Source organism: Elephas maximus, chromosome 1, assembly GCF_024166365.1.
Source record: "Elephas maximus indicus isolate mEleMax1 chromosome 1, mEleMax1 primary haplotype, whole genome shotgun sequence".
Taxonomy (NCBI): domain Eukaryota; kingdom Metazoa; phylum Chordata; class Mammalia; order Proboscidea; family Elephantidae; genus Elephas; species Elephas maximus.
Genome location: NC_064819.1, coordinates 164,062,763 through 164,185,646, shown reverse-complemented (window position 1 = coordinate 164,185,646; position 122,884 = coordinate 164,062,763). Strand labels below are relative to the sequence as shown.

General features: G+C 41.3%; 1 protein-coding gene across 7 annotated transcripts; it reads left to right on the top strand.

The window, feature by feature from the left end:
* The first annotated feature begins 1,738 nt into the window (after positions 1-1,738).
* On the top strand, positions 1,739-96,816 carry FAXC (failed axon connections homolog, metaxin like GST domain containing). Of its 7 annotated transcripts, none has more exons than XM_049897784.1 (7): positions 1,739-1,843; positions 2,601-2,722; positions 9,065-9,200; positions 15,112-15,308; positions 25,405-25,628; positions 58,666-58,782; positions 68,751-74,248. In XM_049897784.1, the coding sequence occupies exons 1-7, from the start codon at positions 1,745-1,747 to the stop codon at positions 69,038-69,040; spliced, it is 1,185 nt and encodes a 394-aa protein (XP_049753741.1). In that variant the 5' UTR covers positions 1,739-1,744; the 3' UTR covers positions 69,041-74,248. The 7 variants fall into 7 exon arrangements, 5 of the variants coding, with proteins under 5 accessions (XP_049753741.1, XP_049753767.1, XP_049753750.1 ...); XM_049897793.1 differs by lacking the exon at positions 1,739-1,843 and adding an exon at positions 1,926-2,128; XR_007518875.1 differs by lacking the exon at positions 1,739-1,843 and adding an exon at positions 74,256-96,816 and having other exon boundaries at positions 2,138-2,722; positions 68,751-69,105.
* The last annotated feature ends 26,068 nt before the right edge of the window (positions 96,817-122,884 follow it).

Here is a 122,884-nt window from a genome sequence, read left to right as displayed (position 1 = left end):
TCCCACGGAATGGCTGGTGGGTTTGAACCACTGACCTTTTGGTTAGCAGCTAAGTTCTTAACCACTGCAACACCAGGGCTCTTTAAAGACCAATAATGCTTAGCAGTTAGTCACACTTCTTGATACTCCCAGGAAGTAGCCTTGGGCCAGTGGAGTCAGTGTGTGGACAGGGCAGGTCTGGCTCCCACCCCGGCTCTCATTGGGTCTTGGTTGGCCCACCAGAGCAGTTGTGAGAGTAAAATGCAGTGAGTGGCTCTCTGGGATCAAAATATCAAATATACTGATATTCTTTAATTATTGGTTCACCATTTACTGAGAGGGAAGGCTGAGTGCTATGTAGGGAATAGCATAGGAGGAGAATGGAGAATGAGGTGCCAGCCCTCAATGTCCACCCTAGGCACAGAGCATTTCAGCTCTGACCACAAACTTGCCCACTCCTGCTTCCTACCAAGAACGTCCTGCCACCTCCAGGCCCTTGTCTCCCTAGAAGATAGTCTGTAAACCACCTCTGTCACTCCAGCAGGCCCTTGGGTTTCACCCCTCCCAACCTGCTGACTGAAGATTCACTTTCGGCCTCATACACTACTTCTTCCTGAAGGTTGATGTAAATTTCATTCCCAGTGGTATTTAGCACCCTTGCGTGTGGGTGCTTGGGCACCAGCTTGGCTAGCTCCTCCCTCCAGTCTCACTGGTGATTACATATGTGATCAAATGCCCCTGTTTTATTAACCATACAACCGCACTCACTGCCTGTTGTAAAGAGCTGGTGGTAAGGGAAGTGGAAAGGGAGTGTCTTGTTCCCCCCAAACTCTGCTCCCTCAAGCAAAAGTCTGGAGGATTCCTTTCACCTTAAGAGTGATGAACCTCAACTTCTTGAATTTTGTTTTTTGAATTTTATTTTATCCAAACTGAACTTTAAACTATCTATGCTCTTACTAATCATTTTTGCATACATCATACACTTCAATGAAACAGGCCCCTATTCTCCGTCCTGATAAATTTTTAAAAATGAAGTTAAAAAGAAACATTAATAACACACACACACACAATTACTTGACAGCTTTTCTACGCCAAAAATTAAAAAAAATTTTTTTTTCAAAATAAACGTGTGAATCAAGGAGTTTTGTGATAATGATCTCAAGGGGGAAAGACTTGAGCTGGGTTTGTCAGAGGGGAAATCTCTCTAGTTAGAGTGGTGTTGTTAGGTGTTGTTGAGTCGATTCCGACTCATAGCGACCCTATGCACAACAGAATGAAACACTGCCCGGTCCTGCGCCATCCTTACAATCGTTGTTATGCTTGAGGTCATTGTTGCAGCCACTGTGTCAATCCACCTTGTCGAGGGTCTTCCTCTTTTCCGCTGACCCTGTACTCTGCCAAGCATGACGTCCTTCTCCAGGGACTCATCCCTCCTGACAACATGTCCAAAGTATGTAAGACACAGTCTCGCCATCCTTGCCTCTAAGGAGCATTCTGGCCGCACTTCTTGCAAGACAGATTTGTTCATTCTTTTGGCAGTCCATGGTATATTCAATATTCTTCACCAACACCACAATTCAAAGGCGTCAACTCCTCTTCGGTCTTCCTTACTCATTGTCCAGCTTTCACATGCACTAGTTAGAGTACATTTTTGTTATTTGTCAAACTAGACCTCTCCTCCCCTAAGCACGTGACCGAGACTAGGTAACTGTGTGACGTAATAACAATGTTTTTATAAATTATTTAAATACACAGGGTTTTCCTGATGCCTAGAAACAATCTAATTTCCGACCTCTCTCCGGGCTCTCGTTCCCAGCCCCCGCCGGTTGGGGCGTTTCCTGCCCACAGCTCCGCGCGGCCCCAGGTGAGTCCTGCGCGCTCCCCGCAGGCAGGCGGGGCGGGAGCGCAGGCGGAGGGCGGGCCGGGCGCGGGGCGGGGGAGGGGGGCACCGAAATCCGGGCCCTGACTGCAGCTGCGTTTGTGGGGAGTCGCGTTTCCAGCCACCTCCGCAGCCCTTGCCCTGGTCCACGAGTGTTCCTGGGCGTGCCGCCTGGAGGCGCGGAGCCCACCCGGCGCGCCCCAGCCCTGCAGCTCCGGCCGGGCGGAGGCCGCCGGACCGCGGAGATGCGGGGCGGGGGCAGGGCGCGGGGTAGGTGACTTTATCCCGCCTCTGTTTCCCTGCTCCGGGGAGCAATGACATCACGCGGCCTTCTCCAGGCGGCGACACAAAGAGCGGCGCGGAGAGGCCGCTGCTGGGGGAGCCGGCGGCCGCCGCTGCCGCCCAGGGCCCCAGGGCTCCGCCGGCCAAGCCCGCGGCCCGCGGCCCGGGCCCTTACTCTACCGCCGCCGCTGCCGGTTCCTACTTCGCCGCCGCCCGCGCCGCCCGCGCGCAGCTGAGCCCGCGCCCGGCCGCGCCGGCCCCTTCCCATGCGGGCGGCGCGGGCCCTGGGAGGGGCGCCCGCAGCCAGCCACGCAGCATGCACTGGGGGGTTGGCTTTGCCTCGTCCAGGCCGTACGTGGTGGATCTGAGCTGGAACCAGAGCGTCTCCTTCTTCGGCTGGTGGGCCGGGTCCGAGGAGCCCTTCTCCTTTTATGGGGACATCATCGCTTTCCCTTTGCAGGATTACGGTGGGATCATGGCAGGGCTGGGCTCCGATCCCTGGTGGAAGAAAACCCTTTACTTGACCGGGGGAGCTTTGCTGGCCGCAGCTGCGTATCTGTTCCACGAACTCCTGGTCATTAGGTGAGCCGGAGAGAGGGCCCCGCGCAGGGGCGCTGACAGGGGCACCTGGCCAGGGCAGGGCTGGCGCGAGGGGGACCTGTGCCAACCCGTCGGTCACGCCGCCCAAATGCCCAAACGCCCTGCCCTTACCTTTACCGAACGGGAGTCCTTGGTTATCTGGCCTCGAGGGGCAGTTTAGAGCTAACAGAAGAATTAAATTGCTACCGGAAAGGAAAATCATTTGTCTCCCAACCTTTCAGTGCTAAACGCAAAAATACTCTGGGTCACTAATGGTTATCTGCAAAACAGTCTATTATGAAATGTTTTTAGTAAAATGCTAAGTGCAGTGTGTTTTCAACAATAGAATTGAGCTCTTTTGAAAGCCTAAGTTCCACTTTTATGAATTGCCTTATTTGTTTATAGGTAGTAATACTGGAATCTTAACTGCTAACCCCATGTTTTACTTAAAGCTTAGTTCTCCACTATCCTTCCCCAAATGTCAGCATCCTCAAAAGACTGAAATTGCAAAAGCTCCAGTGAGCCTGGGTCCCTGTTAAGGATGCATGCATGGCCAAGTGTGTGGTGTGCAGTTTTGATGCAGTGCTAACCTCGTTGCCTGGTTGTCTAGTATTTAAAGCTAATCACCATCTTCAGGTTTGAATGTCATTGTTGTGTGAGCAGTAGGAGATCCGAGGACAGGACTAGCACATGGGCGTGTTTGACATAACAGGAGTCACCCCGTGCCGTGCCGTAAACAATTGCATCTACTGCCGCAGAATGTTTACAGGGTTGACTAGGAAATACCAGAAAATGGAGGCCGTTGCTGCCGGTACATCCAGCTGGGCAGGAGATCTTTGTTTCAGGAGAGTAATACCATAGGGTATTGGGAAGGCCGTTTGGTTGATATAGGAGGATTAAAATTTCCATGCCTTTGAGCCCTCAGTCACTGGATGATTACAAGATGCCGAGCGGTTTTCAATAGCTTAGAATGTCCCTTTTGGCCAGTGTTTTCTGAAGAGCAAGAACTGTGTCCACACTGCCTCTTTCCAGTGGGGGTGTCCTGCACAATAGGCTCTAAACAAAGATGGGGTTGGTGACCTTTAACAGGCCCGCTAGGATTCCAGGAGGGCATGGGACAGCCTGTCTTAGGTATTTTGAATATTTTCAGTCTCAGAGACTCTCTTAGGTCTGAGGAAATGTATTGGCTTTTACATTATTGATTCATACATAATTAAGAAGTTTTATTTTAAGCTCATTACATGTTTGATTCTGTCATTCAGCAGGGTGCCTTGAATCTAGTTGAACCAAATAGACGTTTTTAAATTGAATTCTCTCTCTAGATGATTGTATATTTGTGCTAGTTTTAGAGCTCTATTTCAAGTTAGGTTTCAAGCTGCATGAAGGACTAAAACATTTGTGCAGTAATTTAAACAGCAACTCAGTTGTGTCGCCATTGTATCCGAGTCCAAAGCTTTTTGAGAATCCTAAGCCATGTGGCTTCTCACCAGTTTTCCAAGTTGTGGAGGGAGTGAAGGCATGGATTTACAGGACTGAGTCTAAACCATGGCTTAAATGACCTTGCAGAAATAGCGGGGAGTTCAGAGTTTGCCCTAGGAGCAGACCCCGTCCTGGGATATGTGGCTGTGAACACAGAGCCCTCTGCCCACAGATAGCTAGCTCCTTCCACAATTAGGGCACTTTAAGCCTTAGCTTTGGACACTTATTTGGATTAAAGTGTTTTAGGCTCTAGGCTTATTCGCTTTTGTTTTTTGACAAATGTTTGTTAAATCGAATTGGAAAACCCTGATATAATGTGAATAATAACAGTGTTACCCATTTTTTGAGCACTTAGTAGGACTATGTAAGTGCTTTACATGTATTACTGCATTTATTCCTCACAGCTGTCCTTTGAGGCATGATGCTTATTATATAGATAAGGAAATTGAGGCTGAAAAAGGTTAAGCAATTTGCCCAAGATCACACATGAGTAGAGCAGTAGAATCTAGATTTAAATAGGAATGTGGGTCTGTCTAGTCTGTACTTTTTTTGCCACTGCCTCCTAGGAAGTACCAATTCTGAAATAAGTTTTGATAGGGGGAGAGGAAGAGAAATGTAGAGATTTGGGCATGTGGTGGGGCCCTGCTGCAGGGGTGGATCATCCAGGAAGCAAGGTAAGCACTGTGCCTACCTTGCTTACCAGATCATCTGTAGTGAACAATTTCACATGGGTTTCACTGCTACAGGTTAGTAAGCAAGCACAAGTAAGCTTGTCCCTTACCTTGCTTATTGGGTCAACCGACCCCTCAGGGACCCATCAGGGATTGTAAATTTAAAAAGAGGCATTGATTCTGTAGGAGGGTACTGTGGGGTTGGGAGAAAGACATGCCAGCCTAACCTAGAAGAAGAATCTTTGATGTGGTGAAAAAGTGAAATTGTTCGCTGCAAATGATCTGGTAAGCAAGGGAAGCACTGTGCCTATCCTGCCTATTGGATAATCCACCCCTGGGTGGGAAAGAGGGGGTTTGAGTTTCTGACAGACCCTGGGAGTGCAGGGCAGTGAGGGAATAGGAAACTGAGGAAAACTGAAGATTGAGACTTCAGAGATTACATGATAGAGGCCACTGCTTAAGATGAAATCTGAGCTTCAATTGTCTGTAGTTTAGGCAAAAACCAAAAACCAAAAAACCCAAATTTGAAATATGTGGGGTGGAAAATACACCTTGAAATGGCTATACTGTCTGAATTCCCTGCTAACTGCACGCTTTTCACCACTACACTAGATTTTTCTGCTGTATAGACTTAATCTATGGCTATGTCTGCACAGAGGAAGGTAAACAGATGAGAATTATTTAGGAAGTTTAATAATGAGTATAACCAAGGTAGGTGTTTCTGGCTTTAGGCATGGTTTTTCCATAACAATATTTTAAAACTCATATTGTCCCACTACATTGTTTTCCCTGAGTGGGGCTAGCTGTGTAGCTCTTAAATATAATAAGGCATTTGGAAATTTGTGGTTTGTAAATTGAATGATGAAGTAATGACTTCATTACCAGTAGCTCATTTGCTCTTTCGGCAATGGGTTCAGCCTGTCCTAGAAAATATAGTTAGGGAATCAAAGCAGGCCACGGAGCCATCATCAGGTCTCCATAAACTGGTAGCTCCTCAGCCATATACAAAGGCATGGTCGTCTGTGATATCCTTAGCCAAGAGAGTAGGGGCTAGTCTTGATGCTCTAAAGGGGTTCCATTATATAAATCTCATTATAAAGCCACTTTAAAAACTATAGCTGTACAGGAAACAACCCACCGGGGCTTCTGATCCTAAGTTAGAAGTTCCTTACATGTGGAGGGAGAGCTCTGGAACGAGGTTGTCTGGGTTCAAATTCAGGCTCTGCCTTTAACCAACCATGTAACCTTGAATACCATAGTAAACCTCTTGGTTACTTGGTTTCCTTATCTGTAAAATGGGAATGATAATAGTAACTTTCCTGATGGAGTTGACTAAATGAACTAACACATGGGACGTGCTTAGAACAGAGTGTGACGTACAGTGACCGTTCAATAAAAGTTGGCCATCATTAGCTATTAAAACTTTCATCAGAAGATCCTCTGAGGCTTGAGTGGTCTGAATCAACTGTTAATAAAATTAACTGAAGAATCGCCCATTTTGGTGTAGTTTAAATGCTTAAGAGTTTGGGAACTGGAATTATTACAGACTTGACCTTAAATTGGTATTCCTTGGGCAAATTATTTAACCTCTTTAAGGTTCAGTTTCCTTGTTTATTGTAAAATATAAGAATAGTATGGTATACTAACTTTAAACTATAACAATGCTCACTCTATAGTATTATTGTCAGAATTATGTAAGTTAATATGTATGATGTGTGTAAAGTCGTTGATACATGCTTGACACGTAGCTAGCATCCATTCTTATTATGGCATGACCCAAATTAACCATTAGAATTAGACCATCCTGGCCAGTGGAACAGGGGCTTTTATACTTATTCTCTCCTTTCAGTTCTTCAATTTTTGCCTGGAAAATTTACATGAAAATACCCCTTCGTGAGCTGAATTATTTGGCTGGCCAAAATCAGTTAATTGTCAAATCGATAGTCGCGCTCTGTAGGAACACAGTTCTAAGCAGGTTCTTGACTTGATAATGTCTGACCACCCAAACATTACCATCAGAATGAAAACTTTTATTTTATAGTGAGTATTGCCAGAAAGCAGCAAGCAGCATTTTAGATTTTGACTTGAGAGGATTAATATTCTAAAAATATTTTTAACTCTTTAACTAAGTCATTTTTAAACTCTCTAAGTTGAAAAAGCATTCAGGTGGTAACCTTCTCCAAAAGATTCTTTTACTAAATAAAGATGCTTCAGTAGGTTGAGTGTCTGTGTGATGTTTATACAAAGAGCTTGCCCTTGCTTGGGTAGAGGTGGTGTGGGATTAAACTGGGAATGATGTGAGGGAACCAGAGGCTCAGGAAGGTCAAGGGGAAGAGTAAAGTTTATTTGACCAGGAAATGTTTAGGTAGAGTGAAAGATGGCAAGGTATGAGTGGGGCTGTGCGAAATGATGGCATTTTGTAGCTTAAGGGCATAAGACCACTTCTCTTTAGATGAGAATAAATCCTGTCACTCTTATACAGGGCTTGATAGCTCACCAAATATTTACAGATACCACCCTATTTAATCCTCACAATCATTGATGCAGAATTGGTCCTGTCCTCACTTTCCAGGTGAGGAAGGCGTGGCGGTACAGGGTAACACAGCCAGTGAGCAGCAGGGCTTGGACTTGACACCAGGTGTCCAGACTTGGAATCCAGCTTTCACTCTACTACATGGTGGCTATTGAAAAACGGTACCCATGGAAGTCATCCCCACCCAAAAAAGTAGCCAAAGGAAAAGATGGTTATATGGCTGAGATAGAAGACAGGGAAGAGGCAGGGGTGCTAAAATACATGCTGTGTGGTGAAAGTGGGAACCCTGTGAAGGCAGAAATGTGAGAGCAGAGAACCCAGACGTCACCACAAAGGCCAGATGAGGACATAAGCAAGTTGGACCAGAATATTCAGTCATGGATTTCCTGCAAACCTTGGTTATGGCAGAGCACATCTGCACTACTATTCCTGGGTCTATTCTTAAATAGACTTTTAGGGTATAGTCAAGAAGGTAGGCTCTGACTGCCTGGTTTAGTCAGGTTCTGCCATTTACTGGCAATGTGACTTTGGGCAAGTTAATCCTCTGTGCCTCAGTTTCTTCATCTATAAAACATGGATAACAACAGTTCCTAGCTCATAAGGTGATTGCGAGGATGAAATGAGACAATACCTGTGGAATACCTGCCACATAGTAAGCACAGAATATCATTTTTATCCATCCAACTTGTCTCTGTCAGGTAAACATAGCCGACTGGAGAAGAGGTGAACCTGTACCAGAAAATACCCTTCTGGCCCATAGGCTACAGATAACAGAGAAGGCTGAAATGTGGTTACTTTTCTGAGCCCTTGTGGTCATGGCCCTATCGAAGTTTGTAAAGTTCTCGTGTGTGTGTGTGTGTGTGTTTTTCTTTTTTTAAATCGTTTATTTTATTTTTTTCTTGTTGAGAATATACACAGCAGAACATACCAATTCAACAATTTCTACGTGTATGAATCAGTGACTTTGATTACATTCTTTAAGTTGAGCAACCATTCTCACCCTCCTTTTCTGAATTGTTCCTCCTCCTTTAACATAAACTCACTGCCCCTAAGGTTCTTATCGATCTTTCAAGTTCCTGTTGTCAGTTTGATCTGTGCAAATAGTTCTTAAGAGAGCACAGTGCTCAAGGCAGACATTCTTTACTAGTTAAGCTAAACTATTTTTTGGTTTTAAGAAGACTCCAGGGAATATTTTTGGTTTAAGTTTAAAGATTATTAGGGCAATAGTTTCAGGGGTTCATCCAGCCTCCATGGCTCCAGAAAATCTGGATCCCAAGAGAATTTGAAATTCTGTTCTACATTTTCTCCCTTTTGATCAGGATTTTTCTATAGCATCTTTGATCAAAATGTTCAGTCATGGTAGCTGGGCCAGTTCTTCTGGTCTCATGGCAAAGGAAGCAGTTATTCATGGGGGCAATTAGCCATACATTCCATTTCTTCCTCCTATACCTGATGCTTCTTCTTCCTCTGTTGATCCAGGTGAATGGGGTTCTCTTATGTTTTGACTAAGCTTGCATTTTGTGTTTCTGGGTGAGGTGAGCCCCAGTGACAAACAGATCTGGTTGTACATTGAAGAGTTCCAACCCAGCAGTGTCTTCTCAGGAACAAAGGGAACTGAATGTATAACACATGGACTGTTTATTTCTGCTTCGGTTTTGACAGGAAACAGCAAGAAATTGACTCCAAAGATGCTATTATTTTGCATCAGTTTGCGAGACCTAACAATGGTGTTCCCAGTTTGTCTCCTTTCTGTTTGAAAATGGAAACTTATTTAAGGATGGCTGACTTACCCTATCAGGTATATATTACAAATATGTTTTATTCGCATGACAGCAGTATCTGTTATAGGAGGTAGTATTTAATCCCACAGAGTGCAACTAGCATGCTCTTGGTGGCAGAGGGGGTGGAGTATGAAAGTAGCAGTGTCCAGTCCTTAGTAAGATGGGAATACTTGATTCAGGGTCTCTTTTACAAAAGGGTTTGTAGACCTCTAAGAGCTTCAGGGCAATGGTATTTTCCCCTGACATAGATCCTGGTTTGGTTAATAGTTTGAATAGGCCTGTTGTCATTGTTATTAGTTGCTGGCGAGTTGATGTAGACTCATGGCGATCCCATGTGTGCAGGTAGAATTGTTCCATAGGGTTTTCAAGTCTGTGACCTTTCAGAAGTAGGTTGCCTGACCTGTCTTCCAAGGGTGTCTCTGGGTGGTTTGAACTGCCAATCTCTTGGCTGTTAGTTGAGCACTTAACCATATGTGTCACCCAGGGATTCCAGGATAGGCCTGTTGGGTGGTTGTTACTAAAGATGAGTGCGCCATTGCCTCCTGTATTATTTGGGTTTTTATTTATTGACAGCATTATACTTTGTCTTTCATGAATCCCAGGAACAGAGGCACCAGGAGGCCACTGGATAGATATTTGTAGATTTTGTGAGAGCTTTTCCACAGTGTTCTAAGTTCTGTGTGAATGCTTGGGAAACACTTGCTCATTTCTGCATTAAAGAATGAATAGAGGAGTGTACTTAAAGGCATAAATTTCCCTCTGAGTAATGCTTTACCTGCATCTCACAGATTTGACATGTTGTGTTTTTTCATTGTCATTCAGTTCTTGTATTTTTAAAAATTTCTCCTATGTTTTTCTTTTTAACACAGTTCCAGCCAGGTGGAATTTTTTTAAGGCTTTGATTTTGTTACTGATTTCTAGTTTTATGGTCAGAGAAGATAGTCTCTGTCGTATTGATTCCTTGGAATTTACTGAGACTTTTTTTTTTTTAGCCTATTGTGTCATTAATTTTTATAAATGTTGAAAATAATCTACATATTCTCTGGGTATAGAGCTCTTTATATATCTACTTGCTTGAGCATGTTTAGGGTGTCATTTACACCTTCTATATCTCTGCTTATTTTTTGTCTGCTGTTCTAGCATTTTCTGAAAGGAGTATGTTAAAATATTTAAGTGTATTTGTTGATTTATGTCTTTTTCCTGTCATTCTATCTGTTCTTGCTTTATATAATAATATTTGTCATTGTATCGATAAGTATGTATAATATGAAAGATTATATCTTTACTGTTTTGTTTCTTTTCCAGTATATAGCATTCCTTTTTGTCCCTTATGAATCTTTTAATCCTTGAATTCAATGTTATCAGGTATTAAGATTGCTTCTCTAGCTTTCTTTTGGTTCATATTTGCTTGAGACATCTTTCTCCACCCTTTTGTTTTTGGCTGTTCTGTATTTTATGTTTGTCTCTCATAGGCAATGCATTAGTTTTATCCAATCTGAGAGTCTTTTAATTGGGTAGTTTAACCCATTTATATAATCTGGGGTATACTTGTTATAATTATTATTTTATTAGGACTTATTTCTAACATTTATTTTATATTTTATATTCAAGCCAGGCCTGATAATGTCTTTATTATGCCTTCATATTTGGTAATTTGAGGTTTAAAGTTCTTTTCATTTAGTGCTTTGAATATATTCCTGTATTGTCTTTTTGCATCAATGTTGCAATAGAAAAATCTGATAGTAATCTGATTCTTTTTTCTTTTTCTCTCTGGAAGCCTCTGGAATTTGTTTTTAATCTTATTATTCTTAAATTTCACAACAATGTACCTTGATGTGGGTCTTTATGTATCCCGTTTGGTCATTTATAAACTTTCACCCTGAGACCTTCCATATGTTTTTACTTCTGGGAAATTATTAATTTTCTTCATCTATTTCCTCCTCTTGTTCATCTTCCCTCTCTACTTTCCCCCCTGTTCCTTATTATCTACATATTGGCACTTTTGCTTTTCTTTTCTGTCTCTTTGAATTCTATCCCTTAATTCTTTTCTGGTTCTTTCTGAGAGAATTCCTCCCTCTGAGCTTCTGTTGCACTGGTCTGTTCTCTTCCTGTATTCATCATGCTATTTATTTCATCTGTTATGCTCTTTGGAGCCCTGGTGGCGTAGTGGTTAAGAGCTTGGGTGCTAACCAAAACTGTTGGCAATTCAGATTTACCAGACGTTCCTTGGAAACCCTATGGGGCAGTTCTACTCTGTCCTGTAGGGTTGCTATGAGTTGGAATCGACTCGATGGCCACAGGTTATTATGCTCCTTATTTTTTTAATATTTTTCTTCTTAATGTTTCTACTTGGCTTGTATTATTAATCTCTTCCTTTATCCCTTAGAGTATATTTATTATGCTAATTCAAGTTATTTGGTTTGTCCCAATAATTCTGCTTCCGGTCACATGTATTCAGTCTGTTGCCCTTCTTTTATAGTAGTTGTACTCCTCAAGTGTCTACTTGTTCTCATCCAAAAGCTTCAATATACCATGGACATCAGCCTCTCTGCCTGGGAATTTGTGCTGGGCAAGGGCTAAAGCCTAGACCCCCGTTTGTGTCCCTCTAAGAGAGTTTAAGAAAGGGAAGTGAGCAAGCCTCAGGCATTCCAAAACCAGGGTGGTCCCTCTGGTTTCCTGCCATTCCAGATGGCTCCTCTCCTCAGAGTTCATCTTGAAGCTCTTACAAAGAACAGCCTTGGGAGTAGGTGGTCTTTCTAGATTGTAACAGATCTGCTGGGAGATGAGAGGGGGAGGGCTCCTCACCCAGCCGAGCATTTGACTGCCCTGCTTATGGTTTTGCTTCTCTGACTCCTGACTTTCCACGGCCTGTACTTTCTGAGCCTACTTCGGTCTGGGAGATGGATGGGGCGAATTACATCCTCTCGGCTTTCCTAAGTGCTATTGCAGAGGTCCTCTGGGAATATGGTGGAGGTGGCACTCAATGTGGACTTCAGGTTGGGGCATCAGGAAGAGCACGGGGGTGTTTGAGGAACAGAAAGGGGTTCTTTTGACTGGGGACTGGAGTACAAGGGTAAGTGGAGAGAGAGAATCAGGGAGATTATGCAGGACATTGTAAGCCAGCACTGAAGGAGAAAATAGCAATTAGTAACTAAAAACAGACAAAGCTTAAATGATCTAATGCATTGAATCAGATCTGGAAGATCATTGTTCAGCCTGGTGTTGGCTGTCAGCACTTGAATGTGTTACTGAGAGTCTCAAATTGAAGGAAGAGATTGCTACCCAGCTTCCACCTATCTCTGTTCCATCATCACACTTGATCAGAATGCCTTTTTTAGCCGTGACAACTTTAGGGCAGCTAGGGTCCAAACCCTGAATTTTGCGCTCTGTAGTGCTTCTTGTACTCCTCCCCCATGATAAAGTACTCCTGCTGTTTGCAGCAGCTGCAGCAGCTGCCAGGCTGTTCTGCCCTTTCCTTTCTTTCCTTCAAGCCTTTGAGGCCAACTGCTGCAGACCTGTCTTTACCAGCCTCCTGCCTACCTTTGTTCATGTTTCAGAGCAGCTGCCTTTAGTGAGTGTAACTGAAGCAGTAGACCACCCTCCTAGCTGTGGAGCCTGAAGCTGTTACAGAGGTCTTGGAGAAGGAGAGGAGTCCCTGGGCAGTGCGAACATTAACACACTCAACTGCTTACCAAAAAGTTGGAGGTTCAAGTCTACCCAGAGGCACCTGGGAAGAAAGGCCTGGCAATCCACTTCCGAAAAGACAGCCATTGAAAATCCTATGGGGCGCAGTTCTATTCTAACACACATGGGGTTGCCATGAGTCAGAGTTGACTGGATGGCAACTGGCTGGCTTGAGAAGGGGAGAACTTAATCCCTTCTAAAATAATTATTTCTTATACGCATGTTTTTAAAGAAGTAGTCACCGGGGTAAATTTTTCCTTTTGTGAGGTCTCTATGAAAAATAAATGCAAGGAGTATTCAGGAGGTGGCAGAGATCCTAAATAGAAGGAAATGGTTTGGTGGTTTAGAAAGGGACACTCTGTCTGGCTAGAGTTCCCTGAACGCCCCATGCTGGCAGGGAGGGCTTGTGTTGATGCAAGTGGTGCCTGGGAGGGCTCATAGCTCAGTTCTTGGACAGGTCTGCAGAGAGGTGTTCTGTCCTAGCCCCAGGGCACTCCACCCTCAGCCTGTTCTTTGCCCTGTGCCCTTTAGAAAAGACTAAAATGCCATATTCCTAAGATCATGCTCTTATACTTCAAGCTTTTTTAATTTTTTAACCTAAGTGAGACTGGAATGAATATTTGATGACCATTAGTAGGAACCCACAAGCTTTTTTAAAAAAAGCGCAATGTATTGGTCATAGTTATTTTTAAAAACCAAAAATCAAGATATGAATACTGGTAACTCATTTTTATTTAATTTTTGTTTTGTTTTGTAATAATTATAGATTCACTGGAAATTACAGAAAATGTGCAGAGAGGTGAATAGAGTTAATTTTTTTAAAAACAAAAATAGCTTTACTGTTTTTTCTGATCACATATGACATGTGGACCTTATAAAAAATTCAAACAATAAAAAATGCAAATGGAAAGTAAAAATCACCTTTCTAGAGATATCCATTCCTTCTTATTATCCAACAGTGTCTGAACTCTCTACTTGTATGGAATATGAAGAAGAGTTTGCAATAGTGACTAATTTAGGCTGTGTAGAACACCAAGAGAGCTGATTCAGATTTAAAAATCAACTTTGGGATCTAAGTGATCAAAATTCACTGAGAAAAGCAATTGTATAAATGGAATCATTATCCCAATCTCCTCCATCAGTGTGGCTAAGATCTTGACTGTTTTCATACAGTAGGCAGCAAATGTTACTCTGTAATTATTACCATTATTTTTTTAAATTGTGCTTTAGGTGAAAATTTACACAGCAAATTAGTTTCTCATTAAACAGTTAATATACAAATTGTTTTGTGACATTAGTTGCCAATCCCATGATGTGTCAACGTTCTCCCCTTTCCTACCCTGGGTTCCCTGTTTCCATTCTTTGAGTTTTCCTGTCCCTTCCTGCCCTCTTGTGTTTGCTTTTGGGCTAGTGTGCCCATTAGTCTTGTATACATGATTGAACTACGAAGGTCACTCTGTAATTCTATGTGTTCACAAAATGTGCGAGCCCCCATCTCACCCCTTTCTGGGATCGAGTTCCTTTGAGACACTGTAAACTTCCAGTATGCGTATGAATCAAAGGGGAACTTGTCAGAAACATAGATTTCTGGGCCATCTCTCCAATATTCTGATCCAGAGGACTACGCCAGGGCCCAGGAGTCTGCATTTTTAGCAGGCACTGTAGTTGAGTCGCTATGAGTCAGAATTGACTCAGTGACAGTGGGTTTGGTTTTAAGGGTAGTTGAGTCTGTTGTGTATACTTTGTTATACCTAAGTGTTACAGTTCCTGGAACCACTTGTTTATAGTGTAGTGGTCTTAAGCATTATTCAGGTGTAAAATACAGAATCTTAAGTGAGGTATTTGGTCAATAGCCTAGTCAGTACAAGCTTCCTCATGGTTTAATTTTACATTTTGGACTGTTCATTTATTATAACTAGACTGACCATTATCAGGATCATTTAGTACCCTTTCCTCTCAGGGATTGGGGGGCTGAGGTTCTATATTTTACAATAAGCCAGAGCCTAAGATAAAATCGATGGGAATAAAGTGATATCTTCCTGTGGGATAGTTCATCCCCTCCCCCCCTTTTTTTTCATAAAGTAACCATTTAATCTCTTCAAGAATTTATGTGCTGAATTCATTCACTTGAATAGTAAGTACAGTCACTACCAAATATAAGGTTGCAACGTTTGTTTCTGTTAATCATAGAGTGAAATATAAATACAACATTGTTCTTCTCTTTTTAAAATTTACTCTGCTTAGAACTATTTTGGCGGAAAACTGTCTGCTCAAGGGAAAATGCCTTGGATTGAATATAATAATGAAAAAGTTTCTGGCACAGAGTTCATAATTGACTTTTTGGAAGAGAAACTTGGAGTGAATTTAAACAAAAACCTTGGCCCTCATGAAAGAGCTGTCTCCAGAGCGGTGACCAAAATGGTGGAGGAACACTTCTACTGGTGAGTCCCTTGGGCTTAGTGGCGGGCGCAGCGCACCTCCTGACCACAGACTTCTCAAGTAAACTCCAAGTTCTGTTTCATTTTTTAGATACTCGTCCCACCTTCTCAAAAAATTTCTGTGTTAATCCTTCAGGATAAGAAGGCGCCAAAGTTAGGACTGTTAAATTGCTAGGTATCTAGACTAGGGATTGGCAAGCATTTTCTGTACAGGGTCAGATAATTTTTGGTCTTCGTGGGCCATGTGGACTCTTTTGCAACTACCCAGCCCTGCCTTTGTAGCAGGAGATCAGCCATAAACAATATAGAAGTGAATACTGGGACAGTGTTCCAGTGAAAGGTTTTCTAATGGACATTGAAAATTGAATTTTATAAAATTTAGTATTTTATTCCTCTTTTGATTTTTTTTCAACCTTTTCAAAATGTAAAGTTTGCCGACCCCTGGTCTAGACTGGAACTCACAAAGTTGTGGGGGATAATTCATTCGCTTGGGATCAGGAGTATTTACAAATACAAAGTACTGAACTAAAGTAATAAATAGAAAATGAAGCCAGGGTAGAATTCCTAGGTGAAGTAATTTGCACATACCTTTGTAAGATTACTGTCATTTTTGTTTAGATAACAAGAGCTTCTCTGTGTTCCAGAAGTAACAGGCTACTCCTTTCTGGGGTGTCTTTGCTCTGATAGCCTATTGACTATAGTTTGTATTCCCTACGTTTAATGAGTTGCCCCTGCTCTGCGTTGTCACTGCTCTGCTGTCTGTGACACCGTGAGTTAAGCAGACACAGCCCTTGCTTTATAAACTCATTATCATGTGGGCCTTTTCCTTTCATCCGTTTTCTGGAGTTTCAGTATCTTTTTCTACACCCCAAGAGATGAGAGTAGTTTTCTCCCATTTCTGCGAACTTCTCTTGTTCTGAAGATTTAATTAAGAATTAAACGTAATTTTTTGGCATTGATTGTTATTCCTGGGCCAGGTGCTCACTCAGTAGCTTTTACTGCACCTCCCCCACCAAGAGATACACTCAGTGTGGGGTTGATTATAGAATGTCCTTCCTCATCATCTCTGTATTTCATCTAGATAGCCCTTTCTTTAATGGAAGACTTGCTGTTTCTGTCTCTCATTTTAAAGTGATTCTTTATTTTTCTTCTTACTACTTTCAGCTCTTGCCTACCTGACCTGAAGTACTGTTTTCTGCCCACCTCCATCATTATAGAAGTGAAGGGAGTGGGAACAAGGAGGGAATTAAGAGAGGGAAGAAGCAGAGATACAGATCTGTGTGGGAGTAATCACAGACTCAGTGTTACGGGAATGAAGCCAGGTCTTCTCCTTATAATACGGATGGAGAACTGCTGGGCCTGTCATCTTAAATAGTGCAGGGTTGCAGTGTGGGTAGAAATCCATGACCGTGATGTGCTTAGCTTCTGGGAAAAGCCTTGCTTGCCAGGCTCCAGTCCTGGCATTGCAGCAACTGAAGGAAATGAAGAACCAGCATAGGGCCACCCCAACCCTCTGTGTCTTCTGTTGATGCTGCCCTCTGCAGCACCACCTCATTTGATTGATGGGCTCGTTGATGCCTAGTGCTTTTGTTCTGTCTGTTGCCTCGAAAAAAAGCTGAAAGCCATACGTTTTAGTTGTTGCTTTGGGTACCAGTCTATAATTTCTATAGTGATTCAGAAAATTTATATTTGGGTTATAAAGTCTTTGATCCAGCGAGATACCAAAGTACCACCCATTGCTGCTTTCTGCTCCGGGTATGCATGTTATTTTATATGTTTACTTACTAGCAGAAGTTCACGTCCTCTTGCCTTCCCTCCCCTCATCCCTGAGCTAGTTCTTGATGGGAGGCAGGTCTTCGATGGGCGCGAGGAGGGTGGCTGTGGGTGGAGGGCACAAGGGAGAGTTGGGAGGCAGTGCTCTGGTAAAAAAAAAAAAAAAAAGAAACCCAGTGCCGTCGAGTCAATTCCGACTCATAGTGACCCTATAGGACAGAGCAGAACTGCCCCATAGGGTTTCTCTGGTAGGGAAGAATATTTTACAAACCACAGATGCCTAGGTGGTTCAGGAGCTGCTTGGGGCATATGTAGTTGTTGTTGTGTGCCATAGTGTCCATTATGACTCATATCAACCCTATAGGACAGAGTAGAACTCTATGGGAGAGGATCACCAGGTCTTTTTGCCCACAGAGCCTCTGATGGGTTCAAACCACCAGCCTTTTGGTTAGCAGTGGAGCATTTAACCATTGCGCCAGAGGGGTTCCTTCATATGTAGTAGACTTTTCTAATGATAATTTGATTTCCTTAATTGACTTTATAAATTGAAAAATACTTTTTTTTTTGGGTTAGCTATTACTTCTTATTTGTGTTTACTCAATGATTACTGTATTTTTACGTAAATTACATGGGCCTTCTATGTGTTTCCCAACTGTGCCCTTCCCTGTGCCACGAGATGTTTTCCTGAGTGCACTGTCTTAGTTATCTAGTACTGCTGTAACAGAAATATAAGTGAATGATGGCTTTAACAAACAAATTTATTCTCTTACAGTCTAGGAAGCCAGTAATCTGAATTCAGAGCGCCAGCTCCAGCGGAAGGCGTTCTCTCTCGGTTGGCTGTGGGTGCAGGTCCTTGTCATCAATTTTCCGTGGTAGAAGACCTTTTCAGTGCTTATGTGTTATGCTCCCAGTGCTTTTTTCTTGGTGGTATGAGATCCCCCTGTCTCTCTGCTCCCGTCTCCCTTTTATATCTCAAAAGAGATTGATTTAAGATACAACCTAATCATGTAGATTGAGTCCTGTCTCATTAACATAACTCCTCTAATCCTGCCTCATTAACATTATAGAGGTAGGATTTACAACATATAGGAAAATCACATCAGATGACAAAACGGTGGACAATCACACAATACAGGGAATCATGGACTAGACAAGTTGATACACAATTCAAAACATGCAGCATGCTAATTTTTTAACAGCATTATATAAAAAAGTTGACATAGAGGAGGTTATGAAAATACCTCCTGGGGGGAGGGGAGGAGTGTGGTTGGCAAACAAACATAGAAGGTGCGTGTTATTTACATAAAACATGGTAATTTGAGGAAAAATATTGAAGCTGGGAGGAGAGGCCTTTGTTGAGAGGAAATTTCCAAGTAACATAACTAATTCCCCCACAATTCTTTAAATACCAAGTAGCAGAAGAAAAAGGAAGCCCATCTCTGTCTGTTTTATCAGGCTTCCAAAACTTTAGCCAGTTTCTTGCTTTGGGGAAACTGTGCTAGGGCTTTCCTGAGATCTCTAAATCCCAGTGAAGGAAACATCCTTTCTGTCCACACGGGACGGAAAAACCTCAAGCAGAGAATCCCCAGTACCCTTCCCTTCACACCCTCTCCTCCCTCCCCTTTTCTGGTCCAGAGATCACACCCAAAATGGGCATCTGTGGCCCACCAGAGGGAAGTACCGCAGTGTGCAGGAACACATTACAAGTGTGAGCTTTCCGTGAGATCTTGTTAAGTTCTGACTGTCACTGTGGGGAATACAGTTAGTTCCAAGGCCATGTCTGTACTCACAGAAGTGGAAGAGGAAATCCAGTAAACCCACCCAACTGATTTCATTATCTGGACTTTTCACATGTGTTTATTTTGACCTGAAACTGTAAGAATCTCCCACTTCAGGTATGATTTTCTGGAAAGCAGAGGCAATAGAAAGCATTATTATATAACATCGCATAATTCTGAGTCTGCTTTAGGCTTGCTCGGATAGGGTGGCTCAGTTATAAAGTGGTTTTTCTGGCACTTGAAATCCAATCATTTATGTTCCACTTGCTTGTAAAAGCTGTTATTGAAGATGAAGGAGACGGTTTTGTATTCCCTTTGTGCCACTGAATGCTTAAGTTAGATCCAATGCAGGGAAGCCCGTATAAGGGAAGTCAGAGAGACACAAGGTCAAATTCCTGGAATGAAATTGATTTTCGGTAACAGAAACTACAGCTTCTTCGGTGTGCCATACTGACCCCTTGTGGACATCAGTGAGTGTCTTAAGAGTCTTCCAGCCCCATAAGAAAGTGTGCAAGGCACCACTGTGAGACCATCTAGTGGTAACATTTTCACCTATAACAATATAAGTATTAGAACAGTGAATTCAAGTTCCCTTCTAGGCAGGTCATAGGTTTTAAATTTCAACTTTGTTGTTTTGATGAATGGAGGGTAGGTGGGGTGGAGTGCATTACTAAAGTGACTTACTCAAAGAAGTTCTTTTCTAAAAGCCAGGAGACTCCCCCCAGTTACAATTCTACGATTGTGTTTCAGTTTTCTTTTCTCCCAGCATTAGATGTAGTGAGGGTTCCTGTTCAGAGGGGCTGGTCTAAAGCTCATGAAACTTGGTGAAGTAGAGAATGTAGAAGACAAGCAAAAGGTTTCGAGGATGTGGCACGGCACGGAGAAAGGCATTCTTGAGTTTGGAAGTCTCTCACTGGGTCTCATTCATCAAACAGAAGTTTGCTATGGTATTCCACATATTAATATTTCTTTCTTCTATGGGCCAGGCATTGTGTTAGGTTGTAACTAGAGATTCTGTCATTGAAAGATCAGAGACTGGCTTTTGTTGGTCTGTCTTCTTGAGATCCTTAAAAAAATGTTTGGGCAGGTGTTATTCTGCTGTTTGACAACTAAAACAATCAATCTTATTTAAAAAAAAAAAAAACACTCTGACTCCATTTTGCAGGAAAGATCGGAAATATCCGTTGCGATAAGGAAAATAAGTTTCTCAGCTTCCTGAAGTAGGCCTTCATTCAAACCAAACCCACTGTCATTGAGTTGATTCCAACTCATAGCGACCCTGTAGGACAGAGTAGAGCTGCTGAGTTTCTGAGGCCATAAATCTTCATGGAAGCAGACTGCCACATCTTTCTCCCCTGGAGTGGCTGGTGGGTTCGAATTGCCTGCCGACCTTTTGGTTAGCAGCTGAGTGCTTAACCACTGCACCAGCGGGGCTCCTTCCTTCAGAATGATAGATTATTTTAATTGCCTAGCCAAGTCTAGTTTCCAAATTGGCCCTCCCTGCCCTCTCCAGTTAATAATTCATGATTCCTTGTGCAGCGGGCCTCTTCCCACGAATCCCAGAAGAGTGGCAGCCCCTCTTTATTCTCCATCGGCACTTTTCTCTTTCCATTTTTCTATTTAAATGTGTGTCATCTCTTAGAAACACTGCTTAGCAATAGCTGGTTCAGGAGGAACACATTTTTTCATTCAATCAATAATTCATTCTTTCAGCAAACCTAATGAATAAAGTGAATAACTACTAGTGGCCAGGGAGTGTGCTAGATGTTGGGGAAGCAAGGCGAATAAGACTCTGTCCTCATAGGCTGGAGAAGAGTCACTGAGCCTGCATAATGGTCAGTGCTGGGGGAGAGTTTGAAGAACTGAAAAAAGGCAGCCAGCACCTGCTGGAAAGAAGAAGGGAAGGCTTCCCAGAGGAGGTGGTATGACATGGAATCTAGGGATAATCAAAGTGGTGAATGAAGGGGCTGGATAATAGGGAAGATTAGGGTGTCCAGGCCGAGGGAGCAGCATCTGCAAAGTTTAGAGGCAAGAAAGAGGAGTTTGGGAAAAGGCATGCAATTCTGTATGCTGGGAGATGGGCTGGAGAAAGGTCAGGTCATAGAGGGGGCAGGCCATGGGCTGGGGGGCTGGTGTGCCGTGTACCATGCTGAGGAGCTGTGGGGAGTTAATAAAATACTCTAAGAAGCAGCGTGATACACAGTTATATTTGCGTTTTAGGAGGCTCTTAGCAGCTGTTTTGGAGTCCTGGTGGCACAGTGCTTAAGTGTTATGGCTGCCAACCAAAAGGTTGGCAGTTTAAATCTACCAGCTTCTCTTTGGAAACCCTATGAGCAGTTCTACTCAGTCCTATAGGGTCAGTATGAGTTGGAATCGACTCAGTGGCAGTGGGTTTTTGGTTTTAGTGGCTGTCTTGGGGCAAATAGATTTCGAGGGGACTAGAAGGAATGTCAGAAGACCTGCTGGGAGGCTACTGTCCTCATGGTTGAGGAATGATGAAGGAATGATGTAACAGTGTTAATGGAATTGGAGAAAAGGGCAAATTCACAGAGTATGTAGCTGCCAACAGAGAGGGGGCAGTGGAGAATAACTCCGAGGATTCTGACTTGGGTGAGGTGAAGCAGGTTTGAAGGAAGTGAAGACGATGAGTCCAATTTTGGAAATGTTTGTTTTCAGTTTCTGAGGATTGGCCACATGGAAGCTATAGATCTCAGCAAGGTCTGGGCTGGATATAGATTTGGGAGTCATCAGTTTGAAATCATGGGCATGAATTAGATCGTCCTAGGAATGTGGAGTAAAGAGATAGGAGGAGTGGAGATAGAGATCTTGGGAACATATAAAGAGTTGGGGAGAAAAAGAGTCCTTCAGGTAGCCTGAGAAGAAGACACATGAGACATGGGAGGAAAAGCAGTAGAGACATAAGCCAAGGAAGAGATCCAGCAAAGAGGTTAATAGTGTCAGATGCTGCAGAAAGGTCAAAGAAGCTAAATATAGGAAAAAAAAGTTTCTTTGGATTTTGCGACAAAGGGGTCATTGTTGACTTGGGCAAGAGTGGTTTTGGTGAAATGGTGGGGCTTGGAGCATCCTGCTACGTGGACCAAGTTTTCTGAAAGCTAGGCCGTGACAGGAGGTGGATGCTTGGTAAATGGTGTGTAATGTGTTAGGTTGTGTTCTACTGGTAGCAATTGATTTAGGAATTTATGAAACTCCTGTTTCCTTTGGTATTGGAGTTTAGAGTGAAAGGGAAGAGAAAGTAGAATGTGTCCCCTTCCTAGCCCTGACTATATAAATATTTCATTGGGCTTGACCCTTGAAGTCCCTACTTGGCCCTCATTTATTTATTTTCCCTGAAACAGGTCTACAGTATTGGGTATGGGGAAGCAAAGAGAGGAAGAGAAATCAAGAAAACAGGCAGGAAAGAGAAGAGAGGAAGACCGACAGTTTCTGAAGTTACTTTCAACTGCAAAATTCTGAATCAACCCAGTGTTCCTTCTTTTGTACCCTAACATTTGACCTGCTTATGCAGGTAGAGAAACTTAACACTGTTGCTTGGATGGAATCTCCTTGCCTACCTGTGTGCCCAGAACAGCTGCCTCTCCAATCCCGACCTGCTACTCCAGACCACCATTACTCTGCTAAAACTCTCTACCCATTGCCACGTCTTTGTCTTCTGCCTCATTTCCTGCCCTACAGAGGACATTGAAGTCATCAGGCAGGAACTCAACCTCTGTATATAGCCCCTCACCCCTTGCAACCTCCTCCTCCTCTCCATTCAGAGAAAGAGGTGTCCCTACTTCTCTGTAAGCTGGCCCTTCCTCCCTTGCTGTCTTATCATCTAACTTGCCCTTAACTGTAGTGTCTCTAACACTACTCATCCTAGAAGTGTCTTTTTTAATCATATTTTATTGTGCCTAGAAGCTTCTTTAAGTGACCTTATCTCCTCTTATAGCTTTAAAATTACCATCAATATGCTGCCACCCACCAGTTCTTTATCTTGAGTCTCAACCTATCTCCTGAGTCCTCAACCTTTTGGACATCTTCACTTGGGTTTCCATGGGCACTTTAAATGCAAGAGGTTAACTCATCTTCTATTGCCCAAGTATGTTTTATCTTGTGTATTCCAGTAGTGGTTAATGGCATCATAATCCCCTCAACCTAGTGGATGATCCGCTCATTATCATCCACTGATCTAGGAGAAAATATCCAATTTTTCCTTATACCTAGTCCTTTATATCCCTTGGTCAATAGATGCTGTTTCTCCTATTTTGGTATTTCTTCTATGTATTTATTCCCTTATTCACTATCGTCTCTGCCATTGCCTTAGTTCAGTGCATCAGTTCTGCCTGGTCTTCTAACTGGCCTTCCTACCCCCAGTTTCTTCAACTTTCAACTTCCTTTATATCACCACAAATTGGCTTATGTTTCTTGTCTGCTTAAAACCTGTCAGCCGTTTACCTTTGCATTTGGAATAAAGTTAAATACCCTTGACATCAGGCCCTCTTGATTTGCTCCTCACTCACCCTTTCAGCCTCCTTTCTCACTAGCACGCTCACAAGTAGCCCATATCCGACCCAGCCTTACCAAGGTTCTTGCAGTTCACCAACCATCCATTGCTCTAAACATACATGCCTTCTCCCTCTGCTCTGCCTTGTAAAGTCGTGCTCACCCTTCAAGATCAGTTATGCTTTTTGATAAACCCCACGTAATTTGTCTACAAAGAATGTATTTTTTTTCCACATCAACCTGTCAGAGCCAGCACATTCCTCTACTCTTTAGATGCTTCTTGGATGCTATTATTACTTCGTCATGCTCAACTTAGGATAATTTAGTTTTATCCTGAGACCATTGACTTCTCAAGCAAGGATGGTGTAAAACCCTTACTGTGAATTTAGATCTAGTACAATTAGAATGAAAGTGCTGAATTGTTCTAATGGGATGTGAAAATGGTCACTTCAGTTACAGCAGGTGTAAAGAGAAGAGCAAGTAGAAAAGCATTTAGTTTTCATGTTTACATAGAATTTACTAAAATTAATGTGAGATAGTTTATATCAAAAGAGCATTGAGTGCTCTGACTGTACACGTTAATTAGCCACCATTGCAATGTACTTTTCCTCTTTTCAGCAAAACCCATTTCTTGACTCCTGAATATATCAAGAGGCTTACAAAGGAGAGAGAAGGCTTTCCTAACACAATTTGTAGACATTTAAAAAAGGATAATAAAGAAGAGTTATGGATGCAATACAGAGAGTGTGTTGAAATTGATTGTAGGAATTTTCAGTAAAATTCAGAAATGCTTCAAAAATTTTAGAGTGATCTTCTGTTTCTTTTTCATTTTCTCTTTTTAAAAAAGAGAACCCTCCAAAGAAGAGAACTATGAAATGATAAAAATTTCAAGGCCCTTTTCTTTCTGCCTTTGTTCTTTTTTATTTTCCATGTGATAGAAAATAGCATTTCATTGTAGCTGCAATTTCACTTTCATCCCTTGTGTTCTGTTAAGCTATTTTTCCTAAGTGGCCATTAACGCTATTTCAACCAGCATCAGGAATAGAGGTGACTGCCAGTACGTTTTTTATTGCTCATTATGTGGGAAAAACTGAAATATCTTATGCCTGGACTCCCACCACTGCATTTACCTCAAAACTCTTTTAATTTGTATTTACCAACACTATTAGCCATAAAAACATTCCCGTAATTGCACAGGTTCAGAGAACAAAATTAGCAAAAGCCTGGATATTGCGACCAACAGAATGTACAGCCTGTGAATAGCTGCTTAACTGTCCATACATACTAAGCAGGAGCACCTGGATGGATGAGCTTGCTGCAAGATGGGAAATATGATTCCTCCGAGTTCCTTTGGTGATTTATTCCCTGTAGAGTCCTTGAGAACAAATGGAAGCAGAGAGTTGACTTTCTGGAGAGTGAATCATTTATGTAATAGTTATAATTTATATAATTGATAATAAACATAAACAGGTATATCCATTCCCCAATCCTTTTTTGAAGAAAATCTTTTATGAAATATAAAATGCATATACAAAGTATATAAAATAAAAATATGCAGCTTAATTAATGAACACAAAGGATATACCAGTGTAACCATCACTTGGTCAAGAAAGAGAATGATGCCAGCCCCCCAATTATTACCTCCTTCTCCCCTGTTCCCCCACAGGTACTATCATCCCAACTAAAACGCTTCTAAAAGTGGGTTTCTACTTGTCTGCAGTGGAGTTGCATCAGAGAAAGCAGAAGCATGGCATTGGGAGGTGGGAGATGGGGAGAAGTCTGAGGGAGGGTACTGGGGGAGGGTTGGTGGCATTGTAACAAATGGTGCTGTTATCTGGATATTTTATGGTTTCTCTTGCAGGCCATTATGTCTAGGCATTATCTAGAGCCTGTTGTAATACCTGCCATGCAGATTGCTCTTTGTAAAAGCTGGAATTATTCAGTTCCTCCAGAGTGCACTAAATTCTGAATGATTCATTCAAAAGTGATTCTGGAGGTGATATGTATCTGATGCACAGTAGTAACTTGTTTCCACACAATTCCAGGACGTTAGCTTATTGCCAGTGGGTGGACAATCTCAATGAGACCCGGAAGATGCTCTCCCTTAGTGGTGGTGGTCCCTTCAGTAACCTGCTGAGGTGGGTTGTGTGCCACATAACGAAAGGAATTGTGAAACGCGAGATGCACGGTCATGGCATTGGCCGCTTCTCCGAGGAAGAGATTTACAGGCTGATGGAGAAGGACATGCGGTCGTTAGCAGGGCTTTTAGGTAATGTACCATGCCTTCTGTTCTTTATGTCCTGACTTTCTGCATGATTAGTAAAGCACTGTTGGTTATTACCATTTCAAGTTTTATTTGGGTTGGTTTATTTGTTTTCACGTGTAGGTAGTAGTCCCACCATTTAACCAAATCCTCTCATTTCCAGGAGCATGTGTTTCTGTTCTTACTGACTTGCATGTGACTCTTTCTAGTGTGGTGAGGCCCCATGTGACAGAGTATGGAACATGGTGCGGCATCACTACCTAGCTGTAAGTGATACCGGCATTTCTGAATGTGTTGTGAGAAAGGGGTGATTTTGAGCAAGGAAGCTCTTCTATTTATAAAAAGGTTAGGTTTAAAAGGCTGCTTATAAGCATATCTGCTCAGAAGATGGGACTGTGCACCTGGTGAAATCAGGTTATGTTTGAGAGAGATGCTGATCATTCTGACCCATCTCGTGTGCATGTCCAGCAAGTGCTGTATTCTTATGCCTTTCATTTCCATTTGTAATCTTGGGTTTCTTCTTACTAGCATGTTATAACACTTGTCTGTGTTTGGATTTACTGCACACATTGGGTTTACTTACGTTTGGGAAACCCCTCAAAGAGAATCCCAGAGCAGCAGACATCCATGGGCTGGTGAGGATGGTTGAGTAGAATGGCATGCTCTTGTTTATCTTGTTGGCTGGAGGTTGCCTGGGCAGACATGGTTCTGTGCTGAGACTTAGCTATGACAATTCAAAAACAGATCATTTGAATTTAGGAGCTATGTGTGAAATGGAGCCCTAGCGGCTCAGTGGTTAAGAGCTTGGCTGCTAACCAAAAGGTCAGCAGTTTGAAGAGTAGAGTAGAAATAGCCCATACGGTTTCCAAGGAGCACCTGGTGGATTCAAACAGCCATAGCTGTTAACCACTATACCACCAGGTTTTCCAGTGGAGGGCAGAGATCAAAAATAGCCAAGTTCTTGACATGAAAACAGTGGATGGAGTAGCCACTCACAGAGTTGGGGAACACTGGAGGAGATGGGACATCATGAATTTTAGTTGTGAATATACTGAATCTGAGATTCCTGTGAGACAAATATGTGAGTGGAGATGCAGTATATGATAAAGGCAGCCTTTCAAATCAGTGGAGCAAAGACAGATGAATTCAGTAAATGGTGTTGGGACAGCTGGCTAACCATTTGGAAAAAGATCAGTACAGTGCTGACCTCATGTTGTACATCTGAATAAATTCCAAGTGATTAAGCATTGAAATGTAAAAAATAAAACATAAAGGTACCAGAAAACTTTTATATAATCTTGAACTTTGGAAAGTTTTTCTGAACATGGTACCAATGGGAGAAGCTATAGAAAATTGCGTAGTTTGATTACATGAAAAAACAAAACAAACCTCCTGTATGTCAAAAATCACCAGAAATAAAATAAAAAGTGAAAATGTTCAGCTGGATAGATATTTGTAACATGCGACAGGCTGATGGAGAAGGACACTTGGTCGTTAGCAGGGCTTTTGGGTAATGTGTGAAGAGCTTCTATAAATCAATGAGAAAGGAGAATACCTGAAGGGGAAAATTGAGCAAAAGACATTAAAAGGCAGTTCACAAAAATGATGAATGATGAATAGATATATGAAAAAATGTTCAACCTTTTCAGAGAAATGCAAGTTAAAAAGTCAGGCACACCTCTGTCAATGAAATCAGCAGTTTTTGTTTTTGTTTTTTTTAAGAGAAGTAATGGCAGTAATGTATTCTGCTGACAGGAGTAGAAATTACTACATACTTTCTGAAGTTGAGTTTCATAGTTTCAAAAGTAGCAAAGCTTTACACATTTGTTTATTAAACAGTTCAACTTTTAGTATTTTTTCCTAAGAAAAGTATTACAAAGATTTCTCTAGCAGGAAGATTGTAACACTGAAACATTGAAATTGTACAGTTGTTTAATAGTATAGTTCTTTGATGGAGCCTCTGATGTTTTGTTTTGAGATGTTAGCCAGAAAGTTAAGTTACTTTGGGCACTTGCTGCTCTGTCTTTCCTCTGTTGCTCGCACCCTTATGTCATCAGCTTTCCAGTCTTCCAGCTGCGTGGGGGGTGAGAGGAGTTTGAGCCTTTAACCATGGGAGAAATCATATAAATTGGTATATCTTTAGGTGACAGAAACCCTGGTGGCATAGTGGTTAAGTGCTATGGCTGCTAACCAAAAGGTCAGCAGTTCAAATCTACCAGGCACTCCTTAGAAACTCTATGGGACAGTTCTACTCTGTCCTATAGGGTCACTATGAGTTGGAATCCACTCAACTCGACGGCAACGAGTTCGGCTTTTTTTGATATTAGGTGACCAGTGTGGATCATTTGTAAGTAATGTGCGTTTATCTCAAGGGATGGTTGATACCTGTTGCATCAGTTTTCTTTGATGACCCATTAAACCTGTTGCTGTCGAGTTGGTTCTGGCTCATAGCGACCCTATAGGACAGAGTAGAACTGCCCCATAGAGTTTCCAAGGAGCAGCTGGTGGATTCAAACTGCCGACCTTTTTTGGTTAACAACTGAGCTCTTAACCACCGTGCCACCAGGGCTCCTGTTTGGTCATAGACACAACTAGAGAAATGATCATTATTGCTAAGGATGCTCTAAAGACATGAGCAGGGTGGGTGTCAGGAGGTTGGGCCCAGTGGACTTTGCTGTGTAAGACCACTTGGGAGAGTTAAAGGCTTTAAAAAAAAATTTTTTTTTTTTTTTTTTTTTATTAATGGTGCATAGTTAAGTGACGACAGGAATAAATTCAAAACACTAAACTCGTAATTTGCTTCCATATGGGTAAATTGACTTGAAATCCAAACTAGATGAGAAGGCAACAAATGAACATTTAAAAATTTTTCACAACTAATTAGACTAACAAGAAAACTAATTGTTTGAACATTAATTTTCTATCTGTTAATGCAGATGCTCTGCTAGGCTCTTGGGAAATGAAGATGAATAAAAACGGTCTCTACTCTCAAGAAGCTTATAGTCTAGGAGTGCTCAAGTTTCTAGGCCCAAGCAAATGATATCCTAGGATGTGGAAAATTAAATATCTGATCTTGGGACTCCTATTATAATCTTTCAGAAATGGAAAGAATAGGAAAAATATCAGAAGATGGAAATAGTAAACTGTTCCTATTTTCAAAAGGGGTGGGAGGAATAGATTCGGATTACAAAATAAAATACTAGAATGAATTATTAAATACATACATGGTTGGTTTTCATGAAGGACTGTTATTAGTTCATTGTGAATAAATTGTATTAAAAAGTAACTACTGTGTCTTCTTGACTTGCTGGACTTACTACCTGAATAGATAATCTTTTGATTTCATCAAGCTATTGGAGCCCGTTCATGATATTCTTGGGGGCAAGATATCTTATTTTCAAAGGGTGCTTCATGGATTCATATGGTTTCACCAAGTTTCCTTGAGTGCTATGGTAGGGAGAAGAGGTGCCCTAGCAAGTGTGATTCTCCCCACTCCTGCTTCACCTAGAGCAGCTCCTCTTTATCTGTTTATATATTGGGAATCTGTCAGGTTTTATTTGACACAGGGCTTTCCTTCCCAAAGAAAAAAGTTTGAAAACCCTGGGATTAGATTGTGGTGGATTCATGGCTGTTTGAGTAGCTGTACCCTCACGGTTTCAGTTAATGGATTGATATCAACTGGAAGGGAGGCCTCTAGGGACTCTGCATTTGACCTTATCGGGTTTAGTACTTTTCTCAATGACCTGTTGACAACTGCAAAGGCATGTTTAATGGTTTTTGAATGATGCTAGGTGGGAGGATAGCTAAAAACTTGAAAGGGAGAATCAGGGATCAGAGGTTTCAACCTTAACAAGAAGAAACCTAATAGGAATAAATGTCAAATTCTGTACTTAGTTCCAAAAATATAATGGCACAAATACAAGGTGGGAAGAGACATATGAAAAAAGATTAAGGACTGTGAGTTGATTTCAATCTCAATGTATGTCACCAGAGTGATGGGCTGTGCCAAAGAAGCTAATAAAAACCTAGGCTGTATAAGCAGAGTATAGTGTCTCAGCTTAAAAGTTGCTTCCTCAAATGGTTAGTAGTGATGGTTGAACAAGATGATGAATATATTTAATGTTACTGAACTATACATGTGAAGCTTGTTGAAATAGCAAGTGTTTTACTATCTATATGTTTACCACATTAAAAAAAAAAGTATTAAAAAATGTTGTTTCCTTAAAGAAACCTTTTTGGAACTGTCCCAGAGTGTGTCAGGCAGAATTGTTTTGTACTTCCAGGCACCAGGTGCCTTCTTCATCAGAACATTGCCTGCACCTTCTCACAGTGGTTTGGCTTGACCCTCTCTCAGCTGGACTCTGCGCTCCGTCAGGCATGGTCCGGTGGATTCATCTCTGGGTCTGCCTGAGTGCCTGGCATGCATTAAGCATGGCATCCGACAAATGTTTGTTGAACAAAGGAGTGTGATGTTCAGTTCTGGGATCCACTTTTTAAGAAGAAAACGCACAATCTAGTGTGTATCCAGAAGAGGGAGTTTAGGAAGGTGGTTGGTCTTAAAATAATTTTATTTGAGGAATTTGAGGATACTGGGGATGGTTAGGAGTCCCTGAGAGGAACAAATGGTTAACATGTTCAGCTGTTAACTGAAAGGTTGGAGGTTTGAGTATATCCAGAGGTGGCTTGGAAGAAAGGCCTGGTGATCTACTTTTGAAAAATCAGATATTGAAAGCCCTGTGGAACACAGTTCACTCTGGCATACGTGGGAGTTGCCAGGAATCGGAGTTGACTTGATGGCAACTGTCTTTTCTGGAATGGATAGCCTAGAGAAGGGAGGATTTAAGGGTCATATACTTGCTTCTTTTCAAAAACAAAAAGTGGTAGTGATTTTGGTGTTGTTGCAGATGACTGGCATAATAGGGGAGGGGAGGAAAGGACAGAAAGAGTGTGGAATGTATATGAGAGGAAATGACAATAGATTACAACTCAAGATGAGGTTGGATAACCGTTATGACAGCTGAGGAGGATTTTTAAAAAAAATTTTTATTGTGCTTTAAGTGATTTACAAATCAAGTCAGTCTCTCACACAAAAACTTATATACACCTTGCTACATACTCCCAATTGCTCTCCACCTGATGAGACAGCCTGCTCCCTCCCCCCACTCTCTTTTCGTGTCCATTTCGTCAGCTTCTAACCCCCTCCACCCTCTCATCTCCCCTCCAGGCAGGAGATGCCAACATAGACTCAAGTGTCCACCTGATCCAAGATGCTCACTCCTCACCAGCATCCCTCTCCAACCCATTGTCCAGTCCAATCCCTGTCTGAAGAGTTGGCTTTGGGAATGGTTCCTGTCTTGGGCTAACAGAAGGTCGGGGGCCATGACCTCTGGTGTCCTTCTAGTCTCAGTCAGACCATTAAGTCTGGTCTTTTTATGAGAATTTGGGGTCTGCATCCTACTGCTCTTCTGCTCCCTCGGGGGCTCTCTGTTACGTTCCCTGTCAGGGTAGTCATCAGTTGTAGCTGGGCACCATCTGGCTCTTCTGGTTTCAGGCTAATGTAGTCTCTGGTTTATATGACCCTTTCTGTCTCTTAGGAAACCCTGATGGCGTAGTGGTTAAGTGCTACGGCTGCTAACGAAAGGGACGGCAGTTTGAATCCGCCAGGCGCTCCTTGGAAACTTTATGGAGCAGTGCTACTCTGTCCTGTAGGGTTGCTATGAGTCGGAATTGACTTGACGGCATTGGATTTTGGATTTTCTGTCTCTTGGGCTCCTAATTACCTTGTGTCCTTGGTGTTCTTCATTCTCCTTTGATCCAGGTGGGTTGAGACCAGTTGATGCATCTTAGATGGCAGCTTGCTATCGTTTAAGACCCCAGACACCTCTCTCCAAGGTGGGATGCAGAATGTTTTAATAGATTTTATTATGCCAGTTGACTTAGATGTCCCTTAAAACCATGGTCCCCAATTCCCCGCCCCTGCTACGCTGGCCTTCGAAGCATTCAGTTTATTCAGGAAACTTCTTTGCTTTTGGTTTAGTCCGGTTGTGCTGACCTCGCCTGTGTTGTGTGTTCTTTCCCGTCACCTAAAGTAGTTCTTATCTACTATCTAATTAGTGACTACCCCTCTCCCTCCCCCATCTCGTAACCATCAAAGAATATTTTCTTCTCTGTTTAAACTATTTCTTGAGTTTTTATAATTGTGGTCTTTTACAATATTTGTCCTTTTGCGACTGACTAATTTCACTCAGCATAATGCCTTCCAGATTCCTCCATGTTATGAAATGTTTCACAGATTCGTCACTGTTCTTTATCGATGCATACTGTCCCATTATGTGAATATACGATAATTTATCCATTCATCCGTTGATGGGCACCTTGGTTGCTTCCATCTTTTGCTATTGTAAACAGTGCTGCCATGAACCTGGGTGTGCATATATCTGTTTGTGTAAAGGCTCTTATTTCTCTAGGATATATTCCAAGGAGTGGGATTGCTGGATCATATGGTAGTTCTATTTCTAGCTTTTTAAGGAAGCACCAAATCGATTTCCAAAGCGGTTGTACCATCTCACAGAGAAGGAATGTTTTTACAGCTGGTGAGTTTTTTTTTAATTTTTTTGAGATATTTAGCTAGAGATGATCTCTGGAGGTCTTTCCAGTTCTAACGATGTCTTAGTTATCCAGTGCTGCTATAACAGAAATGCCACAAGTGGACGGCTTTAACAAACAGAAATTTATTCTCTCACAGAAAGGAGGCTAGATGTCTGAATTCAGGATGCCAGCTCCAGGGGAAGGCTTTCTCTCTTTGTCGGCTCTGGGGAAGGTCTTTTCATCAATCTTCCCTGGTTGAGGAGCTTCTCAGTGCAGAGACCCTGGGTCCAAAGGACACACTATTCTTATTCTCCTGGCTCTTGTTTCTTGGTGGTATAAGGTCCCCATGTCTCTGTGCTTGCTTCTCTCTTTTATATCTCAAAAGAGATTGGCTTAACACACAACCTAATCTTGTAGATTGAGTCCTACCTCATTAACATAACTGCCTCTAATCCTGCTTCATTAACATCATAGAGGTAGGATTTACAACACATAGGAAAATCACATCAGATGACAAAATGATGGACAATCACACGGTACTGGGAATCATGGCCTAACCAAATTGACATACATTTTGGGGGACACAATTGAATCCATGACAGATGTTTCATGATTTTATATTCATTCCCTAGAGAGAATAGCAGAGACATTTTTCCAAGTCGAAAAACAAGATAGAGACCAAAGTGGAGATTAGTTCACTCTTGTTCTAATTGGGCTCTTGGATTGTGTTTTAAGTTTCATCCACCACTCAGATTTTCTGGAGGCTCAGCACAGTAAGTCATTCTGTGTATACTCTACACTCCTTATAAAATGGCGTGAGTGGTAGTGGTGTTAGAATCTGTCAAACTTCAGGGAGGAATAATGACCAGGGTCACCTCAAAGCTGATTGCCATGAGGTGGAGGTCAGACATACCTCCACTCTCCAAATTTTTTACCAATTCTGACACCAGCCATCTTTCCTACTGCACTCTCTATTTCTCTTCTGGGTTCAATAGTCCATTGCAGGGGCCACACAGAACTCACAGACCATACTTACAGTTAAGTGGTTTATTAAGGAAGAGAGTACAACTTGGAATCAGGATCAACAGGCTACGGTTCAGGATCGGGATCAAGAAGCACGTTGGCAAAGTTTCTCTTTTTCAGTGAAGGACAGCAGCTCTCTCAGCTCCTCTCAACCGTGAAGGCCGCCTCTCAGCTCCCTCAGGACAGGCCACCTCTCAGTTCCCTGAGAAGAGGCTCTTCTTGGCCCCCTGAGGACAGGTTCTTCTCAGCCCCCTCAGGACAGGCACCTCTTAGCCCTGCTGTCTGTCACTACCAGCTCTGCTGCTGGGCCCCTTTTGGGCCTGTTTCCATCTGCAGTGTTACAGCTCTTGACCTGTGTTACAGCTCTTTTAGGAAGTCCCTTGCCTTCTCTCTCTCTGTTTCTTCTTTCTTCTCTCTTCTGTCTACCTTCTGCTTCTTCTCTTCTTGCTTCTTTCTCCCTCAGAAACCTCTATGGGGTTTGTTGCTTATATACCCAACTCCTTGTGAATTTCAAGGCATGGCCCCTCCCAGTCTCCTCTAGGTAGGCATAGTAGGCCTTCACTCATTTGCATAGTCTACAGTCACTTCATTTGCATAGTATATTCACCAAGCCCTGCAAGGTGCATACCAGTCACAGGGCAGGCTGTGGCCCAGGGCCAGACAAAAAGTATCAAACCACAATTTGTTTACAGTTACCCGGGAAATGTCAATCAACCTGGATAAAAGAAACAAACCCTCTGGGGTAGAAAATAAGGGCAAAGGTAGCTGCTCAGGGTTTAGGGGAAAAATCCCTCAAGCAGTTTATCCAAAGAACCAAGACAAAAGGCCATATAAAGGAACTCATTTCACCACACCGTTGTTACTAAATCTACTTTTCGAACAATCATTGATTTCCATTAAGCTTCTCTTCTAATCTTCCACTTTAGTAGTAAAATTGTTTTTAAGAAAGTTTGGGAATAGGCTATTTTGATATCTGTTTTCCCTACTCTGTTTAATGATATCATCTAAACAGTACCACATAGAGATGCCTAGGTCATCTCCACATTAGGTGCTCAGGCCATGGCAGGAAGCTGCTGGGACACAGCAGCCACACATCATGCCTCCCAGTGACATTGATGGGGGAAAAGACTGTTCAGAACTAGGTAGTTGAAAAGGGTGAGAAATAATAGGTTATAGTTATTCAAATTTTTTGGAGACCCTTGTTGGTGCAAACGGATAAGCGTGAGACTCCTAGCTGAATGGTTGGCAGTTTGAACCACCCAGAGGCACCTGGGAAGACAGGCCTGGCCATCTGGTTCCAAAAGTTCACAGTCTTGAAAACCCAATGGAGCAGTTCTACTTCACACACACGGGGTTGTTATTAGTCAGAATTGACTCGATGGTAACTAACAATGACAACATTCATATTTTAGCACATTTAGCATATGCCGAATAACAGAGGACAGAGAAAGGGAATGCCTGTCAATCTTGCTAGACTGATAAAATCTACAGTTATAAGAAAGTAGACACTACAAGAAACGTTCTGGAGCCTGAAAGCAGGTTGTAAGTGCTCTCCAAATCTTAGCCTTGGTTGCTCATTAGAATCACTTCTCTGCTTTTGAAACACGACTGCACTGGCCGCATGCCAGGTCAGTTAATTCAGAGACTCTGGGAGCAGGGTCCGGGGAAAGGTATTTTTTAAAGTTCTTGAACACATCTGTGATCAAATGTAGGGCAGAGGTGGAGGATGGAGAGGCCTGGGTGCTGGAAGGAGGGCAAGCGGCAGGGAAGAACCATGATGGGGACCATAGTTTGATACCTGCCTCAGTTTGGGCAGGTACCAAAAGAGAGAAAATTGTAGTCTTTTGTCAGAGGTGATAAAAATCAGAGCAATCTAAGCGAAAAAAGCTGGACACAAAAGGACAAATACTGTATGATCCCACTTACATGAAATATCTAGAATAAGAGAATGCATAGAGACAAAATAGGTTGGTGGTTACTGGGGCTCAAGAAGGAGGCAATGAAGTTGTTGCTTAATGGGTAAGAGTTTCTGTTTGAGGTTATGAAAAAAATTTGGTAGTAGTGGTGATGGTTGCTTTGTTGTTGTTACTTGTCACTGAGTCGATTCCACTCATGGCGACCTCGTTATGCAGAGTAAGAACTGCTTCTTAGGGTTTTTAAGGCTGTGACCTTTCAGAAACAGATTGCCAGTTGGTCTTCCGAGGTGCCTCTGAGTGGGTTCAAATTACCAACCTTTCGGCTAGTGGTTGAGCGCTTAGCTGTTTGCGCCACCCAGCGACTCCGGTGATGGTTGCCCCCGAAATCAGAACAAACTGGGTCTACTTAACAGTTTTGTTGAGGATAACCTTGGTTGGGTCTGACTATATGGTACTTAGCCCAACTTTTCCCTCTTTCCATGTCAATTATTATGTAGACTGCAGCTTTTTATGTACTATTATGTAGACTGCAGCTTTTTTTTTTTTGTTGTGCTGGCAAATTTTAGACACTATTTTTAATAGCATTTGGAGATGTTCTAGTCTTACAATGCCCCTGAGAGCTATTTATTTTACAGTCTCATTTTACAGATGAAAAAGTCAAATGAGGTTAAGCGAGGCTAGGGAATGAATGGGTCAACTTCTGTAGGTTTGTTTTGGTGACTGGTTAAAATTACAGGCAAGAATAGCAATAATTTGACCTGGGGATCGTAAATTCTGTTTTTACCTGTATTGATTGGATTCTGACGACAGCCTAAGCTTTTTACTGGAGTCCTGTACTCACCTTTTGAAGTGGGAGTGATTTACTCTGAACGGTCTTTACATAATATTCAGTAACTCTGAAATTGCTCTCAGCTCACTAATGGAGAGGGCCATGAGATCAGATATTCTGAAAGCACCAACTCTTTTTTTCGTGAATCCTCTCCAATCCAGACTTCCTGAGGGAGGAGGGAGGAACAGATGGCCTGCTTTCCCCCCACCCACCCCAGCCTTAAATAGCCAAGAACTGGTGGGGCAGGGCCTGCTGTCACTAAAGTGTTTGCATCCTGATAGGGACCAGGCAGTTGCAGCCCTGAGCTGTGGTTCCTTTCTTTTCTATTTTCAATGCTATTATCTCATTGGTAAAAAATATGTTGATTATTCACGAAAATAAAACAAAACAAAATACGTTTAGCAGAATAAAATTAAATGCTAATAAGTACCGAGTTCCTGGAAATTTTTTGGCTTATTTAGAAACACAGACTAGTTGGTGTAAACCTGACAGAAGCAGTCTGATCTCCAGTTTTTCCTGGGAGCACTCTGGCTTCTTCTTCCTCTGAGAAAAGTGACTTTGACTTTGTCTTTAAATTTCAGGGTTCCAATTCCTGAATGATTACTAAAAAAACAGGGAGAGAAGAAAAATGTAAACAAAAGTCACAAGATAGCACCGTGTAGCCAGTCTTTATCCGTATCAGGGCATACCCTTTAGTACTCCAGGCGTGGGAAAGAGGAAGATTGGGAAGATAAGGAAGAGCAAAGCCTATCTAAAGTTATTTAAGGGCTGTCCTGGTGGAGCAGTGCTGAAGAGCTAGCCCCTAACCAAAAGGACTGAAGTTGGAACCCACCAGCCACTCTGTAGGAGAAAAGACCTGGTGATTTACCCCTGTAAAGATTGTTGTTGGTAGGTGCTGAGGAGTCAGTATGGACCTATAGCAACCCTATAGGTAATAGAATGAAACATTATTCAGTACTTTGGCATTCTCACAATAGGATTGTTTGAGTCCATCTCCTGGAGGGTCTTCCTCTTTTTTCACTGTTCTCAGGAGGGATTGGCCATCCTCCCTTCTGAGGAGCATTCTGGTTGTACAGTACTTCTTCCAAGACAGGTCATTGCTTTTTCTGGCAGTCCATGGTATAGCTATAGGAAACTATGGGGTAGTCCTCCCCTGTCCTATAGGGTCGCCATGAGTTGGAATCAACTCCATGGAACACAGCAAAAACAAGAAAATTATTTAAGATCCCTGAGTGGTACAAATGATTAAGCACTCTGACTACTTGCATAAAGATTGGCAGTTCAAACCCACCTAGTTGTGCCTCGGAAGACAGGCTTGGTGATCTACTTCAGAAAAGTTATAGCCTTGAAAACCCTGTGGAGCAGTTCTACCTTGCATGCATGTGGTTGCCACGAATTGGAATCCACTAGATGGCAACTGTCAACAACAACTGCGAAGTTATTTAAACAAAGTAGGTCATTAAGTCCATCTAGGTCAGTTGTTTGCGGTAAACCTTCTCTAGATCACAAGAGTGAAAGATTTCTTTAACAAAGGGCTCTAGAAAAATTCAGCTTTGTCAATATTTTGTGTAACTTTATGATGTACACATGTCTTTGTATTTCTGTTCATTTTAAAAGTAAACTCTAAAAATTTGTATGTGTATGTCATATTTTAAAGATTATCTGCTGTAATTGCTGTGTATTTTATTTCATTGTTAGGGGACTGTTTCATTGTTCCCTTAAAATTGGTCCTTTTTTTTTGTGTTATAGATAACGGTTAATTAAATATCTACATGCATCACTTCTGAGGAATTATTTATTTGAGATAAATTCATAGGAGTGAAGTTCCTGGGTGAAAGAATACAAACATTGTTAGGTTTGTTCCTAGGCATTGCTGTGTGTTTCTAAAGAGAAGTGCAAATTTACAATGTGATCAGCAAAAGATTGAAGTCTTAGTTTTACTGGAGGCTTTCCAGCGTCAGATCTTTTATTAGTTAAAACTATTAGTTAAAACTACTGCTTCATTATAAACTGGTTATCTTTAAAAAAAATTTTTTTTAATTGTACTTTATTCGAAGGTTTACAGAGCAAACTAGTTTCTCATTTTATTAATACACATATTGTTTTGTTACATAGGTTGCCAATCCCACGACATATCAACACTCTCCCCTCTTGGCCTTCGGTTCCCTGTTACCAGTTTTCCTGTCCCCTCCTGCCTTCTAGTCCCTACACCTGGGCTGGTGTGCCCGTTTAGTCTCGTTTTGTTTTATGGGCCTCTGTAATCTTTGGCTGAAAGGTGAACCTCAAGAGTGACTTCAGGACTGAGTTAAAAGGGTGTCCGGAGCCATACTCTTTGGTTTCTCCAGTCTCTGCCAGACCAGTAAGTCTGGTCTTTTTTTTTGTGTGTGTGTAAATTAGAATTTTCTTCTACATTTTTCTCCAGCTCTGTCTGGGACCCCCTATTGTGATCCTTGTCAGAGCAGTCAATGGTGGTAGCTGGGCACCACCTAGTTGTGCTGGACTTGGTCTGATGGAGGCTGTGGTAGTTGTGGTCCGTTAGTCCTTTGGACTAATCTTTTGTATCTTTGGTTAAACTGGTTTCTTAAGGTTGCTTTATTTTTCTCTTTTAGATTTTTGTTTCTTATGTGAAATTCTAAGTTCCAATCCTTTGTCCATTTTTTCCCATTGAATCTTAAGGTTTTCTTTAAAATGTAATTTATCTATTTCTATCGTAGAGATATTATCACTGAATGATGTTTGAGGCAAACATTTTCTCAGTTTCACATGTAATTTTAAAGATTTATGTGGGTGGACACCAGATTGCCCTTGGTTCCTTGAAGCATATCAAGCTGTTTTGTACCTTTGTACCTTCCCATAGGCTGTTTCCCCTGCCTTGCTTTTTTTTCAAGACTTATTTCCACTTAATAGAAACTTTCTTATGTTCTCCTCAACCTTCCCCACTCCATGGGACTTCCTACATTGGGTGTTTCTCTTTTGTGCTTCTGTTTCACTTTGTGTGTACTTCCATGTTGGAAGCGCTATATTGTACTTGTCTGGGTGCTTCATGTGCTCCTCCTTCCCGCCTCCCCCCCCCCCCCCACTCCCTTTCCCTCAACCTTGCCTGTGGACAATTTCATTTTCAAGGAATTTGATGACCTATTTATTTATTTATTTTACCTTCCCTCTAACCTTGGTGTCTGGGAGAAGGTCTGGTAAATAAGTAGGCACTCAATAAATATTTGATGAATGAACTAACTTCCAAAAGGAATTTAAGGCAATCCATAACGCTCAGATGCATAGGAGAGGGCAATATGATATAGTCAACATTAATACAAAAATTTCAGAAATCAATGAGAAAAAAAAGTTGTGTTCTTAGAATGCATTTATTCCTGGAATTGGGTACAGTTTAACTGGGAGCTTTTTGGCATGAAGGTAAAAAGGGAAATGTATAGGGATAGATTTGTATTCTTCAGTTGGGACACATGTTTTTCTCTGTCCTGAATTCTAGGAAGAGATTCTTCCATGGATGTTGTGTAAGTGCAGTGGGTTTTCTTTTCGACAGTGTTTTCGAATATAAACATTTCTAAAATTTTTCCTAAGGAAAGCTGAAAAGATTATCATCGAATTGCAGCTCCAAAGGCATTTCTTTGGGGACCTGCTTTAATACAGTTCATCTTTTTTTTTTTTTTTCTGATCAAATTTAGTGTAGGGGTAGAGCTCTTTTACATGTAATTCTTTGGTAACCACCAGAGGTGTATAGCTCTTCCACATTGTTGGTTAAAGGGAGGCTCATTGCATTAGACACCCAGTGGTCCTGCCCTGGACATTCTTTTATGAGAACTTAAGGGCCTGACTATTGTGCTGCCTGGTTTAGAGGACCATGTTACCTCCATGGGACAGTAGACTGTAGCAGTATGGGAGAGCCAAAGTAGTTCTTCATGAAGAACTTCATATGAGCTTCAGTACCTATACAAGTCCTTGGTTGAGCCCCAGAGTTTTAGACCCCAGAGTTCCATGCCATCAAGCATTGGGCGGGATAATTTTAGTCTGAAAAATTTAAGAGCAATATATTATAAAATAGTTGCCATTTACTGAAAAATAAATGTATTAATTGAGCACCTACTGTGTGCTGGGCACTGGGCTGTGTACTGGGGATATAGTTCTAGTGCCTACATACAGCTCATTGTCTAGTGTGGTTTCTGGCCTTACTGATTTCACAGTCCAGATGATAAGAAGAGAGCCATTCTGATGAGAATGTCAGGCCACCTAGGTACCAGATAAGCCCTGAAATAGCTGATTTAATTTACCTTTTAGATGAGGATTATTTAGAATTGTCCATTTAAACATTGTAGAAAGTCTGCCTAATGTTGTCAATTAAGATTTAGCATTTGTTCTTGTTGTTAAGTACCATCGAGTCGATTCCAACTCATAGCAACCCTATAGGACAGAATAGAACTGCCCCATAGGGTTTCCAAGGATCTCTGGTAGATCTGAACTGCTCACCTTTTGGTTAGCAGCTGAGCTCTTAACTACTATGCCCTTGACCCATTATTAGCGAATAAGATCAGGTGTTTATTATTTTTTTATTATGAAAATTTTTGTTGTTATTAGGTGCTGTGGAGTTACTTCTGACTCATAGCGACCCTTTGTACAACAAAACGAAACACTTCCTGGTCCTATCATCCTCACAGTCATTGCTATGCTTGAGCACATTGTTGCAGCCACTGTGTCAGTTCATCTCATTGCGGGTCTTCCTCTTTTTCGCTGACCCTCTATTTTAACAAGCATGATGTCCTTCTCCAGGAACTGTTCCATCCTGATAACATGTCCAAAGTATGTGAGATGTAGTCTTGCTGTTTTTGTTTCTAAGGAGCATTCTTGTTGTACTTTTTCCAACATAGATTTGTTCATTCTTTTGGCAGTCCATGGTATATTCAATATTCTTTGCCAGCACCACAATTCAAAGGTGTCAGCTCTTCTTCAGCCTTCCTTATTTGTTGTCCAGCTTTCCCAGGCATATGAGGTGATTGAAAACACCATGGCTTGGGTCAGGTGCACCTTTAGTCTCTTTGCTTTTCAACACTTTGAAGAGGTCTTTTGCAACAGATTTGCCTAATGCAATGTGTCTTTTGATTTCTTGACTGCTGCTTCCGTGGATGTTGATTGTGGATCCAAGTAAAATGAAATCCTTGACAACTTCAATCTTTTCTCCGTTTATCATGATGTTGCTTATTGGTCCAGTAGTGAGGATTTTTGTTTTCTTTATGCTCGAGGTGTAATCCATACTGAAGGCTGTGGTCTTTGAACTTCATCAGTAAGTACTTCAAGTCCTCTTCACTTTCAGCAAGCAAGGTTGTATCATCTGCATAACGCAGGCTGTTAATGAGTCTTCCTCCAATCCTGTTGCCGTGTTCTTCATATAGTCCAGCTTCTTGGATTCTTTGATCAGTGTACAGATTGAATAGGTACGGTGAAAGGATAGTACAATGAATATATTTATACCCATCACTGAGATTTAAAGTTAATATTTTGCCATACTTGCTTTATTTTTTTTTTCATGGAAGCATTTTAAAGTACAGATATCATAACATTAAAAAAACATTAACCTCCACACATTTCTGAATGCTGAGAAATGAGGATCTTTTCTGCTTATAGTAAAAAAAAAAAAAAAAATGCCATCAAGTTGATTCCGACTCATGGCAGTCTCACGTGTGTCAGAGTAAAACTGTGCTCTATAGGATTTTCAATGACTGATTTTTCTTTTGGAAGTAAATCTCCATGCCTTTCTTCACAGATATCTTTGGGTAGACTTGAACCATCAACCTTTGGGTTAGCAGCTGAGCACATTAACCATTTGTACCAGCCATGTACTCCTTTCCTGTAGTAGGCAGTGTCTAAGATGGTCCTTGCCCCTGCCTCCTGGTGTTCATCTTCTGTAATCCCCTGACCTTGACTGTAGGTTGCTTCTAACAATAGAATAAGGCAGAAGTGATGAGATGTTCCTTCTGGGATTAGGTTATGCAAAGACTGTAGCTTCTGTCTTGGTCATCCTCTCTCCCGTTCTTGCTCTGTCACTTGCTGCCTCTGAGGGATGCTGTCTGTTGTGATCTGCTCTATGGAAAGGCTCATGTGGCAGACAACCCCTGGCTGCTTCTGTCCAACAGCCAGCGAGATCCTGAAGCATGCTGACAGTGATATGAGTGAGTCTAGAAGCAATTCCTCTCCCAGTTGAGCCTTGAGATGAATGCAGCCCTGGCTAACTTTTTTTTTCCGCTATATTATTATTATTTTCAATAGACAGTTTTTTTAGAGCGGTTTTAGGTTTATAGAAAAATTGTGCAGAAAGTATAGAGAGTTCCCATTTTCCCCCTCCCCTGCACATTGTTTCTGCTATTAGCATCTTGCATTCCTGTGGTAGATTTGTTACAACTGATGAACCGATACTTGTACATTATTATTAACTAAAGTCCATTGTTCACATAAGGGTTCACTCCTTGTATGGTACAGTTCTATGGGTTTTGACAAATGCTTAATGTCAAGTGTCTACTGTTGTAGTATCATACAGGATAGTTTTGCTATCCTAAAAATGCCTTGTGTTCTATGTATTCATTCCTTCCCATTGCCCTGAGCTCCTGGCAACCCCTGATTTTTTTCACTGTCGCTGTAATTTTGCTTTTTCCAGAATGTCGTATAGTTGGAATCATACAGTATATAACTTTTCAGACTGGCATCTTTCACTTAGCAATATGCATTTAAGGTTCCTGCATGTCTTTTTGTGGCTTGATAGCTCATTTCTTTTTATCACTGAATAATTACATTCATTACGGAATGAATATAGTTGTATGGATGTACCACAGCTGTTTATCCATTCATCTATTGATCACTTCCAATTTTTGGCAATTGTGAATAAAGCTTCTACAAACATTTGTGTACAGGTTTTTATGTGGACATACATTTTCACCTCACTTGATAAATACCTTAGATGGCTGACATCTTCATTGCAGCCTCACGAGAGACCTTGAGCCAGAGGCACCCAGCTAACCCCTCCTGGATTCATGACTCACAGAGACTGAGAGAGAATAAATGTTTGTTGTTTTAAGATGCTGAGTTTTGGGGTAATTTCTTGAGCAGCTAGTGATCACTAATACACCTCTTGTGGTTGTTAGTTGCAATCTAGACCATTCCGACTCATGATGACCCCGTGTGTGTAGAATAGAACTGCTCCATAGGATTTTCAAGGTTGTGACCTTTCAGAAGCAGATTGCCAGGCCTGTCTTTCGAGGCTCCTTTCTGTGGGTTTGAAGTGCCAACCTTTTGGCTAGTAATTGAGTGCTTAACTGCTTATGCCGCCCAGGGACTCCTACTAATATATCTACATGCCCCCAATCCTATTAATCCCAGTAGGTGCTTCTTTCACCTGCCACTGGGCTGTGAAGAGTAAAGCCAGGTGCTCAGCAGAGGAAAGGGTGCTTATTCTGCTGTGATGGGTGGGCAGGCATCTGATCTCAGTGGCCTCAAGTTATTTAGATAAAAGTTTTTATATCTTTGAGAAGTAGAATTTTATCTTTCAGTCTCTCTGGAGACTATTGTTATTACCCATTCTGATTCTAATAGGACTGTCTTATCTTGGCTTTGAGGAAACTGGGATCTATTCCAAGATGATAAGACTTGGCACACAGGAGGTTTCTGTCTCTGGATTCAGTGATCCTTGAGAAAGTGGTGTGTACTGGGGAAAGGGTTACCCCAGCTATTCTTAACCATTTAATGGTCAGGATAAAAGAACAAGGGCAGTTAGTAGGGGAATAAAAGAATACTAGATAAAGACTCAGTCCTGCACTTGAAAAGAAGCATCCCACAGAATTTTGACATGATGTTCAGCATACTGATGGGTATATCATTTGAGAAAGCGTAGGGTTGCCGTTTTTAAAAGTGAGGTAGATAGCAATTTGATTTTATCCCAAGGAACTTGTATCTATTAAGTTAATTTGAATAAGGCCCACCACTTTGGGCAGGCCCTAAACATCTCTGGTGGTGAGAGATCTTTCCAGTCTTTGGTGGTAGCTCAGATGTTCCGAAGTGGTTGAGGACCCTGGATTCCAACTAAGGAATTCATAAAACGAAGAAAAGACCTGCAGGTATGTGGAGTCAGCTTGCAGAGTTGAGCTCCTAGTGGCCCTTGTGGATAAACACAAAACCTTCCCATAGAATTTGTAACTACTCAGCTTTTTTTTTAAAGATAAGTTCCTGGTAAAAGGATTTGAACTTCAATTTCAACTTGACTTTGAGTTCTGTCTGATGCGTTGCTTCAATATCTAAACCAGAAGTTGGGGGCTACCAGATAGGCTTTATTGCATAAAGAGCTAGAACAGCTGGTTCCTTTGACCACACATAGGGTGGAAAAACTGAAATGCAATTAAAGGGAAAACCTCTCCTAGAACATAGTTTGAGTTGAGTGCTCAGAAGGAGTATTTGGGAAAGCCAAACTGGGGAGGCGTGATTAACTTTATACCTCCCAAATGTCACCATTTGAGTCAAAACTCGGAAGCAACAGTATTGTAGCAACTTTAAGAGATAAAGAGATGAATCAGCAGATCATTAACACCTACTTCTTCATTGGAGTTGTGTGGGTATAATTCTTTATGACGTCCAGGAGCTGTTCTTTCATGGTATTAGATTGTGATAATAAGTGAGTCTGAGCAAGCATTTATTTCCTCCTAGGAAATACCTCCCTAATCTAGATTTCCCTATTTGAAGTTTTTCCACAGCTGATCCAAATCCTAGCATCCAGGTTTCCTAAAATGACAATATATAATGGAATTGATATTATCAAATTGTACACCTGAAAAATAGTGAATGGGCAAATGTTGTTTTTTATATATATATATATTTACAACAGTAGGAAAAAAAAAATGACAATATGCATGCGTGGATGCTTTGAGTATATGGAGTTCCAAAGGTGCTCAGACACGTTAATAGTAGGACTGAAACAGTGAAGAGCAAGTGCACACCTGTTCCTTCTAGGAAGGAATTTATTATACCCTTCCTAGCCTCAATCATAGGGGCTTCTAAGAGCTGGGATATCAGCAAAGACAAGACTGGGAGAAAGGGACAGGGCGACTGATATCAGTGGCTAGTGGGGAAGATGTTGGGATAGCTCATACAAGCTGAAAAAAATTCTCTGTGAGTTCTTTCAGAAAATCTCACAGAAAATTACAGGAGTATCTAGTTGTGTTCTAGAATGAAATCTGAGGATTAAGTGAAGAGGCTGCTTCTGGAGTGTCTTTTCCTCCACTCCCCCTTAATTTTTTCCCAGAATATAAGCTGCAACTAGTAGATGTCAGGAAGTTGCTAAAGTCAATGACTTAAATTTGAGATTTACCCATAAAGATCACAAATACCTTAGCTGTAAGATGGCACCTCCTTCTTCCCCCCAGTTAAAGAAATATTTATGCAGTGATTTTAGAGCATCCTGGGAATGTGAATAAGGACTCTTTAAATGAAATGGCCTGTCATATTTCCAACAAAGAGAGGTCTGATCAGCAGGGTAAGAGAAAACAAGAGTAGATTTTATTTTTCCTGTAGCTTTGCCATCTGGAGGTTTCCACACTGGAAAAAAAGATCTTAAAGTATGTGCTCTCTGAGGGTTCACTGGTAAGACTACTGTGACCTGTGCTGTCCTTAGAAAAAGCACTTAAAACCTTTGTTTCTCAATTTCCCTTAAATTTGCAGTTAATTAAAGATGGAGAGAAAGGGACAATGATATGAATGGTGACCATATTGACTTCACTTGGAAGTATCTGCTTAAAAATCATGGCAGTGCTCAAGTATAGGAACTCTATGTATGTAAACACGTCATTGCCCTTGATTTCTTAGACTAATAGAAAAACAAGCCCTTGAAAACCTTTTGACTATTTTCTTTGATTTCTCTCTTGAACTTACATTTTCTAGTATTCAGTCTTCTGTCACTGATTGTTGTTTTGGTTGTCAAATAGCGCTGGGAAATTAAGCTTAATGGCAGAAGTGGAGCTGACAGTGACTAGTGGAAACTGGGAACAGCATTAGTAAGAGAGGAAGGGATGCATTTCAGAGATTCATTTCTATAGCCATTTTCAATGCTCTGAGATAACCTTTCTACCCTGTATGCCCTGGTGATATATGTGGAACAAGTGAAAATCTTTCCGTAGAAGTACATTAGCAGAGATTTACTTTCCTGGGAATAGGTGCTGTGGTAGAATAAATATGCCCGTAAATTCTTTGTGTGACTCCAGGGGAAAGAAATGATACCAGCAGTGGAAGTTCTAAGGAGACATATGTTCTCAATATTTAGTCTCAGTCTCTAACCATAGAACAGTCTGCTCTGTGTAAGAAGTGTTGGAGGAGAAGTCCTGAGTAGGGTTGGAGTCGGGCAGATTAACCAGTAATTTATGGTATGCATGGAAACCCTGGTGGCATAGTGGTTAAGTGCTACAGCTGCTAACCAAGAGGTCGGTAGTTCAAATCCACCAGGTGCTCCTTGGAAACTCTATGGGCAGCTCTACTCTGTCCTGTAGGGTTGCTAGGAGTCAGAATCGACTCCACGGCAGTGGGTTTTGTGGTATGCACAGGCTTACAGTAAGCAAGGTACTCAACGGCTTAATTGTGCTTACTTACTAATCTGTAGTGAAAATACCAGGTGAAATTGTTCACTAGAGATTAGTAAATAAACACAATTAAGCCCATGCATACCTTGCTTTTTGGGTAATCCGTCCTTGGTTGGAGTTGAGGAAGGTTAGTTAGGGAAGTGGTAGGAGAGATTTCTAGTCTGACGGAGTGGTTGGGACTGGTTCTGTCCACAAGCAGTTACTTTCTTTGATTATTGGCGATAAATATAAAATGATTCCTATGTTAGAATAGCATCTTCTTGTTTGCAGAGTGCTTTCACATTGTTATATATTTTAATCCTTACAATAGCTCTCCATTTTAAGAAAGGAGAGACACGAAACCTGACTAAGGCAAATCTCCTGAGGTGGCACTTGATGACCGATTATATTATCATCACCATAATTGATTGTTTCTACAGTGACTGGTACCAGATGGACAGAAAAATAAAACAGACTCAACTTGCTCACAAGGAGCTTAAAAAGTGCCTGAGGAGATAGGGCATACATATACAGAAGAACACAAGAAGGCAAGTGTGAATTACCTAGTAAGTGATCTGCACCAGTAGTTCACAAAGTGTGGTCCCTGGACTGGAAGCATCAACACCAATACTAGGAACTTGTTAGAAATGCAAATTACTGGATCTGTGCTAATTGAATCAGAAACCCCTAGGGTGTGGGGAGGAGCAATAATTTGTTTTAAGCAGCCCTCTAGGTGATTCTGATGCATGCTCAAGTTTAAGAGCGCTGGTCTGGTCTAGACCAATGCTTTTCAAACCAGGGCTTCCAACTGGTTATTTTTGGTTTGACCCCCTGCTGAGAATTTGAGTTTCTACCCCAGATATACTGAATCAGAATCTACATTTAACAAGACCCCTAGGGATCTTGTTAAAATTTACCAAGATTTATCAAGAGCGGTATATGGTCTTAAAAGTGGGTATAGAGGGTAGGATCACATACCAGTGCAACTGAGAAAGTGCTCCCGATCCTAGGCTGTTCACAGAATTTAACAAGACCCCTGAGTGATTCTTATGTATACATAAGAATACCTAAGAACGTAGATTCTGATTAAGTGTATCTGTGGGTGGAAATGCAAATTCTCAGCAGGGAGTTGAACTGAAAATACCCAGTTTCAAACTTTAGCATAACTAAGAATCACCTGGAACAGCACTAATGTGGCCTAAGGTCTGCAGGCTCTCCAGGTGATTTTTATGCCTCGAAAGGAGCCTTGGTGGTGCAACTTGAAAGGTTGGTGGTTTGAACCCACCCAGCTGCTCTGCGAGAGAAGACCTGGCAATCTGCTTCTGTAAAGATTACAGCCAAGAAAACCTTATGGGGGCAATTCTACTCTGTCACATGGAGTTGCTATGAGTTGAAATTGACTCGACAGCACCAGCAAAGCTGGAGAAACACTGACCTGAAAGCTTGTTAAAACACAGATTCTCTAGCTCTATTCCCAGAAGACTGGTTCCATAGATGAGACTTGGTAATTTGTGTTTCCAACAAACTCCCAGGTGATGCTGATGCTGATGGTCTCTGGACCATTCTCTGAGTACCCTGTTACCATTGCTGTTGAGTCTATTCTGACTCATAGTGACCCTATAGGACAGAGTAGAACTGCCTCATAGAGTTTCCAAGGCTGTAATCTTTACAGAAGCAGACTGACACATCTTTCTTCTGCAGAGCGGCTGGTGGGTTTGAACCACTGACCTTTTGGTTAACAGCCAAGTGCTTTAACCAGTGTGCCACCAGGGCTGCTTATTCTTTGAGTAGCCCTGCTCTAAGCAGTATGTGCCTCTGCGGTTTAGCAAAGGAGTGGGTAATGAGAGGTCCCAGTGGACTGAAGTTGTGGGAAGCCTTCATGAAGTGGGGGAGGTGGGACTTGACCTGAGTCTTAAAGGAAAGGTTGGCTTAGATAAAGAGATTATTTCAGGCATGGAGGATTGGATGAGCAGTGGTGCTGAGGTAGCAATGTCCCCGGTATTTTTTACTGAAGTGGAGCATTCGTGGGAGGTAGACCTTTGCTTGCCATCCTGGGTCTGAAAAGTGTTACACACTGTCAACTCTGATACACCTTCCCCAAGGAGAGGCTTCAAGCCAGGCAGCTGGCAAACACACTAGAATCAGGAGCACTTCCTCAGTCGCACTGTTATGTGGTCCCACCTTCTAGTATCCACTTTTAAGACTCATGTAACCGTCTGCTTGTCTTCTCCTATTCCCATGGTTCCCCTGTTCAGCAAGCCCAGCTTGCTTCAACTCTACAGCTTGCTTGTTTCCTCAGTTAGGCTTGAATTCTGGCCAGTCTTTGTTGACTCTGTATTGACTTTGTTCTCACTGGACAAGCCCCCAAGGCTGTGTGTTACCCTCCATATTCACTCTCCCCTCTCTCTTCCAGCCATCATCCCAGTCAGTGCTAATTGGGATTATGGGTAGGTAAGCACCGCTAGCCTGGATGTTGACCCCTCTGCCCTACACTTTTGTCTTTGCTGCATCTTGGTATTTCCTAATCACATGTGTTGCTGCCCATGACAGAGATGGGGAAGACAATGTAGGAAGATCCAGAGGTCAGGATAAGCAGCTGAGGGTTAATGGAGTCACTGAAGGCTTTAATCAATGATCTGTGATAAAATCAAATCACAGTGAGCTCAAGTCTGAAGTACAAAGAACGAATGTCTGTCAGGGCCCTGGCACATCCAGGGCTGTGGGATATTCTTGTTATTCATGACTAAGTACTTGCTCCCCACTCAGTTTTTGGTCTTCCTCATGTGGCCCAGTGGTTCTTAGATCTACAACAATGCTTTCCTCACAGAGAGGAGCTGCCTAAACCTCCCAGGAGAGATAGGATCAGATTCTGGAAAAAATGGAGACCAGCTATATTTCCCTGCCCCTCAGAAGAGCTGTGGGGTATCCTTCCCCAGATCTGCATGGCCTCTTTTCCTCTGATTGCATGGTCATTGCCCTTGTAGTTTCTCACTGGCCCTTGCTCCTTGATGGCTACTTGAAGACCCATCCACAGAGGTCTGTGAAGTCACCCTGGGCACCTGAAGTCACCCTGCCACTCCTGGGACATGGGCTTAACCTCATAGTCAGGAGGACTCAGCACTCTTCGGGAGGTATTCAGGCTGATTGGAAGCTGGCCTCGGGTGGAATATCCCTCAAGGAGCCTGACGTACCCTGGGTCCCCACCCCTCAGAGTTGATATTTTCCACCTTAATTTGCCCTCACCAAAGGTCCACACTCCTAACCTGGAGGCTAGTGGGGAGAGTTACAGGTGCTCATAGAGTCCTCAACTGCTTCTGTCCCTCCCTACAGAAGTGGTGGTGTGGTTCACCTGCCAAAAAACAAACCTCAAGGTACGTCATCACTGAAGCCTGCTCCTTCAGTGCCCTTAGCGTTTTATCATGTTTTTGCTAAAATCCTCTGCTTGTGAGATCTGGAACCACCTAGTGAGACCTGGGAGTGCTGCAGGTTTGAGTCCATTAGCTTGGCCTCTTTGGCACTAAGCAGAGTCAAATCTAAATTCAATATCTGTCTTAAAAACGCCTCTGGCCAAACTCCCAAAAGCCAAAGCTGGAACAATTTGAGGAACAAAGTGAGTAGTGATAATACTGGATTATAACCTGTAGAATGAAATAAATTTCCATGAGTGCATACTTCCATAAATAAATAATTGAATAAATTAGTAAATGGGGGTGAAGGGACAGTAGAATTCCAATCAATAAATGTAGAAGGAATGAGAGAAATAGAAAATCACTGTTAGGCACACACCACAGTAATAATTGTTTCGAGTAACATCCACCAATGGATGTTAAAATCAGCGATCCACAGTTTGAGGAGAAACAGGATATTTGCACAGTCTCAGAGTACCTCTCCCAAGATTATTATTTGCAAGGGAAAAAGAAGTAGCTTTATGGTGGAGGAACCTGGCAGACACCACCTTGTACCAAGTGACCAATTTGAACGTCACCGATAGTAAGACATAGCAACACCAGTAGCCCCTGATATACTGAGAAGGGCACGCTGTGCTATGCTTGCCAAAAATGCATAATCTCAATCTAATCATCAGAAAACCTTAGACGAACCCAAAATAACTGATCAGTATTTTACAAAATAACTGATCTGTTTTTTTTTCAAAATTGTCAAGACCGTGAAAGACAAGGAAAGACTGAGGGACTGTCACAGATTGGAAGAAACTAAGCAGACGTGACATGTAATGTGAGATCCTGGATGGCCCTTGGAACAGAAAAAGAACACTAGTTGAAAAACTAATAAAATTTGAGTAAAGTTTATAGTGTAGTTAATAGTATTCTACCAATGTTAATTTCTTAGTTTGGATAAATATACTATGGTTATGTAAGATGTTAATATTAGTGGAAGCTGGGTAAAGGGTATACAGCAACATTGCTATTTTTGCAACTTTTCTGTAAGTCTAAAATTATTTCAGAATGAAATATTAAAAAATGCTTCCTGCGATTGGGTATCCTGGAAACCCTGGTGGTGTAGTGGTTAAGAGCTACAGCTGCTAACCAAAAGGTCGGCAGTTAGAATCCACCAGATGCTCCTTGGAGACTCTATGGGGCAGTTCTGCTCTGTCCTTTAGGTTCACTATAGGGTCGTTCTGAGTAGGAATCGACTCGATGGCAATGGTTTTTTTTTTTTTACAGAATTGGGTATTCTGAGTACTTTTTAATAGCAGAGAATATTTTCATGTTCTTTAAATTTACAACTTCGTATATGTGAGTGTATACATAGAATTTATGTATTTGCCAATCCACATTTTCACAAATGCTAGATTCCATCCATATATTTTTTTGCAAATACCTTTAGAAAAGCCTTCAGATTTCTGTTCTTTTTTCTTTCGGCATTCTGTATCCCTTCCTGACTATAACATCCTTATTCCTTCCTGACCCTAGCATCCTTTCGTAAATTTTCACAGCTCAACCCTTGTACTGTTCCATGGGATCTTTATCTCTGAGCAAAGAACATTGAACCAAAAGTCAGGAGACCTGGGTGCCACCATTCTTAGTCTGGTTCTGTTACTAACTAGCTCAGTGTTCTTTCAGTTCTAATGTTCTAGGCAAACAGCAAATTTTGATTGAATATGTACTACTCGATGTGGCAATTCAAATGATTTTATTTAAAATTTTTTTCCTTTTTATTAAGGTCCTATGTGTTCTTTCATTGTGTTTCCAAAGTCCTTTATCCACATACTTTTTTTCATCTTGTCCTCGAAATCTGTTGATTCTGCCACAGACTTCAGAATTTACAGATTTTACTCTGGCGTTTCCCTTAGATCCCTGTATAGTGGTTCAGTGGTAGAATTCTTGCCTTACATGCAGGAGACCCTGGTTTGATTCCCGGCAAGTGTGCCTCATGCACAGCCGTGAGTTGGGGGCCAACTGGACTACAGATAACAACAACAACTTTTTTTTTAGGAAGCCATTGTATCTTTTCTCACTCCTTGGTTTTATTTTGTTTTCTCCTTTCTCACACTGAGTAGCCCTTCTCACAATAAGCCTTTTGTGGTTTCTACTTTGTGGCCTGCCCCATGTTGAGACCTAGCATGGCCCGAACCCTGGCACTTTCCCAGAGGGAGGACTGTTTGGCCCTCTGGCTGGCACAACCCTCCTGTCCTTGCAGGATGGCACTAGAGCTCAGGGGCAGGGCCTCTTCTGCCCACCTCCATATACTTAGTGCCAGTAGGATGTGGCTGAGGCCCTGAGTCAGTGGAATACATCATTAATAAGTAACTGACACTTCTTGAGTAAACACACGAGCCTAATTTTTCAGTGTTATTTTTGCCCAGGCAACATTTTGTCCCTGTTTTCCCTGTATCAAAGAGCCCTGGTGGCACAGTGGCTTTGTGCTTGGCTGCTAACTGAAAGGTCACTGCTAACCCACCAGCCGCTCCTTGGGAGAAAGCTGTGGCAGTCTGCTTCCTTAAAGATTACAGCCTTGGAAGCCCTATGGGGCAGCTGTACTCTGTCCTGTAGGGTCACTATGAGTCGGAATCAACTCAACAGCAGCCAGTTTTCCCAGTATCTGGGTTATAAGGTTGAATCCTAAGGTAAGATTCAAATGATGGAGAAGTTGTTTGACAGTGGAGCCCGAGGGCTGTAGCATGGACAACTTTATTGTCCTCACCGAAAAAACAAAAACAAAAACAATTTGGTTAGGTTCAACATATTGTACTAGTCTAGAGTATTCCTTGATCCCTGTGGACTATACAGTAGAAATGACTTAAAAAAAAATAAATCAATTCCAGCTTCATTTGTGCTACACTGGTCTGTTAATTCGTGTCCCACCTCCAGCTATTTCCCTCTTTGTCTTACTTGTACATTGTCAGCAGATACTTAATTTCCTCAGCTTGGCCGTCAAAATGGTGAAATGGGTTAATATTGGTAGAGAACAGCACATACAACTGTGCCTGGCAGGTAGTAAATAAATACTGCATAAGAGTTTGTTAAATCAAAATAAGAAATGATCCTTTCAAGGAGCTCACTACTTAGCTGCAAAGATAAGATGCACAAATAGAAAATGACCTGTGTATAGGGAAACCTCCCCCCCGCTCCAAAAAAAAAATGTACCTCGAGAGACCTGGGAGAGAAGAAACAGGGCATACCTGCTCTGTGCTCTGCTCAAATCACCACAGTATTCCTCTCAACAACTAGAGATTCTTCCCATTTTATAGTATAGGAAATTGAGGTTCATAGATGGCAGCAGGTTTAGGCATTGTGTGCCTTAATTTTAAAGTTTGATAAGATTGTACAAAAGTGAGGTTTGAACACAGATCAGTATGAATTGAAAGCTCCTGTTGCCACCAGATAGAGTAGATGGAGAAGGCTTTGAAAGGAGGCTTGAGCTGGACTTTGAAGGATAGGTAGAATTTACCATATGGAGAGAAGTGGGGAGCACATGTAGGTTGTGGGGGCCAGGGAGACACGTGTATGCAGCATGTGCAAAGGTGTAGCAGTGGGAAGCATAAGGTGTGTTGGGGAACAGGGAATGTACCCTAGTTTTGCTGGAGCAAGGGAAGAATGAAGAATAATGCTGGAGCATGGGTTGGAGGCAGATTATAACGGACCTTGAATTTCAAGTTGGGTTAGAACCATTTCACAACCCATTGAAGGTGTTTATCAAAGGGAGCAACACAAGGTAAAGGGTGTATTGTTGTTGTTGTTAGGTGCCATTGAGTCAGTTCCAACTCATAGCGAACCAACACACAACAGAACGAAATGCTGCTTGCTCCTGTGCCATCCTTAACAATCGTTGTCATACTTGAACCCATTGTTGCAGCCACTGTATCAATCCACCTTATTGAGGGTCTTCCTCTTTTTTGCTGACCCTGTACTTTGCCAAGCATGATGTTCTTCTCCAGGGACTGATCCCTCCTGACAACATGTCCAAAGTATGTAAGGTGCAGTCTCGCCATCATTGCTTCTAAGAAGCTTTCTGGTTATACTTCTTCCAAGACAGATTTGTTCATTCTTTTGGCAGTCAATGGTATATTCAATATTCTTTGCCAACACTACATTTCAAATGCATCAATTCTTCTTCGGACTTCCTTACTCATTGTCCAGCTTTCACATGCATGTGATGTGATTGAAAATACCGTGGCTTGGGTCAGGCACACCTTAGTCTTCAAGGTGACATCCTTACTTTTCAACACTTTAAAGAGGTCCTTTGCAGTAGATTTACCCAATGCAATACACTGTATGATTTCTTGAATCCTGCTTCCATGGCTGTTGATTGTGGATCCAAGTAAAATGAAATCATTGACAACTTCTATCTTTTCTCTGTTTATCATGATGTTGGTCATTGGTCCAGTTGTGAGGATTTTGCTTTCTTTATTTTGAGGTGCAGTCCATACTGAAGGCTGTGGTCTTTGATCTTCATTAGTAAGTGCTTCAAGTCCTTTTCACTTTCAGCAAGGAAGGTTGTGTCATCTGCATAACACAGGTTGTTACGGAGTCTTCTTCCAATCCTGATGCCCCATTCTTCTTTCTATAGTCCAGCTTCTCGGATTATTTGCTCAGCATACAGATTGAATAGGTATGGGAAAGGATACAACCCTGAAGCACACCTTTCCTGATTTTAAACCAGTCAATATCCCCTTGTTCTGTCCAAACAACTGCCTCTTGATCTATGTGAAGGTTCCTCATGAGCACTGTTAAATGTTCTGGAATTCGTATTCCTCACAATGTTATCCATAATTTGTTACGATCCACACAGTCAAATGCCTTTGCATAGTCAATAAAACACAGGTAAACATCTTTCTGGTATTCTCTGCTTTTAGCCAGGATCCATCTGACATCCCTTGTTCCACGTCCTCTTCTAAAACCAGCCTGAATTTCTGACAGTTCCCTGTCTATATACTGCTGCAGCCGTTTTTGAATGATCTTCAGCAAAATTTTGCTTGCATGTGATATTAATGATATTGTTCTATAATTTCAGCATGCAGTTGGATCACCTTTCTTAGGAATAGGCATAAATATGGATCTCTTCCAGTCAGTTGGCCAGGAAGCCGTCTTCCCTATTTCTTGGCATAGACGAGTGAGCACCTCCAGCGCTGCATCTGTTTGTTGAAACATCTCAATTGATATTCTGTCAATTCCTGGAGCCTTGTTTTTCTCCACTGCCTTCAGAGCAGCTTGGACTTCTTCCTTCAGTACCATCGGTTTCTGATTGTATGCTACTTTTTGAAATGGTTGAGCATCAACTAATTCTTTTTGGTATAATGACTGTGTATTCCTTCTATCTTCTTTTGATGTGTCTTGCATCGTTTAATATTTTCCCCACAGAATCCTTCACTATTGTGACTCAAGGCTTGAATTTTTTTCTTCAGTTCTTTCAGCTTGGGAAACGTTGAGTGTGTTCTTCCCTTTGGTTTTCTATCACCAGTTCTTTGCATATGTCGTTATAATACTTTACTTTGTCTTCTCGAGAGGCCCTTTGAAATCTTCTGTTCAGTTCTTTTACTTCATCAATTCTTCCTTTTGCTTTAGGTGCTTGACGTTTGTGAGCAAGTTTCAGAGTGTTCTCTGATATCCATCTTGGTCTTTTCTTTCTTTCCTGTCTTTTCAATGACCTGTTGCTTTCTTCATGTATGATGTCCTTGCACAACTTGTCTGGTCTTCAGTCACTAGTGTTCAATACATCAAATCTGTTCTTGAGATGGCCTCTAAATTCAGGTGGGATATACTCAAGGTCATATTTTGGCTCTCGTGACTTGTTCTGATTTTCTTCAGTTTCAGCTTGAAGTTTCATATGAGCAATTGATGGACTGTTCCACAGTCAGCCCCTGGCCTTGTTCTGACTGATGATATTGGGCTTTTCCATCGTCTCTTTCCACAGATTTAGTCGATTTGATTCCTGTGTGTTCCATGTGGTGAGGCCAATGTGTATAGTCGCCGTTTATGTTGGTGAGTGAAGGTATTTGCAATGAAGAAGTCGTTGGTCTTGCAAAATTCCATCATTTGACCTTTGGCATTGTTTCTATTACCAAGGCCGTATTTTCCAACTACCAGTCCTTCTTCTTTGTTTCCAACTTTCACATTCCAATCACCAGTAATTATCAGTTCATCCTGATTGCATGTTCGATCAATTTCAGACTGCAGGAGCTCATAAAAATCTTCTTTTTCCTCATCTTTGGCCTTAGTGGTTGGTGCATAAATTTGAATAATGGTTGTATTATCTGGTCTTCCTTATTGGTGTATGGATATTATCCTATCATTGACAGCATTGTACTTCAGGATAGATCTTGAAATGTTCTTTTTGACGATGAATGCAACACCATTCCTCTTCAAGTTGTCATTCCCAGCATAGTAGACTATGTAATTGTCCGATTCAAAATGGCCAATACAGTCCATTTCAGCTCACTAATGCCTAGGATATTGATGTTTGTGTGTTCCATTTTATGTTTGACTATTTCAACTTTCCTAGATTCATACTTTGTACATTCCAGGCTCCAATTATTAATGGATGTTTTCAGCTGTTTCTTCTCATTTTGCGTCGTGCCACATCAGCAAATGCAGGTCCTGAAAGCTTTACTCCGTCCACCTCATTAAGGCCGACTCTGCTTTGAGGAGGCAGCTCTTCCCCAGTCATCTTTTGAGCACCTTCCAACCTGGGGGGCTCATCTTCCAGCACTATATCAGACAATGTTCCGCTGCTGTTCATAAGGTTTTCACTGGCTAATGCTTTTCAGAAGTAGACTGCCGGGACCTTCTTCCTAGTTTGTCTTAGTCTGGAAGCTCAGCTGAAACCTGACCTCCATGGGTGACCCTGCTGGTATCTGAATACCGGTGGCATAGCTTCCAGCATCACAGCAACACGCAAGCCCCCACAGTATGATAAACTGACAGACTCGTGGGGGAAGGGTGTATTAGGAGATTTATATTCAGGTGGGATATGGAGTGGACTGGAGAAAGAGACCTGGTGGCATAATGGTTAACAGCTCACTTGCTAATCCTAAGGTCAGCAGTTCAAATCCACCAGCTGCTTCTTGGAAACCCTATGGGGCAGTTCTGTTCTGTTCTTCACGGTTGCTATGAGTTGGAATTGACTCAGTGGCAATGGGTTTGGGTTTTGGTTTGGAGAAAAAGAGAAAGAATGTAATAACTAATATTTATCGAACTAGTCCCAGACGTGGTGCTAAGTGCTTTATGTGCTTATGCCTTTTAATGCTCACAGTAGCCCCAAGAAATAGGCACTGTTAATATCACGCCTGTTTTCCAGATAAAAAACTGAAGCTGAGAGGTTAAATAAGAACCAGGTTCCCACAGTGAACAAAAAGGGTGCCAGGATGTGAACTAAGTTGATGCAACTCTGCCTGTGTGGCCTCTATACACTGTAGCACCTGCCTGTAGCCCAGCAGAGAACTTGGGGGCAATTTTATAGGTCAGGTGTGACAGCGTAGATGATAAGGCCTGAACCAAGTCAGTAGTGATGGGAACGGAGGATGGAAGCAGCAATGTGGAACATCCTTATATGGGAGCCTGATCCCAGGGCTAAGGCCTGCCTTTGATTTCATAGCCTTCATCTGTCTGTAGACATAGCTTCTCTTTACTTAGTGTTTCTGTCGAAACTGCTGCTCAGTGGTGAGAACTTTGTCAAGACTCTGGAAGATTTGCCTCTAAATGTCTTACGCTTAGGCTTCTTATGTTTCCCCCCCTCCCAAGGAAATGTATTAATTTAATGTAAGTGCTGAAGTTGGGTGTGTTTGGCTTGAGCTATCTTAAAGAAAGGAGCCCTGGTGATACAGTGGTTAAGTGCCCAGTTGCTAACCGATAGGTCAGCAGTTCAAACCCACAGCTGCTCCACGATAGAAAACCTAAAACCAAATCCATTGCCACTGAGTTGATTCTGACTTATAGCGACCCTGTAGGACAGAGTAGAACTACCCCATAGGGGTAATCTTTAAGGAAGCAGACTGTAATCTTTAAGGCTGTAATCTTTAAGGAAGCAGACTGACACATCTTTCTCCCATGGAGTGGCTGATGGGTTTGAACTGCCAGCCTTTCAGTTAGCAGCTGAGTGCCTAACCACTGTTCTACTGGGGCTCCTTCTCATAAAGATCACAGCCTAGGAAACCCTATGGGGCGGTTTTGCTCTGTCTTAGAGGGTCATTAGGAGTTGGAGTCGATTTAACAGCAATGAGTTTTATCTTAGAGAAGGCTTATAAGCAAACTTCCAGATGTTCTCAAACATCCCAAACTTTAGTTAGTAGGGTTTGAGACAAGCAGGTTTGAGATTTGGCGATCAGTTTTCCTTTTGTCCATGATCACCCTCCCTCATCTGCTTATCTAGGTTTTAGTGACTTACTTGCTTTGGTGCTATGTGGGTAGATGTATCACAGAATTGTATAATTTCTTTTACTTTTTGTTTCTAAGTTTTTGTTTTTTTTTTAAAGAGGGCATGTGCATTTTGGCCCTGAAGATCTTTATGATGCACAGTTCAATGAGTGTGTAATGCGAGTGCTCTGAATGCATTTGTGATACCGGGGGGTGGAGGATGGGTGCAGGGGGCCAGCATGGGCCAGCCCAGTGACCTCTCTGCTGTGTCTGCTGCAGGTGATAAGAAGTACATCATGGGGCCCAAGCTTTCGACTCTCGACGCCACCATCTTTGGGCATTTGGCACAGGCAATGTGGACCTTACCAGGAACGAGACCAGAGCGGCTGATCAAAGGCAAGCCTGCAAACATCTTCAGATTTTGGGGGGGGGGGGTCACTGGGGCGGGAGGGGTAGCACAATGGGGAATTCAAAGACAATGCCAGTGAGCTTGGCTTTGCTTTATAGAGACACAGGCCATGCTATCTAGGGCCAGGGTCGGGCCTCTATACTCAGGATACGTAAGGGTGGAGGAGACACCTGCCACCTTCCCCATACTATGTTCTTAGTAACGCTGACACAAGTCCTGGCATGTTTTACACCAGGTTTTTTTTTTTCTTCCAACTCCTGAAATAGTAGGACTTAATACCTGTCGCCAAAACAGGGCTTGAATTCCTCTCAGTGCCCTCGTTTTGTTGGTCTTCTTTAATTTCCTTTGGGCCGTGATGGCTCATTGCTTCCTGGCATATTTGCTGGGGCTGAGACTGATACACTGACTGCCCAACTCAGATATTCTTTTTGAGTTTGAGCTGGCCTGGGATCTTTGACATGTAGGTGTATGTGGTTCTGTGCCATTTGAGTTCAAGGCACTCCTTCCTCTCTTCTAGTGGGGCGCTGCTAGTTATACACTGAAAGTAGTAGAGTGGAAAAGCTCAAGATTGTAGGAAAATGAGGGAAGTGTCGACAAATACTTTGTAGGTGTGGTGCTATGGAAAGTATTATTATTATTACCTGTGCATTTTAACCAAAGAAACACAATCTTAGTATTATCGCTGTGTGATCTTGGCCTTAAGACTTACCAGATTTAGAATTCTAGACTGATATGGAAAAGAAAGGAAGTGGGGATGAATGGGGCCAGAGCCAGGGGATGGACATGGATGTGGGGTGGGGGTAGTAGCCAGGAGTAAAATTCATGGCAGCCAAGGGTGTAGGGGAGAGTTAGCTTAACTTGGGTTGGATAGTTAGCTTAACTAGATCTTGGGGTGTGTGTGTGTGTGTGTGTGTGTAGGTGGGATGTACATGGCAACAGGGGTCTTTGGGAGAGGCCTTCTCTGCATAGATGAGTGGGAAATGTTTGAAGTCATTTCCAATTTGAAGCAGTACCTAAGCATATGCCTGGGGGCTGAGGGTGTGGTGATCAAAGTTTAATATTTAGAGTTGGGAAGGGAATTGATAAAACTTAATCAAGGTATTCAAGCCCTAACCAAGCAGGTTGAGGGTATAGATGAGATCACCAGTGAATAGCACATAGAATGCTCTCAGTAAATGTTTGATGGAAGGATGGATGGAACCAAGCAAGGCAGAATCATACAGGAAACTGAGGTAGGCGAGAAGTCACGTGTGGTGTTCTTGAGTGGGAGGGTGAGGAGGCTGTTGAAGGCTGCAGGTGTGTGTATGTGTGTGTGTGTCCTCATGTGCACTCCCAGGAGCTCAGACCCGCAGGACTCACTCTCTTATTGGTGGGGATGGGGCTCTAGTACATTACCAGGCTTGGTGGGAGTGGATCAGGCACTGGTTGAAAGTCTTCTGGAGCTTCAGCTGAGTGGGGCTAGGGATAGCACAGACTGACATTCAATTTCATGAGTGATCAACATGAAGAAGTTCCGTGTCTTGGGATACATTGTAAATTATCTGAATTGAATGTCATCATAAATGTTGTTTTTAAAATATTAATTTCCCTTTACTTTCGTCAGGTTTTCCATGGTGGTCAAAAAGATAGATTCCTCTTTTCTCCATTTATTTAGGGGCATATTTTGTATCCACACTTTTATTTCCTACTCCACTCTTTCTACTTCCCTGCCACACCACTTTACGTACCTACACCCCGCCCACATCTGCTTGCATACTTCTGTACACACACACCCCAGACACCTACGTGTATATACACACCTACACTCCTATGAAACACACTACTACCCAGATATCCCCTCCCTGTACCTCTACACACACACACACTATTGAGGTTATCATTATTTAGTTAGAAACATTTAGTTATCCATTATAGTAGAACTCTCAGACCCTATGGAATCCCTTCTTTCTTAAATGAAGCATTCGTTCGTTAACTTATTCATATGACTCTCCCTCTATTACTTCCTGAAAGAACTTGAGGCATTTGGTATTCTTTTTAAAGGAATGATCAGCCTTTTTGGTGGATTGATTTTGGATTTCATGCTGAGACACACATTTGGGGGAATCTGATGCCATCGTCTGTGAGGGGCTTTTGGTAGGTAGTCGCAAGAACTTAGCTTCTTTAAAAGAGGATAGTGAGCTTCCAGCTCTCCCTGGGGGCTGGTATAACATGAATCATTAAAATCCAAGGAAAATTTCTAAATCTTATTTTAGTCATTCATTCCATGCCTCTTCTGAGCTTTTTGATTTAAGCTATTATGAGGCAGCCAAATTGCTAATGTTGTTTTCATTTCTTTCCCTGTCTTTGTTCTTCTTATGGTAGAGACTTTACCAAGAAGGGACAAGAGGAAGGAGAAGTAGAAACAACTAAGAGCCTGGATAATTTAGAATTGACTCAAACGTAGGAGTGTGAATGGCTTACCTCAGACAGTTTTCTGCCTTGGGTTTTTAACAGTCAGGGCACTGCTGGTCTGGCCATATGTGTGAGTGTGTGTGCATGAAAATGAGTTTTTGGTCCTACACATTATTTACAAAGTTAATTCTGAAACCATCTAGAATAGCAAGGAATTTTGTTTTATTTAGGTGAGTAGGAGGACAGACTTTGGATAGTTAGCAATTCCTTAAAATACACACACATCCCATATATATGTATATGAAACAAACAAAAAAATTGCCGTCGAGTCGATTCCAACTCATAGCGACCCTATAGGACAGAGTAGAACTGCCCCATAGAGTTTCCAAGGAGCACCTGGCGGATTCAAACTGCTGACGCTTTGGTTAGCAGCCATAGCACTTAAACACTACGCCACGAGGGTTTACATATATGTGTGTGTGTGTCTTAGTTATCTAGTGCTGCTATAACAGAAATATCACAAGTGTATGGCTTTAACAAAGAGAAATTTTTTGTCTTACAGTCTAATAGGATACAAGTCAAATTCAGGGAGTCAGCTCCAGGGGAAGGCTTTCTCTCTCTGTCAGTTCTGGACGAAGATTCTTGTCATCCGTCTTCCCCTGGTCAAGGAGCTTCTCAGTACAGGAACTCCAGGTCCAAAGGACACTCTGTTCTCCTGGCTCTTCTTTCTCAGGGGTTTGAGTTCCCCAACTCTCTGCTCACTTCTCTTTCCTTTTATCTTTTGTAAGATATGAGGTGATGAAGGACACACCCAGGGAAACTCCCTCTACATTGGATCAGAGATGTGACCTGAGTAAGGATGTTACATCCCACCCTAATCTTCTTTAACATAATCCAATCTTGCCTCATTAACCACGGGCAGAATTTAGGGTTTACAGCACGTAGGAAAATTACATCAATCAGGAAATGGAGGACAATGACACAATACTGGGAATCATGGCCTAACCAAGTTGACACATATTTTGGGGGGACACGATGTAATCCATAACAATATGTGTGTGTGTGTATACACATATATGTATGTATATACACACATATACATACATACATATGTATATACATATATATGTCTATATCTATCTATGAAACTTTTTTTCTTATTGGAGAGAATTTAAAGAAGATAGAAAAGTTTTTTAAAAACAAAAAGTAACTGTGAGCTTGTCACCCACAGAGAACTATGAATGTTGTGGTATGTAGCCTCACTTTTTATGAAGTACATGAATGTATACGTTTTATGAAAGTGGGATCATGATATTGATACAGTTATAATTCCAAATTAAATATTCTTCAAAGCATATTTTCAATAGTTTATAATATCCTATCCTATGATTACATTTTAATGTATTCAGTTAGTCAATTTTTTTTAGACTTGTGGGCTGTTTTCAAATATTTTTTACTTCTATTCTGTAGTGAATATTGTTATAAATATATGTTCTTACTCATTTCTGGTTATTTCCTTAGGCAAAATTCCTAGTTGTGAAATTAGGTGTAAACACTTTTACAGCTCTGTATGGTCTATATGGCTAAATAGCTGTCTAGGAAGACTGGCAGTTTACATTCCCAACCAGCAGTTCCTTCAGAGTTTGGTCAGATATCTTTTATTCCTAAATCAGGGTTGAGTATTACTTGTTTTGAAACTTTTGCCATTTTTACAGTAAAAAAAGAATCTTACTTTTATTAACAGCAACATTCTTACTATGAAGGCAGGTTTAGTACTCTGATCAGTGTGTCCTTATTAGAGAATTGGATGTGGGTTTGAGCACTCTTTAAAACAGATGTGGAAAAATGAAGAAAGCCCAGAAAAATGAAGTTGAAGTAATGAGTAAAATTCAGTAGCACGTCTGCTGGCCCTTTAGAACCTCATGGAGACCGCAGAGCCTAACACTGTTTTCTGAATGAGTATGAAACACAAACTTTTGTATTCCAAGAAAAAACTCATTCAGCAACTCTTTTGCAACAATTATTTATTTAGGTGTCTGTTTTACTTATTATCTGGTGTGTTGTAAGTGAAAAAATGCTGGATGCCCTTGAGAAAGTATATAATTGTATCCCTGTCTTAGGCTGGGTATCCTAGAAGAGCAAAACCAGTGCAGCATATACACTCGCTTGTACGTGCGTGTGTGTGTGTGTATATATATATATATATATATACAGAGAGAGAGAGAGCCCTGGTGGTTAAGAGCTCAGCTGCTAACCAAAAAGGTCAGCAGTTTGAATCCACCAGCCGTTCCTTGGAAACCCTACGGGGTAGCTCTACTCTCCCCTATAGGGTTGCTGTGAGTTGGAATCGACTTGAAGGAAGCGGGTGTGTGTGTGTACATATATAAATATATATATATTTATGTATGTACATACACACACACACATATATGTATACACACACATATTTATGTCTATCTATACAGTGAAAGAGAGAGATTTATTTATTTCAAGGAAATGGCTCACACAGTTATAGAGGCTGGCAAGCCCCAAATCTGTGGGTCAGACGTTGGGCTGGAGACTTCTGACTGAAGTGGTTATAGGAGCTGACAAACCCAAAATTGGTAGGTTGGACTGCAGGCCGCTGGCTCATGGGGCTGCAGGAGCTGGCAACTCCCAAAATCTCCAGGTCAGACAACAGGCTGCTGGTTCACAACCCAAGAACCAGAGGTCAGAGGATGACGAGTTGGATTCAGGATCCAGAGAGGGCAAGCTTTGCCAGAACATCTATATATCTTGCATGCAGACCACAACCCCAGGGAAACTTCCCTTCAACTGATTGGCTGCTCACATTTGATCACAAAATGGAGGATGATTGCATAGTATCTGCCAAGCCACTGAGAATAATGGCCTAGCCAAGTTGACACATAATCTTAACCATCACAATCCTCATGCCCATACTCTTTCTGTTCTCCCTCCAGAGCGTTCAGGGAGAGGTGGTTGTGGAAGATTCAGCCCTAAGGAAAGGGCTGAGTCAGATGACCTCTGAGACTGTATTTTGAGATCTATGAGGTAAAGTCCTTCAACTTCAAGGAGAGAAGGTGAAGGGGGTGCCCTTATTCCAGCATTCAAGTATGTTAAAAAGTCCTTTCTAGCTGACCTTGTAATCAGAATTGGTATGATCCCAACAGCCTTAGTCATTAAAACCTAGGATGGCCAGACTACTCATGGTGTCCTCTCTGCTCTCACAGCCCATGACCAATGAGAGATGACCACTGTAGAAGGACAGTGAGCACTGTTTTGATTCTAGGAAAGCTGAAGTTCATTTTACCAAGAAAAGATTTATCTTGACTTTTAATTCTATGTGTATTGGTTTCTATTATTCTTAAACCCTCAGGTTTTAAAGTTTACACATTTTAAAAAAGTTAATATTACAGTTTATGAAGATTCTGTGATGTCTGAAATCTGCTGATGTGAATGAGAGAGAAAAAGCTTAGCAAATTCAGTTATTGTGAGTTTATATACGCCTCTCTTTTCAAGGTTTAACCAAAAGGCATTCTGCTTTTGGCTACATGTCATCTAATTAAAATATATGTGTCATTTGACCTTACTTCCTGGAATGAGATAAAAGGCTTATGACATGGTATAGATGCCAGGAGTAGGAGAACTGTAAGAGAACTTTAGAGATTATCTAGTTCAGTGATTGTCAACCCAGGCTGCACGTTAGAATCACCTGTGAAGCTTTTAAAACGCGTCTGTGACCTGGCCGTATTCCAGACCACTTAAATCAGATTCTTTGTGGGTGAGGCCTGGGCACTGGTATTTTTAAAAGCTTACCAAGTGATTCTTGTGTGCAACCAGGATTGGAAGCTGCTGAGCAATCCTTCTATTGCTCTGTGCCCCTGCCTGCATCGTTTTCCAAGTGAGAAATCTAATTTGTAAAAGTCACGAGGTGCATTAACATTGCTGTTAGAGCAAAGACCAGAACACAGGCTTCCCGACTCTTTGTCCAAGCATTCAGACATGTAAAATGCAAACAGTTAATTTCCTCAGGGCCAAGGATGGAGACAGAACCTCCTGAAACAGAAAACAACAGAATGAGAATAAGATTATAAAAACAATGCCAATTCGTCCAGGGGCATTATTGAAGTCACCTGTGGTCCCCAATACATTAGTATAATGAAGATAGCAACTGCTTCTAGAGCTGGCCTTTGCAGGGCCATCGGCGTTTGTATTTGTTGTAGTTGTATGTGTTGGTGACGGCAGACTGTGGATGAAGGCTCGCAGCCCATGGCAGGATGGCAGGAATTCCTAGGGAGTAGATTTGATTGAGGCAAACGGGCTGGTCCCCAGGCTCTACTGTGAAGTAACCTTAATTCATCTTTGATATTTCATCCCTGTTGGATCCTTTTCCTCCATTTTTTTAAATATATTTTTTTATTTTTATTGTGCTTTAAATGAAAGTTTACAAATCAAGTCAGTCTCTCATACAAAAATTTAATACACCTTGCTATGTACTCCTAGCTGCTCTCCTCCTAATGAGATAGCACACTCCTTCTCTCCACCCTGTGTTCCCCTCTGCCTTCTCATCTCCCCTGCAGACAGGAGCTGCTGACATAGTCTCATGTGTCTACTTGATCCAAGAAGCTCACTACTCATCTTCTATCTTATACTCCAGTCCAATCCCTGTCTGAAGAGTTGGCTTTGGGAATGGTTCCTGTCTTGGGCTCACAGAAGGTCTGGGGACCATGTCCTCCGGGGTCCCTCTAGTCTCAGTCAGACCATTAAGTCTGGTCTTTTTACGAGAATTCGAGGTCTGTGTCCCACTACTCACCTACTCCCTCAGGACTTCTCTGTTCCTTTCCCTCCTCCTTGCTGCTGTCTTCATATCTTTATTTGATTCTTGGTTACTTATGATTGATAGCAACACCTGGTGAGGTGTTCCATGATTGTGAAGAATTTACGTGCTTCTGCCCACAAGAAGCAATGATGTTGTCTCCTTGGCTTCTGGCTCCTAAGCCTGTGAGTAAATGTCTCTAGGTAGATGGCAGTCAAAGTGGACTCTTCTGTAGTGTGAGTTGAGCTGTTATGATAGGAGAAGACTGGAAATGATGACCAGAAGTCAATACATGTTCCACTGGTTTACAGGATCCAGGAAGGAGGGAGATTTGCTTTGTTATATTTTTAGGGGATGTTTTCATTTAAATAAAACAGCAATCAGTTTGTGAAAACTTCAATGACATGAGAAAAAGTTTTATAATAATGTTACATGAGGTAATAATAATGATAACCAAAACCAAACCTGTTGCTGTCAAGTCGATTCTGACTCACGGTGACCCTGTAAGACAGAGTAGAACTGCCCTATAGGGTTTCCAAGGAGCAGGTGGTAGATTTGAACTGCCAACCTTTTGGTTAGTTGGTGAACTCTTAACTACTGTGCCACCAGGGCTCCAAAAATGGTAGTGAGGTAAAATAATAAAAACCAAGAGTACTGAAAGAAATGATACTGAAATGTTAATTATGAGTGGATCTTAGGTGCTTTTTGTTTTCTTATGCATTTTTTTATGCATTTATACATTTCTTAAATTTTCCAAAATAAGAATGTATTATTTTCTTTAGCAGAAGAATGAAAGTACTTACATATCATAATCAACAGTTTTAATATAGAAATAACCTAAATGGCCTTCAATAGAGATTGGTAAAAGCTGTGATATATCCAGATAAAGAAATAACCATTATGTAACTGGAACCCTGGTGGAGCAGTGGTTAAGAGCTTGGTTGCTAACCAAAAGGTTGAGAGTTTGAATCCACCAGCTTTGCCTTGGAAACCCTATGGGGCAGTTCTACCCTGTCTTATAGGGTCGATGTGAGTCAGAGTCGACTCTATGGCAACTGGTTTGATTTTGGGTTTTTATTATGCAATTATCAAGATGGTCGTAGAGAAAAGAGTATTTACTGAAATTGAAAGATTTTCATTACATGTTAAGTAGACAAAAGTGGATTAGGAAACAGCATATATTAAATCCTATATGTTTATATAAAAATTATATAAGTAATCCATGTTTTGTTGCAGATTAGAAAATACAAATAAGCAAAAAAATGAAAGAATTATCAAGAACCCCATTCTCCATAACATTTTAGTTTATATTCTTCCAGAAATTTATACTTATATATAAATTTATACTTATATACTTATATGTTATATATATAATATATACGCATATAAAAAATATTATATAAAAAATGCTAAAAAATATAATATATGCTATATATAATATACATTATATATAATATATATTATATATGCATATGTTATATATAAAATGTTATATATATCATATATAATACTTATATAACATATAATATAATATATATGCATATATAAGTATACATTTCTGGAAGAGTATAAACTAAAATGTTATGGAGAATGGGTTCTTGATAATTCTTTAATTTTTTGCTTATATGTATTTTCTAATCTGCAATAAAACGTGGATTATTTATATAGTAAGTAAATGAATGTTTATATAACTTAAAAAAAAATAAACATACAGAGTATTCTTAAGGGTGATAGTCCTAGAAGAGAGAATGACGAAACATATGTTTATAAGCAATGTTGCCATCTGGTGGACAAAGGTGTAAACTCACCCTGTTTCTTTTTCCTTTGCAATTATGACTGGAAAGCCAAATATTGTGCCATCTTTTAGGCAAATGCCTAGACAATTTTAGAGATTTAACAAAAGTGTTCCTTCAATTCACATGAAAAAGAAGTAGTCCACTGACTGAGCATAATCCCGATTGTGGATGCAGCTTTTTAATTTAAATTAAAAAAAAAATCTGTTTTACTAAGTGTGTTCACAGGCACACTCATCCGTCTAAGTTATCCATTTCATGGATTATTTGGGGCAAAGTTTTCATCTAATATAACTTCTCTCAACTACTTGGCATAGTAAACAAACAAAAAAAGAAAAACCAAACCCAGTGCCATTGAGTCGATTCCGACTCATAGCGACCCTATAGGACAGAGTAGAACTGCCCCATAGAGTTTCCAAGGAGTGCCTGGCGGATTCGAACTGTGACCCTTTGGTTAGCAGCTGTAGCACTTAACCACTACGTCACTTGGCATAGTACCCAGTCTATAATAACACACTACAAATATTTGTGGAATGAATGAATGCTTACTTCTGGCTGTCTTAATCCAACACTTGGTGTATTTTCATGGAATGTAAATTAACTTAAATACAACCAATCAAAACATAAGTTCTTTTGATCTGCAAACATAAGATAATAAAATGCATCACAAAGTCAAATGATGGCACTTTACCTGCCATTTTGGACAACTATCCCTCTGCTTCTCATCAGGCTTTCACTATAGGCTCACTCCTTCATTTTTTTCAGCCCATTCATTATTTTTTTTCCCACGCACCTTTCTTATTATGTGCCTAAAAATCAAGATATTTTGACAGTATTTCTATGGAAAAATACTGTTACTTTCTCCCTCACCCCAGTCTGAGTTTCCCAGAAAGCTAAGTGGCTGGTGGATTGTTGCCTTTGAGAATTCACCCTCACTTTCCTTCTCATGTTTCAGGTGAGCTGATCAACCTCGCCATGTACTGTGAGAGGATAAGAAGGAAATTCTGGCCAGAGTGGCATTATGATGACGACAACACCATCTATGAGTCTGAGGAGAGCAGTGAAGGCAGCAAAACCCACACGCCCCTGCTGGATTTCAGCTTTTACTCAAGGACAGAGACGTTTGAAGATGAGGGAGCAGAGAACAGTTTTTCCCAAACCCCAGACACGGATTTCACTGGACAGTCGCTCTTTGATTCTGATGTGGACATGGATGATTACACAGACCACGAGCAGTGCAAGTGACGTCTAGCCTCTCTGACCCTCTGCTATCGGAGCTGCCATTCCTGGGGTTCGTCCAGCTTTCCCAGGTAGATGCCCATTCGAGCTGGGAAGAGAGCTCCGTGCTTGGCACAGTTTTCACATGCTAACTGGACTATAGCCGCCTTATTTCTTTTTTTGTAAGAACAGACACAGAACCATTCAGATGGCTTCATTTAAAATGAATAGGCAAAAAAAAAAAAAAAAAGTCAGCATGGTTCCTGAAATCCATTTTTGTTTTCGTGACAAAACCAGTGTTGTATGGTAAAGCAGATGAAAGAGCAGGTTGCCTACAGATAGCGTTTATGCTGATCCTCTTCAAGTTGAGGGCTTAGTTGGAAGCTGGATCCTTGAACATCCTGCATCCGCCAGGGTCCCGAAGTCTTGGGAGAGACCATCAGAAAACATGTAGGAGATGAATGTTCTGTGGTGGCTGCTTGTACTTGATGTGTGTATATTGTATGTTGAGACATAAATAAAATTCACAGATATTTAATGAACACCTGCAATGTGCAAAGCACTGTGCTAGGTGCTAATCAGTATAAGTTTTATTCTAAGCTCTGCCACTGACTAGCTGTGTGATTTTGGGCAAGCCCTTTAACTCTTGTGTGCCTCATTTCCCCCACCTGTAAAGTGGGGATAACTACTCTCCACCAACCTACCTCACAGGGATGTTGTGAGGATTCATGTGGTAACATTTGTAAGGCGCTTTAAACCTCTTGGAAGAGGTGTGACATAAACAAAAAATTTTATTCTTTGTTGTGCTTTCATATGTGTCAAGATTGGAGGGCAAAGGAATCCCCATATCCAGGCAACAACAGCCACAGACAGTCGATTGCAACAGCCAGCAAATGTAACACATACGAAAGTCATGGTTAGAACTCTGCCATTGTTCCTTTTTGTGATCTTGCTTGAATTGAAATCTTTTGTTGGAAGAACCTTAGAAATGTTACAAGTCATCAACAGCTACAAACGGTCTTCGATTCTACTCTGTTTTTGCAGGAAAGTATTTCTTTCATTGCCGGAACTCATGCTGGAATGCTGTCCTCTGCCGACTCCAGAGTGTTAGGTTGCCCATGTTTGTTTATTTTTAAGGAATAAAGCTCAGGAATATGGCGGGTTTAATAGAGGTGAAGGGGAACGCATTTGATTGATTTTTTGTAGGCAGAAGCTTGCCAACTTGTAATGTCTTTTTGAAAACGAACCTTGCAGGATGTATTGAAAAGATGAAGTAGGAAGAGGATCATGTTACATATATTAGGCACTTTGTGCAGTGATAGACTATGCAGTTCACGAATGCAACTTTTCTGGTGTTTTCAGCCCTTGCTCAGTGGGAGGAGAACAGCTGTTGAAGACAAATCTTAACGTTTCTTAAGGATCACCCAGGCCCTTTCTGTACTCCCTCTTCCTCCCCATAGAGCACAGGAACTGTTGGGATTACCTCTGTTTGCTAAGGCACTCTATTTCTGAAGACATCGTTTGTGTTGGCTTAAAACATTTTTCAGGGAAGTATGGGGCAAAGATACTAGGGAATGGCCATGGGTTTGGACAAGGAGAGCCAGTGTTACGATTTACAACTGCAAACAAAACTGCTTTGCTTCTCATCACAGCTGACTGACTGGGTAAGGATTACTCATTATGAGGTTAAAGAGCGTTTCTTAAAAGACAAGAGCTTTTGAGAAGTTCATGTGCATCTACTTGAATAAGCCTTTCTTGGAGTGTAGTGTTTGCAAACCAGTCCTTAAAGACTGCTGTGGAGTCACAAAGAGGTAAAGAGGGAGAGTTTTTGAGACTGTTTTCTAGGTTGTTTGGCACCAGCTGAGCAACTGTGTGGAGCATATGTAACTGGCAATAAATGTTCCGATACCTTAGATTAGAAATTCTTATTCCACAGAAAACTCAGTTGTTTATATCTTATTAAAACCATTCATGTTTGAGAGGACTCTTTGATGCCTAATGAGATATGATGGAGAAGATATGAGTGGATAAGCCTGTTTTATTTCTCCAGCGTTACGTGGGGGAACTTTTAGCCTTGTTTCTAGCACGTGATTCTAAGGCCAGCTAGCAGGGGTTCTGTGTGACTAGGCAAAGTCCTGGCCTGAAAACGTGAATGTACTGAACAGGTGGGACTATGGACTTGCCACCACAAAAACTGAGTTTCCCTTCCCCACCCTCGGCTGGGAAGAGATATACATGAAATTTTTCCTACAAACCTTTTTTTTTCTTACAGTATAGCACCAAATGTGATGTATTTTTACTCTAAGAATAATTAGGTTATAACTATGTAGATTTACATATATTTTTTATTGATTACTAGCTAGGTGCATTACTTAGAGGACAAAAATGTGGAGAGCCAACGTTCAAAGTGAAGTTGTAAAACAATTCATTCCATCCAGTTACCTCCCACAGGAGCTTGAATGGACACTGCCACCTGGAGTCTTGGGTACTTGCTTGACAGTTTCTGATGAATACTCAACATTTTGTAGATGTAAACTTCATTTGCAACTCTAGAATATACTCAGGTTTTACTTTTCCAAGGTGGGTTATGAACAAAATGACCAAGATAAATAATCACTGTGGTATGGGTGACTTACACAGTCTTTATTGTGAGGATTTCAATTTTACGTGCTTCATTCTTAAGCTATCTGGATTTCAAATGTTCCTCAATCTGATGAACAGGTGCTACTTATGAGAAAAACAACAACAAGAAATTAAGGACCAGCTTGATCCTCTGGTTCACTTATCCAGTTATGTGTTTCTTTTTCTGTTTTTTTGCTGGAAAGTAATTTAGGAAGTGAGATCTTTAATGTTAACAGATGCTTTTGGTTGGACAGAGACCCAGTGGGCCACCTGTTCTTTTTTTACTCCTCGTTGTAAAAATCTGCCTCTGCTTTCACCTCCCTTTGCCCTTCACCCCCAACTCATCGGGATTAATGAGCGGCAGCAGCGTGCTTTTCTTTGAGCCATTAGCGTATCTATAGGGACAATATAAATGTATGTAGAAATAATCTATATTGTCAGAGCTTACCATTTTGTTCCTGTGACATAATGAGTTGTGAACAGTAACACTGCCAAGGCCACAGACTGATCACAGACTTAGAACAACTTGGACTTGAATCATAACAGCAGTCTAATACTCAAGTTGAGCCCTGCCTGTGTACCCTTAGGTATCAGTGTACATTTCTGTGAAACAAGTAGAGTTCAAAGAAAGGAAGTGCTAAGGTTTTTAGCTTCATAGGTACTGACAGTGTATGATGAATTTTCAACATTTTGTAGTTGTAAACTTGATTTGGAATTCTAGAATATACCCAGGTTTTACACTCCCCAGGTGGTTCTAAAAACGCAGTGACCAAGACAAATAATTATATATAGTCTTTATTGTGAGAGTTTTAGTTCCATGTGCTTCTTTCTTATGCTACCCATATTTTATATGTGTTCGCCTGTTTGATGAACAGGTACATAGATTTGTCTGAAAGAGTGTAGAATCACAGGACTGTATAGCCAGGCCATGGAATAGCTTTAGAAAGCCCCTTACAAGAGAGCTCTAGAGGTTGTTACTGGCTCAGTGTTACTCACATACATACTTATGTGAAGGGCAGGACCTGGTGAGGTCTTTCACCTTGCCCTAGGCTGGTTCTATTATACCACCTTGACTCAGTTTCTTTTAAAGCTCATACTCCCTCAGAAATCACTATATGTCCACAGAACCTGGACATCCCCAGCCTCTCTCAGTGCTTGGGATCTTCTTTCACTCACCCCACATGTCTCTTCAGCCCAGGCTAGGTTAATCCAAGAGAACTTTCTCCAGGATCTACTCTGTGAAGGCACTGCTAAGCTCTGTAAATAATATCAAGATGGATATCCAGGTCACCAAGACTCAGTCTTATTTATCTTTTAAAGAACCTATACTTACTGGGTAGCTGGGGTTATACTTACTCACTCACTCATTGAATATTTACTGAGCACCTTCCCTGTGCCTGGCCCTGTGGTCTACACCAGGGAGAGAGTGGTAAACAGAACAGATATGGCACCCTGACTTTAGGCCATCCTCTCTTGTCCAGACTTCTGCAAAAGCCTCCTTTACCTGCGTGGCCATACCTTAGATCCATCGCACCCATTGCCACTGGGTTAATCTTTGGGTTGCCACATTGTCTCAGGATGACGACAACTCCTTGGGACCTGGTGTTCTCACCTCTTTATTGATCTTATCTTCCATAGCTCCTCCATGGGAACCATCCAGTCTAGCCAATGGTGATCCATTTGTGTTGCCTACCCCCACCTCTGTGCCTCTATTCATACCATTCCTTCTCCCGAAATGCCTTGCCCCTCCTCTCCACCAACCATAGTTACACCCATCTCTCAAGGCCTGATTTCAGTCAGTTCTGCATGAAGACTTCCCAGATCATTATAATCTTCTCTTCTTCTAAAAATACACTACTTAATATTTCTACCCCCAAAGGTGGCATGGAAAGGCATGCCCTGAAGGTGGGCCACATGCTATGAAGTAGTGATTTTTAAACTTTTTTTGTGTCACCGATGCCATTGAAAATCTAATGAAAGTCCTATACCCTTTTCCCAGATAAATACACATATGCAAATATGTAGAATTTTGCCTGTAAATTCAGGGGATTTAAAAGCCTGAAATCATCCATGGATTCGTTAGGAGGTCCATAGACCCACATGAAGAAGCCTTGCTCTAAAGAGTCTTTAAAAGTTAACTGTTGTTAGTGTTCCTTGAGGAGAAAAATTGGTAAGGGATATGCAAGCAAAGAATTTCTGTTGTTATCCATGTTGAGTATGTGTTAAGTGAAAGGAAAGTAAGGAAGGAGAGTTTGAAACAATATCTTTGTTCTGACCTTTTGGAAGTGACAGAATTTATTGTTATCATTGTCATTTATCTTTTAGCCATCCAAAAAACTGGTTTATCAAAATCAGCTCAGAGCCGGGTGAACTTTATTTCAGCCTGAAACCCCTAGCTCTGCATAGGTAAGCCCCCCAACCTGGCACTTAAGGCAAGAAAAGAGTCTGGATTTTCTCTTTCAGGGTAGTCTGTCCTTCAAAGTCTGCACAATCAGGTTTTCCCTTGTTCATTTTCATTCATTCATAGAACAATGATGCAGGTGCATTTTTGATAAAAGGATAGTGCCTTTTGTTGATATAGAACAACTCAGGTTATACTATTGTCTTTTTTTTTAAACAGGGTGAAGTTATTTTTATTGCTTCTGACTATGACCCTTGGGATCCTTTGTTCTCCTTTATGTGCGTGCTGTTTAAGCCGGACAAGAACTGATGAAAATACCTTCAATGACAGATACTTCCAAGTCTAACAGCTGAGCTTTAACAGGTCCTGGGGTCAATTGCTTGTGATTGTGAAGTGCTTGACTTTTATTGTGGATGAATTTGTAAAGTTCAAAAGGATCCCTTTGGTGGGTGGGAGGCGCCTCTTGTCTGCAGAACTCTTGCTAGTGCCAGGGGCAGATGCATACATACTTGAGATGTTTTCCTCATTTAAATTCCGTACCAGAAATTTAAGTTTTTGGTTCCTGACTTTAAAGAATACCTTAAAGATATTTAAGATTCCTTAGTCTTTAAAATAAGATTGCTGGAACTAGCAACATATTAGCCTTGCTTCTTAGAGATGGTTAGAAGGTACTGAGAAATAGCTTGAAGGAAAGTGCCTCAGTGGTTTTGGGGCTGAGAGCGTGACCCCTTAACCATTCTGGCTTTTGCTATTGGAGGGAAATTGTCTTCAGGCCTAGACTTTCTGGAATATCTGCTGCTGTCTAGACCATGACAGTCTAGGATACTTAAACTTCATAAGAATTATTGGCCCCAAACTGTCGAAGTTGTAGACAAAAGGGACCGTTGCACTAATAAGTAACTCATGGACATAGACTATGGAGCGCCAAACTCCTGATCATCTCAGTTGGGAAACAAGAAGTTATCAAAGAGCAAAACATCGATACAGGACTTTGGTGTTTTGTACTCAAATCATTTCGGCAATGAACTTGATGGCCTTCATTTCTTCTTGCCTTTTTTTTTTTTTTTAGTGCTATTATCCCTCACTATAGCTTTATATGTTTTGAAACAATCCACTAACTTCAGAGCAATGTACATCTATCATAATCAGTTAATTTTATGAAAGGCAGTGTTACTAAATGTGTCTAATAATTCATTCTTCATGCCCATTGGCAAACATTTTTTTTTTTTTTTTTTTTTTACTTTGTGGCTCTGGAATAGAGCAATTTTTATTTATTAGGAATATTTACACCTTTTGCCTTCTTTAGTAACCAGCTTTTTAAATCACCATGTTAATTATCTATGACTAAACAGATAACAGCAGAGAGAACCTGAGAATATAATATCTTTGTTCTTTGGAGGGCTAGGAAAGAGGAATGCTCTGGATATTTATTATCTCCCCACTCTTTATTTTAATCAATGAACTTTTTCTTTAATAATTGTTCAGAATTACAAATGTTCTCTCATAATTGCTTTTGCCCTCCACAAGAGGTCACACTTGGCTCATTTAAATATAAACCCTGTCCAAATGGTTGCGTTTTTACCTTTGACTAATTGTATCTGAAAGGTGTTGCAGCAATAAAACTAAAGACAGTGCTCAGATTTTTGAGGAATCTCTGCTTCAGTTGAGGCGACATGTTTATGTTACGCCTGTCAAAATGATTTTACCTCACGTATTAAGCCTCGTGGGATCGTTCTTACTGTACACATATGCTTCTCACAATAATCTGCATCATGCAGAATGCCCGACAACTCAAATGTTGATGAGGGTGACAGTTTCTTGATGGTGATGGTTGGGACATTGAGAGGCTGAGTCCTTCATTCGGTGGTATCTGACTTTCATGGAGTCCATGGGGAGAGAAGGAGACGTAAAAGATACTGGGCTTCAAGCAGCCAGGTGGTATGGGTGTGTTCTCTATCCAGGCACATTGAACATTATCTAGATGTTGGCATCTTTAGTAAAAGAATAAAAAGTACAGGTTTAGAAAAAAAAAAAATGCATGTAGGGAAGTATTAGCTATAAATAACCAGTGCAGGAAACATTGTGGTAATGCTTATCTCTATCTTATTTGTGTGCTTGTGCCCCAGGCTGCAAGGTGCCCTGTGGTGTGGTGGTTAAAGTACTCGGCTGTTAACTGAAAGACTGGCAATTTCAACTGCTCTGCCAGAGAAAGATGTGGCAGTCTGTAATCTATAAAGATTACAGCCTTGGAAACCCTATGGGGCAATTCCACTCTGTCCTATGGGGTTGCTATGAGTCAGAATCAACTTATGGCAATGGCTTTGGATGGGCCCTAGGCTGCCCCATCTGGAGCTCTGCGTGGGACTTGGAGGAATAGCTTAGAGTGGCCGGTCCCAACGTGTGGAGTTACAATATACTCCTTTGATTTTCGAACATTCCTTATAGCTTTTCTGAAATGTTTATGGTACATATTTTCCATTTTACAGATATAAAACATACAAAATAATCTACATTTTGTTCTAGGGAAGTCCTTTCAATGTTTGGAGACACTCAAAGCATTTCTATTTAGGTGGTGGTCTCCAAACCTTTATGTTCATTCACCCCATCAGTAAAAGCTTCCTGAGCATGTCCTCTAGTGTATTTATACACACACACAACTAATATATTATGTACATTAAAAACTATAGCAAACATAGAAATTTAAAAAAGAATATTCTCCTGTATTCAATGGAACTTAGAGAATGGGGCAGGGGTACTTAGGAGTAGCACCTAGAAGATTGTAATTAATCAGAGAATGTGTGTGTGATGTTTGTGGCAAAGCAGGTTGTAAAATAGTTATGGAAACATCATTTTAGGCCAAGTTATTTTTTTTTACTCAAAACAGGTGTTTTTGGTTAGGAGAAGGGTGAAAAATTTGATGTCATCCTTATGGGAGCACTTTTTAATTGTTTTTTGGACAACTTAATCTAGAATATCTTGAAAGTTCCTAAGAGATTTCATAATACACTAATTTATGCAAAGCAAAAAAAAAAAAAAAGGGAGGGGGAGGGAACAAATGATGCAAATGCAGGATGTATTGCCTGAGAATTTTAGCTCCCATTTCTTTTCATGTTTTGATCATTCATGGTAATCATCTTGTTGATTGTATGTCTTTCTTCGATTTGCTTTTAACTTAGTGTATCCAAGTATGTGGAAGATGTACAAATTTGTGTTCAGATATCTGAGATAAGAAGGGCCAACACTGGTATAATTTGAACCCACATTTCAGCCGCTTGGGGGCTGATGGGTGGGCACTGCCTGAAATCACTTACCTGCACCATCTGTTTCACAAATATGATAAATGGCATCTTGCTGAATGAGGATCCCAATGCAGAGGCGGCATTCCAGTGTTGATCTCCGGACCTATGAGTTACTTTAGCACAGTTATTGTTAGTAGTTTATAAAGCCATATTTAAACTTGTACATTTGATTGTAAGATAGATTTGAATTGTGCACTATGTTGATTACTGTATATAAATGTGGAAATTCTGTATACTTGGTCTTAATGCTGTATGTATTTGATGTGTAAATGATAACTAATGGGTATGAAATAGCTTTCTGTGAATGTCTTTATTCCATTTCATTTCTCTTTTGCAAATTTGGATGTTTAAACTTTATATCCATGGGGAAAATCTGAAAATTTTGCATTGAGTATTCTGTTAAGTGGTGGTCTCTTAGATGATTAGGAGAACATTTTAGTTGGAAGGTTTTTGTATAATTAGAACAGGGGTAATGAATTTTTTAGAAACATGACTTCCTGGTAGAATTTTTTTTAAAAAAGTGTTTTTACTTCATGCCTCTTGTGCCCCTCAAAGCACTGTGAGGAGCGATTACCACTGGTAGAGAGAAGGGAAGGAGGAGCAGAGGGAGAGTTAGAAACACATATCAAGTCCTTTCCTGCAGCTATGCCTGTTACAGACCGATTTCCCATTTTATAATTATTATGTCAGTTTGTTTTCACGCCTGTTCAATGAAGTAATTATGATTCCATGTTACAGATAAAGAAAAGGGCTTGGGAGGTAAATTTGCGTAGGATAGTGGGGTAAGGAACTCTGGTGGTGTGACAGTTAAGTACTTGGCTGCTAACGAAAAGGTTGATGGTTCGAATCCACTAAGAGCAACTCCATAGGATGAAGACTTGGCAATCTGCTCTCATAAAGATTACAGCCAAGAAAACCCTAAGGGGCAGTTCTACTCTGTCACATGGGGTTGCCATGAGTCAGAATCGACTTGATGGCACACAACAATAAGAACAGTAGGGCTAAGATATGCTTAAGTCATGTCTTGGGATTGGAGATTCACAGCGAGGTTTTGTAAATACAAACCCTATTACTACGTGTTTCACACATAAGTGTTTAACGATGAACCAGAAGCATAGCTGGGCCTGTAGGCATGTCAGAATATTTAGAGACATTCGGGGTGTTTGAAATCTTTCCTTAAAATTTGACCAAATAGTATTCAAATATTAGCTTTTTGCCATTTAGAGAAAATTACAATAAGGTAACACCCCAAATTCCAGTTCCTGCCTCACCATGGGAATATCTATGAAGAAGAAAAGAAGGGAACCCCCTAATCCCACCTTCCAGATACAATAGTCTGGTTTTTATCATTCTAAATGTCCTTTCTCTCCTGACCTTTACATTCTAGTGGTTCAGTCCTGCTTGTAAACATAGACACTAATCAGAAGTGCTTTGAGACAAATCTACATCTACCTCAACTTAAGTTGGCTCCAGACCCCTCCTGGAGCTCTGTGTGGGGTTCCTGAACTTCGTGCTTACTGTCTGTCTTAGGCTGAGTTCTCTAGAGAAGCAAAACAATTGCAGCATGTAATATATATATAAAAAAATAGGGAGAGATTTATGTAAGGGAAATGGCTCATTGGTTATAGAGGCTGAAAAGTCCCAAGTTCACGGGTCAGGCTGGAGGCTTCTCCTGATTCATGTAGCTGCAGGTGCTGGTAAATCCAAGATCAGAAGATCAGATAGGAGGCCTCAGTTCAAAGGCTGTGGAGGCCGACGAACCCCAAGTTTGGCAGGTAAGACAGCAGGTAAGCTGCTAGCATAAGTCCCAAGAACCAGAGGTCAGATGAACAGGAGTCAGCTGCAGGATTCAGAGCAAGCAAAAGCCAGTGAGCCTTGCCAGAAAGTCCACCTATATTGGATACAGGCCACATCCCCAAGGAAACTCCCTTTCAACTGATTGGCTACTCACAGCAGATCCCATCATGGAGGTGATCACATTATACCAGATTTCATCATGGAAGTGATTACATCATTATACAACTGCCAAACCACATCATAACTGCCAAACCACTGAGAATCGTGACCCAGCAAAGTTGACACACAACCTTAACTGTCACAACGTCCATACCACTGGGGAAGCCGTGCTCTCCTTGCTTTTGGAACACATCAGAGGGAGGGGGGTTGTTTGCCTTTCCAATGTGCTGTGCTCTCAAAAGTGTTAAGACAAATGTTTTGCTGCCGATTGCACAGAATATTCCATGACTCGATTTTCCATTTTTTTTGTCCTTCTTTCCTTTAAGAGGAGAGGCAGAACAGGTGGTCTCCTTGCTCTCTTAGGAGCTGTCTGCTTAGTTTGTAGATGATGCCACTGCCTTCACCCATTAAACACTTTCCAGCTAGGCTGGTTCCCATTAGCAACAGATGTTTCTTTTAAGAACTACCAAGGACAAACTAGCTTATTCTTTGGATAAAGAGAACTTTGGAAAACGAAGACAACCAGCTTCCTCCCTCTTGGTAACTACTGCAGTGTAGTTGCCCTGTGTGCCCAAGAGGCACCTGGTTTATTTTATTGAAGGCTGTCCTTGTCTCCTAGTGCTGCTAGAACAAAGTACACTGTGTGTGGCTTTAAAGAACAGACATTTATTGTCTCAAGGTTTTGGAGATTAGAAGTCCAAATCAGGGCATTGGCGTGTAGGGGAGGGTCCTTCCTTATGGTTAGCCTCAGGTGTTTCTTGGAGTTTCTTGGCTTGTAGAAGGAACTCCACCCAAAGACTCTGTGATTGTATCCTAATTAAGCATTTCTGTTTCATTTTTTGTTGTCGTTGATGGGTATTTCCTCCCCAGGCAGGGCTCACTAGCTGGCTGTAGGATGGTTGGCTTCCAGTGTTGAATACTTTAAAGGCTTAAAGTCTGCAGTAGCTGGAGACCCAAAGGGAATCGCACAGCCCACTCCTCCCTGCGGCGTGATATATGTAATACATGCTCAATAAAGATTTGTTACGGGAATGGACAGATTCTCAGGTAAAAGACAAATCAAATTGCAAAGAAATATCCAAAGTTTGAAGTTTGACACGACATACTGTGCAAAGGCAGCCAGTAAATTACTCATAACACAAACCACAGGTGACTGAAATATGAGGTAGTAATTTCTGGAGGCTCAAGTGGTTTATGCAGTCCTCAGCATCTCTCGATGGAATTATAGCCCCATAACTTAAAATAGCTCCTGTTTCTGTGACACACATATACCATGGAACTGAATCCCAAATCCTGTCCATGGTTGGCACTGCGTTTTCCTTCCCACCCCACTAAACCCCATACTCACCTTTTGCCCAAGAAATAATTTTGCTGGAGCTGCTAATGTTAAGTGCATTCATCCTTGTTTCTGTTATATTGCTCCGCGTATTCTTGAAAGATGCTGTGGTGGCACAGTAGTTAAGCACTTGACTGCTAACCAAAAGGTCAGCGGTTCGAACTCAACAGTCTGCTCTGCAGGAGAAAGATGTGGCCATCTGCTTCCATAAAGATTTACAGCCTTGGAAACCCTATGGAACAGTTTTACTCTGTCATAAAGGGTCACTATGAGTCAGAATTGATGGCAACAGGGTTGGTTGGTGTATTACTGGGTATTTAACTTATTAATATGGCTGCATATATTAAAGCTCTGTGGCTGGCTTTCTTCTTTTGAGGCCTTGAAAACTAATTCATTTTAGCTATCAGGTGAGCGATGCATCCTTTGCTTAAGTATTGACAGGTATGGACTTAGCTTGATTTCTGTACCCATAAAGGGAGAACTTTCTGTAGGTTAAGAGATAAGTCTTCTTTTACTTTTGTTCCTCCTGTTGCATATTTTGAATTTGAATTCATAGTAATATACGACCTTGTTTTTAGTTTTCTTTCCTATGCTGTTTTGTATGTGTGTAACTAGTACCTTTAAAGCAGACATGTCAAGAATGATTATAAAGGTAACATTATTATTATTTTAATTTTATGCTGTTTTAGGTGCAAGTTTACAGCACAACTTAGTTTCTCATTCAAAAATTTATACACAAATTATTTTGTGATGTTGGTCACAATCCCAGCAAATGTGTCAGCACTCTCCCCCTTTCCCTTTCTACCCTGGGTTCTCCCTGTCCATTCGTCCACTTTTCCTGTCCCTTCTCATCTTTGCTCTTTGGGCAGGTGTTCTCCATTTGGTCTCGCATACTTGATTGAACTAAGAAGCTCATTCCTCACACGTATTATTGTCTGTCTAACCTTTGGCTAAAAGGTGGACTTCAGGAGTGGTTTCAGTTCTGAGTTAGCAGAGTGTCTGGGGCTATATCTTGGAGTTTCCTCCAGGTTCTGTCAGGCCAGTAAGTCTGGTCTTTTTTTGTGAATTTGAATTTTGTTCTACATTTTCTCCTGCTCTGTCCAGGACTTTCTATTGTGATCCCTGTCAGCAGTGGGTGGTGGTAGCTGGGCACCATCTAGCTCTTTTGGGCTCAGGCTGGTGGAGGCTGTGGTTTATGTGATCCACTAGTCCTTTGGACTAATATTTTCCTTGTGTTTTTGGTTCTATTCATTCTCCTTTGCTCCAAATGTGATGAGACTGATAGATGTATCTTAGATGGCTGTTGGCAAGCTTTTAAGACCCCAGACACTACTCACCAAAGTAGGATGTAGAACATTTTCTTTATAAACTATGTTATGCCAATTGAGCTGAATGTCCCCAAGACCATGGTCCCCAGCCTTCAGCCCAGTAATTTGGTCCCTCAGGGAGTTTGGATGTGTCTATGAAGCTTCCATGACCTTGCCTGGGTCAAGTTGTGCAGCAGCATTTTATGAACTATGTTATGTCAGTTGGCCTAGATGTCCCCTGAAAGTATGGTCCCCAGTCTCAGCCTCAGAAACTCAGTCCCTCAAGGTGTTTAGGTGTGTCTAGGAAACTTTAATGGCTTTGCCTTGCTCAAATTGTGCTGACTTCCCCTATATTGTGCGTTGTCTTTCCCTTTACCAGAGTTCATTATTATGTTTTTTATAACTGCCCCTGCAAAGTCACTCTATCAGGCTAGATTTTCCCCTGATGTTGACTGAAATTTCAGGCAAGCTTCATTGCTCATCTTTTCATTCTTAGATACTGAAAAGCCAGTGGATGTCTTTAATCCTTAGAACAGTTGCAGTTCTGCTATTAATATGTCAAGTCTAGTGTAATAATGAAAACTCTGAATTGCATTCAGCATTGAAGCTGGCTCCCTGCTTTGTTTGGGTCTCTGTCACAAGGAAGGCATGGCACTTTTCTCTGTCAACTTCTGCCTTCCTAACCCCATCCCTCTCCATATATGTGTTGGCAAGCCACAGGTCCTGACCTTTCTAGAGTTAGAACAGAGGAAGTGAGAAGAGTTTAGGGGGCATGTCTAACTTGAATGCCACCAAAATGGTTGCAGATATTTGCAGATGCTTGAAGATGACTCTTTCTCTTGTGGGCATGTTCACAGACCCTTTGGAGACCTCACTGATACTGGGAATATCTCACCTGACAGTTACCATAATGTTGGCAAATACATCTCCTCTGGCCTACCGCCCATGACTCTGTCATTGCACCATAGTTGTTGGTGATCTACTTCCAGGGCTTTCTTGGTTGGAATTCTACCACTCTTCTAAAAGTTCTCTTGGGCAAAGTCTCTTTAAGATGGTGCTATTCTCTCTGATCATCAGGGGCAAAGGACCTGCTCTCCACCAAGTCCACTCACTCCCCTCTCCCTCACCCACCTATAGTAGAGCTGCTTGTGTGGTCTAAGACCCCACTGTGGAGAGTGGGATTAGTTGCCTATTGTCTTGAGGCTTCAGCTGAAGGTGAGGGTAGAGTTCCAATTTTAAATGCTGTAAAATGTAGCATACACTTGTAAAAGAGAACAAAGTAGTTTTCTAAGAAAGCCTGTTAGTCCTGAGACTGTGGAGAGTCACTGGTGGCCTCATTTAATTAGCAGAACTCTGGTGTCTCATCTCTCAGGCTTGATGTGGGAGGCACTTATCACAAGGTCTCTGCTCCCAACATCTCCACCTTTCCTGTTCCTTCTCACTTGCTCCTATTTCTTCCTTTTTCATTGCAAAATAAAAGAATGAAAAATGAAAACTTCTCCGTTAATTCAACTACCTGGTTCATCTAGCCTTGTATTTTGTCTCTGAAGTGAGATTCTGAGGTACACTGAAGATATTCCCTCAGCATATAGGGATAATTCCAAACCTGGGGTGAAAGTAACACCTGCGTATATTAAAAAAAACTCTTATGATTAATCAATCAACAGATATTTATTACTCACCCATGCTCTGTTCTGTACTAGTGATTTGAAGGGAGTAAATAAGATCATTTTCTATATGAGAAAATATAATTATGTACAGGTGAAAAGATATATAGCAAGTAGGCAAAGGGGACTAGCAAGGGGCTTGGCTTAGAGATCTATGAGGCATTATGGAAATTAAGTGGAATTTGGTGGGAAAGGTTAGTTTCAAATTTTGAATTTAAAGCCCAAATTGAGGGACAAATTCTTTTTTTGAAAAAAATTTGTGTTTTGTTTTTGTCGAGAATATACACAGCAGAACATACAACAATTCAAAAATTTCTATGTGACCAATTCAGTGACACTAATTACATTATTCAAGTTGTGCAACTATTCTCATCTTCCTTTCCTAAATTATTCCTTCCCCATTAACATAAACTCACTGCCTCTTAAGTTTTGTATCTAATTTTTTGAGTTGCTAGTGTCAGTTTGATCCCATATGTATATAGTTCTTGAAAGATCACAGTGCTCAAGGCAGACATTTTTTACTAGTTAAGCAAAAACTATTGTTTGGTTTAAAGAAGACTTCAGGGGATATTTTTGGTTTGAGGCTTAAGGTTTAAAGATTATGTCAAGGCAATAGTTTTGGGGGTTCATCCAGCCTCCATGGATCCAGAAAACCAGGATTCCAAGAGAATTTGAAAATCCGTTCTGTATTCCCTCCCCCCCACCCCCCTCCCACCTTTTGATCAGAATTCTTCTAAGGAATCTTTGATCAAAGTGTTCAGCAATGGTAGCTGGGTACCGTCTAATTTCTTCTGGTTTCACGACAAAGGAAACAGTTGTTCTTGGAGGCAATTAGCCACATATCCCATTTCTTCCTCCTATCCCCAACTCTCCTTCTTCCACTGTTGTTCCAGGCAAATAGAGACCAATTTTTGTACCTTGGGAACTTGCAATCTTTTAAGACCCAGGCACTATCCAACAAACTAGGAGATGGAACAGAATTACTACACATGGTATTAGGCCAATTAATTGGGATGTCCCATGAAACCATGACTCTAAACCTCCAAACCAAGAAACCAAATTCCATGAGGTGCTTGGCGTACATAAGCAGCCTCAACAGCTGCTATTTTTAAATTTTTTTAGCAGCTGCTATTTTTGTTGTTGTTGTAAATACGTCTATCACACATTTCCCAAGTCAACTTTTTACAGGTATATAACTTATTGACATCGATTACATTAATCAGCTGTGCAACCATTATCCTTAATCGATGTGATTTTTCCATCACTGTAAATCAAAACTCAGTGTTTCACAAGTAATAACTTTCCCCGGATCCCCTGCCCCTGGTAACCAATAATAAACTTTGGTGTCTGTACTTTTGCCTGTTCTTGTCTTTTTATATGTGAGGTCATACAATATTTGTCCTTGTATGATTGACTTATTTTACAGCATAATGTCTTCAAGCTCCATCTAGTTGTAGTGTATATCAAGAATTCATTTCTCATTCTGGCTGAATAGTATAGCATTGCATTTATGTACCACATTTTGTTTATACATTCATTTGTTGATGGACATTTATATTGTTTCCGCCTTTCGGCTATTGTGAATAATGCTGCAATGAACGCTGGTGTAAATATGTCTGTTCCAGTCGCTGCTTTCAAGTCCCTTGGGTATATTCCTAGCAGTGGAATTCCTGGGTCATATGGTAGTTCTAGTCTTAGTTTTTTGCAGAACTGCCACACTGTTTTCCACAGTGGCTGTACCATTTTGCATTTCCACCAACAATGAAAAGGGTTCTAATTTCCTCACATCCTTGCCAACATTTGTTATTTTCTGGTTTTTTTTTTTAGTCTTAGCCATCCTAGTGGGAGTGAAATGGTATCCTATTGTGGTTTTGGTTTACATCTCTCTGATGGCTAATGACTTTGAGCACCCTTTCATGAGTTTGGAGACCATTTGAATATCCTCTTTGGTGAAATGTCTTTTCAAGTTTTTTTTGCCTGTTTTTCAATTCGGTTTTCTTTTTCCTGTTAAATTGATGAAATTATATATATATTTTGGTTATAAAGGGCAAATTAAAAAAAAATTATTGTGCTTTAGGTAAAAGTTTACAGAGCAAATAGTTTCCAATTCAACAGTTTGTACATAAAGTGTTCCATGACATTGGTTGCATTCCCCACAATGTGTCAGCACTCTCCCCATTTCCACCCTGGATTTCCCATTTCTTTTCATCTGGTTTTTCTACCCCTTTCTGCCTTCTTATCTTTGCTTTTGGGCAAATGTTATCCTTTTGATCTTGTATAATTGATTATTCTAAAGAACACATTCTTCTTTGGTGTTATTGTTTATTTTATGGGCCTGTCTGTTGTTTGGCTGAGAGGTGATCTCTGGAAATGGCTGCAGTTCCAGGTCAGAAGTGTGTCTTAGGGCCATAGTCTTCGGGGTTCTTCCAGTCTCTGTCAGACCAGTAAGTCTTGTCTTTTTTGCGAAATTGATTTTTTGTTCTACATTTTTCTCCCACTTGGTCTGGAACCCTCTGTTGTGATCTCAGTCAGAGTGGTTGGTAGTGGTAGCCAGGCACCATCTAGTTTTTCTGGTCTTGGGGTTGTTTAGGCCGTGATTCATGTGGTCCATTAGTCCTTTAGACTAATTGCTTCCTTCAGTCTTTGTTTTCTTCACTCTTCTTTGCTCTGGACAGGAAGAGACCAATAGTTGTATCTTAGATGGCCGCTTGCAAGCTTTTAAGGCCCCAGACACTACTCACCAAAGTAGGATGCAGAACATTGTCTTTATGAACTATGTCGTATCAATTGATGTAGATGTCCCCTGAGTCTATTGTCCTTCACCTTCAAGCCTAGGAACTTTGTCCTGTGAGGTGTTTGGTTATATCTAAGAAGTTTCCATGACTGTGCCCCTTGTGTGCTCTATTGTCTACATTAATATACATGCAGCACCTACAATTACGTATTTAGAAATATCCACAATCAAATCTATATCTGCAGGTAGGTATGCTCCCTTACACCCTCTCAAACCTCTTTAGCATACCTGTCTACTTACATATCCACTCATAAATTATTATTTGTTAATACTATTGTTGCAGAATTATCTATGTTATAGTAATTACCGAAGTTGCTCTTTATTCTTACGTTTCTCTCAGTGTCTTCATTTGCCTTGGTCATGTTGTGATGACTTCCTCCATGTTGTGTATTGAAAGATGAATTTTCACCAGATGGCTAGAGCTGTTACCAGGTATATGAGCCTAAGAGTCCATTCACTTTTCTTGTATGGATTCAGCTCAGGTGTCCAGGTAGTTAGTCATCAAGTGTGTGGTACACACTCTGTCCTACAGTCTTAGAGGGGCAGGGGTGATTGGTGTACGTACAGGTATCTGATTGCAGCAGGGGGTCACACTCTGAACAAGGCAGGGGGCTGACAATTGTCCCCGAGTGTCTGTGAGGAAAGTGCATCCCTGTTCCCTACAGCGCACAGGTGGGTGGGTTCTGCTGCCGGACTATGGGCACCCAATGCTTTTGGTTGTAAGAACTGGGAGGTGCCACTTATACTTGGAGCCCTGTCATGGGTGGCTAGGTAATGTGGTGGAGCTACCAGTCCTTAGGCCCCTGATGTGGGTAGGTGAGGACCATGTTTAATAGGCAAAGTGGTGTAAACATCAAATACCCGCCTCTCCACTGCACAGCTGAAACAGTTGCAGTCTGCCAACAAGGGCCTATTCTCCTGAAATGGGCCCACACAGGTCCATGCAGGGATGAAAGGTATTCAAAGTTTGCAGACTGTTTGTGCCTGGACAGGAGCCACTTCTGTCCTAAGCTCCTCAGTTTAGTGGAGCTGGCAGATTATCTTTCCCCCCAGGTGTGAATTTATTCCTTCTTCAAGGCCGGAAGAATGTCTCAGAGCACACAGCAGGACCTGTCTCAGGCACAGGGAAACTGACAGCCACTGAAGCCAGCTTGGGGGCGGGGGACAGAGTAAAATAAATGCAAGGGCTTAGCTTTTGCTGAGAGTGCTATTCTTCTCTGGTTCCAGAGGTGTGAGTGGGCTGTGCAGCTCGCTGTCTCTCCCTGAGGAAACCACATCCTGAACATTAGCACCAGTCCCTCCCCGGTTGCTCCAGGGAATGGTGCCTGAGGGTTCCCAGCGATTCAGGTCCAGCAACTCCTCCCTGCTTCTGAACCATCTCTCCCTCCCCCTGCTGCTCAGTCCATTTTCTAACTTTGCCTTTGATGTTCAGGGCTCCTAGCTTGTCGTATATATAATTGTTGCACTTGTGTTTTTTTGGTCTTTGTTGTAAGAGGGATCACCGGAAGCATCTGACTACTCTGCCATCTTGGCCCCGCCTCTAGGACAAATTTTTAATAGAGATTTATTTTCAAATTATGATCCAGGAAAGTGATCATGTTTTGTGTTTTAATTATGCCTTTATAATATTAGTGTTAATATAAGACTTAGATATAAAAAATAATAGAATCTGTGCTTTTAAAGTCTGGTGCTATGTGCTATTGTGCCCATGGCATGCCATTGCCTCCTGGTAACAGCATATACAAGTTGTAGGGGCAGTATCCAGGAAAAAAAAACAATCTTAAGTGTCGGCTGTGCTAAAAAAAAAGTGACAACTTTTTGAAATGTTAAAACTTGGCTTGCTTGTCAAGGACTTCCATGAGCTGGTTCCTAAAGATCTCATCCTCCTGCTCTCCTATGTGAATGTTCCTCACAGGAAGCTTGTTCTCTATCTAGACAGCTGATTTATTCAAACAATATTTGTTCTTTTGTGACTGAGTTACTTCACTCAGCATGTTTTCACGGTTCATCTAAGTTATGGCATGGGCTTCATTTCTCTTTATGGCTGAATAGTAGTCCATTGTGTGTATGTACCACATTTTGTTTATCCATTCATCAGTTTATAGACATTTTGGTTATTTCCACCTATGGCTATCATGAGAAGTGCAGTAGTGAACATTGGTGTACAGGTTCCTATTTGAATTCCTGCCTTCACTTTCCCAGAGCTGGCATTGCTGGGTCATATGGTAATTTTATGTTCAACTTTTTGAGGAACCGCCAAACTGTTTTCCACAGTGGCTGTACAATTTTACATTTTTACCAGCAATGGATGAGGGTTCCAGTTTCTCTACAACCTGTCGTTTTTAGTTTTTTTCATCATTGCTGTTCTAATAGGGGTAAGGCGATATCTCATTGTAATTTTGACTTGCATCTCTCTAATGGCTAATGATGTTGAGCATCTAGATTTATTCCTTCCTTTCTATTCACATTGTTGCCCTCAACCTGGGTCTTTACTGCTTGCCAGAAGTCTCAGCTCAGGCACCTTTGATGACAGCTCACTATATACAGAATAGTCTCAACTCCTTGGCTTGCTTGTCAAGGACTTCTATGACCTGGTTCCTAAAGATCTCATCCTCCTGCTCTCCTATGTGATTGTCCCTCACAGGAAGCTTGTTCTCTATCTAGACAGAGAACAAAATTGTGTCATGCCCTTGGCTGCCTTCCTGTTTTGGCTCACACGGTTTCCCTCCTATCTACTTACCCATGTGCATTCCATACATTCTGGCCATATCAAGTTCATCCTTCTCCAGGAAGTCTTCCTGCCCTGAGATGTGGTCTCTTCTTAATTTCTGAAGCAATTATTGTTTACCTGTTCATTTAGTACCTATCATATGCCTACATGATTTTCTATTAATCTCTTGTTGTATACCATATCCCACTTTCCAGAGTATAAAATTCCAGAAAAACACGTGAGTCCCTGATTTCTTTTTATTTCCACTGAGGGCTCAATAAATATATGTTGTCCAAAATAGGAAAGTGGGAATAGAGGGTAAGAGATCAATCTATGAGTAATTTTGAAGGAAGAAATCACAGAAATTCGTGATTAGTGACTTATCTAAATCTTTCTTAGACTTATTTGTATGTTGTTCAAACTCTTGAGATAATGGATTCCATATACATATGTACTCTTGTGCAAAGAAGTACTTCCTTATATTTGTCCTAAATTGCCCTTTATGCTGATGATCCTATTTAAAGCATTTGGTCTATATGCCTTTTAAAGGTTAGGGCACTGTTTAGCCAGACGCCCAAATATTTATATACTGAGACCTACACGAGTGTTGTCTGATTAATAGCTGTCTTCTTGGGAAAGCTCTGAATAATGTCAACATGAACTACATTATTCCTACTAAAAATTCATCTCTTTAGTTTAACTTGCATGTAACGACACCTGAAAGTCAGGAGCTGTTTGCTGAGTGCTGTTGCAATACTGTTGCAGCTCATTCATAACAAATGGTGATGAAGTATCCCCAGCATACCAAATGGGAGCATCAGCAGAAATGGGAAATTTAGGAGCTCCTGGAAACCTTTAATATGTGATGAATATAAAGGGAAAATCAACGGGTCTCAGAGAAATCCTTGTTTGGAAAAAAAGACGCCTTTAGTAATAAAATTGAATTGGGAGCTAAAACCAAGGTATTAACTGCATGCTTTACATCAATTCCAGTTGAAATTTATCAAAATAGTTGAACAATAAAGAAGGTGGAGATGGAGCTATTTAATAGACCTAGGAAGGGCTGGGAAAAGGGAGAATTTTCCCATTCTCCTTTCACCCTGTTCTTTCCTCTTATTCCTTCTTTTCTCTCCTCTTACATAATTGTTAATGCTTTTTATTCCCTTTTTATTTCCCTGGTGTTTCATTAACCTCTCCTCTTTTATCCAATTGCACACTTCCTTCTATTCCCAGAAGGGACAGATTATCCAATAGGCAAGGTAAACATGGTGCTTACCTTAGTAATCTGTACCAGATCATCTGTACTGAACTATTTCACTTTTTTTTTTTTTCTTTTTTACCACATCAAAGATTCTGCTTTTAGGTATGGCTGGCATCTATCTCTCTCCCAACTGACAGCACCTTCCTACAGAATCAAAGCCTCTTTTCAAATTTACAATCCCTGACAGGGGTGGATGACCCAGTAAGCAAGGTATGCATGGGTTTACTTGTGTTTACTTACTAATCTGTAGCGATTAGTAAAAGATAAGAAAAAGATTAGATCAAAGATGTGGCAAAACTCATGTGAAATTTTTCACTACAGATGATCTGGTAAGCAAGGTAAGCACTGAGCTTACCTTGCTTATTGAATAATCTGCCCCTGCCCTTCCTCCTGCTCTGTGTACACCTGACCATCTTTAGTCTCAGATGTCCTATTGTAAGTTTTGGAATTTTGTAATGTGAGGGACCTTGAGACCATCTATTGTAGTCCTCTATCCTTATGTGTGAGGGTGAATAGCCCAAGAGAAAGGAACTTACCCTGTTTGAGGATATTTCCAGAATGCATTGTTGCATTTTGGAGAATTCTGAAAGAAATCTATTCTTTAGATTAAAATCTGATTCCCCGTAATTTTCTTTCACTGATCCTACTTCTGTTGCCTAGAGTTACAATGATATCTTTCATGTGCTTGTTCTTTAAATATGTGACAAAGAAATTAGATTCTCTTAAACCTTTCCTTCCCCAAGCCAAACATCCCCAATTCTGTTAATGGTTCCTTACATCACATGGTTTACACATTCCTCATCACCTTAGAGCCCTCGACTAGATGGTTTCTAGTTAGTGTCATCCTAATAGGATGACAAGAAATTTGGATACAATACTTTAAATAATATTTAATCCACACGAACATCAGAGTCATTATTCCCTATCATGACTTTGACATTTTATCAATTGACTAGTGCAACCTGTTGGCTTATCCTGAAGTTAGGCTCAACTGAAAGCTTCAAGTCTCTTCAGTTGAAGCTAATGACAAGCCAGATCTTTCCATCTCCAAATTATCTGATTATGTAGATTATTATAACATTACATCTTAATAGTTATTCTTGGAAAATTTTTATCGTTTTGGTTTTGTACAATTTTCCCAGAAATCTAGGCTCTCTCTAGGTTGGCAGCTTTTCACCTGGGTTTCTACCGCTTACAATGCATAAACAGCTTCCCATGGGTCAACAGCCAACTTTGATCAATATGTAAATTTATTTTTGCTATAACTAAGTGCCCATGCTGTTATAGCCTATCTGCCAGACAAATACTAGTGACAGAGTCATGTGCTACAGAGTGGGGTAGAGTACACTTTGTCTTGTATTGGTTAATCTGCATTTCATTACAAGAAACAGGAATCAATTGGAAGAACCCTGTCATATCTAACAAAGCTAAAGTAAGAATAGGATAACCAAACCTGAGTATGGATAATTCAGTGATGAGGGTTCATAACATTTTTTTCTAGATATTGGTGACTTGCAGTCTCTGAGACTTTCCATTCTAAGTTTCAACATTCTTGGAGAAAGAATCTGATTCATCAGACTTGGATGTCACTAAGGTCCCTGGAGCTGTCTTGGTTTCTGTCCTCCCCGCTCTTAGCTGCCTCACTGCTCTGGGTCTTGTAATCTAAGGTCAAGGTTTTGTTACACATCCACAGAATCACTGAGACTCAACTCTTGTGCTCTGGACTTCCCCCTGAAGGGGAAATATTGTAAGCTAGCCACCCCCAGTGAGCCTACTAAATGCATGTTGTTGGTAGATGCCATCAAGTCAACTTTGACTCATAGTGACCCCATGTGACAGAGTAGAACTAGGCTATTTTCTAGGCTGTAATCTTTATGGGAGCAGATTGTCAGATCATTCTCCCGTGGAGGAGCTGAGTAGGTTCAAACAGCCAACCTTTTGGTTAGCAAGTGAGCTCTTAACATTGCATTATCAGGGCTCCTATGAAAGGCATAGCATAGTGTAAAGTGAGTGCCAAAGGAAGAGTGTGGTTACTGGATCATGTGAGAATAAGGCCTTATTAGTATATAAAAAAGCAAGGTCAGGGCAGTGAAGAGATTTTCTCAACTAGCTACACTGTGCTGAAGGGCAACCAAGGGTATAGCAAGAAATTTAAAGACACTGAAAAACATGGTTAATTCTGTCATAATTATTCATTCATTCATCAAATATTTATTGTGTGTTTACCATGTGCCAGTCATTATTCCAGGTACTAGGGATACCACTTTGAATAAGACAGATATAGACCTGCTCTGATAGAGCTTTTATTTTAGTGTGTGTATGCTGTTCGAATCCACCAGGCACTCCTTGGAGACCATATGGGGCAGTTCTACTCTGTCTTGTAGGGTGGCTATGAGTGGGAATCCACTTGAAGGCAGCAGGGTTTTTTAAAAAAAAATTTTTTATAGGCACACAATAGTCAAGGAAACAAACAAGAAAGATAATTTCAAATAAGATACTGGTTGTAAAGAATACGCCACCACCCTTCTGTCCATTTGTTGTACTGTGGTGGCTTTCGTGTTGCTCTGATGCTGGAAGATATGCCACTGGTATTTTAAATACCAGCAGGGCCACCTATAGTGGACAGGTTTCAGCAGAGCTTCCAGACTAAGACAGATTAGGAGAAACGCCTAGTGATTTACTTTTAAAAATTAGCCAGTGAAAACTTACGGATCGCAACAGAATATTGTTTGATAGAGTGCTGGAAGATGAGCCGTGTAGGTTGGAAGGCAATCAAAATACACAGTAGCCACAAGAATGGACTCTAGCATACCAATAATGGTGACGATGGCACAGGACTGGACAATGTTTTCTTCTGTTGTACATGGGGTCAAGATGAGTTGGAACCAACTTGATGGCAACAACAACAACAATAAAGAACACAAAATAGGGTAGTGTGAAGGAGAATGACTAGGGATGGTGCAAGGTTAAGAAAAGCCTCTCTGAGAAGATAACATTTGAACTGAGCTCTGAAGATTTTAGGAGGCTGCCATGTGTTGATTTGGGGCTAATGATATCCAACTCATTTAGAGTTATCTTGAGTCTTTTAGTACCTTTAGATGCCCCTAGTAATTCTAGTATTTGAATGATAATCACAAACACAGTAGGTCTGAGAGCCTCAGCCTTGGTAGATTGCTACTAAGGAATGACTTGTGATTTGCCTGTAAAAATCTGGTGGCTCTATTCAGCAAACAGTCCTTGGTGTTATACAGTTTGGGATGGATGGCGTAGATTAAGCAGAGATTTAGGTTTTGTTTCCTGAAGCTTCAGAATTAAGAGTGGGGAGTTCTAACCCCCTGTAATTCTACCATCTTTGCTGCCCACCATTCTCCCACTGACTTCCTGTTTAGGTGCCAGCCCTGGAAGAACTAGAGAAGTTTAGTGATTTGCCTAAGATCACACAGGTAGGTAGGGCAGAGTCAGGATTTGATCCCAGGTTTCCCATTCCCCAGTTCAATTCTCTTTCTTTCAGATCATCCTGACCCTGAAGACAGAGAAAATGTTTTTCTGAGAGCTATATTTTAAGCTATTATGGGGTTACTACTGGCATTTATTTTCTTTTTAATAATTATTTCATAAATTTTCTAAAAGTAAAAACTAATTTTATTAAATAAGATAAATGTTATTTTATAATCAAATGTACATATATTAGTAAGATATATTATGAAAACGATTAACAAATAAAACATATTTTATAAAAAAACAAACAGCTATGGGATTACACATAAGAAACCACCTAACCTTATACTGTAGTATAGTGGGGGAAAGTGGATCATGGAAACTACAGGCAGGAGGTGATATTTAACCTGGATCTTGAAGGGTGACTAGTAATTTACCAGGTAATGGGGATGGGAAATAGAGGGGTGAGACCCCAGGAAGATCAGTGTAAGTGATGCTATAGAGAACCATGTTGGGAGAGAGAGGCCAGAGGGCAAATTAGGAAGGCAGGTTGGGCAAGGCTGTAAGCCACCTTGTTTACCTCACTAAGGGTTTTGCACAGTTTCTGTAGAGCAGCACTTTCCAAGAGAGCGTTCTATGTTCTTGGAAATGTTCTGTATTTGCACTGTCCAATATAGTAGCCACACGTGTCTCTGACCAATTGAAATTTGTATAGTACAACAGAAGGACCTTAATTTTAATGACTTGAAATAGACTCACCTGGCTAGTGACTACCATCTTGGGCAGGGCAGCTCTAGAATATGGAGGGCCATATGAGGGTCTAGATAGGTGGGTGACAGATCAGATATATGTTTAATGATTCTTCCATTTGAGGAATCAATATGAAGCTGTATCTATACAGTACAAGAGAAAAATAAATCCATTAATTGATTTTTGCATGGGTCAGCCTCAGGGTGGAAACAATGGTGATCTTGAGATGGAAGATGCTCATAAAACAGGATTTTCTAGTGTGAATATTCAGGGAATCAGAATGAACACCGCTTTAAAACCAGTACTCCCAAAATAGTAGCCTTTGTACTGTAAAATATCGATAAAATGATAATAGCAAATAAAATACTGTTTTATTAAGGCTCCCCTCTTTCCTTAGATTATTGGAATATGCTATTGTATCTCTGTAAGACTTCTGCAATTCCATGTATATATTAAAAATGTAATAATTAAAAAATCCATTCTGGTTCATTTATCCGTCACTGGTTAAGTTGCAAATGATGTGGTGGCTAACAGGGAAATCTTAAATCTTTCATTAGCACAGGGTGGTCTCCAGAGAGACTGCGACTTCAACACACACTTTGGATATATTCCAAGCAAGGGAGGGTATCTTTTAACATTCCTCAAAACAAAAACAGTTTTTTTTTTTTAGCTCCTGCAGGGCTGAAGCCTTATTTGGCCCACCAGAGATGGGACTTGGGCTACGGTAGGGGACACAGGACCTACCCAGGGCCTCCCTGGAATTCTGTGTAGATTCACCTCCCCTTCCTGTTCCCTGGAGTCCCTAGGTGATGCAAATGGCCAACAGGCTCAGCTGCTAACTGAAAGTCCACCCGGGGTACCTCAGAAGAAAGGCCTGGAGATATGCATCTGAAAAAATCAGACATTCAAAACCCTGTGGAACACAGTTCTACTCATCTGGCCCCTATGAGTCAGAACTGACTCAATGGCAACGGGTTTCTGCTTCCTGAAGCCTGGTTTGGTTTCATGCCTGATTTGGTCCAGGACTTCATGAGGATTCAGTCCCTGACCTTAGCTACTCTAGAAAAGATGTAACCCTAAGGATTAGCCCTGGAATACCTCATTTACTACTATACCCCCTCCAAAGCTCACTGATCCAGAATTTTTCCAGAAGCCATAATCCAGATTTGGACCATAGGAAAATTATAAACAACATTGTTGAGCAAACTCTGATGGTGAAGTGGTTAAGAGCTACAGCTGCTAACCAAAAGGTTGGCAGTTTGAATCCACCAGGTGCTTCTTTGAAATCCTATGGGGCAGTTCAACTCTGTCCTATAGGGTGCTATGAGTGGGAATCACTCGACGGCAACTGGTTTTTTGTGAGTGTGTGTGTGTGTGAAGTCAGACCTTTTGTTGTTTCTTCTCTTTTACAGTTTCCTCCAAAGCTAGGAGTATAATCCAGACTTCTCTTAAATATTCCAAGCCTAGGCCAGACTTAGACCTATTTCCAGGCATATGTATGGGGGATGGGGGGAGGTGGAGGTACTGTTTTTTCCTAGGTCCTTTGCAGAGTTGGACACCACCTGTATTTCCGAGTCTGGGAAAGTGGCAGGACAGTATATCAAGACAGCCACTAGAGGGCAGCAAATGATTTCCTATCTAGTTTTGTTTCCTTTTTAAGCCATTTTGCCTCTCTTCCACTGAGCTTCTATTTAGTCAAGAAATACAAATTTGATGCTGATGGGAGGAATGGGACCTGGGTTTCATTCCCTGCACAGCTCTTGCACATTTCCTGCATATCCTCGTTAGTACAGCTTATCGCTGAAGTGTGGCAAGTGCTGCGCTGGAGATCCCAGCGGTGTGCAGGATGGAGAGGCTTGAGGGACGCAGCCTGCCTGTCCGCGGGGCCTTCAAGGTCAGGGCTTATTCCCCAGGAAAAAAAAAAAAAAACACATCGCAGCTCTGCACTAGTAGATTATTTATATATTTTCTTGTTTCAACATCCTTTGTTCTTAAAGATCCCTCAGATTGTGCCTCTGAACGATTTATCAGATGCTGGTCAGCTGTCAATTCACCTACACAGAAGACAGAAAGCGGCATGGATGTCCTGAGGGAGGAGGTCTTTTCCTTGCTGGTTATCATGCTGAATCCTTCCCTGTTGGCGAATGGTGTGCCATTATTCCTGTTTTCCCTCCGGGTGAGGTTCAGACAGGCCCAGGTTGCATTGTGAAATTAGTGGTAGCCTGGCATTCTTTGATTGCCTCCTTCTATGTATCCTTGGCTCCTGGGGGTGGGGGGGAGGGGGGCTTTCTACAGCCTCCAAATTCAAATCGACAAATGATTTTTAAGTATGTGATAAGTCACTGGGTGGCTGCTAAAAAAACACCAAAACCAAACCCATTGCCCTTGAGTCATTCCAGCTGATAGTGACCCTATAGGACAGAGTAGAGCTGCCCCATGGAGTTTCCAAGGAGCGCTTGGCAGATTTGAATTGCTGATGTTTTGGTTAGCAGCTGTAGCGCTTAACCACTATGCCACCAGGGTTTCCAAGGTGGATGCTAGAGGGCCATAAAATGACACTGAAAATAATATTTACTAAACGCCTATGGCTCAGCCCGTTTCACATTAATCCTTACAACAACCCTATGAGGTAGGTGTTATCTCCAATTTGCAGATGAGGAAAATGAGGTTTCGAGAAAGTTAAGCAATTTGTCACTTAGCTCGTCAATAGGAGGAGCAGGGATCTGATCCCAGGTCTGACTGACTCCGGGTTTTTAACTGCGCTGCTGTATTGGCTCTCTCCCTAGCTAGGTCTTTAGCCTCAAGGAGCTTATACTCTAATGCAGTGGTTTTCAAACTTGGATGCACATTGGAATCACCTGGAGAACTTTTAAAAATCCCAATGCCTGGGCCTTACTCCCAGAGGAGTTAAATCAGAGTGTGTATGTGTGTGTGTGTGCCCCCATACATGAATATTTGGAGGAAGGGGCATCCCAGGTGCTGGCATTGTTAAAAGCTCCCTAGATGAGTGTCATGTGCAACCAGAGTTGAGAACCTCTGCTGTCATGGATGGGAAGGGATAAGTAGTGGGAAGCCCAGACACCAAAATAGAGAGGAAGATACTGTTTTGCTCAGGATTACTCATCACGTTGCTCGCCCCTCTCCCTCAGGTGCTTGTCTATTTCTGTTGTTAGTTGCCATCGAGTGGATACCAACTCATGGCAACCCAATGTGTGCAGAGTATAACTCCACTCCATAGGGTTTTCAAGGCTGTGACCTTTCAGAAGCAGATTGCCAGGTCTTATTTCAGAGGCATCTCTAGGTGAGTTTGAACCACCAAACTTTCAGTTACTAGTCCAGCACTTAACCATTTGCACCACCCAGGGACTCCTGTCAAAGTGAGTACCCATGTGCAAAATGAGCACCCATCTGCTAACAGTTACAATAGCTAATATAATTTTAGTACTTGCCACTCATGAGGTACTGTTGCAAGTTTTTGTTTGTTTTTTTCACATAAATTAACTTGTGTAATCCTTACAACAACCCAGTGCAGTAGATCCTATCAAGTCTAAGATGCCAAGGGTTCTAAGATGCATCATCATTTTGTGTACCACGAAGAAAGAAAGAGAGAATGAGAGAGAGAGAGAGGCTATCAGCTAATTGTAACTTAGTGTAAGTTACGATTTGCTTTTTTCAGAGCTGTTAAAATGTGGGAAAACATGCATCTGAAAATCAGTGAAATGTGGTGGTGTTATTTCCATTTATAGTTGAGGAAACTGAGGCACAGAAAGATTAGGTACTATGCCCAAGATCACTGAGGTAGGAAACATTATAAGCACTTTACCATGACATCAATATTCTAAACAATTCTAATGACAACATTAAATTTTATATACATATGCCATAAATATTTTAATTACTCTCCTAATTTTGGATGATGATATCTTGATGTAGCTTTTCATATGTACCTTTCCCCAGGGCATTGCCAGCAATGGATTAGGCACTGACTATTTTGTAGCCATTAATTCAGATCAGTCCCTGAGGCATCCTCACTACCCATTTGTCTTCATGGCGAGACTTTCATTTTCTCAGTTCAATATGGCAACCATTCTAAGTAGGGTGGGGTTACTTCTACCTCTAAGAATAGGCTTCTAGGCTCCCAGTAATATCCTGTTCATCTTAGGGGCGCTCAATACCAACTGACTGAGAAGAGATTATACCCAGGAAACCACTGGCCTCCACTGTAGCTAAATGGTGTTCCATGTCTCCATTCTATCTGCGATAGATGGGCCCCAAGACCACCATTACTTCCATGGTGAGAGCTAAGTGTAGACTATAATGGGAGGCTAACACCTCTGCAGATTTATGACCTCCAGATCAGCCCTAGTCACTGTTCAGATAGACAGTATCTCCTTTTATCACGTCCCTCTGTTATAACCTGGGAGATAGCAGTCAGAGTCCAAATAAATGATACAACTCAAGTTCAATTGGTGATTTTTGTTTCATGGTATTTATTTCAGGTGTACACCCCCAAGCCCTATAAAATGTGGTGTCATGTCTCTTCTGTATGGGAACTGTTGATTTGTAACACTCATTTTCCAGATAATTGTTTTCTTGGTCTTGCGTTACTGCAAACCACTCCCTAGAAAGCTAATATTGTATCTTCTTCTTTCAAAGTGGTCCAGTTTAGATAAGGAAACACGATTTCAGATTTTTATCCAAAGCCTATGCAAACCATTTTGGTTGAGAAAATTGGTCTGTAAATCTTACAGGGTCTGGGATTTTCTTGGGCACTTACATGGTTTCAGGTGGATCAGAAATATTGATGCAGTCTTTCTTCAGAATTACAATTGCTCTCTGAAGCCAGCCTGTAATTGCAAATACCGGGCAGTGTTATGAAATGGAAAAGAGAGGTACCTACATGTTTTGAACTTTAAAAAGAATTTTTGTTTCATTTCCATTTGAGTTTAAAGGTCAGTCCTCTCTGATTGCAAGCTTACTTTGTCCTCTGGGGCTCACCCAGACTTGATGAGAGTTTGCTTGCCCTCCAAGGGCCACAGCTGAAGGCAGACAGATTGGGGTATTGCTGTATTCACCTTGACTGGTGGAGTTGAGCTGTGTGTGACACGTGTGTGTGATTAGCTAGTTATAGAGAAAGTAACAATGGCATATAGGTGCATGATTTGTCAGGGCAGGAGATAATGATTAACTCTACCATTTATTGTGTGCCTACTGTATGCTAGGCTCTGTGCACTCCTTGTATTATTTGATCCCCTCAGCAGTTCTGCAAGGTAGGCATTATCATTCCCATTTCACAGTGGAGGAAACTGAGGCTTGGAGAACAGTGGGCTTCACTTTTCTGCCTAGCTGTCATGGGAGGACCTGGGGATACAGCTAGATTTAACAATGGCAAAAAATTAATTAGATTGGTTTTTCCAACCCCAGCCTTATCCATCCCTTTAACCTCTTTGTTTTCCCCTCAACTTTGCCTTTTCCCTTCCTGAGCAGTTAAGGGATCCAGGAATGGTGAGAGGGGAGAAAGGAGGGGGAGTAGGGAAAAAAGGGATAATGTTAGTGGTTCAAGCTAGGAAAAGGACTGCGCAGACTCAGAAGGTGGGGGCAAGTGGAAAAAAGTTGCTCATTCTTGAGTTTCTAGGCCCTGACACACATGAGCAGTTTCCTGGGAGGGAGATACATGTGTTCTGGTCAAATTCTTCTTTGTCTGGTCAAGTAGCATTGGGGGTGGGGCGGTGCTGAGTTCTCCTTGGCATCACTGCCAGCAGCAAGGGTGATACAGGAATCTTCCATTCCTTTTCTCTAACGACAGGCCAGTGACTTCTGTCTTATTAACACTCAGAGTTCAGTTAGTTTTTTCACTTTTTCTTTTTTTTTCCAGTACAGGGAGCAAGACTTCAGGGGAAGCACTTCCTTTCCTTTTTTGGATCTACACTCTGCTCCAGGGATGAGGGCACTGCTGCTTGGTGCTTCACAGAGCTGTGGGACGAGGTGCCACAGGACTTGGTTCTGGAAAGCCTGAGCCTTCCTTCTGGAATACTCCATAACAGCTCTGGCAAGACAGCCTGTCCTCCCCTCTTTGAAACTGGGCTTATTTGCTAAGCAAAAGCACCACCATCACATCTTGCTGATGCTCCCGGCAAACATCAGTAGTAAATGATCCTCTTAAGCAAGTGCAAGTAGCTAGAGGCAATGCTGGGGGCTAAAAACACAAAATGGACTAAAACCAAAACAACTGCTCAACCTCAATGCCACCGAGCAGCAGAGGGCCCCTTCAGAATACTGATGTGGAGGGGGCTCCTCAGGTCCGGCAGCTGAGGAGTGGGAGAGGGGGCTGGTTTCCATGGCAGCAAACTGCTCCACATGCAGGGGCACTGAGTCAGTGGCTTGAGCCCTATTGTTTTGTCTGTCCAGCCAGAAAAAGGCTCAGCCACTGAAGCTGACTTAGAAAAAAAAAAAAAAAAAAATTTTTTTTTTTTTTAGACGAGGATGTAAAAGCCTGGAACTGAGCCGGAAACGGAAGTATCCTCTGCACGCTCCACCTCTCTGCCTCCAGCAAGGGAATTTCCTTGAGCCCAATGGACCCTTTCCCATTCCTTCTGATGGATAGCAGTATCCCTGCTACTTAGGTGAATGGTCTATGTTTCAATCTGGGAAAAGAAAATCTATGGCTATTTCCTACATAGTCCTTGCTCAGCCTCAGCATTACTATCAGCTTTATATTTGAAATCCCAGGACTTCCCTTTTCTGACTGAAGCCTGTGGCAGGGCTCTTTGGATGGAAGGGGGAGGGCGGGAAGTCGGGGAGTACTGATGGCTGGTGGCACTGTGTTACGTGATGTTGCTAGTGTAATTGGGCTTGTGAAGTGGGCCCACATCAGGAGTTAGGCTTCTCAACCGTAGAGCTATTTGTCTGAGGGACGGACGTGTTTTCAGATGGCTGTTGTAATGGTCCATGGGATTTGTTGTTCGTGTTCTCCTGGGACATCATCTCGGTTTCCTTTTCTCTTCACTGGGGTCATTAGGGCCCTGTTTTCTTCCCAGTACATCTGGTTTCCAGCTTCTGTTGTCTCCTCTTCCCAAGGCTCTGTCTTCCTGAGCAAACCTGCAGTCTCAGCTCTGCCCTGGGTTCCAGGACTAATACTGCCCTGAGGCAGGAGAAATTTAAGGAGTTCTGAGTTTCATTATCAAGTGATATTTGATGCTAGTCCAGCTGACCTCATGCCCCAATTCTGATAGCTGGAGTAGTGCACTGGTCCTGAGACAATTTCTCTGCTCTGTGCCCTAGGCACTGTCTAGCCTGCAACACTTGTTGTTTGTTGTTACTGTTTTCTCCTTGCAGGTTTAGTTTTTGTGTAGTTCCCCTGTGTACCAATTATTGTTTCAACAATCTTCCATTTATACTGGCTCCTCTAGGATGGGGGTTCTGCTCTTATTAGATTCTTCTCTGTTCTTTCTCCTCAAACTTTACCTTCCCATTGCTGATGGACATCTCTGGTGCTGCCTCCCTCTTGGGGCTGTGGAGTTTCTCCTGAATCTCTCTGTCCCCTGACTTTCTGCCTTTTATTAGTAAAATGATATCTCCTTTTGAACTCTAACACTGAATGCCCACCCATCCACTCAACCATCTGTCCATCTGTCTATCCAATAGTTACTTAGCACCCACTGTGTGCCAGGCATTGTCTTCTGTGACTATACTCTTCAGAGACCCTGCTGTACCTGCAGGTTGAGTTTCCTCCCAGTGCTTATAGCTAGGTTTGTCTTTCAACTCCACTGAGTCTATACAGGCATGGGGCATTCTTTCCCAATGTCAAAGCCTTCCAGCTGCTCTGTCTTTTTTTACTGACATTTTTCATTTGCCCATATGGTAACATCTTCAATTAAACCTTTTCCTTCTTCTTCTTTTTTTTTTTTATGACTGTGATCACCATTATGAAGACGTTTAGTTTAGCATTTTAAACTTAAATATTTTCTGCATGATGTTCCTTGAACTTTGTTTACTAAGACTCAGGACTTGGTCGATATAGAGAATAATTATGTTCTTTCAGATATGTTCAAATTCCTTCTCAGTTGTACAGTTAGTTTATATTAATTCCACTCCTACGTTTGTTTGGTAAATTTTAATGTTGTGTGCTTCTGAGAAATATCGTACCATTTTGTCAAAATCTCTCATATTTTCAAGGTCATTATAAATAGAAAAAAAAAGGCAAAAAAGAATAAATGACTTGCCCAACTCTGACAGCCTCAGAGATTGACAAGAGTAGAGAGAGGCATTCACTCCCCTACCTTTGGACCACTCAGTAGGTAATTACTGCTGCGCTTTGCAAAAAATGGTTACTTTTGAAGCGATGGGTTTGTTCTGAAAAATAGTAAAGTGGTGAAACTGTTGATTTTATTATTTTTATTAATTTTTTATTTGGCTTGAAGTAGTATGAAAAGACATCCAATAATCTGAAAATGTGGTGAGTGAAGGAAATCTTTTTTTTTTACTTATGAAGTAGTGGCATGTATAATACCAAGATCAAACCAGACCCATTTTCAGTTGAATCGATTCTGACTCATAGTGCATGTATAATAAGTTAGTCCAAATTCAAGTACTATATGCAAATTAAGTGCTAAACTTACTGAGCTCATAGAATACATAAATATCTCAGGAAGTGGGGATCGATGACATTCTCTGGAAGGTCAGAGGTCCCTGAATTAGGGTGGAGACATTTAAAGACTAGCAGATCTCGCTGGAATCCCGGGCACTTTTCATTTAAGCTTCCAGACAGTATACCGTGAAGGAGCACTTGAATACTTCCTCTGGGCAAAGTCCTTAGATGTGGTGGCTGCAAGCCAGTCCTATTATGTCCTCCTTCTCTCTCTTAACTTTATAGCAATTCGCATGACTCCCAAATGAAATGTTTCTCTCCTGTCGGAGTCTTTGATTTGACATGTCAGCGTCACAACAGATTGCGTCACCTGCTCTCTTCTCTCCTTGCTATATCATCTTACTCTGTTTCTTCTGAACTGCATGTCCCTTCGCATTTGGGTGATTATGTTTGAAAACGCTGCCTTGACGTTTTCCACGTTGTATCATGTGTCTGGTGCTCCCACTCTCTGTGAGAGATGAGAATGCATGGTTAAAAGAACCCTAAACATTCTGGTTAACAAGATAGGATGGAAATCCCCTGTGTGTACCACGCGTGGTGAATATCAGAAAAGACAACCTAAAAAAAAACCGCTTCTTTAAGACATCACATATTCATTCATTTAAAGTAGTTAAATCTAAAGTTTAGATAACTCTGAATTCTATATAGACTCTGATTGGTTCATTCCCTTCAGCTTTCTTGCAAATTGTTTAGCTAAAACCTACCCGATAAGTTATACAGCTCTTCTCTCTGACCTTATTACAATATGGTATTTATTATAGAATGGTATTACAGCATATCACATGTTATTTAAACATGATTGCAATCGTTTGAACTTTCATCAACTTTATAATTACAATGTGTCCTACTTATTAAGCACATACTAAGTGGAACAGTGGGGAGGGGGCATTGGTGGCTCAGTGGTAGAATTCCCGTTTTCCGTGTGGGAGACCTTGGTTCGATTCCTGGCCAATATACCTCATGTGTGGCCACTGCCTGCTGGTCAGTGGTGGTTCATGTATTGCTATGATGAGGCTTGTGTCAGCAGAGCTTCCAGCCTAGGACAGATGAGGAAGAAAGGCCCAGTGATCTATTTCTGAAAATCAACCAGTGAAAACCTTATGGATCATAACAGTTTGATCTGCAACTGATCATGGGAATGATGTGGGACGGGGCAGCATTTTGTTCTGTTGTGCATGGAATCACCATGAGATGGTGGTCAACTAGATGGTAGCTAACAGCAACAACATGTGGAAATGTGGTTTTTAAACTTGCGTGCACCTCACAATCACCTAGGGACCTTTTTAAAAATCCCAATGCTTAGCCACCTCCAGACTAACTAAATCAGAAGCTCTGGGGCTCAGTCATCAGTAGTTTTTTTTTTTAATTCTGTGGGTGCTCCTAAGGTATAGACAACTCTGAGAACCAGTAATATAAAGCCTTGTTACTCAAAGCTTGGTCTGTGTACCAGTGGTATTATTGTCACCTGGGAGCTTGTTGGAAATCTCGAGATTTATCCCAGACCTACTGAATCAGAATCTGCACTTTATCAAGATCTCAAGATAGGGAATAGGCACTTTGAAATTTGAAAAGCACTGATGGACTTTGAGGACACTCTACTGAGCATTTTAAAGCTATTTATTCATAAACAATTCATAACCCATTGCCTTTGAGTTGATTCCGACTCATAGCGACCCTGTAGGACAGAGTAGAACTGCCCCATAGGGTTTCCAATGTTGTAATCTTTATAGAAGCAGACTGCCACATCTCTGTCCGGTGGAGCAACCCACAATGTGCCAGGCACTACACAAGGCTTATATTTACCACTACCCAAAAAAGTGATATTTCAGCATGATTTTAGGAGAAAATGGAGGCTTGGGCAGGTTAAATATCTCAAAAGAGGCTCGGCCAGCATTTGAACTCCGGTCTTTGTTTTTCTAAAACGTAAACTCTTCCTATAACACCGAGTAATTTTCTAACTATAGTTCTTTGTCTCTCAGAGCCTTGGATATTTTCTATAATAAACCTAATAAACAGTACTTTTCAAATCTTTATCCAAATAGTAAAATCCTTAAATCTATTTCTCAAGAATATAGTTAAAAGTAAGATTGTCTGGTAAAACATATAGTTCATGATGGAGAAACACAGTAAAGAGTTGTCTTTCAGTCACTGAGGCAGGTAGAAGGCAGGAGGCAGGACAAAAAACACCCCTTTGGTTCGAGTGAGTCCCAAGGGATACACTGAATATTCATTTTGAAGAGGAAATAGCCTTAATTAGTTATGTGGGGACTCTAGTGTGCCTGACTTTGGGTTAGAAAAAGAAAAAACTTTGGGTTACTAGTCTGGAAAAACCAAAATTGCCTGTAGGGGAGCTTCCGTTATTCTACATGCATTCTTGTCATCTCTGCTCAGTTGTTTGCCTCAAGGGCATCATTCTGGGGCTACTTGTTCCAAGATTCTGTGTAAGCAGTTCATGGGGACCCTGGTAGCTGGGATGTGAGGGATATTTGATGTGACTGGAAATGTGCTCAGTGATGTATATTATATGTACTGATATTATTTCAACTAAATAATAATAATGATCTGCCACTGTAATTTTCTTGTACAAATATAACTCTTGGCTCTCTTGTGTCAGTTTCCTCCCCAAATTAGAGATGTTTTCAGTGGAATATTTCTAAGATATATTAAAAATAGGTGTAATAAAATAGGATGGGTAAAATACACTTTAGCTTTTCACTTAGTCAGAAGTATTTTTCCTGTCATTAAAAACCATAAATATGCAACAGCTTTTTAAAAATTACTGTTTAATATTCTATTCTATGGATACATCATAATTTTCTTCACCATCACTGTACTTTTGGACACTTAATTTTTTTCTGCTTTATGTGGACATCTTTTTCCATAAATCCTTGTTCATAATTTGGACAATTTCCTTAGGATACATTTCTTAAGTGAGGACAGTGAGTCGAAGAGTATAAGGATTGAAACGAAATCAGAAAGGTTATGTAATTATTTACAACCAGAAGGAGAGTTATCAAAAAGGCTACTCATCAACACATTCTCTCCTTGTCATGGAAAAAGTACAGATATTTGGAAGGATTATGATACATATTGTAAATTTGCTTTCTAGAAAGCCTATGCAGTTACCCGTTTGGATCAGAGAGGTAACATTTGAACACAAATTGCCTCTCTAGGAGTTGTGAGGAAGCCATCAAACAAGAGCCTGTAGAGCTGAGAGTTGCCCTAACTTTGCTTCCTTCATGCTATGTGACTTTGGCAATCATTGGTGGCTGTCATTTTCTGAGGAAAATGCAAGCTAGTCAGCAAAAACAGGTATTCCAAGAAGATGGTCCCAGCCACAGTCACAACTGGATCCAGAGACTCTAATGATGTCAAGAGGACATTGTTTCCTCTCTCAGATCCTCTTTTGTCTGCTTGGATTCATTTTCAGGTGGAAGTTTTCCACTTTGTAGAAAAAAATATGCCTAGGTAGCTTTAAGCTTAGATATTTCTCATACATAGCAATTCAAGGTAAGAAGTATGAAGTTCTAGCCCTGACTTTCAGGACCAGTTTCTAAAAATGATTCTAACTGGCTGTGTCCCTGTTCACATATCTATTCCTAGACCAAGTTTTATGTCCTGGGGGATGGTATAGTCTGATTGGCTAGCCAGAATTACATGCTCCTATTTCTGTGTTTGAAAGTCCCACCAAATAGAGAAGAAAAATTACTCAAAGAAGAACTTGGAGGACAAACAAAGAAGTAATTGCTGTGGTAGACAGTGCTCATTCATTGTGTGATTCTCTGGGCTTCATTTTCTCAGTAATAAAATAAAGGAGTTAGATGAAATAATGTGTAAGTTTCTTCAAAAAAACAAACTATTGCTTTAACTGATCCCCAAAGTAAAAATTAAAATAATATACCAATTAATAATATAAAAAAAAGAAACCCACTTATCTAAGTTATCTAGTGCTGCTATAACAGAAATACCACAAGTGGATGGCTTTAACGAAGAGAAGTTCATTTTCTCACAGTAAAGTAGGCTAAAAATCCAAACTGAGGGCATCAGCTCCAGTGGAAGGCTTTCTCTCTCTGTTGGCCTTCTTGTTAATCTTCCCCCAACTGGGAGCTTCTCCACGCAAGGACCCTGGGTCCAAAGGACATGCTCTGCTCCTGGCACTGCTTTCTTGGTGCTTTGAGGTCCCTAACTCACTGCTTGTTTCCGTTTCCTTTTTATCTCTTGAGAGATAAAAGGTGGTACAGGCCACACCGCAGGGAAGCTCCCTTTACATTGGCTCAGGGATGTGACCTGGGTAAGGGTGGTATTACGTTCCCACCCTAATCCTTTTTAACATAAAATTACAATCACAAAACGGAGGACAACCAGACAATGCTGGAAATCATGGCCCAGCCAAATTGATACACATTTTTAGGGGGACATAATTCAATCCGTGATACCATTTAACCCCATCTATCTCCTCCAATTTTGCATTATGTTTTTGTGGCTTTTTCCCATGCATCACTAATATTTATTTTACAAAATCTTACCTACTATTCAGCTTCTTATTTTTATATTTGGTAGTATATATTGGACATTTTTCCTTATTAGCACATATTGTTGTTGTTAGTTGCTTTCAGTTGATATTCTTTTAAATGGTATCATAGGATTCAATTGATGGACATACTTTATTTAACCAGTTCTCTTTTGATGGCTATCTGGTTTGTTTTTAATTTTTTGCTATTATAAGCAATGTGGCAATACATTTTATTTCTTAAATATGAATATATATTGTCAAGTGTCTCACCAAAAGATTGTGTGAATTTATATTCGCACTGACAGTGACTGAGAGGCCTTGCTTCCCTACACTTTCATCAACATAGAGCATGTCTTTTTAGGCTCTGCCAATCTAACAGATGACATATTATCTTTGAATTAAGGAATCATAATTACCACTGACAAAGTTCTTCAGTTTGTTTTCGAGACTTGTCATAGGCGATCTTAGCTTATAAAGTAGGAGATCACTTCTACAAATTTGGTAAAACTTTAAATTTACTGCACGTGGGCATGTTATAATAGAACACTACCTTAACTACTGCAGAAAGTTCTGCATTCATTAATGTATTCAACAATATAATTTATTGAGCACCTACTATGTACAAGGCACTATGGTGGTGAAAATGTAGACGTGAATAAGGTAGATATAATTTCTGTGTTGGTCCTTAAGGCAGGAAGACAGATATTACACAATTAATTACCAAAATGAAAGCATGATGCATTGGGAATGTGAAGTAGCGAAACCGGACTTTGGGGAATTAATTAAAGCATCCCTGAGAAAGTGATGTTTCTGCTGAAACTGAAAGGATGAGTTGGCTAGGGGAGAGAGGGCACAGAATAGTTCAGGGAGAGAGAATAGCTTGTGAGAATACGGGAAGGTCTGGAGTTAAGGAGCATGGCACATTGAAAGAAGCCCAGATTGGCTACAGCAGAGACAACAAGAGTGGTACAGGCTCTGGATGAACGGGGGCTGTATCACGGGGATCTCGTAGGCCATGGTAGGGATTTTGAGTCTTTTTCCAAGGGCAATGGGAACCCACCTTAAGGTTTTAAGCAGTAGGGTGACATGATTGTATTTGCATTAAAAAGAGTGCTCTAGCTGAAGTATGGATAATGGATTGAAGGGGAGCAAGGCTAAAGTATGCAGAGACCAGGAGGAAGCTTTGCAGCGGTCCAGGCAAGTCTTGGTAGTACCTGGTCAGTTGAGGACAGTGAGGAAGAGAAATATGACAAGGTATGGGAGATGGGTACGGGAGAGACTCAACAGGACTTGGATGTAAGGGTATAGGCAGGGAGAGGAGTCAAGGATGCATTTGGTAGAGGGTTGGCCTAGATGATATTCAAAGTCTTTATACCTCTGAGATGGGAACTTTCCATGAGGCTTGGGCGTGGACAGAGTTACAGAGTTTGAAATTTTGTTTTAAGAAATGTGCTTGTCTGTAGGGAAAAAATGATAATCCTCAAACCCAGGAGTCATTGCTAGCTGCCACACTTTTTTGCCAGGATAAAAATAAGCATAACAAAGATAATAGTAACATCTGTGTATTACTTTTCAATACTTGACGTTCTTTTATTTGTTTATTTATAAATAGCTTTATTAAGATCTAATCAACATTCAGTAAACTGCACATAGTTAAAGAGTACAATTTGATGTTTTGACATATGTATACATCATGACACCATCACCACAATTAAGACAGCGAACATGCTCATCATTGCCAAAGTTTCCTTGTGCCCTTTGGTAATCCCTCCCTTCTGCCCTTCCTTTTCCCACTGCCTAACCTCATTTGGGAGCTCTGGTGTCCTTGTGGTTTGGAGCCCTGCTGCTAACCAAATGGTTGGCAATTTTAATTTTAATCCACCAACCACTCCTTGGAGACTCTATGGGGCTGTTCTACCCTGTCCTATAGGGTCGCTATGATTTGGAATCAACTCGATGGCAATGGGTTTACCCCCATTCCTAAGGAACCACTATCTTTTTTTTTTTGTATTGGTTTGCATTTTTAAGAGTTTTATAGAAATGGAATCATACTATTTTGTGGAGGGGTTTGGCATCTTTCATGCATGAAACTCTTTAATATGTATTATCTTAATTATTATAATGACAACTCTGTGATCAAGAAACTGATATTCAGAGAGGTTAAGCCCTTTGTCCAACGTCACTGAGTTGTGCTTTCCCCATCTTGACCCGGGCAGCCGCCGAGCCCACGTACACGCGGGAGGCGGCTCCCCTCTCTGTGCGCTTGCGCTCCGAGGGTCAGGCCTGGGCACAGCCTCTAGTGAAGGAGTTAAGGGTCGTCGGGGGTCGACGGGCTTCCCAGTACCTGGGCGCTGACATAGGAGGCGAGGCTGACCGTGGCGCCGATGGCGGCTGCGGTAAACAGTATCGCCCTGCCCTTGCCACCCCCTTGGAAAGAGTCTGGGGGCTTAAGAGTGATGCTGTAGGCGGAGACACCCAGGCCGGTGGCTCCCTGCCCCGATGGTGGTGCTGGCCCAGGCCTCGCGGTGGCACTTGGTGCCGTGGGGCATGTCCCAGTGCTGACGAGGAAGTGTCCGCGCCATGGCCGCGCTCCCTGGGCAGTACCACAGCCCCTGCGGGCTCAGCGCACAGGGACAACCCTGGGTAAGATTTTTTTTTTATAAAACATTTTTGCTCTTAAAAAGTCTGACAATCACTGATCTAGTTTAATATTCCATTTACAAATGAGGAAACTGAGGCCTTGACAGGGTTGCCAGATAAAATACAGGAGCCCAATGAAATTTGAATTTTAAATTAAAAAAACACATTTTTTTGTATAAGTCTGTCCCAAATATTGCATGGAACATATGTAAATAAAAATTATTATTATTATTATGATTTTGCTAAATCTGTCAACCCTAGGCCTAGAGAACTAAATGCCCTGCCCAAAAAGGGCTGACAGCTGGGGATCATCGTGGGTAGGGATGGGGGCTGATTCAAATGACTAGTCTCCTTTCCAGAAGTGGACTTTGGCTCCACAATGTTGCATAAAGGAGACCTGGTGGCACAGTGTTTAAACTCTTGGCTGCTAAGTGAAGGGTCAGCAGTTTGAACCCACCAGCTACTCCAAGGGAGAAAGATGCCCTAGCCTGCTTCCATGAAGACTGTAGCCTTGGAAACCCAGTGGGGCAGTTCTACTCTGTCCTATAGGGTCACTGTGAGTCGGAACTGACTTGCTGGCAACGGGTATGTTGCATAAAAGTACAAATCCTTCCTTGCTGGGGGCCTAAAATTTGTTTTCAGCAGGGCCACATCTGTTCAGGGGCTGGGGTGAAAGAGGTAGTGGGGGAAGCCTGGATGAGACCAGTGGACCTGCTGGTGTCCACCACTCCAGCTCCCTCTCTGTGTATCTTCCTGTCCTCCCTGCCCAGCTGCCCTGGGTTGTTGGCAGGGACCGATTACCCAATAAACATGGTAAGCATGTGTATAAGGCATCAATAATACAGGGGCACCAGTTGTCCAAAGCAAAGACCCATAGATGACAAGCAGAGAGGATACAAGGAAAAGTGAGTGCTGCAGTGGAAGGGAACTGGCAGGGCACTAATGAAACCGATACCAGCTCCAGTGTGTGAGAATGTGCTGGCTGAAAATAAAATTCACACAGGGTAATGAGGGTGCCTACGCACATGGTTGTTAATTAAGCTGTAGAGCCATGGTGGCACAATGGTTAAGTGCTGGGATGCTAACTAAAAGGTCAGCAGTTCGAATCCACCAGCTGCTCCTTGGAAACTCTATGGGGCAGTTCTACTCTGCCCTATAGGGTCACTATGAGTCAGAATTGACTCGATGGCAGTGGGTACAAGTATGGTATGAGGCCCCTACCACTTCAGCACCTTCGTTGGCATCCGTCTCCTACAATCCCTTCCTGTGTAATTGAAAATCTTGGTGGGTCTTTTGGGAGTATACTATTTCGTTCTAATAAACGAGGTCAGGGTGATCTGTTGAGTTTAACTCTTGGTATATTCACTCGTTTTGCAGTTGAATCCAACATAAGTGGTTACTGGGCAAGACAAAGCCAAAAACCAAACCTGTTGCCATAGAGTCAATTCCAACTCACAGTGACCGTGTAGGACAGAGTAGAACTGCCCCATAGGTTTCCAAGGAGCAGCTGGTGGATTTGAACTGGCGACTTTTTGGTTAGTAGCCGAGCTCTTAACCACTGTGCCCACAGGGCTCCCTACTGGGCAGGGTGGGTTATTTTAATAGATAACAGGCCTGTGATCTATTTTGAGAGAACTGTCTTATACATCCACGTCTGCTGATCAAGCAACTCCAGTCGGGAGGGTCAGCCATGCCCTTTGCCACGATATGAACACAAGGGTATGGCCTTATGTGCATCCTGGCAAACAACCAGTGGAATCTCAAGTCCCAAATGATGCACAAAATCAAGGGCACTTGAATAAGTTGACTGTTGGCAGTGGATTCGGTGAGGTCAGTTTTTAACTGTATAGCATTTATGTATAGAGTTATGTCTTAAGTTCAGTAAACAGTATTTATGACTAACTTTAGAATATGTTTGACATGCACATGGATGTAACCTAGCATAAAGTTAATATAATAGTAACAGGTAATAATTTGATATCATACTAACATAGCAAATGTCCAAAAAATACTGGAAATATTATTATTTCTACCATGAATAGTTTTAATTTATGTATCAAGCGAATTTAGTTTTTTATTGTCTGTTGTTCGGGACACAGTGTTTGATATTACTCTATATATGCTAATAAATGATGTTTATATTATATATATATAAATAACTCTCATATCCTCATATCTGCATGAGTAAGCAGAGGAGAAGGCACCACAGATTATCAGTGTTTAGGGCCCTCCCATTCCTTAATGTAATCCTAGGTGTTAGGGCCGAGCAGCCTGTGACACTTGGGGCGATGAGGCATGTTCTGTCTCCAGCACTGGTGCCAAGTGAGGGGAGGGCACTAAACCTACGTCCTGATAACATTCAGCTTTCTGGAGCATGGGAGGAGGAAGGGCAATGGAGAGAGAAGAGGACTGAAAGTTAACAAGCAAAATCACTCAAATGATCTCCCTTCTTACTCTTCTTCCCTGACTTGCCCTCATTAACACAAGGAGGCTAATATTTGGCTCTGGAGTGAAGGCAGGACTGAAGTTCTCTCCAGGGGCTCTGTTAAATGTCATAAATTGCAAGAGCACAACTTGAGTAGTTTGCAAATGGCATCTGAGCCTGAGGCCATCTAGTAATATTTATACTGTGGAAGCTCAGCCTTTTCCCCCTTTAAAAAAAGTTTCTGATTTGTTTCAGAAGATGTCTATCTTAATCACTGTTTCTGGTGCACTACTGGGCAAGATTCTCAGTTCTTGGATGCCAGGGGAAGCTATAGGAGAAACAGACTTCGCGCTGGGGAATTATTCACAGGACCCCAGATTCAGGACCTTTCTTCTGCCTGTTACCTTCTTTTTGTTTGGGGTGCAGTTAGGAAGTAGAACTTTAGTTGTTGTGGGAAAAGCGGGTCATTCTTTTTCCGGTAGAGCTGTGCACAAAGGCCATGAAACGCCTCAACAGAGATGATGAAATATTTACCAAAAATAATAAGAACTAGTATGCACTTGGAAACCTTGGTGGCATAGTGGTTAAGAGCTATGGCTGCTGACCAAAAGGTCGGGAGTTCCAGTCTACCAGGTGCTCCTTAGAAACTCTGTGGGGCAGTTCTGCTTTGCCCTATAGGGTCGCTGCGAGTTGGAATCGACTCAACAGCAATGGGTTTTTGGTTTAGTAACCACTTAAGACTTATTCTAAGCGGACCTTGTACTAACCAATACACACAAACACATAGCCACACACACCATACACACACACACCGTACACATATCACACACCACACACACATACACAACACCACATGCACACAACACACACACACACACGTACACTTTATTCTTTGCCGAGAAACTGAGGCTGGGCTCTTAACCTCTGTTACGGGCCTAAGTAGAGGATCATGCTTCCTGCTCACGCCTAGGTTGGGCTCTGAACTCCATAGCCTGGCATTCCAGGACCCTCACGATTGGTCCACAATCTGCCTTGTCAATCTTATCCTGCATGACTCATATTTGGGCTTTGAATTCCCTAAGCATATTCCTTCTCGGAGACTGCTAGTGTATTGAGTATGTTTGGAATGTTATCTGTCCTTATTTTCACAAAGAAAATAAAAAATTATATCCATCCTTAGATCAGGTCCACCTTCTACCTCAGGCATCCCCCTGACCATTCCAGGCCATAGACATATCTTTCTCACTCTGAATTCTTGAAGAACTGCTGTGTGCATTGCTCCTCAGTTGTTTAAGCTTGTGCAGCCACAGAATTACTTTGTACAGGCACTCAAGTCTTGTGCTGGTTTTTAATGGCTCACATCTCTCTCTTGTTTCCTAGGTAGACTGTAAGCTTCAGGAGGAGAGACTTTGTATGAACACAGTGATCTCTCTATGAGAGATACTGAATAAGTGGCTAAGAGCTTTATTTTATACTTGCCGATTCTTAAAAGAGCTACAAAAGGGGAAAGTGGTGCTCTTCATGGGCAGTGGGGTGCTTATAGTGTCACTTGGAATAGGTAAGGTCTGAGATTTAATACTGGTTTGCTACCCAATGTAAGCAGATAGCTCCCTCACTTAAGCAATGCTGGTCTTATACCTACAATACTTCCCTCAAATTGTTCCATTAAACACATAATATTAGAGTTACAGAAAGTTGTGCTCTTACAGGATCCGAGTCGACTGTGGGAGCAATAGGAGCTATGAGCAGGTCTTTCCTGTTTTTTCTGTTAGTATTTTGGTGACTATAGGGTTCGTGATACCTAAACTTATATCGGTGTTATTTGTGTCATATTTCCGTTAATTGCCTCCTAAGCCTAAGTACGGAGTCCCTGGGTGGTGCGAACAGGTAACACACTTGGCTGCCAACTCAAAGTTTGGTGGTTCAAGTCCACCCAGAGGTGCCTTGGGAGAAAGGCCTGGCAATCTGCTGAAAAATCAGTCATCGAAAATCCTGTGGAGCCCAGTTCTATTCTGACATACGTGGGTTGGAACTGACTTGGTGGGAAATGGCTGACTGACTGGCTGAAGCCTAAATGCAGAGCAATGGTTTAGGAGAGGCTAGAAGTCTGAAGTCTGACTGAAGATGTAAAGGGAAAGGTACAGTGTTGTAACACTGACTCTGTGGCTAGTCATGGGGGAGTCAATAGATTCAGAGCCTACACTTATTTTCGTACTGTAAAAGTGAGCTCTGAGGTTGCTAGGATAGACCAAAAGGAAGGAAAAATTATGCTGAAATGTTTTTGACTTTCACAAAATTTGAGTTTTGCAAGATCTTTTCTAACTGAACAGTTAGTTGGGCGTCTCAGGGAATGCTTGTGATTTGTGAATCTGGGAAAGATAAACTGAAGGTGAAATATTTTTGGAAATCTGTAAGCATTTTATACCTTTACCCTTTTTTGAGGTTTCCAGGCTCCCAACTGTGATATTTCTGGCCTCCAGGCCTGTCCCTAACTTTCCCAATTGCCCAGAGAGAGGTGTTTGTCCTCGTTAAAAAGGGGAGGAGACCTGGGGACAGAGAATAATGACTGCTTTTCTTTTATATTCATCATAAAGATCGATAATCTTCATAAAATTTCCACACTGGGCCATAAGTATGAGTAATTATGGAATAATTAAATGTGTTCAGGATGGTCTGGACTGTTAAAAGAGCAATTATGTCACTAACTCCTGTGGGCTGCTTTCACTCTTGAGTTGAAATAACTTAAAATATAAGATTTCAGAATGAATATTTCAGAGTTTTCTTCTATTACAAGCTGTTTACCTGTAAATAGAACACCCCCCAAATTTAATGAACAGATTCTAGTATGAGGAACTCAAACACGGGCAGAGAGTAAGGTAATTCAAAATTATGCCAGGGTAGGGCTGTACCTACCTACACAAAAGTTTGTGTGTGTTTCTACTTGAATACTGGCAGTCTTTCAATATCTAGTGCAATGCCACTTTCTCCTGAAGACTCCCACTGTCTGAGTTACCATCAGTCACTCCCTCCCCATAGTGCTTTTTACGTGTTTTGGAGTGTTTTGTAGAATCTGCCTTGTTTTAGGGGTACTTGATAATAATAACCTTTCTATGTGCTTTTCAATTTACAAATCAGTTTTCACATTTATTGCCTAATTTTAATCCTCATAACAACCTTATAAGAGTATATAGAATTGTCAATTTATAGATGAAGAAACTGAGGCTTAACTAAAGACTTTTAAACACAAAAACCTACGGGAGCCAAGCAAGGACAAATACAAAATAAACTGTTGAGATGGGTATCAGCTAGCATGAGCTAAGGTATGTGTGGTAACAAAGTGACCCGCAAATCTTGGTGATTTGTATCAATAAGGGTTTATATCTCATTCAGGCTGACTGGCAGGGGCACTGCTAAGGGTGAAGGAAAAGATAATTGGTGGGAACATGTGATGGCTTCTAAAGATCCTGCCTGGAAGCGATGCACATCACTTCTGCTCACAAATCAGAATAGGCCCCTTCCCTATACTCTAGTAGAGCTGTATGAACAAGATATTTATCTTACAATAGCAAAGTGTGCTCAAGGGCCAGATGTGGCCTGCCGCTTGTTTTTGTATGGCGCATGAGCTAAGAATGGTGATTACATTTTTAAAAGGTTGAAAAGAAATCAAAGGAATAATATTTTGTGACACATGAAAATTATATGAAATTCAAATTTTAGTGTTTTGTAAATAAAGTTTTATTTGAACAAAGCCACAGTATTCATTTATGTGTAGTCTAAGGCTGCTTTTCATGTTATCCCAGCAGAGTTCAGTAATTGGCCAAAATGGCCTGCAAAGCCTAAACTATTTACTCTCTGGCCTGTTACAACACAAAATTTGCAGACCTCTGTCATCACTGGTTAGAAATCAACTTGGTTAGGTAGGAGCTCAGTTTAATTTAATCTCAGCTGTGTTTTTTTTTTTTTTTCTTTCCAGTCTATGTAGACAATGTCTTTGGAATCCCTGGCCACTGCATACTGCTGTGCATACTAGGGGACACCATTCAAATCGCCTGCAGTGAGACTGGGGCCCCCTGAGCTCATATGATGTGGCAGCCTTGCTGCCACCAATGAGTCTTAGGGTCCATATGGAGAAAATTTCTTAGTTTTTAGTCGGAGCACTTTCAAAATTGCTTAAGATTTATAACTAATGCAAAAAACACCCTAGTGCTGTTAGGTGCCGTTGAGTTGGTTCTGACTCATAGTGATCCTATGAATGAAACACTGCCCAGTTCTGCACTATCCTCACGATTGTTGCTATGCTTGAGCCCATTGTTGCAACCACTGTGTCAATCTATCTTATCTAGGATTTTCCTCTTAATTGCTGACCCTTTACTTTACCAAGCATGGTGTCCTTCTCCAGGGATTGGTCCCTCCTGATAACAAGTCCAAAGTACATAAGATGACATCTCTCCATCCTCCCTTCTAAGGAGCATTCTGGCTGTACTTCTTCCAATACAGATTTGTTTGTTTTTCTGGCAGTCACTAGTATATCGAATATTCTTCACCAGCACCATAATTCAAAAGAATCAATTCTTCTTCAGTGTTCCTTATTCATTGTCCAGCTTTCACATGCATATAAGGTGATTGAAAATACCATGGCTTGAAATTTTTTTTTTTTTTGGGTCAGGAGCACCTTAGTCCTGAAAGTGACATCTTTGCTTTTCAACACTTTAAAGAGGTCTTTTGGAGCATATTTGCCCAATGCAGTACATCATTTGATTTCTTAACTGCTGTTTCCATGGGCGTTGATGGTGGATCCAAGTAAAATTAAATCTTGACAACTTCAGTATTTTCTCCATTTATCATGATGTTGCTTATTGGTCCAGTTGTGAAGATTTTTGTTTTCTTTATGTTGAGGTATCATCCATACTGAAGTCTATGGTCTTTGGTCTTTATCAGTAAGTGCTTCAAGTCCTCTTTATTTTCAGCAAGCAAGGTTGTGTCATCTGTATATTGCAGGTTGTTGATGAGTCTTCCTCCAATCCTGATGCCGCATTCTTCTTGGTGTAGCCTGGCTTCTCAGATTATTTGGTCAGCATACAGATTGAATAGGTATGGTGAAAGAAAACAAGCCTGACACATACCTTTCCTGATTTTAAACCATACAGTATCCCCTTGTTCTGTTTGAAGGGCTGCCTCTTGGTCTATGTATAGGTTCTGCATGAGCACAAGTAAAAGTTCTGGAATCCTTATTCTTTGCAATGTTGTCCATAATTTGTTATGATCCACACAGTCGAATGCCTTTGCATAGCCAATGAAACACAGATAAACATCTTTCTGGTATTCTTTGCTTTCAGCCAACATCCATCTGACATCAGCAATGTTATTCCTTGTTCCACATTCTCTTGACTTCAGCTTGAATTTCTGTTAGTTCCCTGTTGATAATACTGCTGCTACCACTTTTGAATGATCTTCAGCAAAATTTTACTTGCATGTGATATTAATGATATTGTTCAATAATTTCCACATTCTGTTGGATCACGTTTCTTTGAAATGGACACAAACATGGATCTCTTCCAGTCACTTGGCCAGGTAGCCATCTCCCAAATTTCTTGGCATAGACGACTGAGAGCTTCCAGCATTGCATCCATTTGTTGAAACGCCTCAGTTGGTATTCTGTCAATTCCTGGAGCCTTGTTTTTCGCCGTTCTCTTCAGTTCAGCTTGGACTTCTTTCTTGAATACCATTGGTTCTTGATCACATGCTGCCTCCTGAAATGGTTGAACGTTGACCAGTTCTTTTTGGTACAGTGACTCTGTGTGTTCCCACTGTCTGCTTTTGATACTTACTGCATCACTCAGTGTTTTGCCCATAGATTGCTTCAGTATTGTGACTGGAGGCTTGAATTTTTTCTTCAGTTCTTTCAGCTTGAGAAATGTCAAGCGTGTTCTACTCTTTTGGTTTTCTAACTCCAGGTCTTTGCACATTTCATTATAATACTTTACTTTGTCTTCTCGAGCTGCCCTTTGAACTCTATTCAGCTCTTTTACTTCATCCTTTCTTCCGTTCACTTTAGCTACTCTACGTTCAAGAGTAAGTTTTAGAGTCGCTTCTGACATCCATTTTGCCCTTTTCTTTCTTTTGTGTCTTTTTAATGACATTTTGCTTTCTTCATGTATGATGTCATTCTACAGCTCGTCTGGTCTGTGGTCATCACAACAACACGCAAACCACCACAGTACAACAAACTGACAGACGGATGATGGAAAAACACCTGAAGTAATCTTAAAAAGTGAAAAATAGCCTGGGGAAAATATTGGTAACAGATATGGAAGACCAAGTATCAATACTTTTAATGCATAAATAACTCTTACAAATTAATAGGGAAAAGATAAATACCCAAATATAAAATGGATAGAAGTCATAAATATTTAAGCAAGTGTCCAAAAAGCATATGACAAAATGTTTAATCTGAGAGTAACCTAAGAAATGCCAATTAAAGTAGTAAATTCTCAATTTCACTTGTTAAATTGGCAAAAAAAAAGAGATTGGCAAAGTTATAGGGAATAGGGCACAATATAAATGGGTACAGTTTCTGACAGTCAAATTGTCAGTATAACTCGAAATCTTAAAAACTTTCATACTCTCTGACTTTGACTTTCTCAAGGAATATCTCTTAAGGAAATAATAAGTAGAGATACACAAAGTGATTTATGCACAAGAAATTTTACTGTAGGTGTTACATCTAACAGTGAAAATTAGAAACAACTTTTTGAACATCTAGCAGCAAATACCCCTACGTGTATGTCAGTTTGTCGTACTGTGTGGCCTTGCATGTTGCTGTGATGCTGGAAGTAATGCCACCGGTATTCAGATACCAGCAGGGTCACTCATGGAGGACAAGTTTCAGCTGAGCTTCCAGACTAAGACAGACTAGAAGAAGGACCTGGCAGTCTACTTCTGAAAAGTGTTAGCCAGTGAAAACCTTATGAATAGCAGCAGAACATTGATATACTGCTGGAAGATGAGCCCCCCAGGTTGGAAGGCACTCAAAAGATGACTGGGGAAGAGCTGCCTCCTCAAAGTAGAGCGGGCCTTAATGACGTGGATGGAGTAAAGCTTTCGGGACCTTCATTTGCTGATGTGGCATGACTCAAAATTAGAAGAAACAGCTGCAAACATCCATTAATAACTGGAACCTGGAATGTACGAAATATGAATCTAGGAAAATTGGAAATCGTCAAAAATAAAACAGAATGCATAAACATCAATATCCTAGACATTAGTGAGCTGAAATGGACTGGTATTGGCCGTTTTGAATCGGACAATCATATAGTTTACTATGCAGGGAATAACGACTCGAAGAAGAATGGTGTTGCATTCATTGTCAAAAAGAACATTTCAAGATCTATCCTGAAGTACAACACTGTCAGTGATAGGATAATATCCATACATCTACAAGGAAGACCAGTTAATACGACTATTATTCAAATTTATGCACCAATCACTAGGGCCAAAGATGAAGAAATAGAAGATTTTTATCAGCTGCTGCAGGCTGAAATTGATCAAACATGCAATCAAGATGCACTGATAATTACTGGTCATTGGAATATGAAAGTGGGAAACAAAGAAGAAGGATCAGTAGTTAGAAAATATGGCCATGGTGATAGAAACAATGCCGGAGATCGAATGATAGAATTTTACAAGACCAACGACTTCTTCATTTGCAAATATCTTCTTTCACCAACATAAATGGCGACTATACACATGGACCTCGCCAGATTGACTACATCTATGGAAAGTGACAATGGAAAAGCTCAATATCATCAGTCAGAACAAGGCCAGGGGCCGACTGTGGAACAGACCATCAATTGCTCATATGCAAGTTCAAGCTGAAACTGAAGGAAATCAGAGCAAGTCTACGAGAGCCAAACTGTAACCTTGAGTATATCCCACCTGAATTTAGAGACCATCTGAAAAACAGATTTGATGCATTGAACACTAGTGACCGCAGACCAGACGAGTTGTGGAATGACATCAAGGACATCATCCATGAAGAAAGCAAGAGGTCACTGAAAAGACAGGAAAGAAAGAAAAGACCAAGATGGATGTCTGAGGAGACTCTGAAACTTGCTCTTGAGCATCGAGCAGCTAAAGCAAAAGGAAGAATTGATGAAGCAAAAGAACTAAATAGAAGATTTCAAAGGGCCTCTCGAGAAGACAAAGTAAAGTATTATAATGACATGTGCAAAGAGCTGGAGATGGAACACCAAAAGGGAAGAACACGCTCGGCACTTCTCAAGCTGAAAGAACTGAAGAAAAATTCAGGCCTTGAGTCACAATAGTGAAGGATTCTATGGGGAAAATATTAAATGACACAGGAAGCATCAAAAGAAGATGGAAGGAATACACAGAGTCGTTATAGCAAAAAGAATTAGTCGATGTTCAACCATTTCAAGAGGTGGCATATGATCAGGAACCAATGGTAGTGAAGGAAGAAGTCCAAGCTGCTCTGAAGTCACTGGCTAAAAACAAGGTTAAGGAATTGAGGGAATATCAATTGAGATGTTTCAACAAACAGATGCAGCGCTGGAGGTGCTCACTCGTCTATGCCAAGAAATATGGAAGACAGCTTCCTGGCCAACTGACTGGAAGAGATCCATATTTATGCCTCTTCCCAAGAAAGGTGATCCAACTGAATGTGGAAATTATAGAACAATATCATTAATATCACATGCAAGCAAAATTCTGCTGAAGATCATTCAAAAATGGCTGCAGCAGTATATCGACAGAGAACTGCCAGAAATTCAGGCCAGTTTCAGAAGAGGACGTGGAACCAGGGATATCATTGCTGATGTCAGATGGACCCTGGCTGAAAGCAGAGAATACCAGAAGGATGTTTACCTGTGTTTTATTGACTATGCAAAGGCATTCGACTGTGTGGATTATAACAAACTATGGATAACATTGCGAAGAATGGGAATTCCAGAACACTTAATTCTGCTCCTGAGGAACCTTTACATAGATCAAGAGGCTGTTGTTCGTACAGAACAAGGGAATACTGATTGGTTTAAAGTCAGGAAAGGTGTGCGTCAGAGTTGTATTCTTTCATCATACCTATTAAATCTGTATGCTGAGCAAATAATCTGAGAAGCTGGACTATATGAAGAAGAACGGGGCTTCAGGATTGGAGGAAGACTCATTAACAACCTGTGTTGTACAGATGACACAACCTTGCTTGCTGAAAGTGAAGAGGACTTGAAGCACTTACTAATGAAGATCAAAGACCACAACCTTCATTATAGATTACATCTCAACCTAAAGAAAACAAAATCCTCACAACTGGACCAATGAGCAACATCATGATAAATGGAGAAAAGATTGAAGTTGTCAAAGATTTCATTTTACTTGGATCCACAATGAATAGCCATGGAAGCAGCAGTCAAGAAATCAAGATGCATTGCATTGGGTAAATCTGCTGCAAAGGACCTCTTCAAAGTGTTGAAGAGCAAAGATGTCACCTTGAAGACTAAGGTGCGCCTGACCCAAGCCACGGTATTTTCAATCACATCATATGCATGTAAAAGCTGGACAATGAATAAGGAAGACCGAAGAAGAGTTGACGCCTTTGAATTGTAGTGTTGGCGAAGAATATTAAATACACCGTGGACTGCCAAAAGAACGAACAAATCTGTCTCGGAAAAAGTGCGGCCAGAATGCTCCTTAGAGGCAAGGATGGTGAGACTGCATCTGACATACTTTGGACATGTTGTCAGGAGGGATCAGTCCCTGGAGAAGGACATCATGCTTGGCAGAGCACAGGGTCAGTTGAAAAGAGGAAGACCCTCAATGAAGTGGATTGACACAGTGGCTGCAACAATGACCTCAAGCATAACAAAGATTATAAGGATGGTGCAGGGCCAGGCAGTGTTTTGTTCTGTTGTGCTTAGGGTCGCTATGAGTTGGAACCGACTCGATGGCACCTAACAACAACAACAACAGCAGCAGCAAATACTACGCAGCCATTAAAAATATGTTGTAGAAGAAAAAAGAATGTCATGGGAAATGATTTAAAATATATCATTAATTGAAATAAAGAGGATGCAAGTAGTATTTACAGTATGCT

Bases quoted from the DNA above. Each gene is read 5' to 3' on its own strand.
- FAXC (XM_049897766.1), top strand. From the start codon at position 2,457: ATGCACTGGGGGGTTGGCTTTGCCTCGTCCAGGCCGTACGTGGTGGAT. The intron at 15,309-25,404 runs GTGAGTCCCTTG...ACACAATTCCAG, and splicing joins GTGGAGGAACACTTCTACTG to GACGTTAGCTTATTGCCAGT. The intron at 58,783-68,750 runs GCAAGCCTGCAA...CTCATGTTTCAG, and splicing joins ACCAGAGCGGCTGATCAAAG to GTGAGCTGATCAACCTCGCC.